The sequence below is a fragment of the Malurus melanocephalus genome, unplaced genomic scaffold, assembly GCF_030028575.1.
Source record: "Malurus melanocephalus ecotype Western Australia unplaced genomic scaffold, MMel_1.1 scaffold_10, whole genome shotgun sequence".
NCBI lineage: Eukaryota > Metazoa > Chordata > Aves > Passeriformes > Maluridae > Malurus > Malurus melanocephalus.
The window spans coordinates 440037-584215 of NW_026623242.1; the positions used below are offsets into that span (position 1 = coordinate 440037).

At 36.5% G+C, this 144179-nt stretch overlaps 2 protein-coding genes across 8 annotated transcripts in view; both read left to right on the forward strand.

Annotated features, from left to right (window-relative positions):
- Window positions 1-12176: 12176 nt before the first annotated feature.
- USP15 (ubiquitin specific peptidase 15) lies at window positions 12177-71545 on the forward strand. Of its 5 annotated transcripts, XM_057376902.1 has the most exons (22): window positions 12183-12332; window positions 22574-22701; window positions 25732-25862; window positions 28527-28653; window positions 33683-33828; window positions 36308-36369; window positions 44663-44746; window positions 51093-51237; window positions 60270-60443; window positions 60762-60920; window positions 61639-61863; window positions 63518-63601; window positions 63689-63783; window positions 63967-64155; window positions 64904-65019; window positions 65145-65420; window positions 65748-65818; window positions 66187-66302; window positions 68045-68194; window positions 68565-68668; window positions 69229-69317; window positions 69620-71545. In XM_057376902.1, exons 1-22 carry the CDS (start codon window positions 12244-12246, stop codon window positions 69803-69805), a joined length of 2946 nt encoding a protein of 981 aa, XP_057232885.1. In that variant the 5' UTR covers window positions 12183-12243; the 3' UTR covers window positions 69806-71545. The 5 variants fall into 5 exon arrangements, with proteins under 5 accessions (XP_057232910.1, XP_057232920.1, XP_057232902.1 ...); XM_057376911.1 differs by lacking the exon at window positions 44663-44746; XM_057376919.1 differs by lacking the exons at window positions 68045-68194; window positions 68565-68668; window positions 69229-69317; window positions 69620-71545 and having other exon boundaries at window positions 12181-12332; window positions 66171-66254.
- A 9293-nt stretch (window positions 71546-80838) lies between these two features.
- The window catches only part of MON2 (MON2 homolog, regulator of endosome-to-Golgi trafficking), a 66167-nt gene continuing 2826 nt past the window's right edge, over window positions 80839-144179 (forward strand). Inside the window, exons 1-33 of one of the 3 annotated variants that reach the window (XM_057376875.1) lie at window positions 80845-81212; window positions 93385-93448; window positions 97339-97466; window positions 98262-98393; window positions 99832-99961; window positions 100505-100602; window positions 101733-101858; window positions 102595-102789; window positions 103496-103620; window positions 104013-104152; window positions 106756-106909; window positions 109448-109680; window positions 110802-110883; window positions 111567-111748; window positions 112479-112591; window positions 113729-113833; window positions 114090-114170; window positions 114253-114326; window positions 114405-114495; window positions 115713-115814; window positions 117962-118072; window positions 118736-118911; window positions 122060-122222; window positions 122690-122983; window positions 123745-123943; window positions 125240-125868; window positions 131334-131477; window positions 131997-132014; window positions 132282-132410; window positions 134309-134499; window positions 141170-141230; window positions 142548-142671; window positions 143415-143622. In XM_057376875.1, coding sequence (XP_057232858.1) covers window positions 81102-81212; window positions 93385-93448; window positions 97339-97466; window positions 98262-98393; window positions 99832-99961; window positions 100505-100602; window positions 101733-101858; window positions 102595-102789; window positions 103496-103620; window positions 104013-104152; window positions 106756-106909; window positions 109448-109680; window positions 110802-110883; window positions 111567-111748; window positions 112479-112591; window positions 113729-113833; window positions 114090-114170; window positions 114253-114326; window positions 114405-114495; window positions 115713-115814; window positions 117962-118072; window positions 118736-118911; window positions 122060-122222; window positions 122690-122983; window positions 123745-123943; window positions 125240-125868; window positions 131334-131477; window positions 131997-132014; window positions 132282-132410; window positions 134309-134499; window positions 141170-141230; window positions 142548-142671; window positions 143415-143622 — 4913 coding nt within the window. In that variant the 5' untranslated portion in view covers window positions 80845-81101. Of the gene's footprint in view, window positions 81213-93384; window positions 93449-97338; window positions 97467-98261; window positions 98394-99831; window positions 99962-100504; window positions 100603-101732; window positions 101859-102594; window positions 102790-103495; window positions 103621-104012; window positions 104153-106755; window positions 106910-109447; window positions 109681-110801; window positions 110884-111566; window positions 111749-112478; window positions 112592-113728; window positions 113834-114089; window positions 114171-114252; window positions 114327-114404; window positions 114496-115712; window positions 115815-117961; window positions 118073-118735; window positions 118912-122059; window positions 122223-122689; window positions 122984-123744; window positions 123944-125239; window positions 125869-131333; window positions 131478-131996; window positions 132015-132281; window positions 132411-134308; window positions 134500-141169; window positions 141231-142547; window positions 142672-143414; window positions 143623-144179 lie in introns of those variants that run through there. The other 2 variants (XR_008966057.1, XM_057376886.1) reach the window with 2 other exon arrangements.

Here is a 144179-nt window from a genome sequence, read left to right on the forward strand (position 1 = left end):
CTCTTTAAATACTATCGTCCAAATTTCAGAAAGTAAGTTTAGTTAAAAGTACAGTGCATTAAATAAGTAAATAGGAATAAGATGTTCTGTTCCCCACTGTTTCTTTCTGATTGTCTTTCTTTCTCAAAGTTTTAACCACTTATGTTTTAATAAAGGAAAGGGGRAAAATTGCACCCAGGCTTGTGTATGTGCATTAAAAACATTACAAGATGGCCTAAAGGTTGTTGAAGACTTTGCGTTTTATGGTMCTTTAACAGTAGGGCGAAAAGATGTATTTTGATATAATCTTTCTGCATACTGATGAATACAGGCAAAAGTAGAGCTTTTCAAGAGTCAAGAGCAGAAGTAGTATTATTTAGAATATTACCGGATTTATTCCAAAACAACCTTAACCTGTGCAGGGGAAGTGGACAGTGGAGAACAGGATGGGACCAAAGCATGAATAGAATATGAAAACTTTCAAATTTTGTAAATTGCAGATTTCAAGATATTTTCAAATGCATGACCAAAAGGAAACTTCTTTTTTTTTTTTTTTTTTTTTTTTTTTTTTTTTTTTTTTTTTTGCGAGAAGAGAACTTAAGAGCTTTTCATCTTGGCTGAAGACAATCAGCTATTAATTCACCATGAAAAAATGCCTCTGATTAGTACAGAATAAAAAAAAATCCAGTCCACATATATAAAAGGTTATATTATCTATTTAGTGCTATACCTTTCAATGAGATTACAAATGTGGAGCTAATGGATTACATAGTTAATAGCCTGACTATAAGTAATTTCTCCTGTGTAAATATGGCAGAATATTATATATACTTAAGGAGAATAACAGCCACTTAGATCGCAGAATCTGCAGGGCTTGGAATTCACACTGACTAAGCTTTGCCTTTTGTGTCAAGCCTTTCTCCATCGCATACGGCAGCAGAATCTAAAGGATGTGTGTCTTTGAATTTTTCTGCTTTTATGGCTCTCAYTGACTGATTCCCTTGAAGGTAGCAGTAGACAGCCTGTTCAGAGCTTGGATTGCATGAGGGCAGAGCACTGTGATGCCGTGGTGCTGCTCAGGGGGCCTCACGTGTGCGTCTCTCCAGTGTTAGCATTAATTCCACCCTCACCTGAMCAAAGTGAAGTTAGTTTCTTGTTACCCATGCTAAATAGTCACTTGTGGGTGGACGTAAATGACACCACCTGACTCCTGCACATGCATGCCCTGCCTGGCATGCAACTTCCTGCCAAAACATTTCCCCTGAGGGACTGAGTGCCTCACTTCTGACCAAGTTGCAGAACTCCACCACCTGCCAGATTGCCTCACATAGCAAGTCAGTTCAAATTTCCATTTCTTTCTCACCCACAGCGCATGGTAAACATAGCATAAGCATCTTGGCTTGATCTTGAATGTGCATAACTCTCATTTTCCAAAACCCAGCACAAATGTAATGTATGGATGATAAACAGTGAGGGAGGTCAAGAGCCTTGGGTACATACCTTGTATGATCATGAATATGAGAATAATTTTGACATTTCTATTCTGACCAATGATTAAGCATGTATAGTTTTCTTCTAAAAGTGTATTTTGTGGCCCTGTAATTCAGTATTCACAATGAGCAAAATTAGTATTTTTACTTGTGGTTGGGGACACAGATCCATAGTAGCTGCAGTGTCACGCTACTGTGCTGGGATTTCACAGCTGGAAGCAGGCTCAGTGTTTAGAGCTTAGTGTGGAAAATTTTGCTTTTCCAAGCAGTTCAGAGGCATCTCAGATGTCTCTGCTCTGCACAGAAGGCATAGCCTGGGATGCAGAGAGATGCTGCTGCTAGAGTGATAAACCCACTACATTAATCTTCTTTGTTTTCCTCCCACTTTAAGCTTCAGGGCATATCTGTTGCTCCTGACAGCCACCAGAGTTGCCTCCTTATCCACGAGTGCCCTGGTTTTCACTGCCAACAAGCACCCACAAATGTCAGAGAAGCCCACGGAGTCTGRGAGAGGGATTTCTGAAAAAYTGAGAGCAAGCATTGCAATGGGAAGGTTTTGCCAGCAGATGTCAGAAGGCAGAATGCAGATAGCACACCGTCTCACAAAATCCTGAAAAATGACATTTCTGTCCTCTTATGCTTCTCCTGCCTGCCTTCTCCACTCCGTCTGGAGCATATATGTATAACCATAGGTATAGAAAATCATTCAGGGARCACTGACTTGGCAGTTTTTTTTTTCATTGGAGCTTCACACAGATAAAAAGCAAAAGATCCAACATCCTGTTAAGCTTCACATGACATATGCAAGAGAAAGAGTTRTCTAAAATTTGAAGTTGCTAAACAAGCTGAATAATAACAAGTTCTGTGAGCTCTGGAACTAATGAAGTCTCATTTTTTATTGATTTTATCTCATGGTTTATTGAAGTTTTCCTAATCTGGGAAACTTCAAATCTTTCTTTTTTTGTGTAATGGTGATCCTAAGGGACTGGTTTTCAGAGAGATGCTGAAATATCTCTGTGTGGCTTTTTTCTTCCCAGGCATCCTTCCTTATTGAAATTGAATAAATTTAGGACTACTACCCAGCTCCCAAATTTTGTTGAAATCAGATGGGGCTCCAAAATTCACAAGGCTTTTTTCTACAGGCAACCTAGCAAAAGAAAATGCAAGGACAGCTTAATCTATTACAGACTCAGATTAATGAGGCCATTTACTTCATAGTATAACTCTGCTAGAATTACTTAAACATTTGAAATTTCACTGGCAATTTAAATGTTCCATTAAGTATTCTGATGATTCCTCATTTTTCTACCAGATTATGAATTTATAGAATATACATAAATGTGTCTGATTGACCATCAATCTTTGCTTTGAAACTCAGTTCTTGTGTCCGCATACTAGTAGGTTACTTCTTCTCCCTTGTTTCTCCCTTCTTTCCAGAACAGAGAGTAAGTGGCATGAAATGCCACCTTGCACATGATTTCCACATCCCTCCAGCACAACCAAACAGGCACCATTGGGAACAGTGAGAGAAGATTCTCCTTCTACTGGTGTCCTGTGACCCCCAGCTGAAGTTACTCTGAACTTCTACACTGATCTCAGCAAGAATAAGATTAAACGTCCAGCACATTTCTCTTAATGTAAGCTTGTGCTTATTCCAGCTCTTTTGATTATATGTATTTTTACTGTGCCAAATTAATGAGCTTTTTTAAAATTATTTTATCATATTTTAAGCTTTAATTACTCTAGCTCTTAATATGTACATAAAATTAGTTTGATTTTATTAGCTATGGTCTAAATTAATACCCTTAAAATTAATACCTTTGTATTGTGAAGCTGTTTCTTGTTGCATTATAATGGTTACTTATCCATCCTGACCTGAGATTATATTGCATCATAAAAATATAGCAACAGATTTTTAAAATTAAACAGAATTTTTATGAAGCATGAATAGTAGTAATGTGGACTCATCTATGCTCATCTATAATAATGATCCCTTTTGAGCTATTTTTACAGAAATGGGTCAGTTCTGTGAAAACATAGAATGTAGCCAAACAGACTTTGACAAGACTGCAATGTTTAATTTTATCACTTTCACATTTGAAAAATCATCCTCAGCAGATAGATTCACAGCCATTTCAGTGTCTGGTAACACAACTGTACAATTACTAATGCAGTCATGGGAGTCATAGCAAGCAAAATTTCTAAATGGTACACCTGGAAATTACATCYGGATAAGCGCAAGCCAATTTACTTTTTACATAAACAAATTAGAGAATGGTGATGACAATTGCTCAAAACCAAAGTCCATACACCTTAATAATTTTCTGGAGTTAGATTTGAGAGTGTTGTTCATGGGTTTTTGGTGATTTTTTWAAAAATAATATCAATACAGATTTGTAAATATAAAATCAATACAGACTTGATAATATCAAATCAATATCAARCCAATACAAACCTCCCCTCCACAGCCTGTGCTTACTCAGCTCACCTCCACTCTGCCATCCCTTTCCCAGTGCAAGTTCTGTCTGTGATGGTAAGCTTGTTCTTCCTTTTTCCTCCTCTCCTATTATCAAAGGCAACACACACTTGATTACCCCTTTTTAGGCCAATGACTCAATTTATGGAGACATCTGAATTCAATCAGAACCAATGACAGAATATATTAAATTTTAATGTTATATTTTAACKTGAGACAGTATTTTTAAAGTACTTACACTGGTTTTCAAAAGCATATCCTGCTTATTCTAAAGAAAACTCAAAACAGCTTACTTGAATTGCCTCAAGAGTGTAAAAGCAGCTTTCCCACTTGCGATTATCTCCCCTCAAAGAGATAAACAAGTAGATAAGAAATAATGGAAACAGGCTTTCCAGCACAAACTGAAACCAAAGACTCTTGGGCTGTCACAGATCAGGAGAGAAGAAGAAACAGTGGGAAAAAAATGGTTTTGCTCCTAGGAGTCTAATAAGTTAAGCTATCTCACCCAGTCCAAACTGAAACCCCAAATATAGTGGTTTTCTAGTGTACAGAAGTCTCTGACCTTCAGTTGTTTTCTTGAATAAAAGCAACACTGAATGATATAATTCTGTAGGCTATTGGATCCAGCTAAATCTAACAAGTTTGTGTGTGTCTGTCCACAGATCATGGAGGATTGTACTCCAGTATTCCTGCTTGAATCAATAAAAGGTGCAAATGGTTGGGGAGATGAAAATTCACCGTTTTCTCAAAAAAAAATAATGCCATACATACCAAAAGGAACAGGATGCAGAAGAGTGGATGGCAAAAGATTGAAAACATATTTAGTTTAAAGAAACCACAACCTCATATTCAGCTTATTTGCTTCTAGCCTCCAGCACCCTTTCACACTGTATATTTTCCAATATATTCACACAGAACACCCCAAATAGAAAGGGTGGGGAGAGTTTCTCTGAGGCCTACAAGGTTAATGCACTGAAAAAACATCTCAAGAGGTAAAAATAGTATCCAGCAAAACTTAGCCATAGTGATCTCTGTCATAGCGTGCTGGTGGGTCCTGTGGTTCGCAAGAACAGCACACCGTCCTTGCGCACAGCCAACTCCTTCAGCAAAAGTACTGCTTTGTCATGCACTACAACACAATCAAGGGAAGTTCTCTAAAATGTAGAAAACTGTGTCCCTTTATATGCAAATATTAACTGTAAAATAAAAAACGTAAGTATGAGCACAAAAGCTGCAGGACAGTGATAACAGTGTGTTGCGACTCTGAATTTTGTCCACTTCAAAAAAAACAGGTCCACCACTGATGCAAAGGCCAGGCCTCTCCAGCTACTGTCCTGCTCCAGCATGCTTGTATTTAGATGCAGGTAAATGGAGTGGGAAGGACAGGGAGGTATGGGGTAAATGGGGGCAACACCAGGGCCTGGGAGACATGGCAGCTCTGACACAGAGGTCTTTGAAACTGCTTCTGCTTCATCATTACCTCAGGAGAAAAAAAAAAGAAAAAGAAAAAAAAATATGTATTCGTTTAAAGATCCTTGAAAATTCAAAAGGAAATAATTTCATTTTGAAATATAAATCAGGTTTGATTCTCAATCAGTGATTTTTTTTAATGTATTATAGGCTGAAGTTTATTCCAAATGCCAACAGTAAAATAATTTTGTCGTATCTGAACAAGGCATGAGTCTGACCTATACTGAATGACCATCCCCTGAAGTAGTTCAGGCTGCTTCTTTCAAGGGAAATCTTGAATCATCTACAGGATCAATATAAAACTCCAAAATAATAAAAATTGCATATCTATATTTCCATTGCTAATGTGACCCATTTAATAAATTGTATTTCTTCTAGTGTCAGCNACTGAATGATATAATTCTGTAGGCTATTGGATCCAGCTAAATCTAACAAGTTTGTGTGTGTCTGTCCACAGATCATGGAGGATTGTACTCCAGTACCCAGTACTCCAGAATCATCTACAGTATCAATATAAAACTCCAAAATAATAAAAATTGCATATCTATATTTCCATTGCTAATGTGACCCATTTAATAAATTGTATTTCTTCTAGTGTCAGCTAGCCAAAAAAAAAAAAAAAAAAGGAACAGTCATTTTTGCAATCCGAAGCAGAGTGGAGAATACACTTTGTCCCAAGCACAAGGTTTAGATGTGTGCTGGGTTAAAGCTACAAAGTCAACAAGCTAAAGAGATAAAACAGGTGCCTAAACATTCCTGTTGATATACACCAAGGAGTGTAGCTATACAGATAAGCACATTCTCAGACACAGACTTTCCTATTCCCACCCCTTCTTCTTTCGTTTAAATCATCAATCCCATGCCTTGGATCTGCTTTCAGTCTGGATTAGCCTTGTGCTGAGTTGTTCCTACATACACTGTGGCAATTAAAGCCCAAGCCCCTGTTAAAAGGTGTCTTACTCACACAGGAAGGAGAGATGGTTTTAAAGTTCATTTTCCCCAAAGCACTGGTGAACCTGAACTCCGAACCCCACATTAGCCAACCAACCCCCTGTTCACCGTCATCACCAATTGTACTTCCCACCTTGAAGTGGAAACCCCTTTCCCATGTACTATTACAAGAGGCAGTTTGATCCCATTGCAGAAGGTGAAACTGGATTTTTGTGCAACAGATTCCAGAATAACTGAATTACATGCATGTACCACAATTTGCCATTGTTTCTTCTCACAATACTCCTGAGTGCACCCAGCAAGGGATAACACTGATATTCATTAAAACAAGGTACTTTTTCACTTTGTGAGAAATTCACTAATCACCAAAAGCTCCTACAGCTTCTTCTGGAATGCCAGAGCAGCAACTCAAGAATTTTTCCATTTCTAAAACTTCTCTGTGTCTGAGTATTTTGATCAAAATATTTATTTCTCAGTCAAAATGTTTTATCATGTGCATATATATTTTCAGGTTACAATAAGTCTAACCAGCAGTAATGTTTTATTCTAAAGGAGGTTTGGRAAAGGAAAGCAGAAACCACCTCTCCAAAATGTACAGTATTAAAATATAACTTTATGTAATTCTGCATGCCATGTATAAAAAATAATATACCTTCAATGAGATATTTCCTTAATGGCTGTCATTCATACACGTACATGTTTGTGCATGTAAAATGGGAAGTTGTTCTAATGCAATTGGTATATTGCTGCATGTTCTGTTAGATTCCAGTGATACTTAGTTAATTATTTGAATGTGAATTTATTCATACTCGAGATAACCAAACAGTAAAAATATRCTGAAGCAAGTTTACTTGTGCCAACATTTAGTACTGCAACTTCTCTGTTGGCTGTTTTAGGTCCTGCAGTAAATCATGCCTTTATCTCATTCCACTTAAGCACCAATTATTTTTCTTGAATAGCAGTCTATTTTTAGCACACAATGTGCAAATCTTACAAAACCTAACCTCTACATTGTGTTTAGATTTCATATATCTCCAACACCTAGTCCTTAAAGTCTACATTATGAATTATCCCTTTGAAACTATGGCTYTTGAATTACATTGTTGACATGCTTTTGTGCACAATTAATGCGGGTRATTTTCTGTCTTGCCTCTAAAACCAAGTAGTTCATTTAGCAACCACACAGGAGAATATTTGGATCCATTCTGATGTGCAAATTAAACACAGGAATTGATAACAGTTTCCACATATCAGAAAACCATGGCTAACACCATTATACCTTTGAAAATAGTTTCTGTGTTAAAAATTCCTAAAGGAAAAAAAACATTTTTGAAGACACATACAAATGTTAACTAATTTGTAGCAATCTAAAATGGGGGGGTGGGTACAGAAAAAAAAAGCACTGAATTAAGGAAATGGGAAGTAATTTCATGTTGTGCAAAATGTAATTACTGCTTAGACTAATATCTGATCAGATCATTAAAAGCCTATATTTCAGATATTTTTATTTCAAGTCGCAGGCCATTAGAATTTAACATATATTTCAGTGTATGTTTAACACATGGTTAATCAACAGGAATAGAATTGATTACCTACATTTTTAACATGACATTTTMATATTTCTATATAGCATATTTAGCATATATTTCTTTTAATTCTTTGCATCGTGTAATTAGAACTCATTCCTCAAAAAACTAAAAGTAAAAAGGAATGCTCTCCAAAATTTGAAAAATTCAGAATTGGCTTTTCTTCCATTGTTTTCCATAAATTAGGAATACTTCTGGGATACCCTTTGTTAATTTCAYGGAATTTTTCGCTATCATCTTTCCCCCACATTTAGATTTTTGATCATTCTGTCCAAGGATGCCTGATCCTAGATTTAGTACATGAAGGCAAGAAGGTAAAAGAAACCTGAGCATGTAGCATTATACACGTTTAAAAACTATCTGTTCCTTTCTCAAGAGCCTTTTTCTCTCACATGAAAGGTGACATTACAATTTTGGTAATACTAACTATTAAAAATGTAGAAAAAATGTATCAGTCTGATGAGATACATTAGAGAACCAACGCATTTTTTAATGTTGGCTTTTTTCTTATCCCAACAAAAGTGTGTTATTGCAATAATAGCTAGTAATTTCAATTCTATCTAGCTAAAACAAGAGTTTAACATGGCTGTGTTCAGCCTCTGTGAATGAGACAGACGATGCACAGACTGGATTAGAAATATAATTCAMACCTACAGTGCAATCATAGTTTTATATCTGGGACAGAAATGGGTGTCTTAATTACATGCTATTTCTCCACCTCTCAGTCTGTCAAATTTATTCAGCGCTTTCTTTCTTCCTTTAAAAAAGCTATATTCTTACCTGCTTCTGTMCATCCTTCAACTCATGCTTTCTTGGGTTCCCATAGCTTTGATAAATACTGAATTTTTGTTCCTATATCTTCCCCTGTTATGTTTACCTTACAGTAGCTCTGCTCTTATTTAMCTTTAGTCTACCATTATTTCTGCATTCTTGGGTTTTTTATTGAACTATCTCAAAGAGGTTTGCAATTACTATTTAAAAATTACCAACTTCCATACAGTAAAAAACAAGTATAGGGGACTAAAACCAGCAGTGATGGCACTGGTAATTGACCTTTTGCTCCACTTTGAGCTCACAAAAACATATTCTGCTAGTAAAATCAGCTCTACAAGGGTTTCCATCAGATTTCTCAACCAAAAATGAAATTACTTATGTCTTCCTAACTGTATGAACACTATATATAAAATACACTCATATCCATTCTAACATGTCAATCTCTGTGTCTGATGCAGCTCCWAATTGAAAACAAAATTCACACAGCCACCAGTGGCTGTAAGCTCCCCACAGACCACTGGGGAAGGGAACCTGAAGCCCTCTCCACAAATTCACAAATGTGGTGTAGGTGGTTGTCCTGGTTCCAGCCCGGACTGGGTTCATCTCACRGTGGCTTGCAGAGGACATGGCCAGGACCCAGGGCATATACTGTGCCACCTCACATCCTTGCCAGTGGTGGGGGAAAGGGACTCTCTTCCTGAGAGAAGGAATATCTTCTGGCCAGCTAAGGGAGGCAGAGGAGAAGTGGTGTGATGCCGGTTCTGAGCTGGAGGGATTTGTTGTGGTGGTGTAGCTGTGGTCAGGTCGAGCTCTGAGATGATCAGTTTTGCATGTGAATCACTCTCTTTTTGTACACTTTTGTTGTTAATATTGTTGCTGTTACTGTTTGTTTTCTTAGCTCATTGCTGCTCCCAATAAATTGTTCTTATGTCAACAATGATTTTCACCTTTTGGGCTTCCAATTCTCCTCTCCAGTCATGCTGCAGGAGGGATGGAGGAGTGGAAGGGACAGCAAGTGAGTAGCATGTGGTTTGGAGAGTCTCAGTGGGAGCACTAAATTAGGAAGTACCATTCTTAAATAATGGAAATCGTCCTGAGATAAATAAATAAAAAGTGTTGAAGTGAATTATTCTGTATTACCTGTGAGTGAGACTTGCAGTTGTCTGTTATTTTTACAGAATTTATTGTGTACAGACATTTCCACTACTGAGATGCAGCACTTCTCGTGTCCCCAAAACACCAAGTCATATTTAAAGCTTCATTAGCCAGGTCCACTAATTGACTTGAAAACAAGGACTGAGAGCTTAAAATTTGTGTTGTATTGGGAATCAATAGACTCATCACTTTACACAGTTTGTTTTCTGCAGCCCACTTGCTGAATGTCTGTGCTGCTATAGGCTGTATTAATTGTGCCCTTTCTTAGGATCAAGCTTTAAAACCACAAGGAATGTTTATAAAAATTTATCCATTAGCAATGAAGTTGGGCGAAGATGAAGGCCCGCTGGTAGCTGGAATGCCTGCCACCTCAGCTAGCTTTACAGCATCCTGCACTCACTTATATCACAAGCAGTAAGATATAAATCTGTACAAGAAATGCTTGGGTTTCATTAGAGAAGGTAGATCATTCATCACTATCTCCAGTGCTGTTTCTGTTTACCGGGTGGTTTAAAATTTAGAGATCCTCAGGCACTGTCTAGGAACCGAGGTACTTGGAAACAATTCCTTGCCAGCTGATAACGTATTAAAAACCGCCCAGATTTAACATTAACATGCGTTTGCSAAGAATGTGAGTAAAGTTTAAGATACTGTTTCACTATAAAAACCACAATTGTTTCACATGAAGCRCAGGCAGTCTCAGAGTCTTACTCTGGTCTCTCCTTAGCAATCCTTAAAGCTCTGCTTCAAACTACACATTGTATGCTTTGCTGTCTCTATTTGTAGCACCTAATACCTGTATCCATTTCTGCACCACAAATAGACTGAACTCGGGAGCAGGAGAGCTGCCACTGAGTAACTGCAGTTATGCAACGCAGAGCAGAGGCATGGTGGCTCCAGGTGACCGTCTTGGCAAAGTAAGCTGGTGATGGTCCTGCTACAGACTGTTGAGCAGTTGTGCTGTTTTCCAGCATGGTGGATTGAGAAATATTTTCCCCCACATTTCCATGAAAATATAATTTTGATATAAATTCAATTTTGGCACAGAGATAACTTTCAGTGTGTAAAACACTGTTCTTATTTGTCCCCATGGTGTGTGTGTCATCGGAACTTGTCGAAGTTCTTTCTAACTTAGAGATTCTAACCCAGAAATTTATTCCTGAAGCAACTGGAAAACTTCATSCTGTTGTCCAGTTYAGTTTTCTCTCATTAAAGTAGCTATTAGATCCACAGCTCTTCCTCACATTTATCTTTTATTTCCCTGCCCCTCCTCCTGGAATTTCATATTCCAGCTCCTAGAGAAGCCATGAATGTCATCACCGGTTGCTCTGAGCTCCTGAGAGTTCTTGSATGTATGATATGATTTTCATATCCTCTTTCCAGACACAAACTATTTTGCCTTTATTTCAACATCCTCGTCCTCACTGATAATCCTGACAGAATACTTACTTAGCTTAATCCAGACAAAATACTTACTTAGCTTTGTACTACCACATCTGCACAACAGCCTTACTTCCATTCTTTTTTGCASTGCACCTAAGTAGCACATTTTAGTGCTCTTTATAACAGCTACATGCTATTATAKTCTATGTGCTAATTAGCTAATAATGCCTAATAGTTTCTAATACATGACTGGCAGCCTGGGATACATTCCTGGTGTTAAGTGATACAACGCAACAAGCTGTAATGATTTGGRCAGAGGGAGAGGGCTAGGTATACAATTGCAGGCATTTCACATAAACCAGCTAGACAGACAAGAATAAACTCTTGTTTTCAAATGTTTCTAACCAGCACCCCAGCCCTAAATTCCTACACCATTTCTGTTTTYTAAAATCTCTATACAAATGTGAAGACAGAGAGAACCCGGTTGTGTAATGTAACACGTGGCCTTACTTCTTTCTCTTTGTTTTGTGAAATGCCAAGCCACAGGTTGCACTGTTTGTACAAGGTTCAAATAAGAGCGGCTGAAACAAACACAACAAATTATCCGTTGGTTTCTGCAAAGGTCTGGAAAAGCTAATGCGAGTCACACAGACTATTTGAGCCCGCAGCAGTATTTGCACAACAACACAGACGATATCGGCTTATAGTGATCCAAACCACTCATCCGGTAGCGAGGCAAAAGGGATCTACTGGGGCACGGACGTCGCTACGGGGGGTGGGGACAGGCGGGGGGACGGACACAAGAGACGAAGGACCTCCGGGCCGCCAGGGGGCGCTGCACCGCCAGGCACCRCCCCGGTCTCCGCCCCGCGGCTGCCGGGAAGGGCGGGGCCGAGGCCGCCCCCCGCAGGCGTCACTCCCAGCATGCAGCGCGGCGCGCTCCTGCCTCTGCCGCCACTGCCGCTGCCGGGCGGAGAAGATGGCGGAGGGAGGCGCGGCGGATCTGGAGACTCAGCGCACGGACGTCGCGGCGCTGCTCAAAACCGCCCTCCGCAAGGGCGACACCTGGTGAGGGAGGAGCGGGGGGGCTCGGGCGGACCGGCGCGGGCGGCGACCCCCGCCCCCGCTTGGCTGCCGGAGGGACCGACCTCCTTCCCCTCTCCCTCCCCTCCCCCCCGCGCTCCCGGGGGCGGCTCGACGTCTCTCCCGCTGCCGGGAACGTGGAGGCGGGTGACAAGGGCAGGGAGGCAGCGCTGTTCCCCCCGCTGCCCGCCGCTCGGTTCCCGCAGCTCCTGCCAGGCAGGGAGCGGCCGCCTGGGTGCGGTGGGGCCTCGGCCTGGCCCGGGCTGCGGGCGGGCGGCGGGGGAGGCACCGAGGTCAGCGCCCTGCGGGGGAGGGCAGGCAGGGAGCGGCGCGGTGCCGGGTGGCAGCCCCGGATGGCGGGCCCGGAGCCCGCAGGGGGCTTGTTTTGGTTGCGCGAGAAGTACTGAGGCATGGGAGAAAGAGYCTTGCTACTAGGCGTTTCTTCCATTATCCAGGCTGAAATGGCCCCGGCTTCACCTTCAAGTTGTCAGAAATTGTATCTGTACTCTGGCCTGGGTGCCCTTATACCAGTTCGTGGCTGTGACAGGCCTTAACTTTAAATTTTATTGCGATGCAAACGTGTTAGCTTCTAAAGAAAGCGTCCCTGAAGGTGCGAATGGACCTTTATGATACCTTTTCGACAATGAACGCTTGAAAGATACGTTTTTCTGGTCAGTCATATTTCTTACTGTGCCATACATAGTAATAATCCATAGAATAATCAGTGATCGAAAAGAATTAGGTTAAAAAATCACGTCTTTTTGGCGTRTATTTGATAGTTGAGGTTCTATAGTGGTAGTTGTTTGAGGCTAGGAAAAGGGATTTTTTTAGGAGGGGAAAAAATAAGCAACTGATACTTTTTCCACCACTCAACCTCTTCATCTCTTTCTGTGTGAAACTGTCACCCAAAGACAAGGGCTGAAGCATTAACTTACAGAAAATTAACTATGAATACACAGAAGTAGAACTAGCCCACCTCATTTCAGCTGTCATCACTCACTGTTCCAGTTCTATAAAAGACTATATTTAACAGTGTTGATACTGCAGCATGTGTCAGAAGCATACATTCTGATGCATTATTCAAATACTGCTGAGTATATGTTCAGTGTTGGCATACGAACAGACTGCTYTTGAAACTGGAAAAGTATAAGCAACTAGAAAAAGGAAATGAATTCACATGGTAGTGTTGAAAATGACCAGTAGTAACAAAAGTGTGCTCAGACTTGATTTCTTTCAAGACTGTTTTTCTTATGGTTCTTTTGGGTTCTTCTCAGGTATTAAAACAATGTCTCAAGCCAYTAATATTGTTCAAAGTGGTAGTACTTTTATGGCAAGTTGCCAGCATGACCGAAAGTCTTGTCCATGTTCTTCAGAATTTAGAGTGGAGAAAACAATGAGATACATATGGAAAATATAAAGCTTTAGGGGTTTTCTCTTAGAAAAAAAGCCAACAAAAGAATAGGGCAAAGAGAGGCAGATCTTAGAGCAGCTAAGAAGTGGCTGTTGAATTTCTTCATTAATTCTTTGTGTAGACTGCAGAGAGAAAGAAATAAAATTGACTTGAAATGCAATGTTTTTAGAGTTAGATGTTGGAAAAAGAATTGCTAGAATTAGAAAACTGTTGAATAGACAGTTTRGTATGCTGTAGAGTTTGTTCCATTAGATGTTAAGAGTAGCTGAGATTTTGGGCTAGTTTGTCCCAGTGGTCATTTTTGCATTCATTATGGCTGGTTAATAAATTATTAAACTCTGAGAGATTGAGGATTCTTCCATCTCTCCATTTATCTTGTTTTTCTAAACATATATTAAATAAACATCAGATTTTTCCAAGAAAGAACCTCCTTTGTTTATCAGTTCTTTTGAATAAGAACTACTTATCTACTACTTATCTACTACTTTTGAATAAGAACTACTATCTACTAAGTTATCTACTTTCATTAATGAAGTTAGTATAAAAATTACACTTTCGTTCCATGAAACTTGAATTAATACAAGTTTTGCTTCTCATAGTATTGTCCAAAGGATCTTCAGGTTTCATTGTTGAAAGACATAGACTTCAGTTCAGGAAGAGAAAAAATGATGCATTTCATTGTATGTCTCCCAGTTTTAGCATCTGATGTGATTATTTTGAAATTCTACTGGTGCTTGACAAGAGAGGAAAATTTATTGTCTGAGGAGATTTTACCCTCTCATTTAGAGTGACAAAAAATACTGGTTGTTACAGCTGCAGGCAAATCCGAACTCAATCAGTGTCTTCAACTCACAGAAATTGAAGAGCTGTTGATGTTCATCAGATTTTTAGGCACAGTATAATTTGCGTGACCAACTGGTCTTGATGTCATCTAATGCCTTTGTAGCTGCACTGATATTCTTGAGAATCTTGCCAAATTTTTCTGGTTTTACAGTGTCACGGAAGTAGTTTTCAACACTGAAAATCACTGATCTTGGAACAGTTATGTTATAGAGGGGAAGACTGTCGGTTTTTRTATGTGACTTTTTGGGTGATTGCTCTGTAATTTCTTTCCCATATTAAGGTGCGATTTCTTGATTTTACCTTTAAAACCATCTTCTATCCTGACTTCCCTGTTGTTCCTGTTCTTCTGTGGCTTAGTCAGAGATGTCTCAATAGCTCAAATGTAACATTTGAAATGCATTCATACTCTTGGCTACCTCTTACACGTGGTATCCCTCCATGGTCTAAGATACACAGCCACATTTTATACCTTTAGGTGTCACCTACCAATAGATGTTTTACTTATAGTGCATGATAGTGACTTGAAACTAGMTAACAGCTCAGCAGTCAGTTTTACCACTTTTTTTCTCTCTTTCTCCCAGGGTTTCCCCGCTGTGTTTTTTTAATCTATTGCCATAACAATTTGTGAGCAGACAAGTATATAGAAGTTACTTGTATTTTTACAAGAGTAACTTGCAGAAGAATTAGGCTGTTTCACTGGACAAAAACTATCACAAGGAGTTTATTTAGTGGCTGAGGGAACGAATGCAATCATTAAATGTTTGAATAGGGAATGCCGACTAGCAGTACAAATATATCCTGTATACAGAACATATTAGCGAAACCATTATACTGTCCAGGTCTGGTGTCCACATGTCACAGAAGGTGTTCATTTAGAATTAGTTCAGACGTCTCAAAATCTAATAGGGAAACAGAAGCCTTGTCTTCCAGAGAAGAGCTTGGAGAGCCTTTGTCTGTTTTGATAGAGTTTTGAATTCTGTGCTGAAATACTTACGTAAGAGGAAGATGTCTTCTAGGATAAGGATTTTTAGACAGGCAGATAAAGATTTAAGACACTGTCTGTAAACTGAATCTAGTCAGGTTTAGGCCCAGAAGGAAGATGTTGATTTTCAGCTCTGTTAGCCAATAAATTTCAGTGCCAGTCATCACTTCACAGAGTGATGAGATAGATTATTAATCTCTTTGTGGCTTTTAAGACTTGCAAAATAGTAAAACCACAGAAGTACAGTATTCTGAGTTTTCAGATGTGTCTGATACACAGCACTTCTGAAGTTCTGCTGAGTCTAGGTAGGGTACTGTTATTATCCATAGACTACTTTTCTTAGATACTGAAAAAAATACTCTGTGGGAATTTCATTGCCTTTTCACTTGTAATACCTTGGTAACTGAAGAGARTAAGTAAATATGAGGTGGGGTAAAAATCCTTCCCAGTGAGTGATTAGTAGATACGAAAAGTTCAGCCTTAAAAAATTTTTCCTCCAGAAGTGAATTTTCCCACTGAAAACATAAAACATACAAGCATTTAAATTCTGGCTAYAGTGAAAACTCATGAATCTTGATGAACAGGCATCTGTAGCCCTGCTTAAAAACCTTGCAGTGCCCATCATTGATGACAACCTTGTTGCTGAAGTGCTTAGCTTTAATATCGTTTTACACTGTGGTCTTCACAGAATATCCTGAGCTGGAGGGGACCCACAAACATCATGTCCTGTGCAGGACATCCCCAGGAGTCATGTCATGTCACTTTATCTCAGTTTTGTCCTCTCAGTATTTTCCACATTTGATCATCCATCATTGTTCTGTACAGGARCACAATCTAGATTGAATGTTAATGGAAGATTTTACTTTGCGGAGGATGTGATGAGATGTTATGGACCTGCACCTCAGTAATATTTGGAATGATACCCAAAATTGGTTTGATAACTTCATAAAATGAAAAACAAGGAACAGTATGTCAATGTTCCAAGGAAAGATTAAGAGTTGGATCAGTTTTTTTCTTTCAAATGAGGTTTAAGTTGCTGATTATGACTTTAAAACCTTGTGGGTTGAAGTTTGATGTTAGATTTTTCTCACTGCATAAGGAATGCATATGACAAAGAGTTTACAAAGATTTAAATACTTCTGGGACAGTGCTTACAATGGAGATGAGTAGATGTGTTTTTCTTCTGTTAATTGATTAGGTGGGCTGACAACATGTTAAAACCATGTTTGTTCCAGGCTTTTACCTGAAAATTGAAAGGCAAACACTGACTTGTTAGATTATTTTTTAATCATAAGTCTTTACTTAAATCGAGCATTTCTAAGGGCATGCAAAACACKTACATGGTTGTTAATATAATGTTCACACTGAATTTAACATAAAATTGCACTTCACTGATTTTGTCTGAATTGTGCTTTTTGGTTGGCCTCTTGGCAATATGGACAAAGTGTATGCTGCTGAGGCTACTGCAGCACATTATGGGAGTGGAGCATGGTGATCTGTAGTGAGGATTTGATCAGTTGATTTGAAATCTTGGTACATTTTGTTGAACTCAACACTTACTTCTGAAGAGGAATCTGAAATACTTAGACTGATTTTTTGAAAATGGGAGGTAAACKATATATTTTTTTTCTCTTTGACCCCTGGATCTTTTTCTTGTGGATTTACCTCCATTTTGAATAAAAAGATGATGTAGCTTGTGTGATAGAGTAGAATAATTGTCATGATTTTGAACTTGAATAACTTGCTAATTCTTAAAGAAAATTTAATTTGAAGGCATCTATTAATTATGAGTGTATTTGGTCAAGCAATTTTTGCCACCATAAAGTAGAAATACRGATTGAAACACATTCTTACTTTCTTATTTTTATAGTTACAATTGTGCAAGAACAAAAATCAGATGCTGTGCCTTTAAGCAGGAGTCCTAATTTGCTTTCAGCAACACAGTTGTTCCACTTTGTCCTCTGTATTGCTTAATCTGTGCTCATGCACAGTGAGGAGGGTAAAAAAAATCCTCACCTTATCTCTCTGGACAATTTGCACAGTTTTACTGTGGAAAGTGAAATGGCTTCTGTTCAGAAGATACGATGTCCCAGCAGTACACGGTGCAGGAATGAGTGTCATTCTGTGAAGTGTTTTTATTACATGGTTAAGTTTTCTGGTTTGATTTTGAATTCAAAGAGCTGATGTATCACTCAATACAAATAAATCTAGGTTACATGTTGTTTAATTCTATCTGTATAAAATGGTCAAAAGAATTCAGAATGCTTTTGACAGCACCAGCAGTGTGAAATACCAAGATCTTAGTCATACTGTTCAGATATTTTTCTATTGACTTGGATGTTTAGATAAAGAATGAATGCTGTTGTACTTGTGTGATGTTCATATTATCTTAATTAGTTTTATTAAGTCAAAATACACAGTAAATTGCAGGTGAATTTAAATTACGTTAAAAAATTACAGCTCATGGGAGAATTTTAGAAATCAGTTGGTAAGTTTCCTGCTAGTACTTTCTTTTTTTCAGTGAACAATGTCCATATGTGATCATGCAGCTGTGGAATTTTAAAACTTCCAAAAACTTATAATTGACTTTCATTATTTGTTGAATATTATTTAAGAAATGAAAGTGTATTTACAAGTGTTGTAATAGCTTCATTTTTTTAATACTTGTAAGTTAATGTACAAAGGCTGTAAGCCTGTTTTGGGCTGCCTTTGAGGTTCTACAGTTGATCAGTTGGTCATACATAAGGATATGGACTTTTTTGTAAATTTAATTGAGTGTCAGAATTTTATTGGGTTTGCATGGCAAGGTGTTGTTATTGGGGCTGCTACAGGGGTGTCTTTTAGGAGAAGCTACCAGAAACTTGCCCTGTGTCTTACAGAGTCAGTGCCAGCTGGCTCCAGATAGACTGAATATCCCAAATTGAAAGGGACCCATAAGGATCATTGACTCCAACTTCCTGCTGTTTGCAGGACCCCCTAAAGCTAAACCATATGGCTAAGAGTGTTGTCCAGATGATACTTGAACTGACAGGCTTGGTACTGTGGCCACTTCCCTAGCAAGCCTGTTTCAGTGACCAGCCACCCTTTCTGGTGTTTCATGATGTCGATATAAACTTCCCCTGTTGCAGCTTCATTGCATTTCTTCATATTTTATCCCATTATCCAGCATTTCAAAGGACTCTAGAGTAGAAGTTGTCCCTTGTATATGATAATCCACTTCAGACAGCAGGAAACATTTTACAGAAGAGAGCAGATATACCTTRTGAAGCAATCTAAAGCTTTGCTCCGAAGTAAACACTGTGTAGTGAAGTACACCAGACTTGAGAACATGTTCRCATGTTCTATAGTTGTTGGTTCTACTTGGGCAAAGAAAATTATAAATAGGCATAGTATAACCAAGAAAAAACTCCTAAAACTAATCAAACTGTACAAATATGTCCAATATTATTAATACTGAAAATTCCATATTTGAGTGTAATTTTCAGCAAATGGTACTTGCATATTTTTGCTTACTTTTAGGGAAAATGTTTGGGACTATTCCAGTGTTTTATGTTATCAACTAGTTGGCTCTAACTGGCTTGGTTGTACTATTTTCTTCAAACAATTTGAGGTTACTGATTTATTTGAAATGTCTGTAAATGTCAGGCATTTGCTCTCTTAGAGTTAACCAGTTCATTTTGCTGTGCACTTGACTTAATTTTAAGGTTTGCCCCTCAAAGTAGAATATCTAGACATTTGAGACTTTTCTCATCTTTAATCTTTGTTCCAAATCCTCCCAAGTTTCTTTTACCCTGAAAGATGGGTTGGTTATCCTGCTTRCTAATTTAACTGATGATATCCCTGAGTGCAAAATTTGTGTTTCTTGGTTGAATGAAATCTTGATTCCATCAGATAACAAGCATTTCTTAATCTTAATTTTAAAATCTCAGTCAGGTCCGCCGTTCAAAAAGCTACTGTAGCATGTAGCCATGCGGAATTCTTTCCTGCATTAGGTAATAGTAACAAAAATAAAAGCAAAACATTGTACCAATATGTGTACTTACATTTTAGGACTTTGTTTTACTAATGCTGGGTATGCTATTTTTTTATCTAAGGCAACACATGTTACAGTGAAGTGTATCTGGTCCATGTGCATGCCCCAGGTTTTTAATACTTTTTCGTTAAGAAATGAGGGTTTCAGGTGTAGTTCTGTTTACTTAAGCTTTGTATTTTCCTTCTAAATTACTGGCTGTCAYTCGTAGGTAATACTTAGTTTTTGGGTGGTTGATTGTATCATGGATATTACTACATGGATGAAAAGATAAATTAAGGCGCCTTCCTACGGTTTGCCTTCTCTTGTGCAGATGAATAGTCTTGTTGATCTTGGTGAGAATGCTATATTGAATGTGTTTGAAGAACTTTGCTATAACTTACAAATCCATGATTATTACTTTTCCCATTAATGCTTAGAAGTCTGGGTTTTAGCTACAGAAGTGCTTTAATGGGTGGATTGATTCCCCCTAAACGGAGCATGGTGTAACTGTGCTCTTTTTTTTTCCCCCTTTCCCTCCACGATCTTTAATGTGGCAAGTGCTTCTTGCATAAAAATATAGTCTTTGAATGCAAATTTCTGTTTTCTCTATTCTGACTGGAAAAGTAGTGTTCCATTTCTTGATTAAGAGCAAGTTCTTGTAACGGGGTGTTCTGGTTTTGGTCAGGACAGAATTATTTTTTTCAGACTGAGGGGATGGAGCCTAGAGCCCAGCTCTGGGCATGTCAGGGTTGTTGCTCTCTACCTCCCCCAGGGATGGAAGTCAAGGACTCCCTCTTCTGAGAAGAGGGGTCTGTCTTCAGGTTGAGAAAAGGTTTGGGGAAGGGAAAGCTAATCCACCATTGTTCACTGTCCCCCAGGTTGAGCATTTTGCATGTAGATCACCCTCTTTTTTTCATTTATATTATTAATGTTGTTGCTGTTATTCTTAGCTTTCTTTATCTCATTGCTGTTTCCAGTAAATTTTTTCTTATCTCAGCCTGTAATTTCTGCATTTTGCCTATCTCACTGGAGAGAGGCGGGGAGCAGTTTGTGGGTTTTTTCCAGTCGGAGTACTAGACTGGGGAATACCATTCCTAAACCAGGACAAGGGGGAAAATTACAGCTGTTGTGACTGTGTTCAATAATAACTCAAAATGGCATTTCTTACCTGTAGAAGATTTCTATTGAAGCAAAAGTAGCAGAATGTTCATTAAAATGCCTTATATGTATGAAACATATATATGCATGTGAATGCACATGCATGCTTAAGCCAGTGGTTTGCAGTAAGGATTCACATCTGTAGTTGGTGTCTGCTAGCATTTTTCAAAATTTCTATGTGCGAATTCTTTTTCTTGGCCAAATAAATTCAATAAGCTTTTCTTTTCCATATAATGCATGTTACCTTAACTTTGCAGTAAAGGAGGTTGAGTGTGCTGTTTAGTTCTTATAACACTTACATACTTTCAAGCCTTCCAGCTCTCTTTAAACAAGAAATATTAAGCTGGTATTTGAGCTGTAAGTGCAAATTCCTAAATGTGAAGGGAAGTGATGAAGGATTTTTTGCACTTTGTGTTAGGAAATAGCAATGTTACAACATTTCAGTTAGGGAAAACTCTAAGGAGATAAGGCACAAGGACCAGATTTTGGTTGGTGGAAAAATAATCGGATTTGGAAGAAGAAAGTTGATGAAGTGTTGAAATGCATAATGTTGAATATTTAAAACCTAGAACAGTGGACCTCAAGCTTTGTTGCGCCAATTAATTTAATTATCAAAATACAGTATGAATTGCTCTGTTACTGGTGTGCAATAAGACATTTAACAGAAAGCATTCGGAAAGTAAAATAATTCTATAGGAACAGTGATTTCTTAAGCATTAATTAAAACCAAGGTAGCTTGCCTGTATGATAATTTCTTTTCTGTGAAAAATTATGGCTTTCCTTAAGATTCATGGTTCATTGAAATTTAGGTCAAGAAAGTAGACACTATGGGACAAGGCTAGCAGRTTTGGTGGTGACTGCATTCATAACCACACACGGTTGCAGCTGGATGGCTGCTGCAGAGGAGAGAAGGGAGAATGCTGTTGGCCTYAAGTATGTTCATGAGAAAGAAAACTTATTGTATAAAGCAAAAGGCATGTCAGATTAATGAAATTCAGTTTCATGCTAAGATAGTAACAAAGGGTTCAGGACAGATCAGGCAGAAGAAGATGAATACTTTTAGGAAGGAGAAATAATGCAGATGGTATCTTAAGAAAACAAAATCTGAGCATCACTGAACAAATTTGGTGTCTTGATCTTAAAGAAATTCTGGACAAAAAAGATGCAAAATGTAGCTATTGTTGGACTTCGTAAAAGCCAGACTGTGATAAGAGTTTAATCTGGATAAAAATACTGTGGAGTTGAGATTAGAGATATAATCGCTTTATATGGAAGTGTGATGTTGATAATTATTTGTAGGAGGAACATCTAGTCCTCTCTCAAAAGCAGAGCATTTTACTCTATGTGTTGATGTTGACTCAGAGGAAGGAAACACTCTCTGGTTCTTGACAAGGCATCAGAGTTCTAAAGTTGCATGTGAATGTTATAAATAAAACTGCAGGAGACAATTTATACTAAAAGTTCTCTCACACTTTTCTAAAGGGCTGTCTAATTAKAGATATAACTTGAATCTCCTGAGTTTGAAAATCAGGAAAAGGAATTAAAGATGACAGCTGTTCATGCTAAAAAGGGAAATGTTTTTTCAACTTGCCATTTTCCAGCCACTGATACATTGTATTGGTAGTCTTGAAAAGGTGTATTGGAGCTGGTAGTGAGGTCTTTAATTGACCACAGTTAAAGTCCTGGCTTGTAGGAGGTGCTGATAATGGTTAGCAAAACAGAGAAAAAAGCAAGGCTGATGAATACTGTTGCATTATCATGAATGAGCTCGGAAGTAGTGGCATGCCAGTAATCAATATGTTTCTCCTCTTCCTTTTAAGGTATCTAGTGGATAGTCGCTGGTTCAAACAGTGGAAAAARTATGTTGGTTTTGACAGCTGGGACAAATACCAGATGGGAGATCAGAATGTGTACCCTGGTCCTATTGATAACTCTGGACTTCTCAAAGGTAACTGCTTCTGACTGTGAAATAAAATGATTTTGCATTAAGTGGAAAATTGTCACAGATAGTTCATCTTTTCAGGTTGGCAGTGTAAATGAACCTCAGCGTATGTAAAGGTAAAAATTTTGGTTTCTTTTCAGACCATGACAAGGGAACTGAAAATAGATTTCCCTAATAAATCACAATCTTATAGATGCTATTATTGGAACTTCTTTGTGATGGTAACAAAAATATGTAATAATGTACAAATTCTTGGTTCATAATGAGATATTGGGTTATCTTGAGAACTGAAAATTAGCCAAATTGACAAAAAGGGAGCTTGAGTTCACTGTGATTTTCCCTTTTTTGGTAGCTTAACCAAATTGGTTGATTTGAAATGAGATTTTTAGGTTGAACTCTAGTTTGAGCCCCAGGCCCTTATTTCAGTTCTGGAACAACTGAAGAAATGGTATTATGCCCTTCAGTGACTTTAGTTGTGTGAAAAGATAGAGGATAATTTTCTATTTTCTTTATAGTCTTGTAAGTATGTTAAACTCTGTCACTGCTATAATTACTCAGGTCAAACTGACTTGTGCTGAACTGTAGGCAAATTTGTGAACACAGGTCTCAGAATACTTTCCCGTGTATTTTCATCTTTATGTCAAATTCTGTATTTAATGTCCAGTATCAAAATACCATTAAAGCTGTTGATATTCAATCTGCAAAATCTAGCAGATACAAAATTGARCAGATAATTGGTTTTCTTCTTTTCGGTTACAGGTAGTGTAATAGTACTGCGTATTTTATTGGCACATAGTAATACCAATTTTTACTGTTTCATGGAGTTTATTATGAACTCTTAACTTTCTTAATTCAAAACTTCTTTAATTAATGTCTCATTTTTTTACAAGTTAAATGTTGAAGATTATTGCATCTTTCATAAAACTTGCACCATGTTGTATAATTGTCAGTGTGAATGAATGTGTGTATCTGATAGTGACCAGTGCTTTTGTAGAAGGTGTTGTGTTGTCATTTACATCTGTATGTTCTATTCCATCCGGWAACTTTAAGGTCTTTTTGGTCCAGGTGAGTGTTGTGTTTTGTTTTCTGAAATGTGAGGATGTAGATTTTTTGTACATTCTTGTAAATCTTGGCAGTGAGGCAGAGTTCAGGTGATAAATCTCAGCTGACATCAGGTGTAGCAACATCTTATTATCCACAGTGAGGTGGCRTTAACTTGTTCTCTCTTCTGTGTCTTTCCTTTCAAAGAAATGTGATTTCTAGTTGTGCCAAACACTTTTRGTTGGTCTGTACCTTTTTTAACAACCTATATGCATGTCCAGATTATGTTTGAAGTTACTGTTGTTATAAAGCCTACTTTAGGGTTAGCTGTCCCGATTTGAAGTCATGTTAGCCATTTTCCTAAAAGCTCCTGAAAACCTGGATTCTATTGTTTCGACTCTGACAGTGCCCCTTTTGAAATAAACAGTATCAGTGTTTGTGAACTTTTGTTCACAATCTGCTCATTCATGGTTCTAAACTACAACTCTGCACTGGCAATGATTCTGTGCATCAATTACCCTCCGACATCGACTGTTCCTATGTCAAGGTAGTTTTAAAATTAAGGGGATTAGTGCCCAGAAGGAAATAGCTTTCTCCTTCACCCTCTGCAAAGCAGCATCCTCTGTACTAGATTTTCTGTATAGCATAAACTGAACCTGAAAATGCTTGGAATTAAATCTTGTCTTTGGCGCATGGTATGCTCTAGTTGCTCTCATGATGCTCTCCTTCAAAATGTGCATCTGATATAAAGAATAAAATAATCTAAAATGGGCATGCTTTTGCAGATATTCTGCAGTGGAATGCAGTGATAAGGAAAACTATAATTGAATTCATGAAAGATTGATTCCAGGAAACTGAAGCAGTATGTTGTGCTGATATTACTTAAATGTTTMTCCCTTGTTTCCAGAGCATTTGGCTGAAGGGAGAGCAATGAAAAGTAACAGGTAGAGATTTCAGTGAATCTCACCATGTGCAAAAAATGTGGAGTGTGATGGAATGTACGTCATCATCAAAATAAGAGATACATATTCAAAACAGGCACAAGGAACTAGTTATTTAGACTAGCTGACTGTTCATCATAGAAGACAATGTTGTATGTGAGGGACTGAATTTCAGAGTCAGGATACCTGTTCAGTGGTTCTGAAAAAATATACTAGGAGAAATGTTGATATTTTTAGAAGGAGAGAATAGAATCCAAATTACACCTTCTCACTAGATCAGATCAGATCAGTGCAGAGATATCATGTGAGTCTTGTAAACAAGATTTTCTTGTGGATTTCTTTCCACACTATGCCCCCAATTATCATGTGGTACTTCCAGGTGGAAAGACAAGTGCCCTAAATGTCTGAGGCTCTGAGTGGCTAGCATCTGGAATCACCTCTTACACCTAAAAGATAGCTGCTAGTAATAAGGATTGAGCCAAAGCTAAAAGCAGCTGCTTACCTAAAGAGATTCCAAGCTGTACTTCTTTCAAGTGCTGCATCTTCACATCTCTGAAGAATTGTGTAGCAGCTGTTTCCAGGGCATGTAGGATCCTTTAAGCAGGAATTGTATAGTGCTACTTTCCTAGTCTGACATGTGGTGAATAACTTCAGACTTTGGGTGGTTAACCRTAGATTCAAGACATTCTCATTTTCAGTTATGGAAGTATCCATGATGATGTGGGAATATATGTGAAGTGAGTGGGAGAAATGAATTGGTTTCTCTGAAAGCTAGAATGGTGTATGATAACAATCTAGGTGCTTCTAGTTGCCTGAGAATATGAAGTTGTCACTTGGGTTCCTGAGTATAGGAATACCACCTGTAATAGGTGTGCTGTGCATGAACTGGACAGTTGCCTAAATTGTTTCAGAAGACTTGCCTAGAATGCCATAATACTGGGAACATAATTGTGACTCAGAAAATATTTCATCTGCTGTTTATATGAAAAATGTTACATTAAAAACTCACATGTTGCATTATAATATTCAAGTGAAAACAATCTTTCTCTTATAGATGGTGATTCTCAGTCTCTCAAGGAACATCTCATTGATGAGCTGGACTACATCCTTTTGCCAACTGAAGGCTGGAATAGGCTAGTTAGCTGGTAYACACTGATGGAAGGTCAAGAGCCAATTGCACGCAAGGTACTCTTTAATTAGCTGCTGAGATGAATATGATTCAGATGTAGTCCTGCAAATATGCAGGAGTTGCACAGGAATGTATTAGCAGACTTTTAAGTCCTGGCCTATGATAATCGTACAGACAACTGCTTTAGTTGCTCATTGATATCTAATTTTTGTTCAGATTTTTGGGGCTTAAATTTGTAATATTGAGAAAGGAGGATGCAAGGATATAATACCTTCTTTTTCTGGAGTAAGTGTTTTTAATAAATGTGTCAAGAAGAATTTGCTTCAGAAGCTTGTAAGGCTATTAATGCAAATGATTTTAATTAAGTAAATAACTCTAAAACTGTATTGACTACRTAAGTGAAAAGCCCAGCTCTAATAATGTTAACATTGGTAGAGTAATTGGTAGTTTCTTTTCTGATAAGCACACTTCTGTGCTCAGGCATTTGCTAAAGGAATTATTTCTTTAAGGAAAAAGCTTACCTTGACACWAGTAGTAGTCCACGGTATGGTGGATAGTGTACCCCTCCATCAATATGTGATACTTAAAAATGAATATCTTTAAATTTTTTCTGCTTGCTTCAGCCTAYAACACCTTATTATTCATGAGATATGACATTTCACCGGTTTATTGATTGTACAATCTTACTTTGTTTGTGCTATTTCTAAAGATTTTCAGGTTAGTGATTAGAGTTGCATCCTTACTGGACTGAATTGATTACTTTTATAAATGCATTTTGGTATGTTTATCCTGTCTGCATTCACTACTAGGGTGTATTTTTCCAGTTACAGGTGTCTTTRTTTTAATTAATTCAAAATTGCTGAAAAAATACTAGGCTTAGAATTAAGTTTTATGATTTGTCGTGTAATACAACTTTCGTTTCCTTCTTATGACATAAGTATGGTCAAACTTCATGCATGCTGGCTGCTTACTTGTAGTCCACTCTTCAACTAAATGGTAGATACAGCTGTAGAAGAAATTTTAACTCTTCAGAATTTGTTTGACCAGCAACAGAAGTTTGTTCGAGCATTTTTTAATRTTTTCTTTAATACCATAAAATAGATTTTAAAGAGACATCCCTGGAATGTCTCTGTCTTTTGTCCAGTTCTTTTAGATCTGAAATCCATTAAAATAACTCTCCTTCTTTAAAGATATATCTGTTATCAACTTGTAATTGTTTTTCCTGAAGATGGATTTCAGCAAACTGCATACTCTTCCATCATCATGGTAAAGTAAAAAATTCTGTAATTTTTTTCAGTTTGGGAGGAAGAATAGGAGAGAGAAATTAGAGTAACTTCCGTTTCACTTGGAAGTAACTAACTGAAAAAATACGTGGAGTATAATGAGTGGCCAGGTAAACTGGCATAGCTTTGTTATTTTCTGCCAATATGAACTGCAGTTATCCTCTGAGCAGCATATTCCAGTTCAGTATTTTTGTTTCTTACGCTTTTGTCATTCATAGTTATTTTTCCTGTCTGCCTTTATGGTTTTTTTTTTTTTTCATAATGGTGGCATTATACATTTCTTTCATCCCCTTTGTTACATCAACTACCTTTGAGATGTGGATCCGAATTTTTAATTTATAAAACGTTGTATTTGGTCTACGTCAGGTAATGTTTAGACTTCTTATAATAAGTTGTACTACCACTACAGTATCAGTTTTTATTCTTAGAAATGTCTTAGCTATACTGTACTGTTTTGTTTACTGACACAATTTTGTTGTGACTCCAGTAGTTGWAAACTACAAAGCTGCTCAAATTAAGATGCATCTTTATTTAAATGTCATGGTTGACAGTCATCAAAGCTAAGGCAAATGATGAAATAATTCACTAATTTCTTCTTTTTTTTCCTATGGCACTTGCCATAMAAGTTTTATTTGTACAGCAGATAGCAGATCTCTCCAGCAATTAGCTGGTGGCTTTTTTCTTACCCGTATTTGTCAGATGTATCACATATCAGGCTGATGGTTATTTTTGGAGTAGTCTACATGACTAAGTGTACTGCAGTTACACTTTGGAAGATCAAAGGGAAAAACATTTAAGAGGTGACCCTGAATATTTATTTCTACATTCTACTTCTATTTTTTAAAAAAAAAACCAAAAACTTGTATCTTTAGCTATTTTGTAGTAGGTGTTAAAAAAAATGAACATGTAGAAAACAACGATAAAGTAGGCAAAGTTTCAAATGAATGTATTTGTTATCAGAATGTAAGTGGAAGATTTGTAGGTTTTGTTTAAAAATACGATATCCAGATTTYATTAGTTTGTATTCTATTTTTGATAAGCACCTTTTAACTGTGAAAATTAATTCATGATGGTCTGAGAAAGTAGTATACAGTGAGTGTATTTTGAAATAAAAATAGCTTTTGGCGTTTTTTATCTCTTGTATCTTAACCCAAGTATCTTTGGGTTAAGGCTGCATATTTGTGATTTCTACTGTATTTAATACTTTGAAAATAATGGTGTTGTTATACACAGGTAAGATAATCATCATGGAAAAAAGTACATGCTAGTTTACTGTGTTCTAAGAAGTTCTAATAGGAGAATTTAGTAATAATTTTTTGCATGTATTGTCTTATATTCCCCGAAGTTAAGTTTCTTGAAGAGCTCTCAAAAATATTTTGAAGCGTGTGTATATGAAAACATATTCGGACTGATATGTGATCCCGTTCTGTTTTTCAGGTCGTTGAACAGGGTATGTTTGTAAAGCACTGCAAAGTAGAAGTGTATCTAACAGAATTAAAACTTTGTGAAAATGGAAATATGAACAATGTTGTCACACGAAGATTTAGTAAAGCTGATACAATAGGTATGCACAACTATTTTCTAAAAACATATGATTTTTGCATGGTAGCAAGTTCTGAATAAATGAGTCTAGATAAAAYGATAGATGGGTATTGTGACCACTAAAAACGATGGGAGTAGTTTTGTTTGTGTCAAAAGTTAAAAGTTAACAGCTTGGAATATTGAGGGGGTTTAATACAGTTTTAAGACTATAGTTGTGTATTTTATTATCTAAGCATCTGTATTGACTTTAGAGTGAGCTTTTAAGTGAACAGGGTGATGTTTATTGTGTTTCACAGTTTTCTTGGCTTTTGGTGTGTAAGAGATATATTTTTAATGTGTTTCATTAGCCAACACATTTTAGTCATTTATATAAAGAGAAGGGTATATTACAAAACACAATAAATAATTTAATTAATAACAATAATGGCTAAAGGTGACTTACAAAGGCAGTATACTTTRGGTTGTGAAGTGGCAGGCCAGGCAGAATCTTTTACAGTAATTGTGTGTGTCTTAATACACACTATTAAAACTTTAACTTACCTTTATTTGTATTTATTTTGACTGCTTGTTGAGTATTCTGTCATTGTTTGAAACAGTATTTTGATTTTTGACTTTGCAAATAGCTATCAGAACATATTCAAATATATTGCTGCCCATTTTTGGTGTATTTGTGCATGTGTATCTGAGATAAGAGTCTTTCCGTCATCTGTGTTTGTGCAGTTAGAATTCTACTTTATGCCCTTGGCACTGTATGCCCAGCTATCACTTTGCTTACATTTGTTGACAGCAGTGTAGGTTTTAAAGGTTTTGCTTCTCTTACATTATGAGTAGTGACTTAACATGGTTTATTTCTTTGCTTGCTATAGAAGCAGTCATTTTACTTTGTTAAATTTCAATATTTAAGTTAGAAAAAGAATCACCTGCTTATATTAGAATAAAGGTGAAAATTCTCCTCAAAACAAGGTTTGTTGTGTGTTAATTTGCCTCTTTGAGATCTGGTTTAACTTGAGAGGTTATATTTCATTATTTTCTGAGGAAACCAGATACTTGGAAAAAGCAATTTAAAGTGTTCTTTAACTTTTTGCTTTAATTTAAAGCAAAGTGTTCTTCCCTTAGGACCAAATGCAAGCCATTTTGCAGCTATACTGAATTTAATTGTTCTGTATACTGAAATTATGGRTAATGGATGAATTTGTGATATTTTCTCTAATCAAAAGCAGGGCATTTTGGAATKACTGTTACTTGAAGGTATATTAATTTTTTTCTTTGCAAAGAGAGCATTGCAATTATGGATAAATCATTACAAAGGGTCATGAAAAGCAGTTGGTGACGCTGGCAGCTCCTTTCCAGGCACTGGCTTTCCTGAAATGTGGATGATGTGGTCCTGGAAGCCTTTAAAAACACGCACTTTCTGAACCTGAAGTTTCTTGTGCAGGGTACAAAGCAAAGCTGTCCTAGCCAGGGCATCCAAAAGAGTTTGTACCTTAGAAGAAGAGCTAGAAAAATTCGACCCATTTTAAGAGTGAAAAAATAACTGATCCCTCTTACCCATTATTAAGATTGGACCCCCCCCCCCCCCGCTGTCTTACCTCAAGTATATTTAAGGTAGTTCTGGAATTTGCTAAATACCCAGCAGAAATGCTCCTTATATCAATAAATAATATGCAAGAGGGATCTTATACAAGGAAGAGTGAAAAATGAACTAGATTCTCTATCCAGTAAAGGATGCATTTTTATTGTAGTTGCAGAAGGCTTGTAGTACAAAAGAGTCAGTATCAGCCCCACTGAAGTGAGTAGACATAGCTGGGTACTATGGTCTTTTCAAGAAGTTCTAATTTTTCTATCCATCATCATTGACTAAATTATTTACTGCCCTCAAAAAAATCAGTTCAAGACCTTTCTTAATACAAAAAAAAACAGGGAAATACTCTAAGTATAATACAATACGTACCTATCAGTCTTCAGATACATGTTATTCCCGGAATACCTTTGCTTTTCCCCTCAAATAGAAGCTAAGCTGTATGTTAATAAATTAGTACAAACTCAAGGGCAAGCCTAATAATGACAGTCATTCTCTTGGGATGATACTAGTCACATCTGATATGTTCTTTGAACCTTCTTGGCAGTCTCCTACAATTGAGGCCTTGGGAACAGTGCATAGTAACTTTGAGACTGGTTGATGACTAACTTTCGTGGAGGTGAGAGTGTTAATTCTAAAGACAATAAATGTAGTTCAGGCAGCATTTCAGCYGAGATGCTGATCCCAGAGAGCATCCGCACTTCCAAGTGAAAATGAGTTAATGATCAATTTGGGAGTCTTAATCATGTGAAGGTATGATAGAACTAAGTCATCACAAAATAAGAGAAAGACTGCCTGTAGCGTTAGTAATGGGCAAATAGGAGTCAGGTTGTATCTGCAATACCATAAAACAAATCCAAAACTGAGCTGATTAACTTCATAGAAGATCACACTAGTGGCTCTGTATCTAATGGACTTCTGCAAGTAAATTGTCTTAGCAAAAGGCTTTTGTTTCATTTCTCTCTTTAAACTGCTGCAGAATGCAAGAATGTAATGCTTGCCCCCCTTGCAGACTATTTACTCTGGAATCAGTGACTAGCCTTTTTCTCCTTGATGAAGGAGGTATTACTGTTTCCTGGTTCAGGCTGACATCCTAATATTAACACCTAAGAGTTTCCTTTAGCCAGCATTTGTGATAGCACTAGCATTTAGAAACCAGGATGTATTTGTWCTAGCATCCACTGAACTATTTGGGCATCTCATCAAGACTGTTCCAGGCAGTCTTTCAAAATAGTATTTAAAGCATGCAGCTGTTTTTGTGGTTGAGCTCTATGATTTTTAACAATATAGAGTATGATTTGTATGGGAGCCAAAACTTTCAACTCTCAAATTGAGCTATCTGAAATTGTGGGTATACAGCTGATGGAGTGAGAGGCATCTTTAAATGGCAGTTCTTCCTGTCTCTTTTAGACATCATGCTGGTACTAAGCATCTCATACATTGGATGTATGTAACTAAACTCTCCAGAGAAGTGTTGGAGTACCATCTCTGGAAGTGTTTGAGAACTGACTGCACGTGACACTTAGTGCTGAGGTTTAGTTGATACGCTGGTGTTTGTTGAAAGATTGGACTCAATGGTCTTGGAGGCCTCTTCCAACCTTAATTATATGATTCTGGTAGAGAATCACCCCATGCACAATGTGCCCAGAAAATACCTATTTGAWATGTTTTCATTTATGCTGGAACAGACACATTCACTTTAGTTCATAAGCCAGCACTCCAGTAATACTTGCTGGGGATGGGAGAAAGAATTACAAAGTGTGCATTAGTTATTTGTTTATGGAAGTACGTAARAGAATCTTAATGTCACAGTTTCAAAAACTGGCGTAATAGTCAAGTGGAGCATGCTCTTCCTGGAGTCTTGGACATAATGTATAGTCATCCAATTGGACTGATTCTTCCTGTCTTGTAGTAGTTCTGTTAGCAAAGCTGGAATATACGTTAAAAATCAGCRTTAAATTATACGTTAAAAATTAGCATAATAAATGTTAACTTAGTACTTGAGAAGAAAACTACCTGCAATGCTCAGGTAATTAATGGCCATGGTATTAATAAGAATAAAAAATACATTTTTTAAATTCTTCTTTTAATGAAAGCTGTTGATAAATCTAGATTTTCTACTTTTTTTACAAGATTGTTGCTGACTAGATTCATTCCTATATTCAGATATAATTATTTGAATTCATTGGTTGAGATTTGATTCAGACAGTACATGATTTTTTTTGAAAGCCAACAAATCAAGTAAGTCTGTTGCTTTGTTGATACTGCCTACCTTCCCTACATGTCATCTCTGTTACAAAAACGGATGATCCAATCTAGCACTTGCTTTCAGACTAAAATGTGTGGTAACTAGTATAAAAACAATTCGTATTCAGTTGCCTATAATATCTACACATATTGTATTGGCCCTTTGTCATGCCTTTCACAAGCCAATGGCTGAACTTCTGCAAGGTACTTTTTAAGTTTCACGTCTCAGTTTGGCATATCCTGTTTAGCATTGTGGAAGATAAAAATAATCTTGAGTAAAAGGGAGCAAGAGGAGCTGACACATTAGTGTTTTTATCCGTAGAGTTAGGAGGGAAAAGACCTTGTGGGGCCCATTTTTATAACTGTTCTTTCAGTGATCATCAGGGATAAAGTGTACATTTCTTGACTCCTATTGAGTGTTGTGTGTTAGGTGTTATGAGACATAGCTTCCATGGGCCTTTATGAGTCTACCAGTTAAAGAAAGCARCTAAGAGGGATTGCTATGATGCAGCACTGTACATACTACTTAAAAACCCCAACTCTTTAATAAACTACTTTTGTGTAAGGTGAATAATTAATTAAGAACTTTTTAAATTTCAGTTGTAGGTAACAGTTGTACTGCCTTGAAGTTCTAACACTGGTTATATTTCTGTYGAGTAGGAGCTGGTAGACCTTATTTCTTTAAATCTTTTGGGGGTGTAAATTCTTTCATCTTCCTTTTAAAATAAATTTATGTACTTCAGTTTTACAGAGTAGCCATTAATTTCTGTGGGCATGTGAATTAAACTTCATGAATATATTATATATTGTGGTTAGTGCTAATTGCACTGGGATATGGGTGGAAAAGTAAAAACCAAAAAGGGTTTGATTTGGGGAGAGGAACAGAATTACTTGCAATTCCTGCACCTGATTTTTCCACAGTTTCACTTCTAATAATTTATTACCTCCTTACACTCCTCTGTTAGCACAATCAGAAATGAGTAGATGGCTCCTTTTATCTGTTAATTATCAACTTCATTTGGTCTCCCTTGCTAAGGAATTTAGTCCTCTGTTTCCATTTTAAAGGTAAACTGACTAGCAACGTCCTGCTTGTCCTACGAAGTTATGCAGTTGTATGACAATTTTTGTATTTTGAATATGAGGAGATGAATTCTGATGCTTTATTTGACTTTATACTGTTTGTGTATTGAAATGTTAAACTTCTGTTCTCTCCTTCACAAAACAGACACAATTGAAAAGGAGATAAGAAAAATCTTCAATATTCCAGGTGAAAAGGAGACCAGGTTGTGGAACAAATACATGAGTAATACTTTTGAACCTTTGAATAAACCAGACAGTACCATACAGGATGCTGGTTTATACCAGGGACAGGTACAGTAAAATATTATTTCTTTTTTTGTATACATTTATCTTTYTGCTCATGAAAGTGTAGCTGTACCCAATGATTTTTGCTTCTTTTTTAAATGAGAATTGCCTCCTAATAGATTGTGCTAGGGATAGAGGATTTTATAAACAAACTTGTTGAAATTAAAGGAGTCTTWGTGTGTATTTTCAGAATTAAAGACTAGTTTAGCTTTCCTGGTGAATAAAACATAAAATTTTAAATATACTTCTAAATTTTAARTTTTGTATGTACCAAATTCTATGAAATTGCTGAATTTGGCAAAACCTAAAATAAAAAATTATTCCTAGGATCTGGGATATGTTCCTATAATGAAATGCAAAATTTGAAGAACTTTTTAGGTATTCTCAAAAGAAAAATATMTTCTTTTCAGATTCTGCTATCTAGATTTCAGAAACAAAATAAGAAAAAATGAAAATATTTTGATAAGAACGATAGACAAAGGCTTGTAAACCTGCTTTAACATGAGACTATTTTTAAATCATCACTTAAGAGGGAAATTCCTCCCAAGATAATAATTTTTTACCTTTCCAGAGGAATATGAAGATCAAACATTGAATGTTAAGTTACAAAATATCAATGTCAACAGATTGAGCAATTGCATTGATAGAATAACTTTTCAGATTATTACATTGATTCTTCAGTCTTTAGATAGAGTTGAATGTTTTTTCAACAGCTGTAGTTCATGCTGTCATGCTACAAATGCAGGTGGATGAAATTTGGTGGCAGTAATTTTAGGCCAGATTATATTAAAGTATTTCCTTTTGCCTTGAAGTACTTGACTCTAGCCTACTTACCAGCAGTATTTATGCTGTGATTCTGTTTTCTTTTATGGCATGGAGGGTAGGTAAGCAAAGTACCAAAATAGCTGCTTGAACTACTGTGTCCCTTAGCTTTGTGCTGCATGCACTTCAACCCTCACACAGGTGATTTTAATCATGAAGAAGTCCTGCTGGAAGAGCCCACATCTCCCAGAAAAGTGTCACATCAAGTTGTAACTAGCAAATTATCCCAGTGAAACATTAACTGTGAAGCAAGCCTGGTCTGATAAAGTCATGAAAAGATCTCTAGGTGACACCTGTACTTGGAGCAAAAGAAATACTGTTAAAAACAAAGTTTAACCATGATTTCTGAAAATGCTAGATGTCATGGTAGGCCATGTGTTTGGTCAGCTGCAGTTGCTGACATACACATGTTGTTACTTTTCTTGCTGAGCCTCCTAATCTAATATAGTTATTCTGACTATTACAGTCTGTCTAACGTAATAGTTACGATAGTGTATGCAATTGACTAAATTAATGCTTTGAATTTATCTGCTGATTTCTGAAGCAAACCTTTAGGGACTCCTTTGAACTCTTTAGTCTAAGTTGACTTTTTATTTCGTAGTCTCTGAGAGCCAGTCAAGGAAGTATGGTAGAATCAGTCTTTCAGCATTAATGACCAAGGATATCAGACTACTCTTTTCCTGATAGAAGGCTGGTCATGATAGAAGGCTTGTTTTCAATCTCGAGCTCAAGTGTGCTCAGACTGAAAACGTGATTACATCTTGAAGTGGCAGCATGACTTACACACAAGGTGTTAAGCATTGGTATGTATGTGAATTTATGTCACGGTGTAGACACAGGCATAGCATGGCAGCTAATTATCATCCTGAAACATCAGTGTACAGTTGTGCAGAATTAGTTGCACTGGAAATGTGGAGCTGAATTCAGTTTAAGTATTGGAGTCTAGTTGCCTTCAAAGGCTCTAGCTATCTCAGCTGTCAATCCAGAAAGGCATGAGCTGTTTGTAGGTCCTGTGTCATATCTGTCAGCATAGGGCAGAAATCTCAAATACCCAGAGGAGTTTCAAATGACACCTAATGCCTGTGTTTGGGACTAAGTGTTCTGTACTCCCTTTCATACCAATAACAAACGAATTTTTTTTTTTTTTTAGTGAACTGTCCTGTTGAAAAAATAGTATTAGATAAATGCTTTTGTAAAATACACAGGAGTAACCATACAGGTATGATTTTAAGGCTATTGAGGCAGAAAACAGTTTTATCTCTGTGAGGCAAGATTCCTTCAGGAATATCCCTTCCTTAATAGGGCTGTTATATAGATATGTGATTTCTGTAGATTCACAGGTGCTGTTTAAACATTGCASGTCATCTTCTCACTTCTTTGAGAATGGCTTGCCGTCCGTGGGTTGTAGCGGAATAGAAATACTAAGTGACATGCCCAAAATTGCACAAATTAAGATGTGAGGTAAAAAAAGTAGAGAGGAAGGTGCTATTTAATGGACAGAATGTAGAGTGCAATGGAATATTCTTGAAACTCAGTGAATAGTAACTTAAATATGAGTCTTTTTTGTCTKGATCACATGTCAGCAAATCCATTGAAAAGATTGAACAGAAAGTAATCTATTGGTATTTTTATTTCAGTTTTCTTATTACACTTTTTCTGGTAGGTCCTGGTGATAGAACAGAAGAATGAGGATGGAACATGGCCAAGAGGTCCTTCAACTCCTAAGTAAGTTATGAATTCCAGTCMTATGATTAACTTCACATATTGTTTTGCTTTATGAAAAAAATGTTTTTAAAAGTGGCATTTAATTTTGAAAATCAACCTTCAGATATTTTAGTTGAAAATATGCTGAATATGTTTGTTTTAAGTGCTGTGCATTGGAGACCWTAGCATAATAATGGTGAATGCCTGCATATACAGTACTTCATTTTGTTGATACAACCAGGGTTATGCGTTATCCAGCTTAAAAATGGGAAAAAAATCCATAGTAGAAAACTCTGAAAGTTAGCTTATTTTATTTAGATTTCAGTTTCAAAGTACAGTGTATTCATTAGGTGAATACAGATAAATGTATTTTATCAGTATTTTTCTTAGATGTAAATATTCCCATGGACAGCTTGTTCCTTTTGTCTCCAGAGCACGATATTTACCCATAAAGTTTATTTAAATTGCAGYCTACATTACGATCATGTGGCTTTTGTTCTTTGTTGGGCTGTCATCAATTAACACAGGATGATGCTGGGTTTGTTTTTTRTTCTTCCTACTGCTGTTGTCAACAGCACCTTGATAATGGCAAGTGAGTAGAAAGACTTGGGTGTTTTTCTTCATTTATATGGATAAACAATTATTAATATTTTTCCAGTATCTAAACTAGGTTCTGTTGGTTTTGAAGAACAACTGGAACCAATTAATGAATATGATGTCAGCCTTTCAAGTAGTTAACTGTTTTTTGCCTTTGTTGAATGGTTCTTGATCATATCTTTCATAAAAATGTTTAAGTTCTTTTCAGTTCTCTTTATTCATTTTGAGATTATGCATGCATGTAATTAAGTGTCACTGTCATTCTAAAACGTTTTTTATAGTATCATTGCTTATCATTTGAAGGACAGCATTTATCTTTGGTATTTTATCTTGAGCACTTATATTTGGAACACGAGTTTCTATTAAGTTATTTAATGTAGTCTGAGTTCAATGTAAGATTAGTATGAACAGTGTAATCTTGCTTAGCAAGATGTTGCAACACAATGCATTGAGAATGTGAAGCAGTAGAAAGAATGGGATGCTAAGTACTTGAAATTTAATCTCAAAAAGCATCTAGTAGAAATTTAAATTCTTAGTGAAATTTTAGATACAGATTTTGAAGGTTAMAAAAACTTACATAACTCACTGTCATTGATTATTTTGGAAGTTTTGGTTGGAAATTATCCTGGTGATGGTGCCTGCTTCTATTCTGCCAAACTTCTTTTCCACTTTATGGAAAGCATTCAGGAGCAGTATATAARTTAAAGAATGTCTCTTGAAAAATGTTTGATCTGGGACAAATGAAATGACAATTGAGAATGCTGGTGTCAAAGCAGGCTCTAAGTAAACTGGCAAATGAGGATAAATAGTTGTACTATTGTGTACTATTGAGGTTGGGCTGTGGGTTTGAGATCTGGCAGCTATCAAAAAGTTGGAAATTTGATATTCAAMTGCACTGTAGTAATGGAAAGTTTGTAAAATTTAGTAATTAAAATAGCAGCTATCAACAGGCAGTAATGGGACAGGTTTTTACATCTGCTTAAAACTGCATGAACAATCTAATAAATGTTTAAAGGGATAGAAGTATTAAACACTTGCTTTTGAGTTTTCTGTGTGAGATGCATTAGGAGTATTAGTTTGTCAACACAAATAGCATGTATCTACATACTCTCCTACAGCCCTGTCATTGGTCACACACTGGCTCATACTGCTGAAATTACCTCTTTGTAATGCTTCTTTTTAAAGAGTACAGTTTGTAAACATGAATTCTGACATCAAAGTATAAAGGGCCATGTTTAGAAATGTCAAAATACAGAATATTGGAAAGTACTAAAGATTATAAAGCTTGAAACGGTAGGATCATTTCAGAACATGAGTTAAGCTTTTCTACAGATTCATAGAATAGTTGAAATTGGAGGCATCTCTGCAGAGTCTCTGGCCCAACACACTTGCTCGAAGATGGGTCACCTAGAGCAGGTTGCTTAGGACTGTGTCAAGTTAGGTTTTGATCATGAACARGGATGGAAGCTCTACAGTCTTCCTGGGAAACCTTTTCTACTTTTGATAGCCCCTATTTGGGAATTCTTCTGAAATATAAGAAATTCTGTATCAAAGTTTCAGCTTGTACCAAATTGCATCTTCTTCTTTCATTCAGTGGACACTGAGAAGAGTCTTGTTCCAWCTTCTTCATTCCCTCCCCCGGGTATTCATACATGTTGATAAAATTGCTCTGGAGTTCTCTTTTCTCCAGGCTGAGCAGCCCCAACTTTCAGCCTCTCCACATAAGTCGGATGCTGCAATTATTGATCACTATTGTGGTGTCTTACTGGACTTGGTCCAGGATATCTCCGTCTCTCTGGTACTGGGGAGCCCAGAACTCCAGGTGTCTCTTGCCAGTTCTGAGTGGAGGGGAAGAAGGGAAGGATTATCTCCCTTGACCTGTTGGCAGTGCTTTTCCCAGTGTAGCACACTGGGCCAAAGTGGTTGGCTCAAGGACAACACTACTGGCTCATATTCAGCTTTTTGTCCAGCAGGACCCCAGCTGGTTCCCTGCCAAGCTGCTTTCCATTTGATCACCTGCCCACACACCCACCTCTTCCCTGTATATTTGTTCCTAGGATTGTTCCTCCCCAGGTGTAGGCCTTTGCATTTCCCTTGACTGAACTTCATGAGGGTYCTGCTTGCTCATTTATCCAGCGTTTTGAGGTCTGTCAGAATGACAGCAGAATCTATCTTTTGACAGTAAGATGGAAAGATGTTCTGCACATTTTCCCTGCATCTTACTAGCAGAAGCGTAAAAGCAATTTTTGTATTGGTTGCTTCTTTTGGCATTATTTCTGTATTCCTACTGCAGGTAGGATGAATGCTGGCTGTTTTTCATGAGAAATATATTAAAGATGTGAGCATCTCCTGCAAGAAAAGAGCATACTTACTTCAACAGTGGCCAGATTGGGGCCTCAGTTCAGTATAGAAAGGAACMCTTTTGAAAATTATAATTCTGATTTTTCTTAAACATATAATGAATTTGTACAAGAAAAAGATATTATCATCATAATTCTCTCCTTTTTAACTTAGAGGGATTTTAAGTTTGACATCTGTTTCATATAGGAGCAGAGACTATGCTGTGCAACTTAATTTCTGCTCTGTGGTCAAGCTTATCAGTATTTGCCTTTGTTTTATGTGTTTTAACTTCTGAATTTACTTAATTTTGGAAGTAATTGCAACATCCACTGTAAAATCTGCTCATGATTTCATGGTATCTACTATTGTCTCATATTTTAATGCTGCTTAAAATGTTTGTGAGTCTTGGGGTTTTTTTGTCTGAAAGTATCTGAATGTGGTGTACATTCTTAAATCATTCATAGGGTCAGTCAGGCTTAGGATTAGCTGGATTTTTGGCTTTCTGAGAAGTTGTTTTATATCAGCTACTGGGATGTTTTTTGCTCTAGAAGGTTGGCTTCTGTGAAACTTTCTCATTCTCCTGAAATGTCTTAAATGTCATCTGCTCCCAAAAGAGGTATTACTTAGCAGTAACGATCATTTTTGCAAAAAATTTAGTACACTAATGGGTCTGTGAGTAGTTATCTCCTCAGTGTCATGCACATGACAAATGTGCACAAACATACAGATCCCAGTTGTTTTGGTAGCTTAGTTGCTGCTGATYCTGGTTGCTGATTTGAATGAAGACTTGTGATCTGTGTGCAGGCGTTTGTTTTTTTCTTATCTGTATGCTTCTGTGGGAAATTACTCCATAGGCAGAAAAAACAGCTAATCCTCTTTGAATGGTTTATTATTGTCAAGATGGTGTTTTAAAGTAAGATATTAAAAAAAAATCTAAGGTTGTAGTTCAAGTTACTTAAGGAACTGTACTACAAAATCAACCTACTTGTGTTCAGGAGAAGCTGTACATCACTTTAAACCTGTTAGTTTTCTGTTAAGAAGTTGTTACCTGATTATATGCAAATACAAAAGCAAGTTAGAGAAGTATACAAACAATCTATAAACTAGTAGGTTATTTTCTCCTAATTTTAAAAAAGTGTTGTAGCTGGGGCTTTTTAGAAAACTTAGTAAACAACTTTCAAATCTGCTGATCTATCGTGTTCTTTAAAAATGCTTCCTATATTGTAAAAAACTAAGAATTTTTAATTCTTGATCAGTCTGTGAGTGTAATAAAAGTAATGGATTTCATTCTGATACTTCTTTAGATTTCACTGTAGAATAAGTCATTCTAATCAAATAGCTGTCTACTTAGCTTAATTTACCGATAGGCTGCTGTTAACTTTAAAACTATTTTMGTGTGTAAAAGGGAGTGCATTTTTGGTTGGTTGAAGGTTTTTTGGACCATACAAAAATGTGAAACTGTACACATTCATAACTTTTTTCCTTTTGTCCTTGTAATAATGAATGTTTTAGTACATATTTTTCATATAGAAAGTTTTTTTTCACGTAGAAAGGTTTTCACTTTTTTTTTCTAGTTCAAACTGTATTCCTTTTTATCTTGGAAAAGCATTAAAGACCCTTTCTTGATTCTTTTCTGTTACTGAGTTGGACCCCTAATATTTGTTAGGAGGAAAAATGGATGAAAGATGCTTAGCARTCCTTTTTACAGTAATATAAATCTTGTTTATCCAGGTTTTTTAGGAAAATTTATCCATGAATTTTCAAAGGAAAAATGGCATAAGTCTGCTGAAATGAAAAAATGAATTTTTTTTTTCCCTGAAGCAGTTGATATGCAGACAGGTGTTCCTTTCTACTGACTTTTCTGTAAGAAAGAGAATTCTAGTGAATAGAGCTAAATGTGGACTTACTCTGGTGTCTTAAATTGTGTAAGCAAGAGCGGTCAGAGCTTGTCTGCCAGTCAAGAGCTGGACTGCTATTTGCTGATAAATAACTTGTGATAACCATGTGTTTGAGCTCTTATGAGTAAACATCAAACACTGGTAAGGTTCAACAGACATTTTCAAGTTAGTTTAACAGACATGCTCATTAATACGAATATATGGAGGGTTGAAAAGCTTTTAACAAATGCATGTCCTGAGCATTATTTTTTTGATTAATGAATGTTAAAATATCAACCTTTTTTACTGCAAATTCCCCAAAGAAGTATGATTAGCTGAGTTAGTTCACCTAGTTCCCCTACTCGAAGCATGGGAAGCTGGAKCAGATTGCCTAGGACCATATCCAGGCATATTCCGTGTTCAGATGGAATTTTATTTCAATTTATACCCGTAGRCTTTTGTCCTTTCCCTGGGCACCACTGGGAAAGTCCCTGCTTTCTGCCCTGCTTTCCCTCAGGATCTCAAATTTCACCATCTTAAGATCATTTTGGCCAAGGCCCCAGTCTTCACATTCCCATCTAGCTGCTCCTTGGTTTTAAGTATCAGATGCAGCTGAGAAGCTCTCCTTGTTGGTTTCTCAGTCACCTGCATCAGAAAGTTGTCATCATTGCATCCCAGAACCTTTCTGCATTTTTTTGTGCCCTCTTATGTTGCCCCGTCAGCAGGCTAGGGCCTGTAAGTAGGACAGTAAGGACTAGGCCTGTGAATGTTAGGCTTCTTCCAGTTGTCCAAAAAGTCTTAATCTGCCTTTCTTTATCCTGAGAGCGGCAGTGTGAATGCCCACAGAGGAAAAACGATTGTTCTAGCTGCAGTTGTTTCTGCTGGTGTCTGTATTTTTGTCCTTGCTGTTGGTTACTGGGGGAATTCTAGTGCAGTTTACCCATAGTGTTCATGAAGTACATGGGTAGATTAATATCTAATACAGGTTGTCATTTATTTTGGCATACTACAGTAAAGTGGGCTTTATTAACCTGTCTTTTCCTGGCCTGTTATGATGCTAAATTATAATAAATAATTTTGTGGGGTTTGTTTGTTACATCATTAGAAAGTTACTTTTCAAACTTATCTGTTAGTTTCTGCTGATACTGTAGCTATGTTGAGAACTTGGCTGCTCTAAAGTTTCCCCAGAGTTTTCTCTTCTCCAGACTGAGCAGCCCCAACTCTCTCAGCCTGTCCTCATAGGACAAGTGCTCCAGCCCTCTGATCATCTTGTGGCCCTGCYCTGCCCTGGACTCACTTCAACAAGTTCATGTCCTTATGGTGGCCCCAGAGGCAAGCAATTGCACTCCAGGTGGGGTATCAAGAGGGCAGAGCAGAGGGGGAGAATCACCTTCCTCACCCTTCTGGCTGTGCTGCTTTTGATGCAGCCTAGGATACAGTTGGATTTCTGTTGTGTGAGCTCATGTTGCTGGGTTATGTTGGTCTGCTCATCTAGCAACACCCCCAGTTCTTTCTCTTCAGGGCTGCTCTCAATTCATTCTTGGCCCAGCCTGTACTTGTGATTGGGCTTGCCCTGAGTCGGTTGCAGGACCTTGCATTTGTCAYTGTTGAACTCATGCAGTTTGCATCAGCCCATCTCTCAAGCTAGGTCTTTCTGGATGTCATCCCTTCCCTCCARTGTGTCAACCACACCACACAGCTTAGTGTCAGCAGCAAACTTGGCGACTGTGCAATGATCCTACTGTCCATGTCAGCGCCAAGCAGCACTGGTCCCAGTACTGACCCTGAGTAGCCACTGGTTTCCACTTGGACACTAAGTCACTGACCACAACTTCTTGAGTGCAATTGTCCAGCCAGTTGCTTGTCCACCAAGTGGTCCATCTGTCACATTCATGTCTTCCCTAGTTTAGAAATGGTGTCTAATACTTTGTGGAAGTCCAGACTGATGATGTCAGTCTTCCCTCATCCATGGCTGTAGCCCCATTGTAGAAGGCTACCAGATCTGTCCAGCAAGATTTGTCCTTAGTTGATAGCATGCTGGCTGTCACCAATCACCTCCTCAGTCTTCTTGGTTAGGGGGACCGTAGCAGACCCYCACTTTAATCTTGCCTGTCCCTGCCCTCCCTTTAACCCTTATGCATAATCTCTATCAGCTCTTCATGGATATTTAAGAGAAGCTTCCAAGAGGTTCCCTTCCTCAAGGTTTGTCCTTCCTCAAGAACCTGTATTGTTTTATTCCAACACTCTGGACATAGTACCCATCTCACCCCTTATTTGCCAGTGGTGGCAATAAGATCATACCCCTGAAGGCCTATGTGCATCTCCATCTCCTCTTGGTTTTTGCCCATGCTTGTGTGTTTGCATGGAGGCATTTAAGCTGGGCCCTCAATGAAGCTGAGGTGCTGGCTGCAGTGGCTGGAATTCTTTTGCTTTGTACTTCAGGTTCATCCTCCTGGTCTGTGAACTCTCTCCAGGCTTTGGGCAGGGATTCAGTTTAGCCCTGGATCAAATTGGTATGAACAGTGTGGATTGAGCTTCCCCTTCCCCAGCAACTTTTCTTTTGGAGGAGGTTTATTAGTAGAAAGTTGAAAATAAATGTGAAAATACTTGGAAAAGTTTCTGATGTAAAGATGTTTAATTCCTTACAAAGTTCAGTTCTTGAAAAGTGCTTAAAAAGTTCAGAGCATGCAAAAGTTCTTCTCTGAAAACAGTCATGTGTATTTCAAAGCTTTTCAATGACAGCCAGAACTCCAATTCAATTGGAGTTACGTAGGGCCCACAAAAACAGGGAGGTACGTGAACTCAGGATTGAGTATTCAGTCTTTTCCTTGGTTATCTGTAAGATTTGCTCAACTATCAACTGCAGATAGTTGTAAGTATTGTATTTAAATGATCTATTCAGAGGTCTTTGTGATGATGAAAATAATCAATATTCTTCTATTTTAAAGTAGTCTTAAACCACAGAAATGAGTGACAAAAAAGGTTTTTAAAAATTTAGTGTTGTGTGTAATATCCTGACATTTTCTACCAGTGTTACTGTGACAGTTTTAACTAAATGGTTCCATGCTGCTGTTAAACTAACCTTGAAATACTTATCTTAATCATTTTTGTATCTCAAYATCCATGTAGTTTGAAGTTAAAAACAAGTAAAATTTTCACATTAGAAACTTTACATTTTATAACATTTTAGAACATCAGAATATCTAGTCGTACTATAAGCTGAAAACAATTTTTATAGCACAGTGATCTGTGATTTCTCTTGGTTTTTAATAGCTCTGTTTATTCAGCAAGGTATGGAATTTTTAGGTACTGTGAAGCATTTCAAGTTTTAAAAGACAGATTCTGAGGGCTGCATGTCCTGAGTATTTTCACTATTTTGCCCACTATTTAAAAAGTATTTTCCATGCTTGTTTATCTGCTTTGTTCATTTGTTATCTTTCTTTCATAGTTTTTAATACTTCAGCATTTTTGTCTAATTTATCATTTTCATATTTTTAAAGGTCCCCAGGTGCATCCAATTTTTCAACTTTACCAAAGATCTCTCCATCTCTATCAAATAATTATAACAACATGAACAACAGAAAGTAAGCAATATACCTTAAAACATTATTTGATTTAATCACCCCAGTGTGATATAAACAAAGTTCAATGTTTTATAACTCCTAGCTTAAGGATTTTGAATTGCTTTGCAATATTTGGCTTGTGAATTGTTACTGGTTACTATTTCATAGTGCAGGTAGCGCTGACACCATGAAATGAAACAGTATTAGAGATGTTTGTAACTCGTAGTCTTCAGCAGGGAAGACACTAAAAAAGAATTTTGGGTGTTGTAAGAAAGTGTATAGACTTTATTTAGAGTTCATCATTCTAAAAATACGTCGTTGCTRTTATTATTCTGTCTGAATTTAAATGGACAACCAAAAAATATAAAGTACTTATCTTTATGGTCAGGTTTTCCCTTATTTATTGCTTCTAAGGTATTAGAGCAGCATATGTGACATTACACTTTGATTTCAAATCATGACAGCTGAATTGTTTTAGCTGTAATATAGCCAGCAACCTAACTTATGTTTCTTAGTGCTAGAAGACTTGAGAGAGATCAGGCTAAGTGTGCTTGACTATTGCAATGAACAAAGGCTTAGTAAGAGACTTCACACTTTGAGGTGCTTTCTGCTTTTAATTCTGAATTAGAAGTTTAATGAAAAATGTGATGAAACTCTAAAAGAAGACCTTTCATATTGCAGTGGCCAACTTTTTATGTAAAGTTATTGTTGTTGTACACAACTGTAAAAGAAGTTGGTGAATGTTGGTGAATATAGAAAAACATGGAATTATTTCACTTTAACAGATAATGGAGCATCTTTCAAATGCTTGAAACCAGAGAGCACTCATCCTTAATGCAAGCTGGGGGAAGTTGAAGAGCCCTATTCTTACAATTCATTCAAATTTTTAATATTTTTCTAAATATGCATTTTGTGATCACACTTGAAGATGTTAAATATTAAAAAGGTGACATAAATATTAAATATACAATATCTTCCAGTTAARTACTGCACTTATCAGAAGTGATTTTTCCTAAGGGGTGAAGTGTCACTTGTGCTTCTACCAATTGTGAGTAGTCCCAACTCTCACTGTTGAACAGTTGACTCTGTGTATTTAAGTGCAGTCTATTGTACTCTGTGTGTGAATGTGTAGTAAATAAAAGGAGCATTGTATCTATGATTGAATGAAAAGTTAYTTGATCAGAGCTGAGTCTCCAGCTGAGACTAATTTCCTCTCCCAGTGCTTAATCAAAAGGCAATTGCCAAACCCAAGACTTAACAGTTACTTTTTTCAAGGGAGGCATGATAGTAAATTAAGCCAACAAGGCTTTCCTATTATTTTTTTTTTTTTTTTTTTTTAATGTTAGCCTCTTGCGAGGGATGTAGTTATTTTTAGGAGGCACTTATGAAACGTGTTGCCAGCTCTTGCAGATTTAAAGATAGTTTGTTCAATTACTTTAGATTATTTTATTATTATTTCTTGGTTTGTTTTGGAGCCAATATGTGAGCTTTGAGAACTTAAGGAAAAGTTCTGGGGTTTGGAGGTGTGTGTTTGTTTGTTGTTGTTCACAATTCATGATTTTCAACAGAAATATGTGTTGAAAGGGGAATAATATTAATTCCAGATTTGATGAGGATTTGGTCCTTTTAAGTGATTTAACTATAACTTAAACATTTGTCTATCAGTTAATAGGTACATATACTCTGTAGTATTATGAAATACCAGTCATTTTTCTTCTGTATCTCAAAACACAGTACATCTGGATGTTATGTAGGTTGGACATTCAGTGCAGAAGTATATGGTTTTCCTTACAATAATCCAGTCATGATGACTTGAAAATATTTTATAAGTTACAGATTAATAATTCAATACAAGATGTAATGCAGATGAATCTTTAGCAGCACTTTTCTCAGAGTATATGTTCAGTGATGAAGTCATATCCATACTGTTGCATTGAGAATTTTTGGCTTCAAAGGGTAAATGGCAAGATATATCTGTGTATTTAATTGTATAAGTCTGGGTTTAAGAATCTTCCGCTCTTCTCTCAAATATCTCCTTGTCTAATAAAGCACTTTTTCATTAATTAATGCTATCTTTGTTACTTCCTTAATTAACTTCTTAATGTTAGCTTTGTCTGGAATTTATTTCCATGCTTCTGCCTTACTGTCTCTTATACCATATTCTTTCTTGAATATAAAGAACATTGTCTTTAGTACAATASTGAAATCATACATTTTTGGCTTTCTAGGATCTGTTGGCATCTCCATATGAGCATGAGATGTTGTGACTAAAGGAAATACTAGCATCTGTTATGAAGATAATTTTAGCTGGCAAAGATGAATTATAGGCATAAAAAACAAATAAGTTATGTGTATTAATGATCACAAATACTAGTCATTTGTAAACCTGCTTTTGCTCCTTATAGAGGTCACCTAAAGAGTTCAATCTGTGTTAAAAATCTGAAAGTATCAGGTTTGTTTGTATGGTACACATTTCTGTAATGTTTTTCTGATCCGGGAGCTGTTCTGTGTTAGAGTAAGCCTCAAATAGGTAGATATTTAATCGTGTGTTGAGGTAGTCATACATTACATATCAGAAACAGCTTGTTCAAATTTTGTCCAGTGCAAAGCCTTCATTTCTGTAAATGTGAGTTTGCATTTGATGGAATGGAGGATTCCAGATAATTGATCATTGATGTTCTTTTGCCTTTACAGGTGTCTTGTTGAAAGAATAACATAGGAGGATTAGCATAATATGTGTTAGTGGATTCAGAAAAGCAGGGAGAGACACGCATCTTTTAGGTCTTACTGGAATTTCTGTTTATTGCTGTTAATAAAGCAATACATTTCATGTCACATACAGTGTTTTTTAAATTATGTGGGATGGGGATTAAAACCACCTGAACAGAGATCTTGCTTGGAGAATTAAGTGAAAAGTTGTTCTGTTTGCTTCATTTGTAACCATTGCTTTAGGCTCCTAGAATTACTTGCTTGCATCATTTAGTAATGTCAGCCTGTCAAGATGGACAGCTGGCAGCTTTGTTCACATGCTTGGTATATTTCAATATGCTTATTCCAGGAAGTAAAAGTGTTACTTGCATTACCTGTAGAAAGTTTCTTCCCATTTTGCTTTGCACATAACCAAATAGTATGACAAAGGTGATTTAAACAGATTTATATTGTTTAAGTAGATTATAATGTTGTCTTTCGCTCTCTAAACAATAATAATAAAAATTATTAGCAATAATAATAAAAAGATAGTAATCTGTAGTGACATGGGCCTCTTCTGCTGCTTCAGGTATCTCTAAAATCCTTTGAAACCTGATAATGGGTTTCTTAAGGCGGTTGGTCAAAAAACCGCATTGGCAGTGCTTTAAAATAATTGAAATATTACTGAGCTCAGTAAGTCTTCCAAAGTTTTAATTTTCTGGGCTCATCCTTGCAACTCTAATTCCTTTTGCAGCCCCTGTTTATATACCTATTGGTACATGACATTCCACTGTCAAATGATTTCTTTTCCAAAGTTAGTCATGCTTTTCCAATCTTCTCTGCTCATAAATCCATGCTTCCCAGAGCTCCGCCTATACAGTGAGTACTCTGGGTTCATCATCACCATTTGAAATCTGCTTTGATGTTTCAAGGCACATACAGATGGTACAAATAAGTCATTTAAGATACGCCCCATTTATGAATTTACAGAGTTACAGATAATAAAATCTCATTTGTAAACCTTCTTTTACCATTTTTACCATTTCTAAAACTTTGTTCAAGGGTCTGAAGATGGCTTCGTGTTTTCAAATCTTGCCTTGCTTTTGAGAAGCAATTTTTTCTAAGACCTATTAGGGTTTTCTTTCTGTTACTGCCCTTACTTGATTGGCCTATTCTAATTCTACCCCTCTGCTTTTCCCTGCATTGTTCCTTCATTAATGGTAGGAAAGTTTTGCAGGAAAAGCAGCTGGAGGCTTGGGGACACACCATTATCCCAGATTACTTTTCCTAGGGTATTTGTTTGAATGAAATTTATGTAGACTTACCTTGCATCTTTACTTGTTTTCCATTGTTAGCTATTTACTATTGACTGTTAATAACAATTTAGTTCTCATCGAACTCAAAAGCATGAAAATCAAAGCAACAATGTAATTTAAATAAAAATAATTCTTCCAGTACAAAATGGCTTGCAGACTGATAAAGCTGTAGAGAGACATCTCCTAGTATCCTACACACAGTAGGCACTGTGTTTTATAGGATACATTTTGATAAAATGTTCTAGAACTGTGAAAGAGAAATATATTAATAGATCTGACTCACAGGATGAGTGGTAACCTTATTCTCTAAACCCCTCAAATATATTTCCTTGGGCCAATACAGAAGATGAAAGAGCTCCAAAACGTCTTTCCCTTTTGACAGTTTGTCCCTGAGAATAAACACAACGCTGCATCTATTCACACTGGAATTATCTTGAACTAAATTATCATCAYGGTACTCAGCTAATTTGAGAAAATCTTTCACTTGAATAAACTACAACCAAAAACTACCAGTTGCTTAGCTTCCTAGTGTCCCTCCAAAGAGATTTCTTTTTTGTTAACCGTGTGAAAAGTGTTATCTTTAAGTCAGGTAAGGAAAGTAGTAGGAAGGAAGGAAGGCTGAAAGTAGAAGCTGCTTGTGTACCCTGTGCATGTGCATTTCTGTTGGTGCTGTGCACTGTTGGTTGTGTTGTGGGAGTTGCATTAGCACCAGTGGCAGGCTTGTGGTTTTGATTCCTGGGGGAGCTAAGGCTTGCCATCTTAAAGGAATTGGAGTTCACTGATACAAGTGGGCTGTAGCTGCAAAGGGAGATGGAAAATAATTTTTACTGGGGATCTCTCACACATGGTTGAACTAGTGACTAGTGATAGGGGACAGGTGACCACAGAAGCAAGCTTGAGGGTTATGTAGGCCCTGGAGTTCAAAAAGTATCCCATGTAAAGAAGGGATAAGCATTTAAGATAGGATTAAGCTAAATGGGCAGAACTGACTTTACATGTTTTGGTTTTTTTTTTCATTGAGAATGACCAGTAAACACAGTGCCTCTTAGCTAGTTTGGGGACAARCCAGAGAGCAGAGAAATGCATATGTATAGAAAAAGGAGACTCAGGAAAATAGGAAAGTCAGCTATTAAACAGAAATGAGCTGATGAAAAAGTTTGATTAGAGCAGCTTTATGGATAGTGGAGCTATAAACTACAAAAATTTCTGAGACTATTGAAAGAGACCCTTCCTTTTGAAATTTTTGATAACTTGATTAAAAAAAACAACAGTTATTTATTAAAAGTGAGTAATTGTGCACTGAGGGGACAGTTGGAATTCAGTAAAGAGCCATGGTAGTGTTCAGGAGTAATAGAGTGTAACCATTGGGGACTTGCATCCTCAGGCTTTTGCAATTATAAATCTCAGTTATTTATCATGATTGATCCTTTGCACTACATATTCTTTCTTACCATCCTTAGGAAGTGACTTTCAAATTTTTGAAGATACTGCTTCTAATGTGAGTGATGCTTAGTACCTGCAGAAGTACTCCTGAATTTTCGCCAAAACTGCTGTCACACAGATTCCATTATGATCAGTGCCTGAAGTGGTTAAACCTTTGTGCTTGCTTGTTTTTTTCTAACATATTACAGAACATCCTCTTAGAAGATTTCTTTGCCTTTCTAGTGTTCTCAGATATGCTGAGTTTGCTGTTTTAGGGTTAGTTTATGTTTCATACTTTTATATTTCATCTGGAAACAATTCTAAATATTATCATTTTGCCTATTTCAGTCTTCTCCAGTTTCTTCAAACAGATGCATCTTAGATTTATAATGAAATTATTACAAGGCATTTTGCGCATTCCGTTACCTCTCAAGGCTTTTCTGCATTTGCATGCTGGATAATGCTGTCCTAGCAGGGAAGCTATAAATAGACTGTCTGATGCAGTGAGGCAGCTATGCCACAGTGGCCTTGGAAATCTCAGCTTTCACCTGTAACTCTGCATTCCCATTCCCWCCGACCTCACTCTTGCAGTAGCAGGATGCAAAAGGAACATAAATGATTGATTGCTGCTGGTGGTGTCTAAAGTCTGAGTGTTTTAAATACGATGGAGCAATGAAGAATAGAGTAAGCTGTGAAGCTGCTCCTATAAAAAAGGGGTAGGGATGTAATAATTGCAGTTACTGCAGTAATTTTGCTTCTGGTTGTTTGCACAGGGGACTTTGAAATTAATACTATTACAAAAGTTAAGTGTTTTAAATCTTTACTTGTTTGCAGAAGTTAGTTTAATATTTTTAATCATTTAAGCTTATAAAGTACTTGTATGTTTTAAAGTACTGTAGACTACATGTTTACATTTTGAAAGATGTCTTGTTTTCTTGCAGTGTGAAAAATTCAAACTATTGTCTCCCATCATATACTGCTTATAAGAATTATGATTATTCAGAGCCAGGAAGACATAATGAGCAGCCAGGCCTGTGTGGCCTGAGTAACTTGGGGAATACATGTTTCATGAATTCAGCAATTCAGGTATGTACTTTAAAATGAAATCAGCTAGTCTCATTACTTGGAAATAGTATCTTGTTTTACTTTGTCATGTTCAGAGAGATCTGCTAAGTAGCTGAATAGGATTAAAAGTGAGAAAATAATACATCTTTGCTGGTATACTTTAAAAGTTGATTTACATAGCTRCATTCATAATGATCAAGATCAGAAAGAGGTTTGACTAGTGTTCTTCATGAGTGAGCTCTTAGGTGGGATTCTTTGCTTTTTATGATAATTGCTGTGCACATATGTCACAAAAACTAACTTTTCCTTTTGAAATGCACTTGGGTACCGGTTGTAGTACTGAAAAAAGTGTCATAAAGTAGATGACTGATAGATTCCTTGGCCTGTATTTCTGTCTCAATAGGTACTTTTAGTGCTCAGGTTAACATGCAGGAASCTTGGAAAATACTTCCCTATGACCTTTGCTCTCTGAATAGCTGCTATTTCATGGATGAGGTATTTTACAAGAATGTTGTAGCTTGTTTCTTTGTTATGAATTCAAGAGAAATACTAATATATCTACTATTACTCTACCAAGATGAAGAAACCGGAGTGTTTCAGTTTTGAATGGCATTTGCAGTTGTAGGATAGTTAGTGATCAGAACTAGTAGTTGCATTTGGTTTTATTTCGTTCTGGAACCCGCTTTTTGTCATTGGCGCAGTCTTTTGTTAAAAAACTGTAACGTATTTAAGTTCTTGTTCACATATTTCTCTGCTGAGTATAAAAATACTAGATCTTAACCAAGYGTGCTACAGAGTTGTTATCCTCCTTTGTCATTACAAGGATTTTTGGCATATGTTTGTGATTTCTWTGGTAAAATTTTTAAAAAATAAAAAAAAAATCCACAATCCAAATGTTTTATTCCTTCTTTAGCCTGTGCGRGTAAAAAAGGAATTTCAAGTACATTTGTAAGCTAAGTTTATAAAATAGCTGAAATTTGTTCAAAAGAAATGTTCCAGAATTTCATRGTGTGTGTAGATTTTTCTATTCTATTTCATTGAGAATTTTGCCTTACTTTTCTGTAGCCTCCTGTTAGGTAGCTGCAGAGAACCCCAAGCTCTCCTCTTAGTCTTGTCTTCTTCATGTCAGACTAATGCATACAGCTCTGCCTTTCCTTGTATATCGTTCTCCAGCCCCCTGACCATGTTAGTATCACTTCTCTGTTCTTTCTTACCCTTGAGAGCCCTAAACAGGAAAGTACTCCTGCAGAAGTCCCATAGGTTCCATAGAGGGGAAGATTTGCTCCCCTTTGCCTCTGACTACAGTTGCTAATATAGCCCAGTGCAGCAGGATACCTTTCCCATGGGGGTGAACAGCTGGATCACATTTCCAGACAGAAAAGGACCACTGGGTCATGTAATGTGAAGCTGCTTTCTGGCCAGTCAGCACCCCCCTGTTAGTGGTATATAGGGTTGTTCCATGCTTATTCCATACTTACTGATGCAAGGTATGCATAAAATTAAACTTATTCTTGTTTCTAAAAGTCTTTTTATGAGGATACTTGAAGAGAAGTTGAACAGTGCAGGAAGTAATTAAGTATTTTTTCTAGCATGCTACAYGAAAGATAGCTAAGCTGAAAAGGGGAAGGACGCACAATTTGCAGTGTCCACTCTAAATAAAAATGCTACACATAAGCTCTCTTGATTACTGAATTGCATCATTATGCTGTTGTAAAGGRAAAAAAAGATTATGTTTTCGTCCAGCGTGTCAACCAGTATTATCTTTTAAAACTTGAATTAAAAGAATACTCTTGTTACATAGTGAATTTTTTTTTTATGATGCTACACTGTTCATCAAGTTATACTGATTAAAAACAAGGATAATACTTATTACTTATGCAAACATTTATTAAACTATACATGAATTTGCATAGATGTAGTTTAAAAGTAACCTTTTAGGTGAGAATTCTAAGCATGGGTTGTTGCTTTTAGGAATCTTATACAGCGTAACAAATTTGTTACAGGTCACATCATTATCCCATTGTGTTAAATTGATTTAATTCTGAGGTCTGCATTAGAAATTGTAAAAGCTTTGACTTCATCGCTTTCAATTACATCTAGAGAATTCAGTGTTCAAGTAATTTCTGATAAACTGTAGTGTAAATTAATAAATACAGGTTTGCTGATTAACAAGACAGTGCTCTGGGTAAGAAAATGAGGTGTTTATTGAGCAGTGCAGCTTTTAGTTTGGCTTGGTACCTTTAATATGTCCTTGAAGATGTCCTTTTCAGATGCATTATTTGGCAGCTTTCTTAGGAAGGAAATGTAAAGTGTTTTTCAATTTCACATATTGTATCTCTCAAAGAAAATACTGTTCTGAGTTTAATGTTTTCTAAGAAATCCATGGAAGTGCTTTTTGATGRAAGTATGATGTGTTCTTAATGCACTCACAGGCTGCATTCTTCTTCTTGCTGCCACTTGCATCTTTTTCAGTTACACAGAAAGCATGCATTTCACTTTTCTAATTTGTTTTAATTTCACCTCCTACTTTTATTGGAGTGACATTGGATTATTAATCTTGGAAGCAATGAAAAGATGGGCTCAGATAGTATATAGATGGCAAACTAGGGAATTCTGCTTGGGAATATTGGGTGCTCTACCCGTTGATCTGGATGATGGAGCAGAGTACACCCTCAGCAAAATTAGAGATCACATAGATCTGCAATGAGAAGCTGCTATACCAGATGACTGTGCTGCAAGTCAGAGGGACCCCAGCCAATCAAAGRAAATGCAGAGCCCTGCACGGGGGGAGGAACAATCCCATGAAAAAAAACACACTGGGGTAGGGGGTCAGCATCTGGATGGAAGGCAGTTTGTCAGAGAAGCACCCAGGATCCTGCTGGAYAAAAAGCTGAACATGAGCCAGCAGTATGTTTCTGTGGCCAAGGCAGACTACAGCATCCTGGGTTGCACTAAATATTGCTAGTAGGCTGAAAGAGGTGAACCTTTCCTTCCACTCAGCATGGGAGASACACCCCCAAAATTTTGAGTTCACTTCTGAGCTCCCCAGAGAGATAGGGATACACTGGAGCAAGCCCAGTGAGAGACCACACAGGTGATCAAAGATTGCAGTATCTGACCTGCGTGGAGAGGGAGAGAGCTGGTGCCATTCAGCCTGTAGAAGACTCTAAAGTGATTTTACCATTTTTTGGAAGCATCTGATGGAGAAAAGTACAAAAAAGCTGAGCCAAGCTCTTCCCAGTAGTGCCTACGGAAAGGAGAAGAGACAATGGGCACGATCCAAAAGCATATGCAATTCTTAAATTTTTGTTTTAAAATGGGGTTTATCAAACAGTGGAATAGATTTTTCAGAAAAACTGCGAAGCCTCCATCCATGAAGATGCTTAAAACCGAAGTGAACAAAGTCCCAAGTAACCTGCTATAGGTGAGCTGTCTTTGAGCAAGTGAGTTGGACTAGAGAATCTGTAGTGATTCCTTCCAACTTTAACTATTCTGTGAATCTCTGATCTGCTTTGGTCACCTGCTTTAGCTTACTATCTTCCTAAGGTGTATTCCTTCACAATTGCGCTAACACATGGGTGCATGTGTTAYCAGGACAAATCTGTTTTCTTTAAACAGAATAGTTTACTGCAGAGTACTGGGCTCCAAAATATTTTCAATTTCATTWATGTATCAAAAGCTCTGATTTTATCCCTTCCATGTAGTTTGCACTGAGTGTGATCAGTGTAGCTTTCTCCAGCAGAAGCAGGGTTCAATTTATCTGTTTTCCAGCTGATTCCACTTTTCTCAGATATCTGAGAAAGCATTGTGTCCAGGGAGCATTGAGGCCACTGAGTGCTCACACAAGAGCCATTTCTGCTTCAGAAAACATCACATTTCTCACACAACTTCTCTTTTGTCTTAAGTCCTGTGCAGTGAAGATGGTTTGCATCAGAGCTATTACCAATGTTCCTTGAAGAAGAGGGACAATTCCTTCACATAGCTTCATCTCCTGAGTCTGGCAAACTTGTCTGAAGGTTCTTGCCCTGTAAACATACTAGGAAGAAATGTGAAAATCCTGGCAATGTCTTATATTTTTTTGCAAGTTCTTTAGTAGTTCTTCAATCTATAGGTAAGGTTAGGCTTKCTTCTTCATCCTTCCAAGTGATTACTGTAAAGAGACCTTTGCCTTTCCAAGTACGGGTTTTCAGTGTTAAAAATCTCAGAACAACTGGAGGACAGGTGATGAAAAGAGCCTCTGTGGGACCACAAGCAGCTGCAAGCTGAATTAGAGTAAGGCCAAGAAGGTTAAAATACCACTGTATATCTCCCTAGTGCTGTTCTCCTATCACCATTCCTTAATTTTAATAAAAGAATAATTCAGTATTATTTCTTATTTTGGTTGCATTGGAACTTTYGTGTAGTTTTTCCAGATTCTTTCAAAGGAATTATTCCAAGTATTTATTTTATTTCAGTGCAAACACCTATGGCTAGATTTTTATTAATTAGGCCTCAATGTCTGCTTTTGCAGATCCAAGCATGAAATAAATCAGTAAAGACAAAAGAGAGCATGTGGATTTTCTGATACAGATTTTATTGTGGATGCTTGAACCCATATTAAAAAAAAAATAGGATTTGCCAGCAGGTGTTTCATTCACGTTCACTTATGTACATAGCTATGTTCTAAGCTCAAAATACATTAGAAAACTAAGAGTCTTGTTAAGCATTGCTGTGCTGCCACCTGTGGATGTTTTCCAAGTATTACTTTCTACTTTGGTGGGATACTAGAGATGAGAGCTCTGTTGGCCAGCACTTCATTGCTGACCCTCTTAAATAAGTACAACTGATTGCAGGGAAACCTCTTACTGCAAGCTAACTTGGGTGCAGAGGTACAATACACTGAGTAGTGTTGCATGGTTATAGCCTGAAGGTTATATCTGCACTGCATAACCATACAGATTAAGTCCTGTAAGGCCAATGACTTGGGAGCAAACATTTGTGTGCTTGTATRTTTTGTCTCCTCCAGGACAGAATTCAGAGGATKAATTGTACTTTTATGTCTTCCTTTGAAGCATCTTGAGATTATATCTAATGTTACGCATATTCATAACTGTCCTGCTAAGTCTTTGCTGTTAGGTTATACATAGAAAAACCAAGGGTCAAGGTCAGTCACTTCCAAGCTATTGTCATGTTGAAGTGGGAAATTGCTTTTAAACATCTCCAGAAAGATCTAAGAAATAGACGAAGAGTTTGAATGTTTAATATTTTCATCAAGTGTGATTGTTTGGTGTTTTTTTTTTCTTTTACAATGAAAACATAAAAATTTCAAATTTATATTTTTGTGATTAAAAAATAGGAGGAGAAAGAAAGTAAATGCTTTCATTAGAAACATTTTTTTTCTAACATTTTTATTTTTATGGCTTTTTACCGTAAGTTTGATTATATACACCTAACTTCAGAGCAAGCTTTGCAATGGGTATTTCAGAAGTTTTCTTTCTTCAGAAAGCTGAATAATATTACCTCTACAGTTACTTAAGGCTGTGAGTTTATCTAGAAAAGAGATGGCATACTTCACTAGTACCTGAAATTATTGCTCTGTTTCATTTGCCATAGGCATGTGGAGTTTGGATTAAGGAATGTATTCACTGAGTGTTTTTTGCCATGTCTGATGGCAAACAGATGAAAACAGAATAGATCCATATAAATCACTTTTTCTCCTATGACTTGGATCTTCCTTTCAGTCCAGCAGCTCTTGGTCTTTTATTAGAACGCTGAAATATGAAATTGCAATGTCCCTTGCATAAAATTCTTAGTAAGTAGCATCTGAAGCTGAAGAACTAGTACACTTAGAGGAATATTCAATTTTCAGTATCTCAATTTGTGATCCTAGTGTCTCCTTCTCATTTCCCCAGTTCACTGGCATGATAGTTAGTGATATTTTCTTTATTTTGGAATTTTATTTTTATCATTGCTTTTGTGTAATATTCCATATGGAATGTGAAGAAATGTTTCCTTGTTCCCTTAGGATTATAGGATGATTCGTGGAACTTCAGGAGGTTTCTGGTGTAACCTYCTGCTCAAAGGAAGGTTGGCTCTGAGGTCAGAACAGGTTGCCCAGGGCTTTATCCAGTTGGATCTTGAAAACCTCCAAGAAGGTAGAGCCTCTTAGTTCCACTGCTTGACTGTTCTTACAGTGAAAACCTTTTTCCTTACATTCTTAACCTCTCATGTTTCAACTGATGCCCACTGCTTCTTTTCCTTCTAATATGTGCCACTGTGAAGAGCCTGATTCAATCTTGTCCTTAACTTCTTTATTGGTACTAGAAGGCTGCTTTTGGGCCTCCCTGAAACAGTCTCTTCTGCAGCCTATTCTCACAGGGCAAGTGCTTCTAGGCCACTGACTGTCTTGGTGGCCCTCTTTCATAATTCTTTTTTTTTCTTTTTATTAATTAAGTATTAAGTCTGTGCAGACTCTTATGTCAGAATTGTTCCATATTTAAATTGCATGGATTTGGAAGAGTATGGCATTACTGCTTTTATTAYGTCCCTCTTAATGAAGGTTTCATAGGACAGGTAGACTTGCTGGCATTGTCATAGTCTAGTATTGTACGCAGTATTCCAGTGAGATTGCAGCATTGAGATGTGTATATATATCTGTATGTATACATAACACTAAAAATATTTTTTTCTTTTTCATTTTCCTGTACATCTTAATAACTTTTTTCCAAGTTATTAATATGAACATGGAAGTATGATTTCAGTGTTAACCTTTGTCATGCTGGCAACTAATCCTCTCTCCCGTGGTTTCTCTCTTGGAGTTTCAACCTTCTGTTCCATACTTCCTTTTTCCATACATGCTCTTTTTGCTAAATGACCGATTTGGGTTCAGAGAACTTRACAGAAATTTTGTTGGTTAAAGAAGATTTGTAGACTGCAGTACCTGAAATGAAGTGCCATTCTGTTAACTCTTTCGTTCACAAACAATTTTCCATAGTTTTACTGTGTTTGTTTGGCTTTTTTGCTATTACTCTTCATCTGTTGGTATACTTTTAGTTTACTTACTATCTGTATTTTGAAACAAACAAAATCCTGAATCACTAGGTTGCACAGGATGTGTAAATCTGATCACTGTGTAGTAGATTATCATGGTTCTAATAGACTATTTCCATTAGGCATCCTTGGTAACCTACAAGATATCACATGAGGACATAAGAACATAGGCTTCCTTTCAAATTGGCTTTTGGTTGCTTTTTTTTTTTCTCTGACTTTAATCATGATCCTAAGTAATTCTCCATTGGCAACCTTTTCAAAGAGTAAACATGTTTGTAATCATTTAGATTTGTCAATTATGTTGAAAAGATCAGTGGGTATGTAGCCTACTTCATTAGCTCCTTTAGYAGCTACTCCTTCAAAAATTGTGGTATCTGATATTTTAGAAAACTATGTCAAAGTTAAGTGTAGTAATCTTCCTGACTTACACATACAAATATTAATATTCTGAGAAAGTGACAAAAACAGTTTATCAGATAAAAACTAGAAACAGATGAACTTTTTCTTTTGTGAAATACACCTTGTCGGCAGATTGTGTTGTGCTTGACTAACATAGAAAGACCAGTAGAAAAATATACCATTTTTGCATTGTTAAATTCCTTGCATTGGACATTCCTCACACTAAGCTAAACCGTTGAACTGATTTCATCTCCTAAACCAGCCCAAAAATAATACAGAAGACGTGTGAGGTAGGGGGAGCTGGGATCGCCACTACTGGAAGTAAAAGCTCTTTGCCATCTAGCAAGAGAAAACTGAGATTTCTTCAACCCTGAGTGTACAAAAGGGTCTGTAATACCAGGAATTTTTTTTTTTTCAGTGTTGACAGATCCTGAAAGCTTTAGGTAAGGAGGAAGAGAAAGGAAGGAGTTTGATATAGGCATGAAACTCAGCTCTCTACAGCATGTGACTGGTTTTGCTTTGTAATATTGCACAGGTATGGTAGGCAGACATAGGAATAACTTTTTGTTGCCCTGCTCAGTAAAGTTGYGATTCTTCCAGTCTAAATCTTATGTCTTATGCAGTAGCATAAGTGGAACTCTTCCTCTTGTTTGCCAAGAGGCAGATGAGACTGGTGAAATACTTGACCTTTCTTCAAATCTTTTAATAGAGRAAAGAATGCAGAAAGACTTAGAATATTTAATGAACAAACTCTGTTAAGAATATATACTAAGGYATGGCATGGGGATCATTCCTGAGTGATGGAATTGTTTGTGTTTAAAGGAGTGTGAAGAGTAGCACACAAAAATTCGAAGTGAAATTCTAAGTTGTGTTTCGGTGATTGCATCCAGCCATCTCCACGTGCTACGGGAATAGACAAACTGGTACAGAGGATAAGTGATTATTTCAGTGTAAAACAATGTACTTGCTTTTCTTGGACTAATTTTGGCTCTAAACAGCATCACAAAATTTAAGAGAACAGAGGAAGGTCTGCAGCCTTGTGATTCAAAATCTAGTCCCTCTAGCATAGATTGCTGTCTCCAACAGCATCCGTAAGCTGATGTTAACAAGAGAAGGAAAAGGGCAAGCATCCTCACCTTCTCTCCCCTGCCAAAATACATCTTTTTTTTTTCAAATGTTGCTCTGAATATGGTATAATTTCAGTTAATAAACCCTGCTGGTTCTTATCTCGAGGTGTATATGCACTCTCCACTTTGTGTACTATTACAACTTTTACAAGTTTAATGAAGCTATCATTCATATCTCAAGGAACACCTTTTTTTGTTTGTTTTAAATCTTGATACAAATTACATTGTCATGCTGTGGTTGGTTGTACTACTCTGTTTTATGAATTTTGACGTAATGCTCTTGACAAATATTATCTGTGCATAACTTGTTATGACAGCTGCAGCCAGTCTTGGTTTGAAACCATTATTTGCTTCTGGAAAAGATTGTTTAGGGTTTTGTCACTCTTCCTTGTGGGCACTAGACATTACAGTTCATGGCTGCTTTAACAAAATTTAAACATTCTTTGTTTAGAATTGATTCAAATCACTGTTCTAAAAAGTCTGTATTTTTATTTGCAGTGTCTGAGCAACACACCTCCTCTTACAGAGTATTTCCTCAATGATAAATACCAAGAAGAGCTGAATTTTGACAATCCTTTAGGAATGCGAGGTGAAATAGCAAAATCTTATGCTGAGCTTATCAAACAGATGTGGTCAGGAAAATACAGCTATGTTACCCCAAGAGCATTTAAGGTAGGGAACTTTTATTGAATGTGCATTCTCAGTTTAGGTTTTGTACTTTTTAGTATTCAAAACTTACAGAAATATGAAAAAAGAAGAATTTGAATTATTATCGTTACGCAGTCCATCCATTGAACTGTTAAAACACTTGGATGTATATTTCAGTGTYTTTGTGCTTTGGTCTTTGAGAATTAGTTGTGACTTCCTGTCTCCATTGGAAGGCTTACCTGTTACAAGTTTTAYCTTTTCACTGTGCTGCTGTAGCATCTCATAAGTATCTACTCTCCCTAACAATTAAGGTACCAGAAATATTTGTATTTATTTTTTTAGACACAAGTGGGACGATTTGCACCACAGTTTTCTGGTTATCAGCAACAAGATTGTCAAGAGCTACTGGCTTTTCTCTTGGATGGTTTACATGAGGATTTGAATAGAATTAGGAAAAAGCCTTACATTCAGTTAAAGGATGCAGATGGGAGACCAGACAAGGTAGGGGTTTTGGGCCTGATCATCTTCCTTTTAGTCAAATCTGTATGTTGTAAGATGCCTTCTAAGATGCCTTCTGCATGATTATGCGCTGGAAGGCTGGGAAACTGATGATCTGGGGCTTTTTCTGAAGACATTTCAGAAAATAGGACAAGACCTTAAAACTGAGATCTTCTTTGAGAACCTGTGTACATTTCTGTTTATTTTTTAATTTATTTCTGTTTATTATTATAATGAGGGGGGATGGGAGTRTGCTAAGGCCTTTTTTAAGGCTTCATTAAGACCTTCTTGTTCAATTCAATGCTGAGTTCAGTTGGAAAAGCAATTCCCATTCTGTTGTCCTTTTATTTTTGTATCTGCAGTATGCAGCATTCTGTCTCTCTCCAGTATTCTTACTTTAGGGAAACTCCTCTTTTGTTATGAGTACAATGTTATGAGTTAATTCAGATGGAATTTTTAGGTGTATCTGCTTTTGTCTTTCCCCAAGCTACTTGGAAGTTGCTCAGACTCTGTACTAYCACTAACGGAATCTGTATCCTAGGAAAAGCATACATCTTTTCACCTGTGACCCTGATAGTAGTAAAATTCCTTATGGGTCCTTTGGAATGAGATGTCTGTGTTTAGTGGTTAGTGAAAATGTCCTGTCAATAAATTTTACTAATAATTCTCATTATTCATTTCCTACTACTTTGTCATAACCCAAATCATGCTTTACTTACAGGTGGTTGCTGAAGAAGCCTGGGAAAACCATTTAAAGAGAAATGATTCCATCATTGTAGATATATTTCATGGCCTTTTTAAATCTACCCTAGTTTGTCCTGAATGTGCTAAGATATCTGTAACTTTTGATCCCTTTTGTTACTTGACACTTCCATTACCCATGAAAAAAGAACGCACTTTGGAAGTTTATTTAGTTAGAACAGATCCACTTGCAAAGCCTATGCAGGTAAGTGGCTTAGTTTGTGTACGAACACCATGATTCTTGTGACATTGACAATGAGCCCAAGTTCTTTTACACAGTATAAATTTATAAGCAAATCCAACAAGTTTTAGTTTTCTGGTGTGTTTTCTGAAGTCTCACTTAGGAAAGTGGGGTAGACTATASATACCTGAGGAAGACTTTGTGTACCTTATGTATCTGTCAGTTTCAAGAGAGACTTGGTAATTTCTTTATGATTGTGTTAATAAGACTTCTTAATCTTTAAAATGTATGCTGACAATTTTTTTGGGTGCTGTTATAATGATTTTTTATGGTTATAAAAATATTTATACACTTAATCCAGACAATTTCTTGATTTCTTAATCACAAAAGGCAAATATTTGTAGTAAGTGGTGGAAAAAGAAACCCCATGACTAAATACRTTTATATAATAAATACAAAATCAGCATATTTGATTAATCCTGAATTCTTCTGTGTTCTCACCTAATAGTGAAAAGAAAAAATTTCAGATGATATTTCTTTGTGAAGAGCATCTCTTTTGCTGTTTTTAGAGAGGATGGTATTACASACCTTAGAATGTCATTAGAAATGTACATAAAGTTATGATAATCAAGTCATGATTAAATGGTTCTAATTGTACCTTTATAGGAATAAGTGAGGATAGGTGAAATAAATACCATACAGGCAGTTATGCAGACATCCAAAAAGGCTCTTAACACCTGAAATCAGAGTACCATAAGGAGGAAAGTGAGAGAAGAGAGGGTTTTCAAGGGCAGTAGGAGTTAGGGAAGTCAAAGCTGAAGGCACATGTGTTAACTAATGGGAGATGAGCCTGGTAGAAATTTAATTGTGAAACTAGGGGACACACTGTAGTTGCGCAGGGGACACAAAGCAGTTGAGAACTACTGAAGTAGCTGAAGATGACTTTTATGATGTGAGATGGTTATGCTGGAATTAATCATTTGGGAAGAGCATAAGTTAAGTAGAATTTTTGTGAAGTCTAAATAACTGTAAAACTAAAGGACATAGCATGCTATACTTGGCAATTAATTACAAAGTTGTAATACCTTATTTCTAATAAATCTTGTCCTTATTATGCACATAACAGGTAGGAGCTCTGTGTGGCGTTTTATTACAAGCTGCAGATGCACTGCACTAAGGGAGGCCATAGAGAGGTTTTCGTTGACTTTAATCATCCGGTTCTCTCTGCATGCAAAATGAGAATCTGTGGCCTGCCATTGCTTGTTTTCCCCAGTAATACTTACTTTCCCACTTGTGTTGTATTCCAAATTTAATAATCTYTTCGATAGCATGTATACTATTTAAATGCTAAAATAAGTAGGTGCTGTTGAAATACAAATCCAAATAATTCATACTGTTAGTCTTCTTAYGGAGAAAGTAAAATAATGTTAAAACAAGCATCGTATAAACTAATAAGTGAAGTATTCAGGGTGTGTGTGTGTGTTTGCAGAGTAAAGTTGTGCAGATTAGTACATTTTAAGCAGCTTTTGGAATTTGTGTTAGTTGAATTACATACTTTACACTTGAAGTTCAAAAAGATGAAAGAAAGATGTGAAATGCACTGAACATGTGTTGTTTGGGTTTTTTCCTGATGTATATTCCTTCTCTTAAGTAATTAAAATTATATTTTACTTTTTAGTATAAAGTAGTTGTTCCCAAAATTGGAAATATATTGGATCTTTGCACAGCATTGTCGGCTTTGTCTGGTGTTCCTGCAGATAAGGTAAGAGTGATTTCTTACATAAAGCACAATGAACATTTTAATGTGTATTAACATTATTTAACAATGTATGCTCCATTTTCTTTTCAGATGATTGTTACAGATATATACAATCACAGGTTCCACAGGATATTTGGCATGGATGAAAATCTAAGTAGTATWATGGAACGTGATGACATTTATGTGTAAGTGCAGATAACGTATTTTGTGTCTCTTTGCAGTTTGTTTCATTATTTGCAAAAGATTAAAACCAAGACATCAGATAAAGATGAAACTGGGAGAGGATATTATTTTTTTTTATTTTTCCCCTTTATAGCCTTTTCCATTACAGTTCTTCTTTGTATTTCTGTTCTTTGTTTTTCTTCTAGATTTGAAATTGCCATCAATAGAACAGAAGATACGGAACAAGTCATAATTCCTGTTTGTTTAAGGGAAAAGTGCAGGCACACTAGCTACAGCCATAGTGGTTCTTTACTATTTGGTCAACCTTTTCTCATAGCAGTGCCTAGAAACAATACTGAAGATAAACTGTATAACCTGCTGCTGCTAAGAATGTGGTAAGTTTATTGTTTAAAGAAAAATTAGTTTGTTAAGAGTAATGCTAATAGTTGGAATCAGTACGCACTTACTTTCACGTGCATTTCTAACAAACTGCTTAGATTTTATTTGCTTTCTGTTAAATATTTATTAGATATAAAATTTTAGCCACTAGTGTAGATTTTGGTTTTTTGCATGACCTCATCCAGAAAGTATTTGAAAAGACGGTAGAGAATCAATCTGTATTTTTAATAATTCTCTTGTATGCTTAGCTGTTTGTTAGGTCTTCATAAATTGGGAATATTTTCCAATTATTATTCTATGGTTATACCTCCTGTATCTACTGTTCAAGTTTATATACTAATGTATGTTGYAAAAGTACACAGTAGACGCTTTCTGAAACTCAGCTAGAATTAGTGTAATTAYGTAGAAGAAATCAGAATCATACAACCTCCAATTTAAATTTATGCTTCTTTTTCTTTTGATGTTTCTCTGTAATATGAGTAACGAACAGTTAAAGAAATTATTTCTGGACAGAGACTGAGACCAAGAATTGAGTCCTTTAAGATCATGTAGCTGTCAAACATATAGTTACATAGGTGTAGGTTTTCATATGTGCTTGTAATGGTAGACATATTTGGCTGTAAAACAGATAATTTCAGTAAATCAGGAGTGCAGAGAGACAATACTTGCTGTAACAATTTAATTACTTGTAAATTATTTAACAATACASTGCTTCTAACTGTTGCTTTGACGTGTTATATTTAGCCGATACGTAAAAACATGTACTGAAAGTGAAGACACTGAAGGCTCCCTGCATTGCTGTAAGGACCATGGTATCAATGGTAATGGCCCAAATGGAATACATGAAGAAGGCTCTCCAAGTAAGTCTGGGATATCTAAACTTCTTTAGTATTTGGTGTTGAATTTGGAATAGAAGTTAATGCTCTAATGTCTTTCAGTTTTTGTCATTCTGCCTCATTTCTTCCTCTTGTTCCGATTGCTTTAGGTGAAATGGAGACAGATGAGCAAGATGATGAATCCAGCCAGGATCAGGAACTTCCCTCAGAGAATGAAAACAGCCAGTCAGAAGACTCAGTTGGGGGTGACAATGACTCTGAAAATGGATTATGTACTGAGGATACTTGCAAAGGTCAACCACTCACGGGACACAAAAAGCGATTGTTTACATTCCAGTTCAATAATTTAGGCAATACTGACATTAACTACATCAAAGATGATACCAGGCATATTAGATTTGATGATAGGCAACCTAGGCTTGATGGTAAGTCGTGGGGAACAGATTGGGCAACATTTAATTCTGACCCTCTTTTCTGACTCCATGTTTCATTTTCTTTGTGTGCTGTTTGATGTATTTTTCTTTAAAATAGTAAATTCTGTGTAGATAAATATTTTTTATTGTAATTGACTGTTAGAAATGCAGAATTTTTATGTGCCTCATTTTTTTGGCATTAAATTCATGATAGCATTGTTTAATTTATTCTTTAATTTATTCTTTAATTTTTATAAAAGAGTGTTTGCCTGACATTAATACAATTTCATGTAAAACAAGAAATAATATTAAAAGACAACATTTTTTTTTTAATCTTAGAAAGATCTTTCCTTGCTTTGGATTGGGATCCTGAATTGAAGAAGAGATATTTTGATGATAGTGCAGCAGAGGTAAGCTGTATATGTTGCTCCCTTATCCAGCACAAATAAAAATTAAATGTAAAAAATGGAACTTAATTAGTGTGACATAAGAGATTGTGAGTCTTCACAAGAAGTAGTAAATACTTTTTTTTTCACATTATTCTTAGTAAATATGTTGTCCTAAATAAACTTTGTATATATACATCCAAGTAATTGGCAAACCTGAGGCTTATGAACTTGTAAGTACATCTGAAGCTGTGGAAACTTTGTACTTGAATGGTTTCTGGTCAGTTTTTCCATATATAGGAGCTTTGTAGTTACTGTTTGTAGTAAGACGACATCACTAAAATGAGTTTTGTTTCATTTGTTCTCTTAACTCAAGAAATACTTCTCTTTAGGATTTTGAAAAACATGAAAGTGTGGAATATAAGCCTCCCAAAAAGCCTTTTGTGAAATTAAAAGATTGCATTGAGCTGTTCACAACAAAGGAAAAATTAGGTGCTGAAGACCCATGGTAAGCGCAAAAAATCAAAAATTATGTCCTATGGTGTATTTCTCAAAATTAATCAAAACCACACTTAAACATAGTTGAAAATTCTAGAAATGTTTTGACACATTACTTATTTAAAATTTTTCCCAAGGTTATATTTGTAAGGAAGACAGTTAATACATTCAGAATTAGGAGGAAGGGTCAATACATGTGGTGTTCCAGTCTTGGACTGTGATGGACAGTGAATGAATAATATTGTGACAAATTCAGTGCAGTAGCTTAAACAAATACTCCTTTCTGAGATGAGAGAAGTTAGTGCATGTTGTAGTTTTTTTATGCAAATATGTGACTTGCCTTGCATTGATATATGAAATAGGCATGTGCTTAAACAGCAGGTTTATGCGATAGGGATGTCTGTAGTCAACAGAATCTCTCATTCATGTTCTAGCCATTAGGTTTTTGGCAGAGCCTTCTATTCTGATCCATGGTTTTTCCAAATTACAATTTAGAATATTATGTGAATATTCATATTTATAGCATGTTCCCGTAAGATCCTTTTTTTCCAGGAGTTCTCCAGCAGATAATAATACTTCATCAACACCTTAAAGAGAATTAAGTTTCACAAGAGAGTCTGCTAGTTTTTCCTGGACTTGTGCAAGGGTAGGGGGCTAACTTACAAAATCTCAGTTTTTGGGGAGTGTTTGCTAGAATATACAACACTGGATAGATTACGTGAGATAGCAGGTAACTCAGGTGTGATGAAGCACTTGCATTTTTGCAGCACATTTTAAGCAGAGTATTTAAACTACAAAATACAACTGCAGAAGTCAAGCAGCTGCTACTAGCTACATCTCACCAGAGGTCGTTAATCACATTTTTCTTCATGTGTTAGGTTGTCACAAGTCTAATCTACAAGAGTTCATCATCCCTAGTCCAGCACTGTTTGTATTCTAGATATTCTAAGCCAACTGGGAAAACAGATTTTCAGTTGCAGCGTTCCCTTACAGTTCTCCTTATTCCTTGTCATTATCTGATGTTGCTATTTAAGGATACTTGTGTAGTCTTTTAGTTAGGGCTCATCTCTTTTCTTTTTTTTCCCTAGATTTTTAGTTGTTAGATGCCAAAGTGTAGAATATACATAGACTACTTCACAGAAGAGTTGCTTCCATTCATTCTTACTTAGCTTCCTCCCTGTGCCTTATTTGCTGAAAGATTCAAGTATGCATTGCAGGGAACAGAAATTTCTAAGTCACAGCCTGTTTATTACTTGCCAACTAAAAAGGCAAAAGTTTTTAGTAACTAGTTTTTCCAGGTTCACTATGATCACTGTTCCATGGTTTTAGATGATAGATGGGATAGGGTGGGAAATGGATGAATTTGGACATGGAAACTCGAAATAACCACAGCTGTTTGTTATTTTTGGCTCTTTTTATGGTTAGTTTCATAGCACTTCATCTTTTTTTATAAAATACAAGAATTTTAACTAAGGATACAGGGATCTGATCAGGGATATAGGAGATGAGAATCCAATATTGGGGCCTGCTACTTCTGTGTTTAAAATTATGTTGAGCTTCACTGAGATCACACATGCACGTTTTAAACTGGAAGGGTTATCTATGGCATTAGTGACAGAAGATCAAAGTGTGTGGTTGAATTTTTGCTCATTCAGTTCCTCACATGTTACTGACTTTCTTTGTGGTAATGTATTTTAACATGCATACAAACTACAATTACTTAAAATTGTCTTTTTTTTTTTTTACTTCTAGGTATTGTCCAAACTGTAAAGAACATCAGCAAGCTACTAAGAAGTTGGACTTGTGGTCACTGCCCCCTGTACTGGTAGTTCATCTAAAGCGCTTTTCCTACAGCAGATACATGAGGGACAAGTTGGATACATTGGTTGACTTTCCAATAAAGTAAGAAACTGAAGTATTTTGATGCTGGAAGTGTAAAAGTGTGACATGGGCATATGTTAAATGCCTAAATGGGTTTGTTCTCACCTTCCATGAGAGGATCGAGTAAACCAATGTCAAAATGGTTGTGCATTAGAAGTATAAACTTGACAAAATAATAGAAAAATATGGAAGATTGCTCGTTCCTTTTCCACTTCTGACAGAGTGAAAGAGATGCACCGTCAGAGTAGTCTGATGTATGTGGGTTTTTTCTAGGGAATATAAAGTAAAGACCACCAAAGTGTGAAGTGGTTWAAAATTCTATTAACATGACTGACTTTTGGTTGGGTTTAGTTTTGTWTGTTTTATTTTGTTTTCTTTTGTTTTTTAACAGTGACTTGGACATGTCAGAGTTCCTTATTAATCCCAATGCAGGGCCTTGCCGCTACAACTTGATTGCTGTGTCCAACCACTATGGAGGAATGGGAGGAGGGCATTGTGAGTTGATTTCAAGTGGCATCATTTTACATGTCAGCTTTCTTTTCATGTTGATTTTTATTTAAGTACTGATCTCTTTAAATCAATGGTGCTTTTTAATGGTTGAGGGACATTTTTCTTTTCATTATCTTGAAATGCTTTCACAAGTATTTTAACACARAAATCTGTAAATGCAATGAGCTCTCAGGGTTAATTGTAGGTTCTTTTATCTTCTRTCTATGCATATTGTGAAAAGAGAAAACATAAGAGCTACTGTACTCTTGCAACTGATTTTGTTTTGTTTGTCTGTATTTTTGTTCATTGTGCTTCTCCTTGAAAGTAGAGAGAAAAATTGAGGGATTTATTTTGTCTGTCCTTTTCACTATGTATTGTTAGTGATTAAGCTCTCCGTTCAAAAAAAGTATGTAAGATGTTTAATAGTGAGGTCTAGTAAGTTAAATATAAAGTGTGAGGTTTAGTTAGTTAAATATGAAGTGTTTGGCCCTAATAGAATCTAATAACTGATTGTATTGTATTTATGAAGATACAAAATCCTGAGACATTGTACTTTTTTGTCCTAGATACTGCCTTTGCAAAAAACAAGGATGATGGAAAATGGTACTACTTTGATGACAGCAGCGTGTCCACTGCAAGCGAGGATCAGATAGTGGCAAGTATCTTTTATCTTTCCAAATTTGGGACTTTTGCTGTTTTCTTGTCAGGTCAGGAAAAATGAAGAGTAAACCATGAAACTTGTGTTAAATTTGTAGGCAGTAGTTCATGTTCTTTCAAAGGACAGTACGAACCAAATATGATTTACTACAACATACAAAAATAACTCATATAAATGGTCTGGATTTCTTTGTAATTTTACCTGGTATTCTTGGAAGCAAAGTAAAAAAAAACAATAACCTGGATTGTAAATGTTTTGTTTGAAGCTTCATGAACATATTACACTACTCTCTTTTGCAGTCCAAAGCAGCGTATGTGCTCTTCTACCAGAGACAGGACACAATCAGTGGAACTGGCTTTTTCCCACTTGACCGGGAAACTAAACAAGGTGCTTCAGCTGCCGCAGGCATCCCACTAGAAAGTGATGAAGACAGCAATGAAAATGATAATGATATAGAAAATGAAAATTGTATGCATACTAACTGATGGGAAGAACCAGAAGCCATAAAAGAGACTCTCTACTGGGGATACGGATGGAAAGAGTGAAAATGCCCACCAAATTAAGTATAAAAATCTGAGATGGGGAGTTTCAGATAATAGAATGTAAATCTTTATTACATTTTAACATGTGCAGTACTTGAAGTGAAACAATAAAAACTTAAACAGAAATTGTCTCTAATGCATTTACAATCTCATATTCACAAGGTATATATAGGAAATCACAAATAAACCCCTTTTAAGTTTTCTGCTGCTGTTCTAATGGATTATGGTTTTGGTTTTTTTTTTGTTTTGGATGTGAATTAATAACTAAAATATTAAATCTGTGGACTTCTGACATTTACTTTCTTAGTACTGCAAGAATACTACTGCCAAGTCTAGTTTCTGGATGAATATATACATGTTCTTTAGGCTGCCAACAGACTACAAGTAAAAATGTCATAATTACCTAAAGTAGTTGTTTTCTTGAAACAGCAAATTTTTGTTTCTCCCTGTTTTTTGTTGTTTTTTTTTTTTTTTAATTCAGTCACAATAGAAAAAAATAGCTTGGAAAAGGTGTTTTAACCTTTTGTGATATAGTGGAACATCCAGAATATTATGTTCATTTTACTGCTGCTGTGGAACAGGTTCTGGATTTCATGCTGCATTAACAAAAAGGTTTTCAATTAAATGTAAGTATCCATTGTTGCTTGTTGGAATCTACTCTGCAGACATAATTCCTGTTAYCTTGCTTCTAAGACATGCATAATTTTAATCTGGTATCAGTCCAAAATTTAAATTGTGCTATAAGTTCTCTCTCCCCAGTTTTTGTAGTTTGACAGCTTGCAAACTACTCTGTATTAAGGTCAGAGTTAATAGTATTCTGTATCCATAGTAATGACTGTGTATCAGGCTTAGTTGAGATTTTTTCCAATATAACCTGCCTTTAAATTGTTAATTAACAAAATCACTTTAAAGGTAGGCCTGTTAATTTTCTTTGTGTGTTCCTGATGGAATTCACCATAGCCTTACAGTGTATCTGAAAAGGTAACTCATAAGAGAATTGGCATTTGCATGTTCAAGTCAGAACCTGTACAGTATATTAGGCATACAAACTCCGAGTTGGATTTCAGTTAACTATGTTCAGGGGTCCAGGATGCCAAAATAAGTGTGACAGTTTGAAACATTTTTGATTTGCTGCTTTCCCATTGATCTAGTTGGAAGAATGTATTGTTGATTTGCATACAATACTGCCTTTGAGAGGGGCTCTTAAATGTGGGGGCACACGTCACATATCTACTACCTGGAGAATTGCTTTGTGTCCCACTGTTTAAAATTTAAAAAAGAAAAAAGCAAAAGGTATGATGTTCTTCACTTGAACTAATCAAATACAATAGGTTATAAATTGTGTATTGTAAATAAAAGTTCACTCTGTGAGTGCACATTTTGGTAAATTATTTATTTATGTTAGCATTAAAAAGTTTAAAAAATTGCATTTGACCAGGATATAAATGAAATATGTTGGACATGGCTTTGCTTTATACCTTGATATTAAAACTGGTGTTTCATCCTGGTATTTTAAAGCTGCTTTGAGATTTTTTTTTTTAAATGTAAACTAACCTCCTGCATGACAGAGGTTAAAATTTTGTCTGCACTTGAGTTCACTTGGGTTTACATTTGAAATGCGCATGTTTATTTATACAGATTTCAATAAAGCTATTCAAGGCCTTATGTAGTGTTCCATTTTATTACAAATTCTTTTCCCACGGTATTTGTGTCATGGGTAGTCTTTGGGACTTACATTCTCAGTTACAAACTGGTCATTTAATGACTAACACAGAAGATTAATAGTGTTTCCAGTAGGTAGTATATATAGAAGGGTTTCTCTCCTGTCATTAGCTCTTAAACATTTATAAGGCTTCAAAACCAATAATGTCGTCATTTTGTTTGTTTTCAAAAGTAGTGATCAGCTCTTTGAATAACACATACAAAGATCCCCCTATATTCATACTCCCATTTTTTCCATGTTGCGTTAGCCTAGAACATGGAAAAACCACACGGAGCAAAGGATCTGATTTGACTTACCAAAGTACTTCAGGAGTTTGTAGACTAAATCTATAATACCTGATAACTCAGAGTCCCAATGCATTTCATTCTCCCTTTGAAAACAAATAAATATACACATCTAAGATTTTATATTTGAAGGAATGTACTTACCTAATAACTGGAACATCCAACTAGAATTTAAAAGGATATTGATCAAAGTAACATTTAATTGGGGAAAAAGTACATAGATGGGTTCTAGTTTTGTTACTTCTATTTGGTTTCCAAGATCTGAAACACACTGTATAATCAGCTTCCTAATTAGAAAAAATCGTCAACAGCTCTGTTTCAGTGTCTCAAAGATTTTTGGGAATTCAGTCAAGTTGTGAGTTTTATAAAACTTGCATATTTGGAGATTTATGTGAGATATAATCCTTCCAGTGTGGACTTGCTTTAAAGTACACAAAGTATTGTTWACAGTGTTTATCAAAAGTTGTTCTTACTCAACTAGTCATTTATATGGGAAAGAGGATCATCTCTTAATGAATCATGTCTGATAAAAATCTAGTGTGCTATTTTCATCAAAAAGTTTGCAGTCAATAAGTGTCAGCATAAATTTTAAAATTACAAGATTCAGTTAACTTTGATAATGTGACAGTCAAAGAAACAAAACAGAGTACAAAGCAGAAGACAGCTTGCAATTCCCACTTTGTGGATTTTGACAGCAATATGTCAGTTAAAGCCAGGCTGGGAAGGAAGGAGAGGTAAAGAAACTCTGCCAGGGTGTCCTTAGCTGGCTTCCATGTTCTGGATGTTTTGGTGCAGATCAGTTCCCTGATCTTTCATCCAYGAAAAATAAAATCCCACCTGCCTTCCTGGAACACTGAGGTGAAATTTGCAGCTTACTTTTAAAATGAGAAAAGCTGCCAGATGTTCTGCAGTTCAAATGATGCGGAAACATCTGCTGCATCTACAGCTATTTGCTAATGGGAAGGCCACAACCCCTTCTAGCTTTCGCAGGAAGTTAACCGTGTGTTGTGGAGTGCAGTGTACTTTTTTAAGATACTTGAAATCTTTAGAGGGAAATCAGTATGGCAGGCAAAGAAGTTAATTGGCAAACCCACTAATTTTCTTTTAAAAATTATGCTGCTTTCTTTGATGCCAGACTTTGTAGTTATAGGATATGGTTTTTCATTGTTTCTAAGCACTGGTTACTTTGACAAWATCACCATAAATGTAGTGAAACAATAGGAAAACTATATCTGAYAGAMTAAGCATATTCTTAGTCTGCAGGCAAATTGCTCTCTTCAGGTTTTTTTAGATCTTTTTCCTTGGGGGGTAAACATTGTGAAAACAGTTCCACTTCTCCAGTTCCAAGATTGCATGCTTTACTGGCATCATGAGCTCCTGAGGCAAGCAGAGAGACCTGTCTTACTGAAAAGAAATTACATCTTGGAATAACATGGAAAGCCAAAATAATCCAAATGTGACAAATTTATTTAGGGAAAGAACTGGGYTACTCCATGTCAGGTAGCATTAACAGTCATTCTGGGCCAAATCACACAAAAGTTAATCCAAATAATAAAAGGACTCTATTGTCCCTGCAGATAAAGAATTAACTGCAGATAAAGAATTCACATCAGTCCATATGGTTTAATGAAAAGTAAATTTTGTTATTTGTCGGGGCAGTAATTGAAAGAATGGAGAAGCCTATACTGTATAAATAGAAAAGATGAATGTAATGAGAAAGTAGCTGTAGGATACTACTAAGGAGGTAGTAGAGGATTTCAAAAAGGAACAGACTCCTATGATCAAAAAAAGACACTACTGCACAAGTCACTAAAAGGCAACTAAGAATTAAAATCTCTATTAGTGGTGGTTTGTCTTGCAGAGATACAAATAAAAGAAATTTGGTTTCTAGCAATGGATTTAACTTCTTAGTGGAAGATAACAGTAGAAAGGTAACAGTAAATCAGTAGAAAACAATCTAGAGGTTAATCCGGCATATTATGAGGATCAGGAGCTGAGGAAATAATTTTTAGGAACTGGTTTACAAAGGAAGGCTCCAAATGTCCTGAAGGGGAAAAAAAATTAATCACTGAATCAATTAGGTTGGAAAAGACCTCTGATTGAATGGCATCATGTCAACTAGATCATGGCCCTAAATGCCATTTCCAGCCTTTTCCCTAAACACCTCCAGGGACAATRACTCCATCACCTTTCTGGGCAGCCCATTCCAATGTCTAATCACTCTTTCTGTKAAGAAATTCCTTCTGATGCCCACTTCAAACCTCTCCTGGCACAGCTTAAAACCGTGTTCTGTCATCCTGCCACAAGGTGCCTGGGAGAAGAGGCCAATCTCCACCTCACTACAGCCTCCTGTCAGGTCGTTGTAGAGAGTGACATCACCCCTGAGTCTCCTCCAGGCTAAAGAACCCCAACTCAAGTGGTCATGATAGGACAATGAAGTGTCAATTTCTTCGAAATTCTGCTGTTGGTATGGCTGGTCCTGACTGGCTATGATCTTGCCTCTAACAAAGTAATATTCAAGTGAACCAGGCATTTGTATCAACCATAACAAAGTATGGCTGAGTGAGTCAGGAGCCATTTGGTAAAGGACCTGTCACTATGTAGTGSATGTTGACTTCTAATTTGATAATTCAAATGTTTATCAAATGTTATAGATCACGGCATGTTTTGGTTAGTTATGACTGAAGCAGGGAAGCAAGGCCTTTAGAAATGAACAGCCACAGGAATCTACTGATGACCATGCTGTCAAAGGGAAATAAGGTTTCAGACTGGCTGAACAAGTTTTACATCCCACTTAACATTCTGTTCAGTAGCTCCAGGGCTTGGGTCTCAGGTGAAATGGTGAGTATTCAGACCTGGAATTTCCTATGCTCTAGCCAGCAGTTGGCCATGAGTGTATCCATGCACCGGAGTGAGGAGACAGACAAGCTCATCCACTGTGCCTTGGGAGGAGGTTCCAGAAAACAGCTGCTATTTGTGAAGTACTGTATACAACTTGTAGAAATGCTGCCAAAATATCACTATTAACTAATAGTATTAACTATGTAATTGCCACATGTATGCATCCTTGGTTATGGAGGTCTCTGCTTGCACATGACCCAGGGTGTGGATACATACAGTGATACAGCCCTGCTTTATGGGGAATGCATATTCATATGTGGAGGAGGTGTGGGTAGACATTTTACTCCAAAGAAAAGCATTTGGATCCTTATGGCTAGATACCTTTGGCTGTCTTCCAAATTTTCTGAGAAGTAAGTTCATTCTGTTTAGCTGTTTGGACCCAACCTGATTAACAAAATTTCTTTCAGACTGCTRTTTTAAACACAGCCACACATGAACCTGTACAAATATTTGTATCAAGGGCAAAGCCTTCYGAATGAAATAAGATGTCTATAATTTTCATAAAGCAACAGAGTGCAATATATAAGACAAACCAAGGCCTCTACAACAAGCAGTTCTTCATTCAGATCTGTTCCATAAGAAATTTCTAATCCTTATAGTTTATAGAAAGAACTGCCTGTAAAAGAATGGAATGGTCTCACTTCAGTCATCTTTGCAGACAGTTGTGCTGGAGGGTCTCAGAAGCACGTGGCCATACTGAATCTTTTCTAGGCTGGGCTGAGATAGTTACAAATTATGTTGGTCATGCCAGCAGTGAGCTGTAGCAGTATGATAAAAGAAGAATACYTACGTGGTGTGCTAGCCTCCAAGCTACTTCTGTGAGTATAGTGAGTGTAGCTATTTCTGTAATTACTTCCTGTGTTTTACAGATATGACTGAAGTCCCTGCGACATAGAGGCCACCCCTAATGCAAAGGAACTAATAKCCATTCATCTGGTGAAAAATCCCCTGTAGTAATGGTATCACTCTGCAGCCTCAGGGCTGCAATCTGGAATGATTATTTTAAAGGATTCACCAGTGACTTCTCTCTGCTGCAGCAGCCAAATTTTTTTTTCATGGGAGCACACCCTTCTCTATGTCATTGCTCTGTGATTCGTAGATTGTCTAGAGGTTACTAGGTGTCTGGAAGTACTTCCAGAATTTTCATACTGAAAAGCTGAAAAGATATAAAAAGGAAATTATTAAGATGTAGAGAGGGTTTTGGCAGATAGATCAGAGAGGAGCAAATAAAGAGATTGCAGCACAGTGCATATTACTGACATTTTTGATGGGCATTTTTAAGTTATGCATCCTGCAGTCAGCATAAGATAATCAGGAAAAAACTTTTTCCAAGTGTGCAGTTGAATCCATTGTCCACTGGAAGAGCTCTGGATTGAAGAACAATGCCTMGAATCACAATTGGTTTGCTTCAATACAATTGTACCTTAATCTSTAAACCAAACTTCTTAATAAAAGACTTGAAGATTGTAGTAAATTCTGATCATAACTGCACCATCACTGAAGTTTCTTAGTGTGCTGACTGTGACTTGATGTTGTGGTAATTGTTAAGGTGATAAGGATGGTCAGCATGGGGGTTTATCTGTGTAAACAACTGTCAAGTAGCCGCTCCACTACTGTTTTTCTATTTTCTACACTTGGCAGGAAAAAAAGTATCATGAATGAGCTGCATTACACACCATGCAGGGGAAAATCACAGATGAACAGATATTAATTCTGTTATTTGTGTAAGGGAATGAAAGATGAATTCAGTTAAAAGCAGGGAGTAATATTTTTTTYCCCAGGCCAGCCATATACTTCCTCTGTGAGCTGGAAAGTATGAAGTGCATGGGAGGTGCTGATAAAATTTTGTGATTATCACGTCTCTGTTGATCTGTTGTTACATTGCTAGCTCTAAGACAGCAATAAATTCATTCAGGTAGTAGACAGCAGCTCTTTCTCACAAAAGATGTTAGCAGGTTCAGCAGGTTCAATTACCAGTACTCAAAAGGCCACTAAAAAAAAAAAAAAACCAAAAAACAAAAGCCAAACCAAACCCCACTGTTGTGAGAATCTGTTTGTACAAGATTCAAGCAGGAAAATGGGAAGAACAGCTTTGCTGGCTGGTTACATGAGTCTTGGAAGTATTTAAGCCTCTGGTCAAGTGATTTTTTTTTGTAGGCTGTGAAGTGAGTTCTGCAACTCAATAGGGAATCATTGCTGAGTATCTAATACTCTTCATAGGTCTGACATTTTGGGCACTGTTGCTTAACATTGTTGTGAGTGACCTTAAAGAAAATACCATGTAATTACCGGTAGTTTGCTAATGACAAAGAGGATGATCCACCAGTAGACAGCAGCCTGGAATTGCTTTTTCAGTTGACCAAATGAAATAAAACATGTATTAACTGTAAGTATACACACAAAATGGGTATTACCATGTAAACATATGCTCACACCTATGCAGAAGGAACACGTGCTAAATTAGGAGTTCAAACTGGAAAACATATTTTTCAATCTGCTGGTAGATCTAAGTTCCTTGCACAGCCACATCCTAAAGGAACAAGGGCTTCACTTATATTCCATTAAAAAAAAAAAAAAAAAAAATACCATGTACTACATGTACGCTTATTACTTGTCTTAACCCATTTGTGTCACAACAGAAATAATCTCTTGACCCACTTCTTTTGCTTGCCTGTAATTTAAGAAGGAATTAATGAAGCGTTCACATATTAAAGTGTTTCTTTGTGTTTACACAGACCATACAATGCATAGTTTTTATAAAAGGCTACAGGATGTATTTGGTATTAACCTGTCTCTCACTGTTTTTAATTTAAAATTTAACTTTGCCTTCTGATATCAGTATCTGTGTTCAGTCTGAGGGAAAATTTTCTTCATTGTAGCTCTGCTTACAAAAAAATCACCAGAGATTTCTGCAGACACCTTTACTTTTCCACACAATTGGTTTTTCATACTCTGAAGTTAGTTTAGTACTGTCACCACTTACAGATTCATATCAATTACAGAAGTATACAGGAGTGTAGATAAAGTGAACTCAGAAAAATCACAACTCTTCCCATTATGATGAAACCCATTCACTGCCACAGTGAATGAAATCTGATAGTTTTGCCTCTGTGTAGCTTGATGACAAAACCCTGTTTTCATATACAAAGCCTGCCTCTGCATACATCTACCAGGATGGGCTATAACTAGGACTAAACACTCAAAATTAATACGGCCGAATGCTATCCCATGTTTAATCCAATTAAAAGGACTGATGCACATCATTTGGAATGAACATGAGGTAACTTAATGAGTCACAATAGGTCTCATGAGCATTTTTGTTGGTAATTAGGGCCATAAAGCTACAGGGAATTATTTCAATCACCCACTGCCCATCACAAAAAGCATATAATTTAATAACAAAGCGAACCACAATACAATAATTGCAGTGCAATACAAAGTTAGCTTGAAAGCTGAGAGATTTGCCTGAGATTGTGCAGACACATGTATTGTTCCCAATTAAGTCAGCTTAACAGCTAACTAGCATTCCTAACTTGCTGGTCAAAAATGTGCCCTCAGAGATGACCACATATGCCACTCCACCTTCTGAATCAAAAGTGTCCTGAATTGTAACTGTAATACACTTTTTGTAYTTAAAGTGTACAAAAGACTGGCAAGCACTTTTGCTTAGGGTTAGGACTGCATGCAATAGAATCTATTGCAATGAAATGCAACTCCACAAGTCACATTCACAATCAAACCAGCATCACTTAAAAGGATCCTGGCTAATTTAAACAGTTTAACTGTACTGAATTAGATTAACTGAGAAAACCCTGCATTTATAAAAGGCATACATCACAATGGTGAGAAAGGTGACCCTGTTTTTAAGAGACATGCCTGAGATTCAGGCACATGTATAATTCCCAGTTCTTGTATTCAGTAGATCCGAAGAGTTTTCAATTCTACAACCACTATAAGATTAATTTCCAAACTCATGAGCAATCTTGCAGTATTTGGCTCACAACGCTGAGCAGACTGAGTGTCTAAGCTGGTAGTTGAAAAGATATGTAGGATCAATGTAAATTTYATAAAGTATGCAAATAGACAAGTGGATTCAGGGGATATCAATGTGCCCATGGCTTACTGTGTACAGTAAATTGGTGGAAAAATCCCAACAACAGAAAGTAAGTAAATCATTAAAACTTACTAAGAAATACATGTGCATAATGATTAAATAATTAATTCTTCCAGCTAACCATCCAGGTTTCTTATTAAGATATTTGGACTGGTCTGTGAATTCATCAGGCCTGAAGCCCAGAAGAGATGCACTAAGATAGGAAAATCCTTAGGAAAATGCTTATTGGTTAAGGATGTAAATAGTTCTACAGAGGACAACGGTCTTGTCCTTTTGTTTAAATAGCTTATTTTTTAAAGTAAGCATAGAAAAATCAAAGCTTTGGAGAACACAAAGACCAATGCACTTTGAAAGCATAACAATGTTACAGAACCATATTTGCAGTTACTGAACACAGGGCCGAAATATTAATTCTTTGTCTGAAGGCACATAGTTTGACCACCTAATTCAATTGTGTATTACATGCAGTTTAAAAACTCACATCAACTTATCCAGTTCTGTCAAACTAACAGCCAATTGAAAACAATATAAAAATTAAGATCTTAAAATAATAAATTATTTAGAAAACAATCCTGAAACTCTGCTTCACAAAGCACCCCTTTAAGATTTATGTATACGGGCACAGTGTTCAGTGCTGTGCCAGTGGGAGCTTGTTTGCTACATCTTTTGCAAAGGATCTCACAGTAAATGAACTCAACACACAAGTAGTGATGCTCAAGYTCATTACAAGACAAAACTCCCAAAATATAAGAACATTGTCTGAGTAAGACTGAAGACTTTCAGGGMAGTCTGAAGATAAGCTGTTATTTAAAATATTTTAAATAGTACAGCYGTAAAAATTTATGCACTTGTCTTCTTCACAATCTTTTTTTCAAGACCCCCAGGTTTGAAAAATACAGCATGTCAAAACTCAAAAGATGTTTCCCAACTCCCTGGGTTTATAGAAAGGGAGCAGAACCATGCTTTGTTACAGGTAGAAAGTCAGCAACACCACAGTGTTTACAGCAACCAGAATATTATAAAACTATTATTGCAGAGACCAAAACCTTTGTGAAATGTTAACTGTTACGGTAAATTATGTCCGCCAGAAGGAAGTCAGGCCTAAACTTTCTGCATTACTACAATAGATACAGAAGGGCTCGTGCTGGCTGTTCGGGTGCTGGCTTTAGAAATGGATTAAAAATTGCTGGTTTGGAATTCTGAGGGACACTGCTGGGGACACGGAAGGTACCCGGGACCCAACCATTGCACATGCCCTTGATATCCGGGACCCAACCATTCTACGTGCCCTTGGTTTTGCCTTGCCTGTGTTTATGTTAAAATTTCTCAATGAAGGATACACSCTAGCTTCGCCCAGAGCAAACCACRGGAGCGCTGCGAACACACACGGCCCGAGCGGGGCACAAGGCTTCACTCCGGCTGAAGAATCACAGAATGGGTAAGGCTGGAAGGGACCACAGGGGGTCATCTGGTCCAACCTCCGTGCTCAAGCAGAGGCACCCCAGAGCACACTGCATAGAATTGTGTCCAGATGGTTCTTGAGTATCTCCAGCGAGGGAGACTCCAMAAAATCTCTGGGCAATCTGTTCCAGCGCAGTAACCCGCATTAGAAAAAAAAAGCAAGAYCTTCAAGATTCAAAGGAAAAACGTAACAGTATACCTCGCTTTTTGCTTTTTAAAATCAAACTCTCCTGAGAGCCAGACTTGGCCTAAGGGAACCCACCCTTGCTCGGCAGGGTTAGCGGCTGCTGAAGCCCAAGGAGCTTCGCCATCCCTTCCTCCGTGACCCTTCGCCAACGCCGCGGTTTGTCCCCTCCCCGAGGCAACTCCCCAGCGGCGGCAGCTCCGCCTCGGCCCAGGTCCCAGCGCCTCTCCTGCCCCTTCAAGCCAACCCGGTGACATTGTGGGAAGGGGCTCCACTCCCCGCACCCCGCAGGACGCGCCCGGCCCAGCCGCTTCCCGGCGGCTTCCGTCCGTCCCTCCCTCCGTCCCTCCACTGCCGGCGGCCGCCGCTCTCCCCGCCCCCGGCCGTGTGTGCGGAAGCTGCCGGCGCCCGGGATTGTGGGAGCGGGGGGGACGCGGCGCGGGGAGGGGACGCGGCCGGAGCCGGAGGGTTCCGGTGCGGGGCGCAGACGTGTCGGCCGGGGCCGCGGAGCGACAGGCGCTGCCCCTGCCCGCTCGGAACAGCGCCCGGCCCGGGGCCGGCCCGGCGGCGCCATGGCCGGGACCAGCAGCCCCGAAGCCGTGAAGAAGCTGCTGGAAAACATGCAGGGGGACCTGCGGGGCCTGAGCCTGGAGTGCCGGAAAAAATTCCCCCCCGTCAAGGAGGTGAGTGACGCTGAGCCGAGTCAAGCCGGGCCGGGCTGGGCTGAGCCGAGCAGCGGACGCTGTTCCGGAGGGGCCTCCCGGGGCCCGGCCGGAGCGGAGATGCCGGCGTGCCCCTGCTCCGGTCCCCAGCCCGGTGCCGCTCCTGCTGAGCTCCGACACCCACGGCCGCAGCCTGTGCCCAGACGTGGCTGTGCCCACTCGTGGCTGTGCCTGTCGCCTTCTTTGTGGCAGTTGTTTTCAGTGCGCTGCCGAGGCGGGGGCCGTGGGCCGTGGGCCGGGCTGTGCTCCTGGGGAGTGGGGCTGGCGGACAGACCGTCTGTTGACGGGCGAAGCGGGGGCGACCCCCTGCACCCTTGGCGCMCTCCAGGGAAAACACAAAGTTCGGCTCGGCTGTCTCGGTACCACCGAGCGAGCGAAACTAGCCGGAGGCCAGCTCGGTGCTGGGGCTTGGGCGCCCTGTCGTGCGGGCACCGAGCGAACGGGAGCCCTATGGGCCGGCTGTGGCCGAGGAGGGCCGTGTCCAGCCYCGGCCGGCCCTGCGGCTGCGGTGGGAGCCCGGGGCCCCGCTGGTCTCCCCTCGGGTCTGTGCCTTCSCCTGTAACAAAGTGTGTCTGTGGTGCCCGGGCCGGCGTGCCTTATTCCTCACCATTGCACACCTGTGGCTGCTGGTGTGAGCTGTGCGGGTCGCTCGTAATCGCTACCGCGTCGTTTTGAGGTTGTGTGGCTTTCCAGCGGTGTGRGCACAGCCGATGAAGCTTGGGAGACGCAAAAGTTTGGGTTACTTATTTTTCTCTCTTCTTGAAAATCCCTYTAATAAACTCATTCCAGTAAGATTTATGTTTTATTTTTGAAACCTCAGTTTATGCTGTGCAGTCTGAGACCTCAGTAATCTCGATGACCAGGATTACTCTGAGGAACAATCAGAATATTCTTACTGACTTCAAATATACGCTTTAACCATATGTTTTTCTAATGTTTTTATCCAGTCAGTCATGTTTTTATCTTTTTCCCTATGAGTAGTTTGCCACTTGCCGTTAAAAAAAGGTTTCTGTGTAATAGTGGGAAAAAAATTACAAAAAGATTAAATTAGATTAAGATGTAGACCCAGAAGCCCAGAAGAAAGGCATTGCATGTGTTATGTGACTTAAGTTCCAATTAAGTGATGGCACATTCAATGTTCTATGAAGTATTACACACTTTAACAGCTGAATTGAAGCTAATGGCTGTGCTTGTTTTTAAAGACATGTGGTGACATACTGTAGCAGAGCATGTTATGTAGTGTTCTAGGTTGCAGGGGAATGCTGGTGTGTTTTGAGAAGTTTTGTATGGTCACAGAAAAACAAGAGAAAGTTGTGATCAGTCCTGAGGAATTGTGTGTGGTCGCATGTAAATAAGAAAAAGCTGTGGTCAGTAGAACAGAAATATGTGTGTGTTTGGAGGGAGGCAGGAGTGCTGYTTGCACTTCCTCCTCTGTATTACTGTGTGACTCTTGTTTAGTCTCGGAACAAGTTTCCCCACTGTGTTAATGTTTACTTTCTTTGAGATCTAGGAAGGAGATGGGCAATGTTGTTCTTAAGCTAGTATTTTTAGTAATGCTTCATTACATTTGCCTGAATGGCAGTTTTATTCATGGCTGAATATTACAATWACTACTGCATGTACTTCCTACTTGTTCAGCACATTTATCATATTCTTGTGTAAGTTTGACTTTTCTGTTATTCCCTTTAAATTGACAGTAATTTACATAGCTTTGTTTAATAAAAAACACTTAATAAAGTTTTTCACAACTGTCTGGGATTTGGATAGTTTTATGGGATAGTACTAGAAGATATTTACGAAGAGGTGGGACTTTCTGCTGTGAGTTATGTGCTCTTACAAAGAGTGTGAGTTGAAAGCAGTCCTACAGTAGGATGCATGATACAGTTGCAGGAAACGATCTTACTTCCTCACTTCTGGAAGCCACTTTTTTTTTCTGGTTTTAAAGGAAATGGGTGTCCTTTTTTGTTGAATCTCAACTGCTAAASAGATATTTCAATTGCATGCGTTTGATGTAATCATTATTAGATTTGGCTAGGGTGATCAGAGGAATGGCAGATTCTTCTTTCTGACTTGRGACAGTACCAATTTTTTCAACCATGTTTAAACACTGGCTTTAAAAAACAAATTCATACTATGTRCAGTCTCGCTTTTTTACTTGCAGTGTAACTAGACTCTCCTCATCACTCCCACATGCATTGTAATTTAGGAGTTTATAATGCAGTTGATGTGTATGCTTTCGTGTCACTTAATAAGCGTACTGTACTAGGATAAAACTAGTGAAAACTCCTAGTCCCAAATTAATAGTTATGAGATGTATATCATAGTTGTTAGATTTGATAGGTACTTTATAAAGGTAAACTGCTTCTCATAATCTTTCTAGTGTCTGATGTAATCAAAGATTTTGCTCACAGTTGTTATCTTCAGCCAATTCTATAATCATTTGTCTGTTCTGGTGTTATTTTGTTTGTTTTGTTTTTATATAAGTAGTGTTAAAATTCTACTGAGTGAATTTAGMCTATAGGTTTTCTCTGATGAAAGTAGTAATGTCCTTCTTGATTTTGCTTGTTGCTGAGATGATTAACTTGATAAGATCCTTCAACTAATACTGTAAGGATTTAAGCTAATTGTATGWTCAGAAAAAGTCTTTTTTTATTAAAAGGGTTTTAGTTTTCACTCTTTAAATATCTTTCTAATGCACATATTTGTACAARATAATGCAGTATCTGTTAGGTTCAGCGAGACCAGAATAGTGTTAAACAGCTCTTTGAACAGGCATGTACATGACACAGCTGAAAAAGTTTACTAGAGTTCTCTTGGAGGAGGAGGATGAGGGTGAGGTTTGGATGAAGCAGAGAAGGGGACAGCCAACTGTGGGATCTAGATTTTATCCTCATTTAGAGTAAGGTCTTAATGAACCCTTATTGAGAATGGAACTTGAACTCTTCAATGTTTTGAGTACTTTCATTTCAATTTTTCTGTTACTCTGAGTCTGTAAAGGCTTCTTAGTAGGTCACATTTATGTGAAAATCATGTMATTGTAAGTCCAGTAACTTAGAGTAGTAGAGTCTGAGGGTTTTTCTGTCTGCGATAATCTGTTAAGAAACGTTGAAATCACTGAGTTACTCCTGATGTTCAACGTGTGACACAAATATGTGCCCAACTTCCTTCCCCTTAGTTAGAGTTKTTAACTAAGAAATAACAGGATGTTTTTTTGCCTTCAAAGCATCCATATGTTGTCTGTGCTTCATGTGACAAATACTACCCGAGTAGGATTTTCCTAGGTTATGCTGTATAAGGCTTTAAAAATGGGAGCTGCAAAAAGAATCTGAAATTATGTTGCTGGCGATGTTTGGAGTTTAAATAACATAACAGATTTATTTTTCTTAAGGGTGTGGAGAATACCAGTTACTATTATACTTGAGACCCATGTCTCTTTGTTGCTAGATGTATTTTTCTGTTTGATGCTTCCTCAGATCAGCACCGATGAGAAATGTACTCGGCATGATTGCTACACACTATGACCAAGAAGTGATTTGGTGATTATGTCTGTGATATGCCAAACCTGTTTATGCTGGCAGACATACAGATAATGACATTGTTGAAAAATGTGTGTGTGTTTTCACAGTGTATTTCTGTTGCCTGGTTTAAATGCCAACCATGGATAGGGATAGAAGCTCTCAGGGCAAGTGTAAATAAAACACTGTCTTTGGGAGTTTGAAATTATAGAGGATGAAACACTCTTTGGTACAGGTGTCAGTCCTGTTCATGTTGTCTTAAATAATCTGTCATTTCTCCTAGAAAACAATACTACTTGGTCATTAGTCTGTTGTTTTTAATACAGTGGGCTCTAAGATTTGCTCTGTACTAGACAGTATTGTAATGYGGCTAACACTACACTGTATTGAATGATGCACGCAAAGAGCTTTAGAAAGATTTCTAACCTGCTCGTGACTGGAGTTTTGATATTGTGTGATGCATTTGTGGAARGCTGGTGATGTTTTCCTTAGTGAACTGGAGTAAGAATTTTGTCTTATCACAAAATTGAAAATGGTTTAGTGTTCTAAATAGTTTACCTGTTGTTTCTTATTACAGAATGAAAATATTTTTCAGTAAACTGCATCTGATTTAGTTTATTAATTCCACTGCATTTGAAAACCTTGGAAGTACATGGGGAAAATATTTATAATTGGCAGAATTGATGGAGTTAAAAGGAGAAATAAGTATACCCAGAAGTTCCACTCAGCCGGAATTCCAGTCGTATGTAACTCCTTGTTGTTTACACGGATCCAGTCAAGCAGTCTCAGCTTTCCAGTAGGCTTGTAGTCACTATGCTGTCTCAGTTTTTTTCTTGACTTTTGAATAGCAGTGAAAGCAAAACGAGTTTAAAAAAAATACAACAAAAAAATAAGTCTTAGCCATCTCTCTGCTSAGTTTCAGGCACATTTGTGCTGGTAGGAGAAGGGAATGGAGAGGACAGGTGGGGTTGGGGCTGACAGGGACTGCATCATCCCATGGCAGGATCAGTTTGGTCTGGGACAGGGTGTGCCCTCTTCTTGGCGATTGTGTAATGGACTGCAGGTGCCTGTATGTTTTAGAATGCTTGTTGCTGTAGTGATTTGTAATAGTGGAGCTGGAAAAGAAGTGGTATTCAACTTACCTCCACCTGGAAGAGCAGCACAGAATTAACTTTGAATACTTTGGTCTCAGTAGAAATGCTCTCTTGAGTCTCTTGGAAGAAAGCTTTTGATAGCCTCACTGAGCTGTTCTTTACCAGATCTTTGTGTGAAACAGCAGCATTGCTTTTAGTTAGCTACTTAATGAAATGTGTGTGCCTTTGGCACACAGACRTATTTTTGAAACTGTATTGTAATTTGCTGTGTCTCGGAAAAATAATAGAATCCAATTTTGCAATCTTATTTTTTCTTCCTTTGTAAGTAACTCTTCTTGCAGGCAAGTAGCCTTACAAAGTTCTTAGGGTAAAAGTTTGAAAGTTAGGATTTGAGTGACTTCTGGACAAAGCAAACTTTAAATTATTTAGTTACAGTAGAATTAGGTGTGGAGTAGCCTGAGGCAAGAAATAGGATTTGCCCTTTCTGAGAGGCTGTGTGGTGTTTTGTGTAAGGACAGGCATTATTCTGCATATCTTCCTTTGGAGTCCAGTCTTGTTTGCATTGAGTGACATACATGACAGCTCAATCCCCTGGGTTAAATCATTCTTGTTTAGGAATGATATGCCAATCCTGAACTTTAAAGATAATGCCAGAAAATTAATTGGGAAGCTTGTCCATTTTAGGGARCCTCTGATGTCATTGGGTTGCTGTGTGAAACTAAACATGAGGATGTATTGCAAAAGTTAAACAGATCAGTTAATTTAGTATATCATGTCAAACTGATCATTAAGATTCCTAGTGTAACTGGAAGGAACAGTTAAAAACGTTTGAGTATTTGTTAGTTTATTCTGTAATGGTAATAAAATTTCAGAAATTCTGTTGAATGTAGTGCAGTAGGCATTGGAGAAGGCTAAGAAAGAAAATTAGATGCTGAAATGTCTTGTGATTTGGGCATCTGAGTCATTTGATATGCTTCTAGGTTTGAACAGTTTCTGAGTGCTCTGCATTCATGCTACTTTAGTGGTGAAAGGATGAACCAAATGAGTGAAGAAACCATTGTAGATAGGCCATTTTCTGTAGGAGTAAGCAAGTTTTTTTGTTTCTTGCTGTATTTTTTGAATAAAGTGGATTAAATAATTCTCACCCTGTAGCCTACAGGGAATTTAACCTGCACTGAACTTTCCAGGTTGTTTTATTTTCAGGTTTTTACAACAGTAGTTCAGAAGGATAAAATACTGTAGAGTTGTTTGGGTTTTTTTAATGGACATTCACTTAACATTTTAAAAGTTCTTTTGAAATAAAGAAACAATGCTCTGTAAAATGTATATTGTCATACATAGGCAATTTGCATTAAAGCATGTTTTTTGTGCGTGTGACTGGAGATTACTCTGTAGCATTCTTGAATTGCCAGCCCATAGCTGAGCTGGTAACCTGAAACGAGTGATCCCTAATGTCTCTTTCTGTTTCATTTATAATTTCTGATCCAATAGGAATTAGCTATTTGCTGTGTCTGCTGGCTTCATGTTTGGAGTCAGTTAATTTTGCAGTGGTTTTTATTCAATATTGATTTTTATACAGTAGTGTTTTATTCAAAATTATGTATYTAAAAGTGAACTCTTACATTTCTAGGGGTCTAGCATCTATTCAGATGTGTTCTAAGCTTCCTGGTCCGTTGTAAATTGTAAGTTTCATGTGATCATTTTAGTCTTTGAGAAGAAATGACACGTTAAAGTGATTCACATTAGGCATACAGRTCAAATTTCTTCATCATGTAATACCCTGCAATTTAATAATGAAGAAAACTATTAAAAGTTTCAGTCAATCTGTTTGTCTCTACACTTTTCAGCGCAGGATTAAGGTRCCTAATGTTGGGTGTCTAAGCTCCATTGATTGTGCAGGCTTGGTTTGTTACAGAAATACTGTCAATAGAGCCAAAGCCAAAGAACTATTCYGAGTATCTTACAGCCAGAGGATTGATTCCCTCTATCACCTACACACTAGGTGTTCTACATTGCCACTTGAGATACAATAAAGTTTCTTCCTTGGCTTCCAGGCTCTGGTCCAGAAGAGCATGGGTCTTTACTGTCTTCGTGTAGTTGTCTTGGATACGGAGGCGTAAGCTTAGACCTCTGTATTGAGCCCCTGCTAGCGGGTCAGCTGAATTAGCTTAAGAAGAGAGGCTTTAAGAATTAAGGAGCATTCAGTAGAGACAATCTCCATTGTAATGGGAGTCTAAATATTTAAATTTGTGCATCTTAATCTCTGATTTGATTCCTGTCTGCCTCCCATGGCTTCTTGAAGATTGTATAGGAAACTTGTAGCAGAAGGTGGAAATTCTTGGTAACTCTRGTTCTCAACTAGTCAACTGTTGTTTCTCTTTACCAGCAGTCTGGCAAATGGACATTGCTGACTGAATATGGTACTTGTGGCAAATCCTCAAAAGTTGCCTGGTCCCATCTGTTGTGWTCAACAAGCTGAAGACAAAATTAGTTTGAACTTGTTATGTCTCCTAAAGCTCTGAAACARGGTGTTGTTTTATTTTGGATGTGGAATGACAGTAGTTGTGTCAAAAGTATATAATTAAAATTCAAATGCAAGTGCTATGTTTCAGTGGTTTAAAATCAGTTATGTGGTACTTGACTGGATCACTCAGGAATCTCTTAATGGTAGACACAGGCTCTCTGAGGATATCCTTACACTATGTGTMTATCTACTGTATTATATACCATATATTACAATGTATATAGTATTTAGATATTGGTATAATTTATACAGAATACCATACAAAATGCAGGTTACATGCTTGTTCTGTCTGTTGAAGAGAGAAGTAGAATTTCAAAATTTGTTGCAAAGTGGCTGTGTTTCTTCTCTTTCAGCTGTTTGGTAAGCTTTTTTGCTTTTTTGTCTACATTARTGCTGTTCAGTAATGAGCTGTTTTATGTTATGCATTATGATTTGTTCTATTAATTTATATGKGATGGTTTTTCCAGCTGAGGTGTTGTATTTTGACTGTCAAATGAAAACTTGTGATGTTAAATATTTGTATTTGATTATGTTTATGCCAAGTGAAGTAGCTCCAGAGACAGCAGCTCTGAAGTACTTTAGATAGCACTGGCAACTTTCCTGGCATTAGTGATGGTTAACCTTCAGGATTTTGATTTGGCTACTGGTACTGCAAACTGACAGTTTCAGAAGATTAATGGACCAGAGGAGTAGTCAGCCCTGTCAAGTGTAAAAGAGCAGTCTAAATATGAGAGCAMCTAGTGCAGTTACACTAAAGCTGGAAATGAACAAAGTTGTATGTTATTAAGAAACAAAAACCATAAGCTGGAATGTCTTAAATCTTCTCCAGTGTATAATAGAATCTGTTAATTCTTTTTTCCCCTCTAATTTATGATAATTTTGTAACAAAATGATAATAATTTTTTCAGTGTAATAAACCCCTGTGAGTGCACAGCAATTCACATCAAAACTGGCATTTTGCCAGTTTAAATCACCTGTAAAATGAGCATGTATAAAAGACAAGTGTCAGAGTAGGGATTGTACTCATGGGGAGGAAGATAGAAATACAGAAGGCAAGTACAATGCTTTTTCACACTCAAGTGTGATATACTTGAGTGTTTTCATGAGGTTGATTTAGTGAGGAGCTTTTTTGAGTGTGTTCTTTTCCAAATAATAGTTTAGCAGTACAGTAATGGTTCAGAATTTGCTTTTGTGAAGCAAGCCACAATAACAACAAAGTGAAACTGTACTTTAGACAGGAGGACTCTTACCTGAACTATTGGATACAGGGTTAGTTTTCCATTTAGAAAGACAGATAATTGTTAAAAAAATTGTTCTTTCTATTTAATGTAATAAATATGGAAGTGATCATAGATAACAAATATTACTCTTATCCAATCATAATAAAAGATTGGCAAACAATGTAATGTAAATACCAATACAAACCATCATTCCTGAATGCTTTTCTTTTTAGAATAGAGGAATCTGTAGGTTGTGTAGTAAGGGCTGCAAACCTTAGAACAATTTTAGTGTCTCTGGGGATAGCAGTTGGCTCAAACCTGCAATGAAAACACAAACGCCTTCAAAGTACTAGCAGTGAAAATTCTTGGTTTTATTAASTTTTTGTAACAATGCTATTGCATTTAGAAGTTTATACATTAACATCCTTCATGCACTTACCACTCCTGGTGTGGGTGGCTTGCCTTTACATCATRCTGAATTCATGTAGAATTGCATATCCCAGTTATCCTAATACCTTCATATGYTATTTATGAGTTACAGATCTTTAAGTATATGTACACAGACTATAATGTGGAGAAATTTAGCTTGTGAATGTTAACTGGATGTTGGACAATGTTAGTTCTGCTTAAGGAGACATTAAATCTTTGCTTCCTGATTGCCTGAGCAGATATTACCCAATAAGTGCTTTTGATCCTTAATAAAATGTAAAAAATTCCAAAAATCTGAAAGATTCTCACAGCACAGGACAGGAAGGCTGAAATTTTTCYGTGTTTCAATTGAAGACTGGGAAGTCCCTTAGGCAGAGAAGAGTTTGGGATCTGAGAAACTCCTGAAGCTGGGTTTGAAAGTCTCTATGGATTTCCTAGTCTCTCATATGCAGAGAATCTGTCTATAAGGCAGCTGTGAATGTTGTTGCCAGATTGTACATTCAGAGAGGAACTTGACGGGCAGGAGACGGATGTTATGCACAGACTTCTCTTCAGTCTGCTTGAAACTGCACTGTCTTTGGCTTTTTGGTTTTTTTTGGTACATAAATTCTCTGTTTGCCTTACTTCGATTTATGTGAAGGGTGATTTCCACATAATCAGCAAGTAGTTTGTAAATTCCAAGGAAGCAGAGAGATAATGGGGCAAGTGTTTGAGCCCAGAGGATCCTGTTGAATTTTGTTGTAAGATAATTGACTGATTAAAATCTAATCAAAGTACTGGAAGATATTGACTTGAATGTTTTCTATCACTGAGAGTCAAATTATGTTCTTCACCAATATTTTACCTTCCCAGACTGGGTGCTGCAGTTGYTTCAGCAGAAACATGAACTGAAACTCAATGGCAAGTGTGTGACATTATGTATCACTTAATTTCACAGTTATTGAAGCAGCAGAATTGGAAATCTAATTGGCTGAAGGTTTTAAGTACCTTTCAGATATGTTATAGGAATTATATGTATTTTCTTCCTTTCACAATAAAGAGATAACTGCCGTGCTCATTACACTACTATTAATTGTGATGCAAAGGGAAGCTGGTGACATTACATCTAAAATTGGTGATTGCTTTAAAAAAGTTGTGTCTTTATGTGAAAGTGAATTATCATATGTGTACCCATAAATACACAAACTGTGATGCAGTCTCTCTCCTTGATTAGTGTTTTGTAAGATACTTTTCTCATGTGGCAGTGTCCTGCAAAKTGCTGAAGTAAATGATGTAAATTTGTAAACTGAAAAGCTGTGAGCAGAACATATCTCTTAATTTACCAGTTAAATTGATGCAATTTAATACTTTTACATTCACATTTACAGATTAGAACTCTGTATAGTTATCATGTTTTCTGTTGGCTGTTTGTGATCAACTGAGGTATTTTTTAATAAATGTTAATGTGTTTTCTCTTACATATAAAGTGGAGTATTTTATTTTTCTTTTGAAGGATGTGTGCAATGTAATTAGTTTGTAACTGTAAACATTTTTAATTGGGATTCTGAATAGAAACCTTAGSATTATGCAGATGATCATAGAAGTTTCTGTATCTCACGGAGAAGAACGCTTATATTCAGCAGTTCTTTTGTTTTACCTTATTTTTTTTAAATGTATATTATTTTATATAAAGCYAATATGGAAACAACTAAGAGCCATTATGTTGTAATTTTTTTTTGCAAAGTGCATAGTGTTTGCCACTAATATGAGCAGGCTTAATATTTCTTTGAATTGGAATGAGTTTGTCACTTCTGGCAAGAAAGAAATCAATTGCTAGTAAATACAGTGAGTTTTAGTTTGAAGATAATTGATACTGGACTGTGACAAATCCTTCATATTAATTAATAGGAACAATATGTTGTGAAAAGAAACTCTCCAATTAGCTGACAATTTATAAGCAAAGAGGAACAGGGATGGACTTAAATCTCAAGAACTTCAACACATTAAGTTAATATAATTAAAATAAATGAGAGCTGCATTTGACAAGCCTCAGTTTAATTGTTTAGTCRTCCTCTATTGTTTTGGCAAAACTAAAAACAAAAGAAAAAAAAGAAAAAAAGAAAATTTCATCTTTGCATTTGTCATTTAACTGGTTTGAGAAATATGTATATCAACTCTTTGATTAAAATATTTGATTGTAAATTTATACAGTCACCTTAAACTGGCTCTCTGGGAAATCTTGTTGGATTAATGTTCTGATGGAGAGGGAATATTAATACTTGCTCAAACTTCATGTACTATCATTTTCATATTTCTGCTGTCACAGCTTTTCTGATTCTCTAATCTGTTTTACGTGGTGACAACACACATAAATAGTATCAGAGAAAAAATAGAAATGTTTTGTGTGAAAAGTACACAGAAATACAAAGCTGAAACAAAAGGGGAAGCGTACTTTCAAATTTACAGAACAGTATTTTGAAACAATTTGCATCCAGTCATTTTGGAAAACCTGTTACATTTGTTTTGATTTATTTAATTCCTTCCAGAGGCTTGTAGTGTATTGGTGGAATTCAGAAATGGAAAGGAATGATGTACAATTTATTTTTTGCGTTTTGTACGCAAAATTTTAACTAGTCGTAGTCTTGAAATGCAAAGCTTCAGTGTTACATTTCCAGTTTGGCTTGATTTCCATTAGAGAACATTATTTGAGTGATTTATGCAGGGAGCTGTTTGTGGGCCATTGAAGAGGGAGTTCCCATCTGGCCCGGAGTGATGTCCTGGATGGACTGGGCAGCCTTGGGTGTCACCCAGCCGGGCTGTGCCCACACTGCCCCTGGCCCCACTCCTGAAGGAGTATGTGAGGGAGGGAGGATGCTGCTGCTCTGCCGTGTCATAGTTGTGGGGAGAGGGGAGGAGCTGGTGCTGTGCACTCTATGGCATGTTGGGTAGAACAGAGAGTATTGTTAGAAAGGCACCTTCATGGTATTGCCTTGGGATAAATTGTCTAGGATATTTGGGAGCCAAAATCCATGGGGGAAATTGGTTCCATTTTTATACTTGTAGTTTGAAACTATGTGTAAAAGTGTTTATGCTTGCTAGTGATTTTTCTTTGCATTCATAAGACTTGAAAATAATACAATGAGAATCATGATTTTTTAGAATTCTAAATGTAGCCCTTCCTGTAGAACTCTGGAAAGAAATTCCAACAGCTATAAAAATTTGACTTCTGCATTTGCTCTGCTGACAGAAACTACTACAAAGACATTTTTTGCTCTGAGACTGTACTTTTTTATTTATCTACAGTATTTTTGTTTCTTTGCAGATATTGATGTATGATACCGCATTTAAACTGCTTTTTTCCTTTTCTTCCAGGCTGCTGAATCAGGAATAATAAAAGTGAAAACAATAGCTGCACGGAACACAGATATTTTGGCAGGTAATTATTTGCAGTGAAATAGGAAAAATAAAGCTGAGATACAGATCAAAATGTTGAAAAGAAGTCTTGGATATGTCTAATAATACTACCTGTCTTCTAGTGTGTGCTATATTGTTGATGCTTTACTTTTGGGCACCCAGCAAAAAATCCAGTAGCATAGAAATTTTTTTAATACTGCTTCTGTTTCACATTAGTCCTATTCTTGTGCCGAGGAAGGGCTCCATTTTCAGAGTATGCTCTACAAAAGTAATCATCTACTTTGAAAAATAACATGAAATATTTAGGCCCTACATTCTCAGTGTTTTAGTTGCTATAGTTGAGTGCTCTGTGTGGTGTTCTGCAGTCTTATCCACATCCCTGTATTAGTATGAAAGTCCAGCCTTTGGGGACTTGTTAGTCACAGGCAAAAATCCATCTTTATCTGAGACAAGGTAATTCAGTTTATGATGTTCCAATCCCTTGAGGCATGGGACATATCTTGTGAGCTGCAGCTTTTTAAGTGCTTAAAACAGTGTCTCTTGACTATCTTCAACTTTATAAAGTTGGCTTCTTGCCAGTTGCTGGTAAAGCCTTTGGCCAGATTTGAATGTCCCTTCATTAATATTTGAGTGTCTACCCCAGATATAATAAAAATCCTTGAAATGCTAGATTGTTTGGAAGGTGCAGTGAAATAGCTGTGAAATTGTGTCTTACTTTAAAGTATGTTAATCAGATATTGTTCAGGAAACATTTTATAGGATTATTTTCCTATTTTATAGGATTATTATTTCACAGTCCCACTCCTCAGTATTTCACTTTAATGCCTCTTTTTTATTTTTTATTTTCTTTGTTTTTACTGCTGTCATGAATGCTGACATAAGTGGGAAAAGTATGCCAGGTAATGTCAGCTGTATCAAAATACACAAATGAACAAGGGAGAGCTGTAGTTAGCCATTTAGGAAGCTGTCAACATACTACTGTGTAAAGAAGTTCATATTTTAGAAAGCTGATTTCTAATCCTACAAAATCCACTGGTTTTTAATTTTCAAAGGGAAGAGATGGGAAAGATCATTAAATTTAGTCATGGATAGGGAGTGTTTGCTTTTATCTTTTTGAGGGAACGCTTTCTGGTATTTGGTAGATTTTGGTAGATTTTTTTTTATACTTTTCTTTTGGGAAGTTTAGACTAGAATGTACTTAGTATTTGTTTAATTAATCAAAAAAGCTGCACAGATATGTTGTTACGAGGTTTGGGAAACCAGCAGGTTCTAAAAGTTTCTTTGATGAGTTAATTCTTACTAGTAGGATAATAACTTCTTTCCCCTCCATTCCACAGTTTTGTACTGGGAAAATGTACTTTGCCTGCACATTATCCAAACATGCCACAGCTTAAGTCATTAAACAATCTCAATTCTTTATGAACTCTTGTATTTTTGAGGTATCAGTTGTAACCTACCCTTATATGTAAGTAACRTCAAGAGATTTTCTCCTATCTGCTATTTAAAATCTTTTGAAGAAAAATAATATATATACTTTAATAATAAAAAAGTAGCAAAATGCTACTGTAATTGTGAAGTCTAGTGAAGTAAATACTTTTTGACTGCTAGATGATTTAGGAACATCTTCAAGACATTCTAGTAATGCAAATAAATATTGTGATCAGGATATGAGTTTAATATTTTGGTGTAAACTGTTATTTCACTAAAATAGATAAGAACAACTGTATCAGATTGTTTTGAATAAGGTGATCTGATGCTTTCTTGAAGCATTTCATTGTGTAGGATTAGAATTATTAGGGAAGTGGATGCAGGCTTAAAATCTTTATTAAAATCTTAAAAATCTTTGTTATTTTTGGTGGGATATGTTTAACCTGCCAAAACCTTGAGGYCGTTGTTCTAACTTCTTTCTTTCTCTTGGAAGTTAAGTTGAGCTGTTTCAAATCTTCATTCTTGACATCTATACATGATTTATCATTTATTTATAAGAATTTGAGTAATTCCAAAGGAGGAGAAAGCTTGTGCCTTAAATCACAGGAGACAAATTTGAGAAATTATTTCTGTATGGCTTTGAGATGTGCAAAAATTTATGGTTTGGAAGTTCTATAAAATTACAGTTAGAATCTTGCTGATAAAATGAACTGTAAAGTAATACATTCCAAAAACTTCTCATTTGTTATGGTTCAGTAAGGTAGATTTCTATTGTAATATATTCTACTATAAATTGGTAGCAGATCTGACAATAATAATTCTTTGTGCATTTTAAGACTGAAGGTCATGCAGTCACACAATCATGTGATCACAGAATATTCTGAGTTGGAAGGGGTCATCAAAGTTGAGCTTCTGTCCCTCTGAACAGGAAAGGCCCAAGAATCACCCCAGGTGCCTGGTTTCTACAAAACCGGATGGGTACCAAAGCAGATCTACAAAACATTAATTTTTCACCTTCATAAAGTGAAAATACTTGTGTAGATTCTGTTGTGAGATTGTTGCTTTCAATGTATTACAGAAAAAAATACTGTTTAAGTATATTCTTTGTATTGTTATTTATTAACTCATGCCATTTTTGCCATTCAGAACTATATCTTGAGTCTCATGTTAAGGATAAATGTTGTGGTATCTTTTAAGAAATTTTGTTTGCTTTTTTCCTGCTTGATGGTTAGAATTTAGTAGCAATTCAGAAATTTCACCTGGACATAGAGCCTGCACTGGCTCTGAAGAGGCTGATGAAGCTGGACTGTGTATTGATATCACCCTGTAAGAACAATTATCTTATAGAAGGTTTACATCCATAATTTATAACAGCCTATTCTTTTCATAGAAACTTCTGAGTCAGTGTTTCAGTTGGAAAATATCACTAAAATATATTTTTGTAATTTTTAACTTGTTTAATTTTTTTTTTCCAAATTAATTGTAGTGATGCTTAATAGTATAGATAATATTTGCATTTTTATGTGAGAATATCTTTTTTGTTTGTGGTAACTACTGTCCTCTGAAAAATGTGTGAAACTTTTCATGAATACTTTTCCTCTACACATACTAAAACACGGTGTATGATACTCAGTGTAAAAACACACATTGAATTTTCAGCTTTGAGGAAGTTTTTAGTCTCTGTAATGGTGATAAGCAGCTAAAATGTTAAAAGGTTTCATGAATGAACAAACATACCTGCAGATGGAAAACCATTCATCAGTCAGAATTACTTTTATGTGAAAAGTGTTTTTAAAATGCCTTTGTAGAATGTTACATGCATTATGAAGCTTTTTCTCCTTATCAGGAAAAAAAAAAAAAAAAAAAAAAAAAAAAGAAAGAGAGGTTTATGGAAACTGTTTTTTTCCTGGCAAAAGCTACCTTTTGTCACTAAAACACCATTTGACAAATTCACAGCCAGGTGAATGTACCCAGGATAGGAGCAGTCTGTTTCTCCTGCTGTTTTATCAGTGCAGTCTCTTTCTCCTCYTGTTTTGCTTGTGGCAGTTTGCTCTTCCCCTTTGTGCCCTGTGCTTTGGAATGTTACTCTGTGCCACACTGTGTTGCTCCTGCATTAGGTGCTGAAGTGAAACAGAGCAGGACTGGTTCCTGTGGTAAGACCAGGGAAAACTCTGGGGTTGGCAGGATCTTACACCCTCTTGCTAACCACATGGATTCTTAAGTGGATAGTTTGGATTCGGAAAGTCACCTGAGTGTGTAGGGGAGAAGGTGGTTGGAATGTGAGCGTTGGCCAGGGTGACTGTGATGAAGTGAGCTGTGTCAGCCCAGTGTCTGTCTTCACTTGGCTTTTCCCTGTGGTTAACGAGTAAATCCCAAATTTCCAAGACTGGTGATTGCTTTTTGTTATTACATGTGATTAACAATTTTTCCATTGTATTTTTTCAAGTATTAAACACTGACTGTTTCCATATCTCTCTTCGAAAGCATTGAAAGAGAACAGCTCAGAGGTAGTTCAGCCTTTTCTGATGGGTTGTGGAACAAAAGAACCAAAGATCACTCAACTGTGTCTAGCAGCCATACAGAGGCTCATGTCTCATGAAGTTGTTTCAGAGGTAAGATCAATCTTTATATAAAAAATATTTCAGAGTGAGAAATACTTGAAGGTGAACAAGTTGTTTTAGGAGGCTCTTTATATTATAATGAACACTCTGCAAAATATTTACTCGCATCTGTTTTTCAGTAATTTAAAAGAAAACCTTTTACACCATAAAAAAAGAAGGTGAGGAAGTATTAGAAACTTCTAGAAGGCAATTCATGAAAATTGAAACCAGCTCATTTAGTTTGCATTCTTACACTGCAGGAACTGAACATGTAATGCACCTTGTGCATCCACAAAATACGCTCTGTGCAATAACATTATTGTGTTTTTGTTACATTTTACTTTTWAAAATAAGCTAAAATGGATGCATATTTTCTGCAGCAGTAAATGTCATGATATATTATGGTACCGCATATATAGTGTATTAGGAAGCTGGTGAAAATAATGCTGTTAAAATATACCTTCAGTTGTGCTTGCATAATGTAAAATCACAGTTTTCTCTCTTATAGGAGTCAATTCTGAGGGTAAAATATCTTTTTACTGTGTCTTGCATATTTATAAGTAGAAAATTAAGTATATGCTCAAGTTTGTACTACATATTAAGAGATTTCTGCTGTCAGTTCTTTAGAAATACTTCAGGAAGCTTGTGACAATAAAATTGGCTTTATATTCTCCATGTAGTGTTGTGGTATAGACAGGTACATTCAGTTACGGTGTGCCTTTATGACAATGATATTCTTTCGTATGTACACATGATATACCAATATGTAAATAATGTAATAGCTGGCAAAAAATTATTTCTTTGTAGGCTGCAGCAGGAAACATTATTAATATGCTTTGGCAATTGATGGAGAACAGTCTTGAAGAACTTAAATTGCTCCAGACAGTTCTTGTCCTTTTAACAACCAATACAGTTGTGCATGACGAAGCACTGTCCAAGGTAAGAATTTATTGGTGTCAACTATAGAACTGGCAATATCCAAGAGGAAAAATATAGAAATTTTACATATGAAGCATATGAAAACAATAGACAAGGACGRGGTTTTCTTGATTCTATTATGTCTTTATTGTCTTTATTACTAATCTGTAAACAGGATTTCTTCTAGCTTCCTTTTCCATGTGTTTTGTAATTCCTCCACAATAATACATTTCTGACTTAAATGGAACTTGAAATAAAAACTTCAGGCTAATACCTGTCCTTCTGTTAAATTTGTTGTGTGTTTTTGTACTGGAATCAGTGCACATAGCACAGTTKAATGTCTCACTAATAGAGAAAATATTAAAAGAAGGCACCTTCCACCCTGCTTTACATCTCTTTTGAAAGCAGTGCAGTTATTGCTCTGTCAGTAACAACTTTGCTGTGTAATTTTAAATATTAACCATTTTGGATATTATGTTTCAACTTAAACAAAAATAMGAGTCCACTCCATTTTAATATAAGACACTTCTCTTCGAAAAAGCAACATTGTTTACCCGTCCCTGCGGTTGTGAAACTCTACTGAAAGTAAGTTTCTCTTCTAGATTACATTGTAGAAAAGCAGTTTCAGCCAGTCCCTTATTGCATGTTCATGTTTCAGTTAAGCTGTTGTAAGATTTCAAGCTAATGTGGAAATATCGCCTGAGTAGAATCCACAAATCACATTCATGAAAAAGAAGGAAAAGAAAAATCTGAATCTTGTATGGCTTAGAGCATGTAGCACTATGGCAGGTGTAGTTGAGGTTCCTGGAAGTGTYAGAACACAGAATATGGACAGAAGAACAAGAAATACAGGCTTTGCAAATCATTCAGATGTTAATTTTCAAAATTCATTATGAAACAAGGAAGTATTAAAYTACGAGTAGAGGTAATAACAAAATCCAATGGGAAATGGTATTCAGGTCATTGCCAGCACAATGACACATTAAAATGCACGACTTAGAGAGCAATRATAGCAGTCAAGGCAACATGATTGTGAAAGTATTGTGATTCAGTGTAGGAGAGGAATGACATTTTAGCTTTGGAGTTGACTGACCTTTCTGTGATTAACCTTATAATCCTAATGTCCTTTTGACATTAATATTCATACAAGTTGTTCTGTGTGATGATTACTGTGTATTCTTTGTGTGATGACTGTACTTTTATTGGCACATAATAATGTCTTCAGCTAATACCACTTTTTGATTGCCTTGGGGAGGATTGTTAAAGAGTTTTTTTTGCTAGGGTAATCCATAAAACTTACTCTGGTTCTTCAAATTGAAAATTAGTAAGTTTATTTTTTGGGGCAACCTTTTGACAAACTGTAGCAGAAAGCTGCAGTCTATCAGCCTTCTTGACTCTTAGCTAAAAGATGAAATGTCTTGTTGTAAGGTGATATTTTTTCTATTCTTTTTCCTTTCAGGCAATTGTACTTTGCTTTCGATTGCACTTCACAAAAGATAATATCACAAATAACACTGCAGCAGCTACAGTGCGGCAGGTAGTTACAGTTGTGTTTGAGAGAGTGGTTGCTGAAGATGAACGATATAAAGGTGGGCATACTGCTTACTCAGCTTGCTTGTATTGACCTGTTTTTTGACACGCATCAGATATTTCTCTTTCAGATAAGGAAGAAGTAAAATATCTATAGATTTTATAAAAAAAATCACAGATATCATTAATTTTAGCTGTCTTTTATTTGCTAAATTSTATTTAACACAGATGAAATCCTTAACTATTGTGTCAGTCCAATTCAGTACAGCAATATATAAAACCTAGATCTTTTTCTTCAAGCTGTGAGAAGAACTGGTCTTCAGGTTAGTATTGTGAAGGGATTTGAGGTGAGGGTGTCATTTAAGGTGAAGATACCATAGATTGCTGAATGGGAAATACACAGCAGTAGTTTAAGAGAACATTGGAAAGAAGTGCTTGTTATTGATGATCCTTGGTAGTCAATCTAATGTTTGATTCTATAGACATGATATGTTGCAGAAGAATTACATGGCCATTTTCATAGAGTATTTTTGTAAGAACACTTAATGCGTACTTGATTTTTAACAGTTCCTTTGTTCACAAAACGTTGTTTTTTTGCACAGATATTATTGACCAGCCAGCTGCAGTTCAAGGGAATAGTAATAGAAGATCTGTCAGTACACTGAAGCCATGTGCAAAAGATGCATATATGCTTTTTCAGGTAGTTGGGGCGCATATATTTATATATTTGTAATTGAGATTGGTTGCTTCTACCTTGTTAAGAAATGTCATGAATTTGCTATTGGCATATTGGCAGTGTCCTTAATCAGAGCTTTGGGCTTTCTTATGTGTATTTATTGTAATTGGTGATGATATGCTGTATCACAGAGGAATGATGAGAAAATGAAGACAAAGTGGCCTTGGAAAATGCTTTACTATAAATCTTAAATAATAGCTAAGCTAAGCATATATGTCTGCATTAAATTCAAGATTCTTATTTCTGTGAGCCTGTGGTAGGTTGACCCTGGCTGGACTCCCAAATTCCCACCACACTGCTCTACCATTCCCTGTTCCAGCTAGACAGGGAGAGAAAATAAGGTGGAAAACAACTCATAGGTTGAGATGAGGCAGTTTACTAAGGCAAAAGCAAAATGTATCAAAACTCCACTTCCTGGGAAGCAGAGCTTTGGTGTGCATGGCGGTTGCTCCTAAACATTGTAAATAACCAATGCCTTCCTTCCTTCTCCATTTCTTAGAYGCTAGAACTAAGCTGATGCCGTATTATATAGAATATCCCTCAGATTAATTTCGGATGATCTTTTTTGTGTCCCCTCCCTGGATCTTGCCCAACCCCTTGATGGCAGTGGGGAGGAAATCTTGAAAGACAGCACTGAGGCAGTGCCAGTGCTACTCTGGTGTGTTATCAGCACCTTTGTAGCTGTGGGGAAAATGAGCTCCATCCATCTCAGCACACCCARCACAAAGCAAAACACTGCAATTGTAGTTCAGTCCTGTTTCTTGTGCTTGGTATTGGACATTAAAGGCAAGTGTATAATGAAAAGGAGTAGTTGTTTTCATCACACCAATAAAAATCTTGACTTAGCARTTCACTGGTCTTGAGATATTTTTGAGGGCAGGAGTAAACACACTTGCTACAAGCAGACCACCGAAGTTAAAAATTTCTTTAAAAGTTTTCTATGCTTTATCATTTAYGTAAAAGAAGTATTTAAGGAAAAATGACATAGAAAATTGTGCAGAAAAGAGGGTGTGTAGATTTCATTATAAACTGAGGAAACTTTGTTGGTACAGGATTATACAGAGAAAGTAAATGTTGCTGTGTTTATTTCTAAGGATCTTTGTCAGTTAGTTAATGCTGATGCTCCCTACTGGCTCGTGGGTATGACAGAAATGACACGGACATTTGGCCTTGAACTTCTTGAGTCGGTCCTCAATGATTTTCCACGAGTGTTTTTACAAGTGAGTAGTTCTTAGACAGAAAACAGGAAGACTTTTGTTTGCATAGGTAGTAAAATTTAAACTTCATTAAATCCTTTAAAATTTATCATGAATACTGTTTTTCAAATGACTTGTAGCTTTTATGTGTTGGGGGGTTTTTAATAGAAAAGTTCTTTGTGCTTTTTGACTATRTTTTTCTATTCCCAGACACTTTATTTGTGTTTGTACATTTTGTAGAGCATGTTTTACTCTGTTTCACTTTCAGTTTTATATCTGCTCCAGAGATACGTTTTCTTATATTTCTGATCTATGACAGCTCTGTAACTTACTGTGTGGAATTACTATTTCTACAAAAACATTAACCTCACCCCTCTATTAAAGTAAGAATCATGACTGTGAATTGCATATGTCTACTGCATATAAATGCACTGTGATCCTGCAGTAATGTGTTTTATCTGACAGTAGGTAAATTAAAAAAAAATTATAAATATATGTAATGTATTAGCAGCCTATTTCAACTTGCAAAACGCAAATAGAGGGGTGCATRGCATGAACCTTTTTAATTTCCTGCTTTTTGGTAGCTTTACAATGGTGTCTGAAGTTCTGCCTTTTCATCTCCTGATTGTAACTTAGCCCAGGATTTATATGATTTCAGTCTGCTYGATCATGACTACAAATGTAAATAAGATGCATAATCAGAGCTACTGGTAGCAATTAAGGAATATCTACATATAACTTTTTCTGTTTCCTTTTTCAGCATCAGGAATTCAGTTTTCTTCTTAAAGAAAGGGTATGCCCTCTTGTTATAAAGCTCTTCTCCCCAAATATCAAATTCAGGCAAGGTTCCACCACCTCATCTTCCCCAGCACCAGTTGAAAAACCGTACTTCCCCATCTGTATGCGTTTGCTGAGAGTAGTTTCTGTTTTGATTAAACAGTTTTACAGTTTGCTGGTAAGAATATGCTCAAATTTTCTTTATGCAATTTTGTTTTTCCATGTATATGCCAGTGCTGTAATCAGTGGTAGTATTGATTAGTTCRTGGGAACTGTTGATGTGTACTGAGGGAGGAAAATAATAGATACACTTTTCCTCTTATATTTATGTATTTTAGATGTATGATTTTGTTAAATATGGACTTGTATGAATTTCATAGTAAATTAGCTGTTGTCTTTATTTAACTGCCTTTTAGTTTTGGGAACCTTTTGATCTTCTGTGGTTTGTCTGACTTTAGATAATGATGATTACTCTGCCTTGTTAGTACTTTCTAAGGGGCTTTTGACTTGAGTTGCTAAAGCATTGACAGCATGTGGGTAATAAACACATGTTCAGCTGTTCTTATGGTACTGAGTATCAGATATTTGCTACAAAAACATATTTTTCTGTTTCATTTGTTTACTGTATCAAGTATATGACCTTTATTGCAATGTCTGAGGAATTTAGCTCCTTCAGTACAATTGCATATGTGGTTTTATCTTAACAGAAGTATTATGATTATTAGTTATTTTTTTATATAACTGAGTAAATACTGGYTCAAGGTATTTTTTTAAGATTCTGTACGAAACTTACTGTAATAGCACTTCTGAGATGAAAGKTTTTTTTGAGAAAATATTTCATAGGAGGCTTCTTCTTTTTATTTATTATAAATTATTTATTTTAGGTAACAGAATGTGAAATCTTTCTGTCATTGCTGGTTAAGTTTCTGGATGCAGACAAACCACAGTGGCTACGAGCTGTTGCAGTAGAATCTATTCACAGGCTTTGTGTGCAGCCTCAGCTATTAAGGTATTAAATATATTGAGTTTTGGTTTTACATGAAGTTCAAGATATATTTTTATTATTTTTTTCTAATGGAAAATACTTCCTAAAACATTGCAAATATGTAGAAACTTTAATGCAATAAGTTCTTCATGATAATTTTGTGTAATGCATTAGGCAATGCTTATTATCCAGGGAGGGCTGATTTATCGTTGAATATTCCAACCCCTCTGTGTCTTAGCAGTGTCAAAGGAGCATTTACCTAAAATTAGATATAATCATTTACCTAAATATTTGCCATTTAAATGTGCTTTTAGTCTACAGTTTGGAGTATGTGTGTGGGGGTTGAAGTTGCTGTTAAAATATTCCTTTAGTCCCCAATTTGTCCAATACTCTCTATTCTTTAAAACACTTTCCAGGTCTTTTTGTCAGTCGTATGATATGAAGCAACATTCCACTAAAGTTTTCCGTGATATTGTGAATGCACTGGGGTCCTTTATCCAGTCTCTGTTTCTTGTACCAAGCACAGGGAACACATCAGCAACACCAAACCAAACTGGTAAAGCCTTGTCCTTATTACAGTTTTATATTTCGTAATTTTCTTSTAATAATGAATTCTGTTTTGATTCAGATCTGGTACAGCTCTGCACTTTGTGTTTATTTTGGTGAAAAGCTAGCTTGAGACAATCTAGTGTTCTCAGCTCTGGTAAAATGGGATTTTGCCTACCTGTATAGTGGCAAAAGTGTAGACTCCATCAGCAGTGCTCCTGCCTTGTTTCCTGTTTGTGCAGTGACCAAGCTTCTTGTTTCATAACTTTTCAGAGGAAAATTCTGATGGAGTTATTTCTAATTTATGACTTTGAAAAATGTGTCTGATTTCCCTCTCCTTGTGTGGTGGTGTCATTTATTACATTATGTGCAATTTAAGTARTAAGAAGACAGTGCATGTTTGTGGGAGGCCGTCATTCTTCTCAATGTTCAAGGCCAAAACTGGTCTGAGGGAGCCAAGAGGTGGAATGAAAAATGTGTATTTTACAAATGATCTCTGTTTTGTAAGCTGAAAACAGACATTTATTGAAATTAAACCTCATTGTCTTTTCTTGTAGCTGGATTTTGGCATTTCACTAGGTGTATTTGTATTTTAATAAGAAGAAATTATCATCCTGTTAATGCCTTTGCAGTTATATCCAAGTTAAGGCTCTCTGCTTCTTCCTTTAGTTGTGGAAGCAGAGTCCTTAGCAACAAATAGCATAAAAATAAATTGTAAGAGTTTCTTTTTATTAAACTTCTTAAAWGAGATAAAAACCAGATAATAAGTGTAATTATTGTCTATCATTTAAGAAACATTGAAAAGTTTGGGTTTAGACTCACACCTTCCAGTGTTCACTCGTGAAGTTGGAATCCCATGGTGGAGTTAGCAGTGATAGCGTGCCGAAATTTGTGTCCATGTTTGTTGTTCAGTAGTTATCTGTACAGCAACTGATTGAACACTTCTATTAGTAGTATTTCTAGGTTAGCTTAATTATCTTGAAGTAAATCAGAGAAACACTTTCCATCATGGAACACACACATGAGAAGCCATTCTATAATAGTCATTCTGAAAACCTAAATTTTTCCTCGTGTAAAACAGCACTCCAGTAGGATCATACCTKTAGTGCTGTTGCTATTTCTCTGGGTTATTGTTTCAGTTTGTTTTCTCTTTTCCTTTTCACATCTTCTTTGTGCCTGAGTGTTTTTCATGTCRCTTTCCCATGCATTTATCTTTCTGCCTTTTTTCCTCCTTTGGCCATATTTGACATGCAAAGAATAGATCAGTGTAGTGTAATTTTTGAACTGAGTCATCTTATAATAACAACAATCCTGTCATAYCGGGCTGTCTTTTGGAATCATAGAATCGTTTGTGTTGGAAGAGACCTTCGAGATGATCTAGTTTTAGCCCCCTGACTCTGGGCAGGGACAACTTCTGATAGACCAGGTTGCTCAAAGCCTCATCCAGCCTGGCCTTGGACRTCTACACTCCACATACACCTGATTTTTGAGCCTCAGTTTTGCAACAAGCTACCTGTTTCATAGAAGTTTAAAGCTGCATCTACCATAGTTCTGTGTCACTTTTATTATACCGGGAAATGTATACCACCCACTTTAATGAGTTACGTTAATATAAAAATAGTTTAATATACGTTAATATAAAAATAGACGGTATATGTCTGACTGCTTAGGGTCATAGAAAATGTCACCAGTGTAATTGCATTAGTGGCAGTGTTTTGTTAAATTTCTGTTTACCAGCATGATTTTTTTGTTTCAGTCTGTTACGTGTTACTGTGTTTAAGTGTATGCATAAGCTTCTGTGTATTCATTTTGCCTAAATTAGYAGTTTATTCTCCACATATTGAAAGCAAGCACACCAAACTGGCAGTTACATTGATTTGTTGGGTGCTGTGAGTCGCCTTCCTGGTGGCTCTGCTCTCTCACCCCACTGTCTCTTCAGAGAGAATCTGAACTTGTGGAACCCATTCTTAGAAAGTATAGATCTCCTTCTCTAGGTAAAAAGTGTATAGTCCTTGTTCTTCTAGCTGTGATTTTTTGGCTTCCTCAGTTGGAGCCAAAGTTTGTCCCTTCCTAGCTTGGTTGGCATGTTGTCAGCTCTTCCGTGTTGTGGTTTGTTTTATTCTACCTTGGCATGGAACAGATTCAAATGTTGCCGTTCTCTGCAATTTTCTTCTTGTGGTTTTTGCATTTCTGAAATCTTGCAAGCTTRTTATTGGAATAATTAAACTTTCTAACTACTACTGAGTTCTAGATACAACTATTTAAATAACTCTTAACTTTCAAATATCTGTCTGATGCTTCATTAAAACATGTATTGTTTCATCAAGACTGTAAGTTTGATTCATTCATAGAATTCCATGAATGTTTCTGTACCTTTCACAGAAACATTTTATTGTGACAGGAAATTAGGCAGTTGGCATCAATGAGCTGCACATAAGATGATGTTTAAGACAGCAGAGGGAGCTCAGAAAGTTTTTTTGTTATTGTTAGTTTTTGTTATTGAACTGGGTGTCTTCAGGTTAGTACTGRTGTCTCAAAAATTAAATGTAGAAGAAGGTTTGCTGATCACAAATAGAAGATTGGTTGATTTTATTACTCCATTTCTTTAAACAGGAAGCAATGCATCAGGGAATACTGGCTCAGCACAAACTAACCCAGGAGTGCTTGGAATGGGTGGAGGTGCAACTGTATTACCTGCCTTTGAGTACAGAGGCACTTGGATACCCATCCTGAATGTAACAGTACAAGGCAGTGCTAAAGCTACRTAGTAAGTACCTCTGTCTTTTTGAAAATGTGACAAGGATTTCTATTTTGAATTTGATGATTTAAAGTGTTTTTTTTTAACTAGTGAATATTGAGGTATTTGTTTCACTGGTATTGAAGTATATTAATAATTTTCTCTTTGTTGGTGCCATGAGGTGTTCTGGGTTTTTTGCTGTTTTTTCTGAATGCCATGGATTCTGATTAGAATGTCTTCTATGGTTTTAGCATCAGCTAGATTTTGTTTTCATACTGTACTATTTGTATTAATTCTTTACTTTTAGGCCTCCCTGTAATATATAACAATTTTGAAATATCTGTTGCTGCATTTTTGTAGTGGCAAACATGGAAAGCATTAAGCAAACAGGACATCAGTGGGAATGAAATTTAGTTTTCTCACACCAGCTTGACTGTATTYACAGTTTTTATTGAGCAGGATATTGTGGTAGATACTGGTCTGGTTGTCATTTCGAGCAATATGTTGACCTTTATACCAAGGCTAGATTCTGAATGCTTCTTAGAATGGCCAATTATTTTGTCATTACTTTGTATTATGGAGATGGTGTTCTCCATTTAAAGCTGTGCATACTATGTTACTTTTTAAATAGTGCAATTTTTTTCATGTCAGTCATGACCATTGAGAGATAAGCTATTCCAAACTAGAAGTTATTTATACTGCCATGAAATTTGGCATRCTAAAATACAGTCAAGTTTGCAAATAGCCTTGATCTCAGTATTTTTGTAGGGTAGGAACTCATTTATCTGTTCTTGAGATGCAGAAGAAACAAAGTCATCCTCAGGTTTAACTATTAACAATAGTTAATGTGTATGTGTTGAATTTTAGTTCCAGCAGTGACCATGAATGTTTAGTTTACCTGCCTGTTCTCAGGAAATGCAATTTTTTGATTTAGTCAGCCAGCACAGCCTCCATTTTTCTTCCTTTCCCTTTTTCTTACTTAACTGGTTCAAGAACATTGCAGCCACCATCGTGGTCTCCTGTCCTGCTCTAAACTTGCTTGTGTTTTACTTTGGATACCTCAAGTGACTCTGCGATTTTCTCTATGTACCTTTTGTATTTTTTCTTTTGTGTAAGTTTATGGAGTTATCACAAGCATGTCATAGCAGTTTTTCCTTCTATCTTGTACTCTTGTTTGTAGTCCCTGTAAGGAGATGACTTGCTGTAATGGGTCACACCAATTCTCTTYTGCTGCCATTAGATTTTCATACAATGGTCACATCTCATACTKTTTTACGAATCTCTCCATAAAGCACTATGCCTTGTCTTCCACTTTACATAAGGAACTAATTGTTTTTAAGCAGAATAGACAAACTATTCAAGAATTTTATGGCCTTGCCAATGAACATGAGTAACAGCTCATGTGATTTGTTCAGTAGTTAGATTTCCTGTCTTTGAAAGTAAGGGGACAGGACTTCTACTTCACAAATATATTGTAACTATAAAAGCTATTAATAATTTTAGTTAGACCTGTGTATATATTCACATTTACTTACAGAGGGTGAAATGCTGACTATTCTATTTAGCCTTAGTTCCTCTGCCCCCAGATATCTGAGGCAGCTATCTTCAGGAAATTAGAGGTAAAAACTGAAGTGTTGCATGTTTGGGAGAAGGCAAAGTCGTTTGTGCAGACAAGAGTGGTGACATACAATATAACACAGTCTTTGGTATATTTTCGATGGAATATGTAGCTTTTCTAAGAGTAGTTTGCAGAGTAAAAAATGATGAAATAATGATTGTTGGGGTAGCAGGTAGTTTTTGGATGAAATAGTGATTGTTGGGGTAGCAGGTAGTTTTTGCAACAGACTGTCTCTACTTTTATAGATGCTGCTGCTGTGTCAGCTACAATCTGTTAGATTTGTAACTCAGCAGTTCTTTATGTGCTTTTAAGGTAAAAGATGGAGAAAAGTGGCAATGAGGGCTGCTCTTCCAGCACAGTAGTGTTTTAATTGCATGCTTTTCAACAATGAATCATGTAGACATATCCTCTTTGTACAAATAACTTCCATTGTTTACCTATGCATGTAGGTGATGAATATTTGGCCGTGTAATATCTAGCTATGGACAGGCTTTTCTAGTCATGTGAACTCAATGATAATGGGACATCTGACTTGTTCTCAATTTGTTATAATTGTGTTCACGCTGTCATGACTTTCTGATGTATTTCCTCTCTGTTTTTACTACGTACTTGCATTCTTTGAACATGTTCTGTTGCAGTGGCTCTAAGTAAGATAATAATACAAGCAGAATTACTCATTACGCTTGTATGTATTAATTTAAAAAAAAAAAAAAAAACAAAAACTTGCAGGTCTGTACTCAATTTGTATGCTTTTTGTTACTGTTTCATTTAGTGACTCATTTAATCCTTTACTTAATGACTTAAGGGTTTTTTCCTTGAGTTGCAATGGATCTTGAAGGATTGTATTTGGGGCCTGTTTGTACTTACCATTCATTTGGAATCTTGGTTTTTATTATTGTTTTTAAAAACAGTGATATTGCAGCACACTTGTCATGTTTTAAATTTTTCAGTTTGGAAATGCTGGACAAAGTGGAGCCACCCACAATCCCTGAAGGCTATGCAATGTCAGTGGCATTTCACTGTTTGCTGGATCTTGTTCGTGGTATCACTACCATGATTGAAGGAGAGTTGGGAGAGGCAGAAACCATCATTCAAACCACAACAGAGGCAACTTCTTTACGCACACAGTCTTCAGAGCAGCAGGATTTGCAATCTGTTTCTGACCAGTYAGAGAAAGAACTAGGTATTTGAAAGTGCAAACACTGTATGAAAAACAATGGTTTTACAGAAAGCAGGATTTTTTAATTTCATGCTTTTTTTTGCTTAAATTAATTGTTTCTTATTTATATATAAAAATTTTCAATGAAGTGGGGGTTTTTGTTCTTTTTTTAATGGAAAAGACAGTAGTCTATTAAAAAAATACTTGACTTGATGTTCAGCTTAACAGTGAGATCTAAGGTCACAGGAGACAACCTGGCTGACAGAAATGGGACAGTTATGACCACATTAAAAGAAAAATGCATTTCTATCAACAAGAGAAAAATAATGTTTTAATGGAGAGATTTTAAGTAAGATTGCAGTATATACAGAGAGAAGGACTTCTTTAAAAGCAGAACTGCTATGAACTGATGATTCTCTTGTTGCAATGTATGATGAGTCTGTATAGGGGTCTATAGGTACAGAAAGGCTTGTGTTTGAAGAGTGGGTTTGGCCTGTGCCCCAGGAAGCCAAGACTGTACAGCTGAAGTTTGAGCTGAAGTACTGGGGCTGCTGCAAGGAGAGGAGGGGGAAACAGGAATTCGTCCCGGGCACTGCCTCAGGAGTGGGGAGCTCTCCGTGGTGCTGGGGAGTGCYGGCTCTGCCAAGGGGCTTGGCATGGCCCGGTGGAGAGAGGGAGGTGTGCAAATGGGCTGGGCAGTTACCCCTTTGCTAGACCAATATCTTTTACCCTATTAAATTAAAGAAACAAAAAAAAATATGGAGAATTATAGATGCTACAGGAAAGTATTTTTACTTTACTGCAAAATTTCAGTGAGTTTCTTGTCCCACAATTTTGCTTCTGAATGTTTATAGACAAAAATGAAAAATGGTTATATATACCTTGTTAAGTTCAATTTTGATGTTTTTTTGGTGCAATTTAGAAAAAGTGTTGCCCTGGTGACATTTTTTTTAATGTCAGAAATGTTACTTTAAATGAACCTGTTCAAATGATACTGATGTGTCTTTCTGTATCTAGTGTACACATACATACAAATACACACTCTAAAAGATGCAGTAGCAAGCATTTTTGTTTGTGGTACAGCTGAAACTTATAAGGGAACTACTGTATTTCTGCTATAAAAAAGTTTAAATATTTCTTTTAAGTTAGCAGAGCTGTCTGGGAAGAAATGGTGAATGCTTGCTGGTGTGGTCTTCTGGCTGCACTATCCCTCCTACTTGATGCAAGGTATCTGGCCTTTCATTTCTCTTGATTTTTCWAAGTTGATATTCCTAACTATATTTTGAACTGACTTTTCATACTGGTTGAGTTGACATTTTTCAACATAAGTGTTGTTCATGGCATTTGAGCAGTCAGGTTTGTGGCTTAGACGGAATGAGTAAATGACACAGAAGTTTCCAGAAGTCCGTCCTCCACCTTTAAAGTATTTCAATATAGAACAATTAATTGCATTTTCAGAGGATTGCATTTAAAATATTTAAATGATCTTTCTTTCTTTTTACTTTGCCTCCATGTTTTTTAACATATTGGAATGATTCCATGTCCTGATTACTGCAGATAAGAAACTAAGTAATGTCTTGGTACTTGCTAGTACTATCTAATCTTTAAAGGGGGAAAAGTTTTTACTAGATAATAACAATGGTAAATTAATTGTTTTTTGTTATCAAACACCATTTTCTGAAATTGGTTTAAAATACATTCTCATAATCTCATTTACCAAGGCACTGAGAAGTAAAGCTCGATTTTATAGGAAGTGGTTCTGAAGAATTTTGTTTATTGGTTATGCTTGTCTTTCGATATTTATARTGTTAATGGTTTTAAAGAATACATCCTTATGGCTTTCAGTTTTGGTTAGCTGCCTGCTTTTGTGCTTTGTATTAATTCTTGCTGAACAATGTGTACTCTTTCAGCACTGATGAAGCTGCCACTGAAAATATTCTAAAAGCAGAATTGACYATGGCTGCACTCTGTGGAAGACTTGGTCTTGTAACATCAAGAGATGCCTTTATCACTGCCATTTGCAAAGGATCCTTGCCTCCTCACTATGCTCTTACTGTATTAAACAGCACAACTGCAGCTCTGTCCAGCAAATGTAAATACATTGATTTTACTTAGTTGTGTTCCTGTGTATCATCCTCTAAAACCCAAATTTTTCCAGGATGTGATTCCAAAGACATGCGACTGTAGTATTTTGCTATATTAAAGGTAGAATCCTCAGACAGCACCTAGATCACCTGCTTTCCAGAACTGGTTAGTCTTGCAGCGTTTGCTGGGTATCATTCTGGTAAACCTAAAACTTCCTGCATGCTTAGCATATGCTAGCATATGTCAGAAGTTCATATTTTGAGGAGATCTGTCTACCATCATAAAGATCTGCTWGGATGTGTAATTAAGGTATTTAAAATTTGAAGAGATAGCTGGGCAACTTGGATTCTAAAGCTTTGGCTAGAACATCCTGCATTTGTGGTGTACTACAGCCTTTTCTARAATTGTCTAATGATGGTAATACTTGCTGCATTAAGTGGAAGATGTAAGTTCTGGGGTCTGTTCAGCCTACAAAAAGCTGAATTGATGCATCCCACATCTTGAGAGAATGTTGTAATTCATAATACTTGCCAGTTGAGGATGTACTCAGTTTCTAATTTTGAAAGTGAATTAGTACTTACTGAGAAAGGCAGCTACCTGAAAAATMAAGAGATAAATCTATCAGTAGATCTCTTAATATAAAACAAAAATATCTTACTTAGTCTGGGAACAAGGACTACAAGTAAGTACTGGATTTTAAATTTAGATTTTTTTTTTTCTTTTCAATTTCTCTCCAGCATATTCCATTCAGGGACAGAATGTTCAAATGATTAGTCCCTCAAGTGAGTCTCACCAGCAAGTTGTAGCAGTAGGGCAACCCTTAGCTCTTCAGCCACAGGGAACAGTTATGGTAAGTACAACTTGTCAGTGATCTTACCTTGCTTAACTATTTCTTCCTGCATCTCAATGTGTGTCAAAAACAGGCTACAGATAAACAGCATTCTTACAAATAATGGTCATCTGAACGATTGTCCTATGGTTTTATTTTGGAACAGCCATGGACAGCAAAGTTCTCTAATTGCAAAGGAGTCTTACTCTTTTTTTTCTGACTTTTAGCTCAGAAGTTCCCATCCATTCCATTTAGAAAACTCTAGATCTCAGCTGTGTTGTGTGCCTGTGTGCAAAGGTTCACTTACATGTTTTTTTTTTAAGATAAACTGATTTTGTGGAGATGATGAAATTTTGTGGAGATGATGCAATTAATGGAATACTTGAACTTGTGTCTTTGATGATAATGTGAAACTGGAAGAGTGGGCAGTGATTAAATATAGAATCTTAGAATGGTTTKGGTTGGAAGGAATCTTAAAGATCATCTCATTCCCACCCCCTGKCTGTGTGCAGGGACACCTTCCTCTAGACTGGTTTGCTCAGAGCCCTATCCAACCTAGCCTTGAACACTGCCAGGGATGGGGCAGCCACAGCTTCCTGGGGCAGCCTGTTCCTCAGGTGCCTTACTGGCCTCAAAATCAAGAAATTTTCTTAATACCTAAATCTATTCTTTTTTAATTTGAACCTAYTCCCTCTTGTCCTGTCACTACATACTCTTGTAAATAGTCTTGCCCTGTTTTTCCTTGAAGTTCCTTTCAGGTTGAGCTGGAAGGCTGCAATTATGTCATCCCTAAGCCTTCTCTTTTCCAGGCTTAACAATCCTGATCCTGTCAAGTTGAACAATCCCAATTCTCCCAGCCTTTCCTCATAGGAGGAGTGTTATACCCCTCTAAATATCTTACTCCAACATATTGATGTCCTTCCTTCTGTGGACCTCAGAGCTGGATTCAGCACTCAAGTGCTTGTATCCAGCCCCACCAAGATAAGACTAAGAAAAGAAAGAAATATACTGAACTGCTTCTCTAAAAATATATATATTTCACTTGTGCAAACAAAATGTAATCCTTAAGCTCTTTAGTAAAAACTGGAAGTTTGCTATTGTCATTGTGGAATGATAAAAATTGTATGAGTGTTTGATTGTTGGTTTCTTTTTTCGTAGTTGACATCAAAAAATATCCAGTGTATGAGGACATTACTCAACTTAGCTCACTTCCATGGAGCTGTTCTTGGTACATCGTGGCAACTTGTCCTGGCTACTCTTCAGGTATCACAGGAAATATTTATGCCTTGCTGTTATGCCTTGGTGTTTTGCTATACTTTGATTTTCGGTTGATCTGGGAGCAATAGAAAAAACTTAGATTCTTCTCATGGTGTTCTGTGAATTGCTTTGAATAAGTGCTGTAGCATTTCTCTTGAACTCTGTTTGGCTGGAAGGTTAGTGGCTAGCTTGAGAACAATGGTAATTTCTTCTCTGCCTGAAAAGGTTTTTCTSCTGAAAATGATCCTTTTGTGTTTTTCAGCATCTTGTGTGGATTCTGGGACTGAAGCCTAGTGTTGGGGGTGCATTAAAACCTGGACGAGCTGTGGAAGGGCCYAGCACAGTAAGCATCATTGTTTTTCAGTAAAAGATTATGCAGTATTTTCTTTTGCAATCTGTAAGATATATTACTGTCTTTTTTCAAGGTTTTGACTACCGCAGTTATGACTGATCTGCCATCTATATCCAGCATGATTTCAAAGCTTTTTGAAAACTCACAGTAAGAAACCTTATCTTATAATTAAAATCATGTGTGTATATCAAACTTGACAGTGTTTTGATAGCAGTTATTTTTCAGGTACCTTGACGATGTGTCTTTACATCACTTAATAAATGCCCTTTGCTCCTTGTCTCTGGAAGCCATGGATATGGCCTATGGAAACAATAAGGTATAAAAAGTGTTGTTTATTTTCTTTTGAGATGCTTTTGTGAAACAGGCGGAAGACTTGTACATTTATCCTTTAAGCTAACTATTTCTAATACTAAAAACTGTAATACCTTTGGTGCTCTAGATTAAAAAATAAAATATGAACCAGAGAATGTCTTCTTTTTAAAGGTTCGTACAGTTTTTAAATTCTCTGAACATTCTCATTGTGTTCCTGTGCTTTTTGTTAATTAAGGAATGCCATTAATAAGATTGTGGATGGATAAAACTCTTAAAAGCCCTTATAATTTCAAAGGGAAGGGATGCTGGGTAGGCACAGTGTGTCCTGTGAGATGCTCATTTTCATTTCAGTTTTCTCTGACAATGTGCTTTAGAGAAAGCCTGACAATTAGATATTAAAAAACCTGGTAAATCATATTTACTTGCAAAAGCCATAGAATTCATGTCACCTTCAGTAAACAGCCTTTAGTCCAGAAAGTTTAAAGACCCTGTGATTGTGTAAGATTGAATATATATTGTCTTAGTCATAATCAAGTCACAGAGGAGAGTTTCTGAAAGTTTGTCCTTAATCTGTTGCACTAGAGATAATGAAGGCATAAAACATACTTTGTAATATTATAATTATTACAACAGAGAATGAGCTAAAATAAGCAAGGTCTCTGTTTAAAATCYGTTGAAAATTAGAATAAGAAATCAGCAGAAATGGGAAGAGATAATAATAACTTGAGTACAACAGTATTTTGACTATATGTTGATTCAAAAAAATGTAAAATTGAAAGAAGCTTCTCACAAATATTTGCATATGTATTTGATGAATGGGAAATTTATCATATTCCTGCAGCGCATTTATGAAGCAAATGAAAGATAAAGAATTAGACAATTATGAAATTAAATACTCCAGATTTTTTGTTCAGATATAATTTTAACTTGAAAGGTTCAGTGGGGGAAAAAGCTGTTTAACTAGTTAAAGCTGTTTTGAAATTGGTTGGAGTGAGGACTGTGCAAACCCGAGTTTTTACAGGACCTTCAGTGCTCTGGTTTTTGTCCGACTGCTGCCCCCGTGTGGCCTCTCCTGTGGCGCTGCCCTTGCTGCGGGAGCTTCCCAGCCTTCTTGGCCTGTGGAACGAGCTTCACCTTAATTTAGAAATTATCTGCTAGCAAAAGGCTCTGGCCTTACCTCAGTTACCTCAAAGTCATGCATACAAATTCCATTTTATTAAGGAACCATCACTTTTTGCTGTTGCTAAATTACTGGAGACGGGACTAGTTAACATGCGCAGGATTGAGATTCTTTGGAGACCTCTGACCGGTCATCTTCTGGAGGTAACTAATGGCTTTTATCACTTGCACTAGAATTTAGTTTGTATTAATGAAGATCTTGTGGAAATACGTTTTTAAACTGTAATTTAAAAAAATAATTCAAAATGGCAATTACATATTTTGGTTTAGGCACTTTATATTTGCAACTTGAATGTATTACATTTTGAATTTAGAACTGAATTTATATATTTAAATTGCATTATTTTAATGTCTCTCACTAATTTTATCTTTATGGTGCCATCTTTTGTGTTTTTGACACAGCAGTGTTTCAGAAGATCAAGTAATTATACTTCATATATTTGCTCTAATTAAGGTAGCACAAACATGTTCTACTGYTTCACACAGTACAGATATCTGTGAAGATTCTGAGATAGATTGAAGCCAGGAGATTTACTAAGAAAGGGTTGATTTAAAAAGAAATACTTAAGATAACATTTAAATATTTTCTTTAAGAGAATACTGTTCAAATATGAAAATGTGTCATAATCCTATTTCAATTTCTTTAGTATTTTAACTTCAGTAGGGAAAASATGCTTCATCAAGGAAAAAAAATTTGCTTTTTGAATTGAAAATTAAAAATGGTGTTTGAATGTAATTGTGGTTTTAATTCTCCACACAAGTATATAGGGGAGTAAAACAAAGAACAGAATTTGTTTTAAAGTGGGTGAAGGAGAATGCTTTTCTTCCTCACATTCCAGAATGTATCAGGCACTTCCTTAGCCCCAGTGCATTATTTCAACCAKTATCAAGGATTGGCCATCTCTGTTTAGAGAAGCTACATATTGCTTTACCTAGGAGAAAAAAATTGGATACTCATGAGTTTAAAGCCTTAAAGCCCAGGCATCTCTTTCTCTTGTCTGTTTTTTTTGCCCTACAAGACAATAAGGTTCACCGTCGATATCTTGAGACTGTTTTCATTTAGAGAGCAGTCTATTTCAGTCTGTTGCCTTTGCATAGTGGATAATCTGCCACTGTGTTGCAGGAAATACAGACTTTCATTTTCTTTCGAAGTACTGTCTTAGTTCCTTTTCAATCTAAGTTGTTGAGGTACAATAAGGAAGGAGAAAACATCAGCTATAATTCAATTAAACACAACCTGAGGAAATAGCTATTTCTGGAATTGGTTATCTGGACAGAATCAGAGCATGAAGTACTTCAAATGCTCTCTTTTTATTGTATATAAGATTTTTTAAATGTAAATCAGGTTATTTCCTGTCTTCATTTTAAACATTAAGCTAGCTCTTCTACATTTTCCTCCTTTTCAGTTTGGCTAGYGGTTGATAAGAGAATGGTCCACCATGGAAAGCAATCAGCTTTCTTTTTATGCTCCTGCCTTGGGTTCTCTTACCATGACAGCTAGGGCTGGAAGGGTGGGTGGGAATAATTGTGTAGAGGTCAGTGAAACTGTGCACTTCCCATATTTCTTTGAGGGTAATGTATTAGGTACATTAATGTATTAGCACAGTTCATATCTATGAAATGAATATGCACAAGGTTTTCTATTTTATATGTTCTTAAAAGCAATTAACAAAATTACAAGGTTTAGAGAATTAAGAGACAGAGAAATTAAGATATGCATATGAAACTCAAGTTTAAAGATGCTTGCTATTGTTTAGTCAAAGTTTTAAAATAATGGAGTGTAAGGCTTATTTTACCTTCAATATGTAGTTATTTTTTTGTATTTGAGAGTATAGAAGACACTTTCTGTATTGGCTACTGTCATGTTCCTCACTTGATTATATTACACAGTGTGTGAAACTTCCAATTTTATAGTAGCTTTAGATTAAGTTAAACCTTAGAGTTTGAAGCATTTATTGAAGGGTCGTTTGGTGCTTTTTAATCAATCATTATCAGAATTAGTAGTTTATTCATTTTGGAAAATTTATTGACTTGAATTATATATGTAATTTTCATTATGTCTCCTTCTGTGTCTTTCACTGCTTCCTATTGCTTCCTTATTCAGAAGGTATGTCTATCCAAAAGATAAATTTCTTTTTTTACCATGAACCCAAATTTTATCATTTAGAGGTTTATTTTATTCTTCTTATACTATTGTATATGCATTCTTATATAATTAAAATAACAACTTTTAATATATTGCATATATTTAAATCTTGGTTAAATGAAACAAAACATTGCTGTGTTTTCAGGTCTGTCAGCATCCTAACTCCAGAATGAGAGAATGGGGAGCAGAAGCTTTAACTTCYCTCATAAAAGCAGGACTCACATTCGGACATGATCCTCCATTATCTCAAAATCAGGTAAATTTAAGAGCAGATGCTTTCCATCTTCATTCATAAAGCAACTTTACTACTGAGTTTATAAAGTCTATAGGTGTAACAGTCAGATGTAACCATTGAGACCCACCACATGCATTCTAATAAACTATCCTCCTTTGTTTTTCAAATACCTTACAAAGAGTGATGCTTGCATATTATGTCCATTTCTTAGAACTAATTATGGGTCACTCTCATGGGTGCAAAACAATTCCAGAATGCTTAGAAGTACATATGTGATGTTGTGGCAGGTAAAAAAATGTGTTGCCTAACCTTCTAAATTACAGCTGTTCAATCCATGATAAATAAGACATTCTGATATTTTTACTGAGGCTCATAGGATAGTTTTTCCAAGGTCTCTTGAGTAGGAAGCTGAGTGTAGCCCTGCTGAGTGAGCATAAAGTTGCAGGACACTTTTTATGCAGCTGTGACACCCTCTGTTGTTGCTTCCACAGGAACCTGGAAAACATGAGCAGGAAAGTAGATTTTCTGCAGAGATCCTTTATGCTCTGAATTTGAGCTTTTAGAGACTGATCTGATAATTTAATGAATCTTTAATTTGTAATAAATGTTTTTCCTTATACATAAAACCCCTTAAGGATACTAACATTTAACTGATTCTTAATATACTTTATTGTTTACTTTTAGAGACTGCAGTTGCTTTTATTGAATCCACTAAAGGAGCTGTCAAACATTAGTCATCCTGATATCAGGATCAAGCAGTTGGAATGTGTACTACAGATTTTACAGAGTCAGGGTGACAGTCTAGGACCTGGTTGGCCATTGGTGCTTGGAGTCATGGGGGCAATCCAAAGTGATCAGGGGTAAGTGGTGGAAATAAAATTTTAAACTCATGTAAGGTAAGAACACTAGCAACAATTCTGCTTAGATTTTTATACTTTATTAGCCACTTCAATATTCATAGTTCCATAGTAATTTTTGGCTTGTGAAAAGTTTTACTCAACAAAAATACACTTTTTAATTTTTCCTGAAGCACACTTTTATTTTACTGAATTAATCTCAAAAGACCAAAATATTATTCCACTCTATGTTCTCCTGTGGTCAGCATGCAGTATACACTAAGGAGTATTCAGTGTGCCATTTCATTTGATCTTGACCATCTGGTGGACACATCTCTGATGCTTGCCAGTAATTCTTTGTGAATCAGCTGTTGCTCAGTTTATCCGTTGTTTCTCTTAAATCTTCCAATAGTCTCTAGTGTGTGTCTTCTTCTGATCGCTCTCTCTTTTTCTTGAAGCCTTCCTACCTAAATGGTTGCTGGTAGCAGAAGGATGGAAGATTATTTACTGGCTCTGGGGTGAATCCCTTGACTAACACAATTGACTCTGTTGCCAGCAGAGGTGGACTTGTTCTCTGCCCACAAGGGAAAGTGAGAGATGAAGTTGCATGGATTTTTTTTGAAATGAGCAGTGAATTGAACATCTGACTTTGCAATTGTAAGCACCAAGAATTATACCCACACACTCAAACCATATTATTGTTTTTTGGGTGCCAGTCAAGACTTGCAGCAGGATAGGTCATCATGTAACTCTATTGTGAGTAGAATTCTCCTTGGCACATCTCTCCTTTTGTCCCACCTTAGCCTTAGTCTTCTGGACAAAGCTCCTAAAGCCCCTTCAAATGCTTGAAGGATTTTGCTCTTGTACCAGTATTGTTTGCTTTGGTGGTAGTACATACCAAAATTCCCAAGCATTTTGGCATTCTTGGTTGTAAGCATCCTCTTTTTGGTAACTAMGCTTCCTTTGGTACTTGCTGTTTCCACACTTCGTGCAATGTGTTCCTGCATGCGTTTTCATATTCACTGTTGTTAGTGATGGATGAGAACCAACACAAATTCCTTCTCAAGACAGTCTTCAGATCCTGTTAAATCTCAAACCCATTTCTCACTGCCTGATAGTAACATCTCTGTAACATCACTGTCACTCTGAGTAACATCTCAAGATGTTACTAACATCTTGTGTTATATCTTACTCTTCTGAAAAGCATATGGAATAATCTACTTTTCTTCAACTACATAACACTGTTTGTCCACATCATATTAGATACAGTAGGAAAAAATTAAGCATGCCTCCTTGTCCTTGAGAAAGAACTGAATTTCTTAATTAAAGCTGTGAGCACAAGATGCAGATACTATTATTGTACTTCAAATATCAACTTACTGACCKCAAGTTTTTCTTCACAAGTGTCTTCCCTCTGCTCAGTGAACCTTTACTGGAAATCTGTTTACCTTCCTGGAGAACTTCTTTCCAGGCTATTACAAACACAGAAAATGCTGTTTTGAGAGCTAMCGATACTTTGGTCACTTCTGGATTGTACAGCACCAGCCTGCCAAACAAAAGGAAGCCTGTCTTTGAAGACTTTTTCAGTAGAAAGCCTCTGTTTATTTTAAGCACAGATAAAGCCCTATATAGTCTTAAGTTTTCTCACTAAGATTAAGTTTCTTCCATTTATAGTTACCTTTTTGTTGTCACCTGTAACATCAAGGACAGTTCTGCAATTTGAGGAGCTGTGTTGCCGTTGCTACTTGCATGAGGGAYTTTAAAACCTTTCTTCAAACACATAGTGTGGGACATTAAGTGGGAAAAACTGTTTTGAATTTGTTCTTGTAGCCTTGCATTTGAAGTTTAGAAAGAGAGGTTGCTTTCCCATTAACTCAGTACTTCAAATGGGCASTGTAACTATACTTTGATTTCCTGCCTGCTTTCCTTTTCTCTTAGAGTCCTTGAATGTCACATACCTCTAAAACTTTGTAGTGGAGGAGGAACTGCAGCTTTTGGGTTTCACTTTATAGACTCCTGTAATGTGTATGGGGGAAACTATTGTGTGAACATCTCCATCAGTATAGCAATGATAAATACTTGGATCTTACATGGTAGGATGGATGTTTCTCTGCAGTATGCATCATATTAAAGAATTATTAGTTATACCATGATCGTCCATGTGAAGTTTCTTGTGTAGTCCTCTGGTTTCTATATCACGTTAGCTGCCACAATACAGTGGAAATGACCCACCTCTGATTTTGAATTAATCAGAAAAAAAAATTGCATTTGTAATTCTGAAATGGGTAACTGATACATCTGTATAGTCTGAAGTTCTTTCCTGCGATATGTAGCCTGAAGTGCACCCAAGTTTCTGTATTACAAAACTTTAGAATTTTTTTTTCTTGTACATTAAACATTAAAAAACCCTATGTTATCTACAGTCCACCATTTGTTTTGATTCCTTCATTTTGTCTCTCACTAAAYAAGATTTTAGTTGTAAATGCCCTTGCTGCTTCTGAGAATTCCTTCTTGTAAACCTTTTCTGTACTATGTTTTTGTATTTATATTGAGAATCTAATCCTGAAGGCAAAGTAATTATTAAGGATCTATATAAAGGCAGATACTTTGAAAAGCTTTTGTCTGATAAAAAATAGTATTGAAGCAAGTAAGACTAGCATTATGTTAATATGCATCTTTCCTAATAAATAAAAACACATTTTGCCCAGGTGTTTGGCATACTTGAAGTAATTTGTGACTGCCGATGCAAGAAATTCTTCAGAACAGCTTACTCTTTGGAAGATTATCATACTTAAAATAAGCTTTATTTTCTGCATTGTGGCTTTTTTATAATATTTAGGTAACACATTTGAACTAACAAATCTTAGAACTCTCAAACAGAGAAGTGGATTTCACTATATAAAATTAGCTAAGGACAACTAGGAAGTCTAAACTTCAGCTCCGCTAGGTGGTTAACATGTGCTAAAATACTTCTTCAGAATTTCAAGCTTCAACTTAAAGTTATATCTCAAAAAAAAACATTTAAAATTCTTCTCAAAAACATTAAATTGATCTTTTCTTTTTGTATTTAATAATGCTGTCGCTTCAGGTATTGTATTCAGAACATTTCTGTGCTCTTGAAGAAATGTGAAATGAGTGTGTGTGTGTTTTGTTTTTATGTTGTTTTTTTAAGAGAGTCCTTAATACGGACTGCATTCCAGTGTCTTCAGTTGGTTGTGACCGACTTCCTTCCTACAATGCCATGTACTTGTCTGCAGATAGTTGTTGAAGTTGCAGGAAGCTTTGGACTTCACAATCAAGAGCTAAATATTAGCTTAACTTCAATTGGTTTGCTGGTGAGTTCTATATTAACCTGTTGTGATGCTGCTTCTGGCTTTCATTTTTTTCTTTTTCTAATGAAAATTAATCTGCAGTCAGTTACACAAATCAAAACCACAAGCTTGTTTTTTGGGTTCTTACAGAACTCCCATGCTATCATTTGGAATATGGAAATTGAGTGATCGAAACCTCTCTTTCCAGCTTAGTGAAAGGAATATTGTGTTGTAACCATGTTCATCAATATCTTATTTTCAATACATTTTTTTAATGCCCCCTATAACTGGGCCCTAAAAGCTGAGAGRTAAATATTGCAAGGTCTAAAAATTACTTATGTTCTGATCTTATTTCACCAGTGTATGGAAATTAATATCTTGATACACTTTGCAAATTACTTTGTGAAAATAATAGGCAATTAATTTCATGGTCATTAAGAGCATTACCATCTTCTTATTGAATAACACCATATGTCTTATTTATTTTGTAGTGGAATATTTCAGATTATTTTTTCCAAAGAGGTGAAATAATTGAAAAGGAGCTAAACAAAGAAGAAGCACTGTTGCAGAAACAGGCAGAAGAAAAGGGAGTGATGCTGAACAGACCTTTTCATCCTGCATCACCATTTGACTGTCTTTGGTTATGCCTGTATGCCAAACTTGGAGAACTGTGTGTGGATCCCCGACCTGCAGTTAGAAAGAGTGCTGGGCAAACATTGTTTTCTACAATTGGTGCTCATGGAACTTTACTGCARCATTCAACGTGGCACACAGTTATATGGAAGGTATGATGTGTGAGCTTCCACTGAARGTTTTGTAAAGAGCATTCACATTTTAATAATCATTGACCATTCACCATCTAATAACCATTGTGACTTAGATAATTTATTAAGACTTTTTAAAGATAACATAAAGTGGCAGAAATCTGGTTTCTTGGGTTTTGTGAATGTTGTGAATGTTTTTTACACTTTGCTGGCCTTTAAAGCCTCTTCTAAAATATAATTTTGGTATCTTAATAATTTAACTTTTACTTAGGAGTTTGATAAAAAGATTATTTCCTTCCTATGAGAATGGATGACTTAAATTTTTTATGTGAAAATGGAGATGTTTGAGGATCATGTGATTTGGCTTATCTGGCAGTAGATGGAGCTTTGCTTTGCCTTCTCTTTGGAATCTTTCAGTAAGATCTGTGAAATGCTCCAAGTTACGGTCATGTTTGTTGTGCTCTATGGAAACTTCAGGCTATATTTGAGCCTGCCTGTTGTACCTGTGAAGTGTCTGAGATCCACTGGTGTTAGCGTTCTGTTGGTGCTGACACTGTTCTCAGTGGGTTTGATTGTGCTATTTCCAGCCCTTCTCAAGTGACCATCAGTTGACTGATTGTTAATCTTGGCAGCTGTGGAGACTGTTTAGAGCAAGGGAATTTTCAGGGTGACACAGGGACAGAAAGGATAATGAAGAAATACTATTTTTTGTTGATTTACTATGAATGTGACTATGTTATTTGTAAAGTTGCATTTTTCCTCTTTTTTTCTGGCTATTACAGGTTTTATTTCACCTGTTGGATAGGGTTCGAGAATCTTCTACAACAGCTGACAAAGAGAAGATTGAATCAGGAGGAGGCAACATCCTCATTCATCATTCACGGGATACAGCTGAAAAACAGTGGGCTGAGACATGGGTATTAACACTAGCTGGAGTTGCAAGAATATTTAACACCAGGAGATACTTACTGCAGCCTCTAGGTAAAATTCATAATTACTAAAAGATACAGTGATAAACTTCCTGCTTTTGTATGCTTTTTTTCATTTAAACTACTGGGCATTAATCTTAATCTTAACTCAAAAATGTTTTTTGTTGTCTCACTTCAAATATTATGAAAATTATGGAGTTGCTAATTCATGCTTCTTAGAGCCAAAAAATGTAACTACAGATTTCCATTTCTGTATCACAGTACTTGAGGTTAAATCTCAGTAGTCACAATTCAGTCACAATTCTGGGTGCTAAATAGTTTTAAATTATAGTAGACTGATAACAATTATAATTTGTTCTTGTCAGAGCRTGCTTTTCCTTTTGTCTTTCTAAGGGAATGCAACACTTGCCTGGAGCTCTTCTGTGGTATCAGTRTGTCAAATTTAGCAGTACTCTTAGAATGTAAACAGAGCTTAACTGTAAAGTCAGTGGAGTATTGAGCATTTATAGTGTTCAGCTGTATGTAGTAATATTTTACAATAGTATGGTAAAGTCTACAATGAAAAAGTGTAGAAGGAATTGAGAATATAGAGCTTACAAAGAAAAGGCCTCATTACATTACTGTACCTTCACCATCCTGTAGTATACAATTAATGTAAGTTGGGTTTTATTTCATTTTTGTCATTTATGATACAGGTATCAACATATTAACAGCTAATAAGGGTATTGGTAATTTGCAGAAATGTGGTAGAATTTAGGGTATATTAAACTTGAGTTAAAACTGAGCAAAAAAATAGATCTACTTTAATTATTTAAACCCTGTAATTAGTAATACAGAAAATTGAAGACTAAGGCTAAATTTAATGAAAAAACTCAAATGAAATCTTCCCCCAGTACAAATATCAGAGCATTTTAAAATAAWTTTTTTATAAATGCATTGCATAAGTATAGATTTGACCCTTAGTTCCTTGTATGTGCTTAAGCCTTCTTGATATCAACAAGCATCTGGTATGTATAAGAACAAATCCGTTTCACTATACGGAACAAAGAAAACATATTTTATTGGTGTGGGATGTGGTATGTGATTTTTGCTAGCAAATTTAAGATGAAAATAGGTATATTATTTCATTTTTCATATTTATGTGTTTCTCTGTCACATTCATTCTTTCTGGTTGTGGCTGAACTGATATAAAGGTGGTTCAAGCTGCCACATGATCTCTTAAAATTTTTGTGTGTTAGAGTAACAAGTACATGAACAGCCTTTTAGACAGGCAGGGTTGGGTGGGAATGGGAATAGGAAGCAAGTTCCAAATTGATTTTTTTTCCTCCTCTCTCTTTTTTTTAAATAGGAGACTTTTCCCAAGCCTGGGATGTTCTTCTTGATCACATCCAATCAGCAGCACTTAGCAAAAATAATGAAGTTTCCTTGGCTGCTCTGAAAAGCTTCCAGGAGATCCTACAAATTGTTTCTCCTGTTCGAGACTCTGAGAAGCCTGAGACACCACCTGCCATCAATGTTTCTGTACCTTTGGTGGTAGGGACAACAACTGCCACTAGTCTTGGCAGATCATTCATGAGAACTGACTCCATAGGAGAAAGAATAGGAAGATACAATGGATCTGAACCTCCTGTAATAACAGATGAGATTGAAGAYTTGAATCTTTGGTGGGCAGCCTGGAACAGCTGGTATAGGATTGGTTCAGAAAGTACAAGGCCTCCAATTACTTGTGACAAACTGACTTTCATTCCCAGCCAGCCTTTTCTTACAGCTTTAATTCAAATATTCCCAGCTCTTTACCAACACATCAAAATTGGTTTCAGCATGGATGATCTCCAGAAGCTGGGTGTCATTTTGCACGGTGCTGTTTCAGTTCCAATCAGCTCAGATGCTTCCCCTTTCATCCTTCCATCTTACACTGAAGCAGTTTTGACAAGTTTACAGGAAGCAGTGCTTACAGCTTTAGATGTTTTACAAAAGGTAATAATGCAACTTCTAGTGTGTGAAAGGTAAACTTCTGTGTGTCTTATTTCTTCTCTATAGAGTTACAATGTGGTGACTCCAACATGATTTTTAAAACTATTTATAATTGCACATATATTGTACTATAGCAACCAGATCTCCATTCCTCCTGCAAAATAGATGCTTTGCGTTTAAATGAATGGTGTAATCTTTATGAAATGCTCTTTTGCTTGATTGCAGAAATATCTTAAGTGTTGTGCTGGGCTTGTAGCCATTTACTTGTCAATCTAATACGGAATACTGTTGATGTTGATATCGGAGGTCTGTACCATGGACGTAGGAGAACAGTCCCAGAAAGAGTTTTCCATATGATGTCCAAGTGCTGCCATGAGCACAGTCTAGCAGAACAGTCATCATGAGAACTTATGGTTTATACAAAGGATAAAATATGGAAGGATCTCGGGCAGATTAACTACATTCTTGCCTCTTATTAATCAGTKATTTAAGGATAATGCTGCATCTCTGTTTAAGAAATTTTTTCTATAGAATTCATTCTCGAAGAGCACCCTTCATGCAAGTGAATCTGTAAACAACAAATTCGGGTGCTCTTTTTCTGGAAAGTTGAAAAAAGACTACTGCTTTCTTTTTGCAGTTGTAAAATATCCCCTTGAAAAATTCAGTGCTCATTCACAAAACTTAATTACTTAAAAGAAGCAGTTGATAATAAATGAGATCATGCATTTATATTAAGAGCCACTTTWAAAAAAATAACCACCCCYCCMMAAAAAAAAAACTTATTTTTGGAAATATATTTGGAAAATGCCAGAATTAAAATAGCCATGTGACCTGACTTCATTCCCTTTGAGCTTTCATGTTATAACTACTTTGCTTAACTCTGTGGTCATGCTTCCCCCTCCTGCTGCTGTCAGGATCCTGCCCCATTTAGCTCGTAGAACACATGGTGACTATCAAATGAGCAACAATTCAGTGTCTTGTTTTCTCTTTTGYTTAGTGTGGGCTGATTTATCTGAAACTTAAAACAAGCAGACTGAATCTTGTCTTGCAGCCATTCCTTTAGTTAATGGTTTTAACAAATATTGATTCATGTATTTTGAAAACAGAGGTAAAAGAATAGCATCATAGAAAGGCTTGGGTTGGAAGGAACCTTAAAGATCATCTAGTTCCAACTATTCCTGCCATGGAAATGCTATGGAGTCAACTATTTTGTTTTTATTTCAATTCAGTTTGCTTGAATAGAAGTTGGTATTAAATTTCAGTTTTGTATGTGTGTACATAAATAGCATGCAGTTTTAAAACCAATTGTCTCCACTGCATCTTCATCCATTTTCAGTCAGGCTTGGCYCTTTCTTATCCTCCATTTTCCAGCAGCTCAGTCCTGCCCAAACCCTGTTTTCCCCATTTGATTAGTCCATTTATTCATCTCAGATTTTTCTGGTTTTTAGCCTCCGTGTCCAGATGATCTTAGTTTCCAAAGGCTGCAGGCATTAGAGCTTTTCAGAGAAGGGGTTAGTGGAGCTTTTAGCATGAGGAAAAAACTGTTGATTATTATACTCTTGTCAAGATTCTAAACTGTTTTAGCTGAAGGTTTCTAAACAATAACACAAGCAATGACTTGGCATGAGAAAGTGAGACCTCTCCCCTTCTCCAGTCCTTGTCAATGGGTTACCATGGCAGTTAAAAGCCTTTGCAAACACAGACTTCTGTAAATGGTACCTCAATCCTCCAATCCAGCCTTAGTACTTACGTTACTAAYACAACAGCACTGAAGTTCCTAAAAACATTAGTTCAAGTGTTTTTGGACATGAGTAAGTTCTGTGAAGTTGCRTGGTTCCTCCTCTTGGCTGTATAAACACAGGACAATTCACATGGCAAGGCACCCAGCCTGTGCTGATGTGAATCAGAGGCCATCCGTCACATGGTTTTGCTTCAGGCCACAGTGCTACCTTCTTCCTCTCTTGAAATTAGTTGATACTCTCAGGAGCTAGTAGAAGCATTAAAGAAGACTATGTAAATATTTGCAGTCTTTGAAACAAAACATTTCTCTGTGTTTGTGTGTAGGATCAGGTTCTTTGCTAATACAGGAAGACTTGGGTCAATTCTGATTTTCTAAGAAGTCGTGGAAAARCTTTGCAGTTTGAATAGCATGAAAAGAATGTAACATTTTTCAGACTGGGTCCTGACTAGTTTAATAAATGTATTTTATAATGTGATTCCACAAACAAAGAATATTGCAACACAAGAATATTGGATTGGAAGGGAGCTTTGGCTCTCCTTTCAAGCTTCTGTATGTTGAGCCCATTTTCCACCCTTTGTTTTGTTCCTTGTTGTCTTTTTAATTCTCATTAGAACTCATCTTCTAGTCTTTTACTGCTGTAGCGGGGTTTGGGTTTTTTGTACTATAAGTTTTGTTTCATTGCTGTAGTTGGCTAAAGTTTGTTCTTAAGCCAAAATTTGCTGATGATTCTCAGTACTTCCCTACATTCACTCTAGGTCAACTCTACAGTGAGCCAGCTGGCTCACCACATAGAGGAACACAGGTACATACTTGGAGATCAAATACACTTGAATTCTRTCTCTGCATGCTGTGTGGGTGCAAACCTCTTCAGCTATGAGCAGCTAGAGAGCAGTTAAAAAAAAAAGTAGCCCATATCAGTAGTTGCATTAGGAGTTGTTAGATCAATCTGAACTACTAAAAAACTAGAAGGTTAGTACCAGAATACTTTAAAGCATAAATTTCTGAAATTGAAGTACTGCATCAATTTCTGTGCAGCAAACAATCTGCAGAGCATTTCATGTTAGGGTTTGTTTATGTTTGCTTTTTGCCAGRCCATTACTTTTTGATTTATAGAGGTCTTTTTCCTTAAGTATGTAAATAAGTACACTTACACAATAACTAGCACTCTGTTTTATAAGCAGCCCTTAAAGGTGCTTTCAACATCCTTTGTCACACACTTTGCAAGGCAATTTTTCAGATTTTAAAATTAGATAAAAGTTATTTGGTGTCAGAAGCATAAACCTCTTTGAAAAGCAATTCAATTAGTCCATAGAATTATACACTTATTTAGGCTGGAAAAGACATARTATCATCGTGTCCAACCATGCCAAGCCCACCACTAAACCACGTCCCTAAGGGCCCCATGGGCCCCATCTGCGTGCCTGTTAAATACCCCCGGGATGGTGACTCGATCACTTCTCTGGGCAGTCTGTTCCAATGTTTGACAACCTTTCGCATTAGGAATTTTTTTTTTCTATTATCCAATCTAAACCTCTCCTGGTGCAATTTGAGGTGATTTCCTCTAGTCTTATCACAAGCTGCCTGCAAGAAGAGGCAGATCCTGACCTATTCCATAGTTATAGAGAGTGATAAGGTCTCTCCTGACCATCTTTTTCTCCAGACTAAATAAGGCCAGCTCCCTTAATGCTTGTCACAGGACTTGTTCTCCAGCCTCTTTACCAGCCCCATTGACCTTCCCTGGACTCCTTCCAGCACTTCAATGTCCTTCTTGTAATGAGGGCCCAGTGGTATGGCCTCAYATGTGCTGAGTACAGAGGGACAATCATTGCTCCAGTCCTGCTGGCCACACTGTTGCTGACACAGTACAGGATGCCACTGGCCTTGTTGGCCACCTGGGMACATTCTGGTTCACGTTCAGCTGCTGTCATCAGCATTCCCAGGTCCTTTTCCACTACTCCTTCTCCAGCTTTCCAGCCACTCCTTCTCCAGCCTGTAACACTACTTGGGGTACACTACTTGGGGTTGTTGTGACCTTTGTCACAAAATGTGACAAATGTGCACTTTGCCTTATCAGACTTACTGTTGGCCTCAGTCCATCAACCCAGCCTGTCCAGATCCCTCTGCAGAGCCTTCCTACCTTCTAGCAGATCAACACTCCCACTGACCCTGTTGTTGTCTGCAAACTTGCTGAGGGTGCACTTGATACTCTTGTCCAGGTTGTCAGTAAAGGTATTAGACAGAACTGGTCCATGTACTGAGCCTTTGAAATAGTCTTCCATGGGTAATGTGAATTGCATCAGTGAAAGTGAGTTACATCTTTGTAAAAGTTACAAGAAGGTTTATGGATTCTCTTTTTTCCTTTCTAATCCATTTCTTGGTATATAGAATCATTCTTATAACTTTTCAAATAGGTATGTAATCTTGCATTGATAGGCTAAAATTTATTGCAATGACTTCAGTATAGTAAATCAGATGGAATTGTTTTACAGGGTGTTGACTAATTTTAGATCGGCATAAACCTTTTAGTTTCCTAAAAGGTTGAAACAGTTGAGTAACTGCTTCCAAGCATCTTTTTCAGAATTCAGTACAGTCTTGTACTCCAGCACCACAAAAAGAGTATGCTTTTTTAGAATGAGTGCCATGCTATAYTCATTGTGTTGATTTAGCTTTTTGAGCATTAGAAATGCATTTTAAGTTGTAGGAAACTGAGGAGAAGAAAAAGGCCATTGATATCCATGGAATGGTATATTGCAAGTTGTCCATTGCCTGAAGGTGCAGCTAGGTCTGAGAGTGATCTAGTGATGAATTCCTGTGGCCCTGTTGGCTTGCTCCCTCTCATGCCTGGGGATTTGGGATGTTTGCTTGCCTGTTGACTTGCACAGCTCATGACGTCGCTCCAGCATAGGAGCTGTTGTCACCTCGAGTGAGTTCAGCCACAGCTTGTTACGGATGATCTGTGGTTAATGGAAGTGGTGTTTAATCATTTCCCATAGAAAAATATGTAGAGCAATCAATTGACTTTTCCTGGAATGTTTTAGAGGAGAGACATCAGAAAGTAAATCAAGGCATTTAAAATGACAGGAAATAATTGGAGTAACTTCACAAAATCATTGTATCTGGCTTTGAAAACATATGCCCTAAGATTTCCTTGGGATTTATATTGCAAAAGGAAATCATTAGCCTGTGACAACGTATTACATTGTCATCATCTTACTACCTTGTTTCTGAAATGTTTTCCATTTTAAGGTAAGATTATGAGTTTCAGCTATACCAAATCATATAATTCTCATTTTATTTATATTCCTTTCTGTAAGACACTCTTAACTACTTTTTGAAGCCTTCTGTGATTTACTTCTGAGATTTAAATATTTCTTGAAGTAGAACTTGAAGATGTGACTGAGATCTATATACAAGACTTATATAAGACTTCTATTTTACTGACATGTCAAAGCAGAGTTTGTGAAGAAAAGATATMTTTTATTGGATGAGATAGCTATATTTACTGAACTATATGTGCCCAGGTATCTTGCCACTTTATTTTCATCAACAAAGTAACAAAATTTATTTTCCTTAAACTATTGGAACTGTACACTGTCTTTCATACAGCATGACTCTTGCATAGTCTTATAAGGGGATTTTTCTGTAGGRCTTCCTTGTACTGATGCAGATGTTGAATGCAAAAGCTCAAGAAATGCATAATTAACTTCTGTATTTTCTATTGATAAAGGCTATATGTGTGGGCTCAGAAGGTATGCAGATAATGTATCCTGCAATCTTTGACCAACTGCTGGCCTTTGTAGAATTTTCCTGCAAGCCTCCACAGTATGGACAGCTGGAAACAAAGCACATTGCAAATGCAAAGTATAATCAGGTAACTAATTAGAAATTTCACTTGTTTCACTTGGCTGATTAATCCAGTTCGGCTTCAGATATAGGTTGTTCAGCAAAATGCATTTGTTCAGTCTGCRAAAACTTAACCATGCATGTTGTGTAATGAGTTTTTTACATGCTTTTGTAAAAAAAAATTTCTTTTACTCTCTTGGCATCCTTCTYTGCTTTTATACTTTGTATTCCCTCATGAAAGGTCTGGCTTGGACACCAGACAAATGTGTCTGAATTTGTACATGAATTAATCTAAAATAATTTATCCTACAAAAAAATACTAAATTTAGCACAGAGGTTTTGAATGGAGAAAATTCCCTCAAGCTCCAGATTTTTGAATTGCACGTGCTTTAAAGAAATGGGACATGTTCAATAATTCCTTTTATCTGTGTACACTGCTGTTCACTAAGCATGAGCATCTGATTCAGTGTAATCAAAGAGGTAACTATTATGTATGTATTAATTCTTCTTATTCTGTTTGTCCTGCAACACAATGGAATCACACTAGATACAACTATTTGCACCGGTGAGTTAAATTTCCTTAAAGATTGTCCTAATGTAGTTGTCTTGATTAGRCTGCAACACTTTTTCCTACTTAAATGTACTTTACTTGAATGTAGAGTACATTTTCATAGCCAGACTACATTATATTTGCAGTCTTGTTGCTTGGACCATATTCTTAGCAAACCCTGCATGCATTAAACTGAGAGTTCAATGCAAAACATACACTTTCTGCTCCTTAATGAATATGTTTTCATCTATAATTTAGTAATTTGCTGATTTCTTTTCCTAGGCGGAATGGGTGGCATTGAATTATGTTCCATTTGCAGAGAGATCATTGGAAGTTGTGGTGGACTTATACCAAAAGACAGCTTGCCATAAAGCTGTGGTAACAGAGAAGGTTCTTCAGAACATTATTAAGGTAAAAGTTTAACCTGCATGTGCTCTGACTTTAATGAGCTTATATTGAAAATAATGAGTTTTATTTTCAGCTAGTGTTGACAGATGCTTTCTGGGAAGCCTAAAGCTGTAGTAACCTTATATTTTGTGAAGATGAGCAGCAGGGAATAATTTCTTTTGAAACTGAATGGCTATCAATTAGACTCTTATGTCTTGTTCTTAGCTGGCTAATGGGAGCCATCAGTATTTCAGTGTTAACATAAAAATTAACAAATGTGTTAGGCTACAAAATTTTCATCTTTGAAAGTATTATGCACCTGAGTGTGGTAAGTAGGCCTCCTAGTGAATATGGCATTGAAGACCAAAGGCCAGTTTCTGTAAACTGGCATATATACTTCAGGGTTGTGTGCTCTTATTAGTTTTGATTTGCTTTTAATGCTGTCAGTRCAGCTATGAAATGTTACAGGTGAGCAAATATACCTTTAAGGTGAAATTGTCWAATGCTTCGCGTTCTTGACCATTCAATTTCAGAAAAATAAATAAATAAATAAATAATAGAAGTAATAGTAAATGTCTGAATAATAAAAATGTACCTGACCTAGGCTGTTTTCAGTGACTTGGCCAGCATCAGGATTTTCCTGTATGAAAAATTAGACACCCGAATGTGTTTAAAATAAGTGATACTTTTTGAAATCTCTTATGAATTAAATACTTGTATTTCAAAGTTAATGCAGTTGTTTCCCACTTCTGTTTTAATGGGATTGGTGAAACTGATAGAAACACCACTTTTCTGTAACATTGGCAGTTAATAGTAATATGATCTATTGCAATATATGATGATGTTTTTAAATTTATTTTTCATGTCTCTAAAGCCCATGTTGATTACAGAGTTAGATTTGTTATATATGACCAATAGCAGCAGATAAGAGTATTCTGGTGATCTCTAGAGTTAGATTCTAGCTGTCATATTTTTTTTGCCATAAAGAGTTAATTATAATTGACTCCCTTGTGAGAGTCAGAGTGAGTCTTTCCTCCCTTTACTTTCCTCAAATCAGAGAYGGCGCTAAAACCATGGGGGGCATACCTATAGTACCTGATTGTAATTACTGTGTATTTGAAATGTAAACTAAATAATTGGTTTTCCAAGATRACTTACTGTCAGCTTCTAAGTTGGTTTGACTAGCAATACTAAAAGGAATGCATATACGTGCAAATAGCTCATTTGCCTGATGTTTTAAAATCTATTAATGACTTTGTCTTATAGATATTGAAGATGACTTTCTATCTAAAAGACTTAAAATTTGCTGTGTTTTCATCTGCTACACATTTGAGTTGTATTGTAGCCTTTATCTTAGAATTTCACTAACTGTTTTTACTTTAAAATTTCATGTAGTTTAACAGTAAATAGCTACCAGGTTTCTTGCAGTGTTTATGTATATAGTTCAACTTTACTAGGAAAAGTTTAAATTCAATGAGCTTTTTTCTTTACTGTGGAAGCACTTGGGATGACTTTGTAGGAATAGGACTGAATTCTCCAGAATACACTCATCATAACAAACTGCCTGCAGTCTCCTAGATGTTAGGAAAGCCCATTTGTCAGACTTAGTAGAAACTGGTGGATGGTAGGAGGATGACAATACAGAAAAAGAAAACTAGTATGTAATTTCATAGTGTAATTGATAATGGATAAATTCTCACTTCTAACCTCATACTTGGCTACAGACCTGAGTTCTAGCCAGCTGGTATATGACAAATCGCTTTCAGAAATACATTTTTAAAAGGCCATCTCATGTATCAKCAGAAAAGGTAGGTATGTGTGCTATCCTCTGTGATAGTGTCCTCCAAGATCTTGTGTAGAAACCTGCTGTAATCTTAGATTTGTATGAGCAATTAAATTTTGTTTTGACTTTCATTCTGCAGACACTCAGAATACCTCTTAGTCTGAAGTACTCCTGTCCTTCTGAAAGCACATGGAAGCTAGCYGTGTCCTCTCTTCTCAAAGTTCTCTCCATTGGATTACCTGTTGCAAGGCAGCATGCATCTTCTGGAAAATTTGACAGTATGTGGCCAGAGCTGGCGAATACTTTTGAAGACTTTTTATTCACAAAAAGGTAAACACATTTTCCTATTTTTTGAATTATTTCTATAGGAAAATATTTATAAGTAATTTGTTCACTATGTGTGTCCGTAGAGCTATTTGGYATCTGAAAATTATGGAGAAAAGGTAATGAATCTGTCTACTTCAAAAAGCTATACTTTTGGAAAGTAGTAGAATAAACTTCAATCAAAAGGGAAATGTAAGAGCAGGAAAGAGCTCAGCGGAACTCTCAGTACAAGGCATAGTGTTTCTGAACTATGGCAGTTCTGTATGGACTCCCAAGGACATTTACTATAGATTTTGTAAAGTACTGATACGTACTTTATTTGTTCCTTTCTTCACTTTGAACAAAATTGCAACAGTATTTTTTCTATTTAAGGTGAATAGCATTAACTATATATATTTGTCCTAAGTCCATCTTGAAATACTCCACTTACTGTGAATTTTTGAAAGTTATTTCTTACACTGCTCTTCACTTAGAAGCCCATAGTTACGTTACATTTGTTTCTACCCAAGATAAATTGACAGCACGTTAATAATTAACCACACTTCATTTATGGTACTTTATGAAAAATGCAGCTGAACAGTCATATTTATAACTATAAAGACAGATTCTTCTGAAGAATGGAACATATTCTCAATCTACAATGGGCAGATTGAGAAAGTCCATAAATGAAAACAGTAATGATCAGAGACAGACAATTTAATAGTGAAATCATAGAATGTTTTGAGTTGGAAGGGATCTYAAAGATCATCKAGCTTCAACCCCCCTGCCACGGGCAGGACATCTTCCACTAGACCAGGTTGCTCAGAGCCCCATCCAACCTGGCCTTGGATCTATTAATTTTTTCAGCTAAAAGAATATCTCATTAGCAAAACATTGTAAACTTTCAGAATATAGTAAAAGCTTGCTTCAGAGAAGAATTGTCCCTTGGCAATGGGTAAAAATTGATTTCAGTACAGCAGAGATTATCTAGGTTAGACCTAGGAAACCTTTTACTCTAAGGAAGATTAGGTATTTTAGATAATTGCTTAGGAGTGGTATGGAATTTCCATCTTCAGTAAACATCTGTGGGCAAGCATCCTTTAGGAGTAGTTTAAACATATCTAATAGTGTTTTAGAGTAAAGAAGAAGGTGGAATATGRAAAATTAAATTCCCTGGTTTCCAGTGTATATGCTAATTTCAGTAAAAATGAATCTTTCACAGAAAATAGTAAGGTTCTTCTGTGCCTTATGCTAATATGCTGTGTGTATAGTTTTGAAACACACAAAAGTCAGCAACCAAACACAGCTGTATTTACTAATGATGGATAAATAGCAGCTTGTCCAAAACAAACAACAAAAAGAAATACCAATGGAAATTAATTTTAGAGACACATGCATTAGTGAAAATGTTTGTAATAGTAAATGGGTTTGGAATTTCATCAATAGGGTTACATAGCAATCAGGTGAAAAGCTCTTCTGTTGTTTTTGCATTTACTCTAAAGAAAATTGTATTAAATAGGATCTTAAAATAGAAAAGGTTATCATGACTGCTTAAAAGACACTTCAGTCATCGAAGTTTTTATTTTATGCCTCACTGTTTCTTTAATGTAAAATAATCTTTATAGTATCTTGCTTGGTTTTGTTTTCAGCTACAGTTAGTATTTCTGCTTCCATTCTGAGATAGACAGTGTCCACATCAGTTAACACCTTGTAATCTATGTCATCGTTGGGTTTACATAATTAAAATGAAGGTTTTTCAGGTTATTTTGGAAAAATGTATGTTCACTTAAAAGTTGCTTTGGGAATACATATTACTATTTGCTGTAAATTAATTATTCCTAAATGTTTGCAAAACAAATGAAACATTTCCATTTTGAATGTTCTGAGCTGACCAAGGCTGTTACTTCTACAGTATTTTGGTATWGATTGTTCATAAATCGAAGAAAGGAAAATTTTCTCAGATCTTCAGTGTAATTTAGGATAATCCACTATCATCAGCATGACCTTTTTGGCCAAATATGTTGTCTGKTTTTTTTTTTTAATTTATAGTGACTGATTTATACTTCATTAGAATATTATTTCAACCATAAAAATTTCATCCTAATATGTTGCTTGTTGGAAACCATTGCTCTTTATGTTAATTCTAATACCTTTTGCCAACTGTCATACATGGGCAAATACCCAAGAAGAAAAATAGTACTTGTGTGAATATTTGTGATGGCCTATGATGTCTTTCTTTACTTAAGTCTGGTTTTGCCTCTTTAGTGACCAGAGTGCATACTGTAATTTTACATACAGAATATGTTTTAGAGAAAATTTTTTTATCATACCTAAAGATGTCCTTAGAAAAGTTGTAGGAAGCTCTTCTGTTCTTCCACTTAGAAGCTGTAAGGTTCAAAATCATTTAAAACACTAAAAATAGGCTGGTTGTTTATAGAACCAAATGGCTACAGCAAGATCATTTTCCCTGTTACTGTAATTAGTGGTGACTATCATTATGCTTTCCAGGCTTGTGAGTAGATGAATTTTGCTTATATAGTTGTTGTGTTGTGTGGCTACAGAATGTCTGGTTTGGGGTTGGCTTTTTTTACCTCCCTAATGTTCATCTTTTTCTGAACAGCAGTTTGCCTTCTGAGTCTATTGTTCTCCTACTTACAGTTAGAGCCCTATGACTTGCTAGCWTTAGGATAGACAGCCTTTCTGTTCCCTCTATCAGCCTGAGCCTTGTGCTCCTAAAAAAAACCTAAAGCTAAAAAGGAAGTACATCTTCCTCATGCCAGTAGTCAGGACAATTAGTAAYAGCAGTCATTTCTCCTTTTCTTCATCCTCTTCGTTCTCCTCCTCCCACTCATATTGCTACTGAAGAATGGCTCTCACTGTGATGCAAGGAGGGCTCTAGAGATAGCTGTGGAAGTTCCCCATACTGAGGCAATTCTCTTCTGATTTCCTTTGCTTAAGTCTTTCTGCACTCTGTGCAAGATGCTGTGATACTACCCTTAGCGAGTAGGGCAATCTGTCCCTTTTGTGTTGAAATTTTCTGAATTGTGTCTTCTAGTGGTTTATAATTGGAGTTTACTCAGTTTCTTAAATTTATAGTTGTTTCCACTTGTAAGGGAATTGAATTCAGAATTTTCAAATTTACTCTGTTCGTTCAATTTTTTTTAAATTCTAGTAAAAAACATGTATTAGTCATAGTGGTGCCTTTTTCCAGGGTAATTTGAGAAAATCTAGTCACTGTTTTGAAAGTAACAGCTAAAATTTATTGCTGAGTTGAGGTAAATGTCAACCTTCAGATTGTAGGGGTAGGCAATGTGAAGATATTTGCCAGTTATCCATCTTGTTCCTGTATTTAAGGCCAGACAGGTGGTGGTATAGAAGTGGGCTTTGGTGTGTTTCTTTATTTATTTATATTAACAATAAGTTGTGGTTTTTAAAACTTTTGGTACCACTTGAACTTTCATCCATATCACCAAAATCAATTAACCAAGACACAGCTGAGGAGAGCTCTTAGATTTGTGACTTGTAAACTTGAATTGGTTTTAGCAGCACTGCTGAATATGACAAAGTGGCTTTGCTGCAGATGAGAGTCAGGTCATCTCTGGTGGCTTTCCAGCCTGCAAATGTCTCATGCAGGAAAGGGAGGTTTTTAGGTCAGGTGCAGGAGCGTACTAATCTGGCTAAGGCCAGCATGGATTGCAAAGGTTCTGAAGCACAAAAAAATTGGGAAATACAGTTCAGTTGACTCCCCAGGAGGCTGACAGTGAGAATAGCTACATTACTGCATTATCTGGATTTTTAGCATTCTCTGACATGTTACCTCTTGTGACAGGAATAGTTTATATATATACAGTTAGACCTGAATATGGTTAGAAYTGAAAATTTACTTCCTTATGCTGGCATTCTGTAATTTTTCCTAAGCTCYTTGTTTCACGGAAACAGGAATGTTATGTCACAAAAACTTTACTTTTCTGTTTTCAGTCTTGATACATTTTCACACTCCACACTTTCCACTATTAAATGTTCTAGATGTTCTGTGCTGTTGTCTGTCCAGGCTTTATGCAAAGCTAGGTAAATGGCTTCATTTTGTACCTCCTTTTCTTTATTCTCCAAGGCTGACCTAATGCTGCTGGGATGGTTCTAAATATGAAACATCTGTGTCTCTGTAAGACTCATGAAAGCTTTAATGCAGTCAGTCCTCCTAGCAGCACTGCATAACAGATTTGATTAGGGTTTTTTTTTTTTTTTTTTCATTAGCTTTGTTCATTAAAATATGCCAGTGCATATTGTGTTATTTTTGCATACAATTTCTCTAAGTTTCTACCTGGCAGAGGATAGATAAAACTATTTCACTGATGTGACATTTTTAATCAATATTTTAAACATTTTTCTAATCTAACTTGTAACTCTTCCAGTCACTGTGGTCCTAGAAAAATTATATGTAGATAGCCTAATATTGCTTCTGGCAGTGAAACTGAGTTGGCATTGATTAGGCAAGAGGTTACTGTCATTTAATCCCTTAAATTAAAGCTCAGTGAATAACTTTCTAAAACAGTCAATCTCCTCTGCTTGGTCCCACCTCTCTTTTGGATAGGAACAGAATTTCAAGCCTGCTGTGGGGCTAAAATGAGAGGGGATACTTACTGGTGTTTAAAAAGTACAGATCACAGCAGAAATGGTCTCCGCAGATTTGTACAATAAAAAAATTTCAATTGTAGCCAACAGATCCCAGGTAAATGACAAAGGAAGATGTTACTGTCATAGATAATTAACAACTTCCAAGAGAGAAGTTTCACCTTGTTTTTTTTTAATGTGAGCTACAGCCAAGGAGACTCAATAATCTTGATATTTTTATTGTAAGTCAAAATGACATTTAAAATTAATACATTTCATACAACTTAATTTACGCAAAATTGTCTTCTAGTAAGAAGCTGGTCTGTTCCTTATTTCATATAGTTCTTTCTCAGAGGCTTTCACAGGAGCATGTCAAGCCATTATATACAACAAAATTCAACAAGTGTGTGTGTGTGTRTTTGTGTGTGTATGTCATTTATTAGAGCAGAATTCTGTGCTCACATGAGGGAATTAAATCAATACTTTCCCAGAAGATGCTTCTGAACAGAGTACTGTGCACAGCAGGACTCCTGGTGGCTGTTGGCTCTTTGCTCTTGGCTCAAAGCTCTCCCTGTGCAGGAGGCAGGGGCTGGGAGCTCTCTACTGAAAAAAGTTGCTGCATCACACTCTTGTCTTTCCTGGCACTTGACCATCCAGTACAGTTTGGATGTGTTGTGCCAGAACAGCAAAGCATTTAGCTCCTTGATAGATGTTTCCGTATAGACACCTTACGAAAATTTATTTACTTGGGAATAATTTGCTACATGAACAAATATGTGCAACAATTTGTAGCATATAAGGTGGATCAGATACGGATGACTGAACAGAAAGGTCTTAACACCTCTTTAAATAAACCTTAGCTCCGAAAGTGTGTCATAAATTCAGAAGTGTCAGACTGAAGTCTTGGCATGTATTTCAATGTCACCTGCATTTCTGTGCATCATAATAACTTATATTACCATATAAAGATTTTGCATAGTTAACAACTGTGTGTTAGAAAAGATACCAACTGAACAGCTACTTAATATTTTATTTTATTTTGTGTTTTCAGTATATAATTCCAAACTTTCTCACTGCCTAATACACAACCCAGTAATAAATACCGTGTTTCATATTTTATTCTTGGTGGGTTTTTTTTTGTCATACATGTAACACTTGTCCCTTTCATAGATAAAGTGATCTAGACTGAACCTACATAAAGTCTCTTTGAGGTGCCAAGATATATTTGTTTTTCAAGTAGAAACATTGGTATATACATAATACATTCATAACTGTCAAAACTGAAAAGTAGCTGTAGGTGTGAAGACTGATCTTCAGGTATGTTAGGCTAAGTACTCAGAAGATGGGGGAGAAAAGCCTGTCTCAGAAAAATCTTACTTGTCTTGGTCAGCAATATAGGAGCACTAGAAGAAAAAWAATCACACAAAATAAAACATCTGTCAGCTAAAATAACCAGATCTGAATGAGATTTCAAAAGTTTTCACTTTCATTAAAATTGGCAGTAGGATGGAGAAGTCAGGCCCAGATGAGTATCCTTATGAGGACAAGGTTGGCACAGGTCCACAATCCTGTATTGGGCAGCTGCCTTTCCTGTGAGCATGTGCTTAGCTCTGAATTACCCACCACAGGGTCTGTTGAATCGCTTCTGGACATTGCATCTGAAAATAAATTCATATATATATATAATGGAAGAACTCCATAAAGTTCTAAATTTCTTCAAAATTCTTGTTATGAAAAAGGTTTTTCTTTTAATGAAATTCATTGAGAATGAGAACAAATACATCATTTTAGTTACCGGGGAAAAGGACATGGTAATGTCCCATTAATGAAAAATGTAGAAGAAAATGTAAAATTAAAAAGATTGGAGATGTACTTCTGAAAATTGAAAGTATTTTTCTTACATAGTGAATGAAAAGACTAGGTTACTCAAAGCCCCCATCAAACCTGACCTTGTGATCATTAATCATTACCATATAATTGTACCAACTTGATGCATGTTGTAATTGTAAATGTAATGCATTTTCCTATACTTGCCTCCTTACACATGTTGTAAATTTAAAGTATGACACAGTATGTTTATTTTTAGTACACCTCCTGATAATCTCTCAATTCAAGAATTTCAGAAGAATGAGAGTATTGATGTTGAGGTAAGGAGCCTATAATATATTTAAATATATTCAAATATATTGTTGAACATAATGAGTTCATTCACAAGTTACATTTGGTTCTGAAATAATTTTTTGAAGAGTTACGCTTTCATTACTTTTTCTGTGATATTTTTTTCATTTTTGAAAACAAGACAGGAAATTCATAGGCCCAGAATTCAGCTGCTTCAGGGTGGTGCAAAAAGTAGGAGGTGGCATGCCAGAAACTACTTCTTGTCCTCTCAAACTAAAAACAGTGTAGAGTGGCTAAACCAGAATGTGTTTCTGCCTCTGAATCATTATGTGATCCTTATTTACTATGTTATTGCTGAACTTTTACAGAGGTAATTGTAGACCATGGAGAAAGGTGCCAATTAAACCTGAGTGCTTTCTACGTTGAGGGGGCAGTCATCAAAAATTCAWTTTTTTCTTAGACATTGTTGCGCTTCAGATGTGTTTTCAATACTGAAAAGCTTCAGCATAAATTAAGAAATTATAAGTTGTTTGTGCGGCACGGAGATTGCTAKAATTGTGAAAAGACAATGTTTGTTTGAATAAGGCCAAAGAAAACTAAGAGAAGATGATACTTGAAGTGAGGAGGGACTTGTCCCTTTTCACTCCAGGACAAAGAAATGTGGCAGAACAGAGATTTTGGTACAAAATAAAATAAAAGGAGTTGCAGAGAAGACATGGCAGTATCTGTGGTTTCATCACCACTCATCTTTCTGGAGGGGTGGCTGGGACACAAAGATACCTGGATGAAAAGTGGGAGCCGTTGTGCCTGCAGTGAGCAGAACTCTTGAATCTAATGCATTAATTTATGGAGATCTAAACCCACTTTGTTCCTGAATGGGAGCATCAAGACAAGGATAGAAAGCATTTTGGTTAATGTGTATTGCCTTAAGCTCATTAAGCTAATTAACACACTTGTTCTGCTTTGCAGATGTCACATTGTTAGGCATGTGGTGTGTGTTAATGTCATAGTGAGGGTATTGAATTGGGATGGAGGTAGAGGGAGATTCCTAATGTTAGATCTTCTCATTTCAAAATCATAAATTTGATTTGAAGAATAAACTTCCAATGCCAGTTGAAGTCTGATCAGAAACCCTGGCAATAGCAGGGGGAAAAAGGTTTATTATTTCAAGTTTAACGTCCAGTCCATGACAACACTTTTGGATGTATCTGAAAATTTTAAATCTTAGCAGAAGAAGATTTTGTGAAKTTTAATTAGGTCTTTCTCTCTTGTTAAATGTTTCTTCATATTTTGTTTACAATTTTAGTATTTAGAAAATCAATATAAATATATGTAATTTATTTTAGGTGGTGCAGCTTATCAGCACRGAGATACTGCCGTATGCTAATTTTATTCCTAAGGAATTTGTTGGTCAAATAATGACTATGCTTAATAAAGGCTCAATACATTCTCAGTCATCCTCCTTTACAGGTATGGTACCTGAATGACAAGAAATGCAGTCTTTAAATGTACTAGAAAGTAATTAAAATGTTGAGAGTACTTATTCTAACAAAGACTTGAAGTTCCCTAGCACATATTCAGTATAGACTGTTTCATATCCAACTTATTTTCTTAAACTGTATTTTGTGGAATTTGCTGAACTTTCCTTGCAATTTTAAAAAAAAATTTTCCTTACTGTTTGGACAGTATCATATATAATATTGTACCTGTGTTACTTTTTACATGGTTTATTTTCCTTCATGCCAGTTCTAACAATAATTTCAGACAAGAGTAAGACAGACATAATATTCCTGTTCTTAAAAAATAAATGACCATAGTGTAACTATATGGTGTACCTAAGCAGGTACATTGTCTGCCTTTAAGAAAAAACATTTGTTGGGGGTTTGGAAAGATGGAAAAAAAAAGGACATAAGCCATTATACAGAAAAATATTTGAATGAGTACTTAGACTGTGTTTAATTGATTTCATGTATTTTATAATTAAAGCAATGTCAGGTATGTGACATGTTACTGAGAATGTGGCATAAGTCATCTTTTATTTATAAAACTATTGTGGTTTTTGCAGTCATTTTTTCTTACAAGATATTCTTAATATTTGTTCTTTTCACTGTTAATATTTTTTAATACTAGAGGAGTGATAACCTTTTCTCAACATATAATAAACGTATTGAAATGCACACTGCACAATTAAATGCATCATTTTATTTTGACAGAAGCTGAAATAGATATTCGAATGAGAGAGGAATTTTCTAAGGTGTGTTTTGAAACACTGCTCCAGTTTTCCTTCAGTAATAAAGTCACAACTCCTCAAGAAGGCTACATCTCTAGAATGGCACTTTCTGTGCTCTTGAAAAGGTCACAGGATGTATTGCATCGCTACATAGAAGATGAGAGATTGAGTGGCAAATGTCCTCTTCCACGGTATGTACGTCGTCTTTAGAAAATACAGGTGTTACCTTATGAGAAGAAGGTTGCATTCAAAACATCACTAAGTTATGAAAAAATGAGGGGGATGGGGGAGAATAAAATTTAAATGGCAAGGAAATGTTTATGAGGAAGGTATTTTGAAGTAAATTGCAGTACCCATTCTTTTGGAAAACCTTTTAAGTAATAATGGTCATATGTTCTGTGCTGTTACAACGTTTTCAGGTACTGAAACAATATTTCTAATATCTCTAGCATAATATTTCTGACATCTGATTTCCTTCTATTCCCAGTGGAGCTGTGTGTAGTTTCTAAATTGAGAGGTGGGTGGAATCTCCTCAAAAATAAGATAAAACATCCAAACAGCAGTATTGTGAATCATTACTCAAGTTCCTGACATGGAAAAATYGGTTGAAGTACTAAGAAATTTGCTAAAATGGGAACTTACTTGAAATTCACTTCACTTTTGAACGTTTTGATCATGAATGTGGAAATTGATTATGTTACCCTTATCACTTATGTTAACATGAGTGTTTTCAGATTGAGATTTGTAT